Genomic DNA, 121,896 nt, shown 5'->3' with positions numbered 1-121,896 from the left:
TCTGCCATCTCATTTTAATGCTAAATTTTTAAAGAGTAGATCATGATTATTTCACAGAAAGTATGCTTGCAAATCAAAAATGCTGGCATCTCAACCAAAATTGTATATCCAGCTCCTAAATAAACATCTCCACTTGAATAGTCTACTTGAGGATATCCTACAAAAGCAAACTGGATACGATGCCCCCTCCCCAAATGGACCATCATCTCCCTAGCTCTATGGCTAGTACCACCACCTTAGGGTGTTTCAGAATATTAGAGACATTTGGGGAATCTGGTTGAATTTTTGGACAGGATGCATTATCATTTTTCCATTTAAAAATTCACTATGAAAAACAGGAGCTAATTATTAGATTCAAGGAACGGAAAGATGCCTGTATTTTCCCTCCTCCGTCAGAAACTTTTCACAAGAAGGTTAAGTGTAAACAAAACAAAACACATCATATAAATAAGAAGCCAAAAAGTTTAATGTTATTGAATAGATCGAAAGTTCATTCAGGGCTTACACAGATCATAAGAATAGATTATAACAGCTAAGAGATCAATAGCTTCCTGGAAGGAAGGAAGGAAGCAGTTTATATTTTTCAATGTAGAAAAAGAAAACCTAATTGCTACAGATGTCTTGTAAAATTCCCCAAACGAAGTCTAGCCAAGTTTATTGTTTAGTGGACTTTTTCTTTTTCCAAGGGATGAAAAATGAGATTCAATGTGTATACTATTGGTTACAACTAATATAACAGCTTGAAAAAATCATAAGACAGAAGCATAAATATAATATAAAAAGACAAGATTTTAAAATTGTACTGTAAGAATATTAACTATAATAAGTGGAAAAGATACATTAAAACCAGCAGTGTATTACACTAGTTCAAAACAAAACTCGTAAGGCAGACCAAAACTGACGCTAGTTAAGGAAAGTGGTCTGTGTTGAGGAAGCGTGTCCAGACAGACACCACCACAAAGAAATGCCAACAGGAACTACGTGGTCCCCTCGTTACTCAGTTAAGTGTCAAAGGTGGAGTGACAGGGTCAACAGCTTAAGCTTTCTCCAAGGATTTGTAGTATTCCATCAGCACAGTCCAGGCTTTGGGAGCCATAAAGCCTTCCGGAGGTTTCTGGCCTTCTCGGGCAAGTTTGCGCATTCGTGTTCCTGAGATAAATTCAAAGTCTTCATGGCTGAAACAGAAAAAAAAAAAAAAAAAAAAAAAAAAGAAAGAAAGAAAATTACATCCCATTTCTAGAATCTTAGGGATAGTGAAACTTAAAATTTTTTTTTTCATGTTTATTTAATTTTTTTGAGAGTGAGGGAGACAGTGCAAGCAGGGGAAGGGCAGAGAGAGAGAGAGACAGAGAGAATATCCAAAGCAGGCTCCAGTCTCTGAGCTTCTCAGCGCAGAGCCCAACACAGGGCTTGAATCCACAAACCTCAAGAATGCCCTGAGCCAAAAAGTCAGACTCTCAACTGATGAACCACCCAGGCGCCCCAGTGACAGTGAAATTTTAAAAAGCATTTCTTCTTCTGTTCATGGTAGATAAGCTTAATGGAAACAAAAAGATCTGGATAAAACATAGTACTGTACTTGTAAATGAATGCTCAATCTGATTTCAAATCTGTCATTGAACAAAAACCACCATACTATCACAATACCCATTTTTAGAACTAGGAAACAAATTTTAATTGAAATATCTACTGAGATCACTGAAGATTCACATGTAATTGTAAGATATAATACTGCAAGCTCTCATCCATCCTTTATCCAGTTTTCCCCAATGGTAGCATCTTGCCAAACTATAGCATAATATCACAATCAGGTTATCAGTATGAATACAATTTACCAATCTTATTCAGATTTCCCCAGTTTTACTTGTACTCAATTCTCTGTGTATTTAGTTCTGTACAATTAAAAAAAATTTTTTTAATGTTTTTATTTATTTTTGAGAGAGAGACAGAGCATAAGCAGGGGAGGGGCAGAGAGAGGGGGAGACACAGAATCCGAAGCAAGCTCCAGGCTCCAAGCTGTCAGCACAGAGCCTGACACAGAGCTTGAACTCACGGACTGTGAGATCATGACTTGAGCCAAAGTCGGATGCTCAACCAACTGAGCCACCCAGGCACCCCTAGTTCTGTACAATTTTATCACATATGTAGGTTCACGTATCTACCACAGTCAAGATGCATTAACAGTTCCAAAACCTTGAAGATCCCTTGGGGTGTCCTTTTATAGCCATACCCATCTCCCTCCCTCACTTCCTTTTCCTCAGCCCATGAGAACTACTAATTTAGAACTAGAAATTAAAAACAAACAAACAGGGGCACCCGGGTGGTTCAGTCGGTTGAACGTCCGACTTTGGCCCAGGTCATGATCTCACAGTTCGTGAGTTTGAGCCCCGCGTTGGGCTCTGTGCTGACAGCTCGGAGCCTGGAGCCTGCTTCAGATTCTGTGTCTTCCTCTCTCTCTGCCCCATCCCCACTCGTGCTCTGTCTCTCTCTGTCTTAAAAATAAATAAAACATTAAAAAAAAAGAAAAACAAACAAACAAAAAACCCATTAAATCCAATTTAGTTATGCAGGCAGAAAGCTCTTTAGGAAGTCTGACTCTGAAAGGTTAAATGTATACTGGAACATTAAAAGAAAACTAATTTTTTAATAGCAAAAACAGGTAAGTAGCAATAAATGATACTCTTCCACTGATACCACCAAAGTATTGTTAGTTTTTCTCATCTTCTTATATTCAAAAACACACAAAGGCCCTTAAACCATTAAGCACTGAGCATGTATGGCTATGGCACAGAGGGTCCACTAGTAATTTTATCCTCTTCTCCCAAACAAAAAGAACCAACCTAGATAGCAGACCAGGACCCAGCAAGAGCTCTGGATGACTCGGGTCACCAGATCACAGGCTATGTTTGCTCCTAGCTAACAGCTGTATGTTCCCTCCCACTTCGTTATTTGTGGAACATAAATCATAAACTGCCACGTGCTTCTAGAGGGATGCCAAGTATATTTTCTAACTAATAATTACACTTCTAGGAACCTATGTTAAGGGAAAAATCAGATGCACACAACATCTATGCACAACATCTTTATGTTATGCATAAAGATAGCTAAGTGGAAGTTGTTTTAGGATAGTAAAATACTGTAAATGACCTGAAGGTTAAAGTTTCTAAATAAATTATGGTTTAGCCCTGAGTAAAAGAATCAGGACACAAAACTTTCTATGCAATACAACTACAATTCTGTTAAAAATACAGAGGGTGTGGAGAGAAGGCTATTAACAAATATACCCAAGGGGCGCCTGGGTGGCTCGGTAAGCTGTCCAACTGTTGATTTAAGCTCAGGTCATGATCTCAGCTGTGAGCTTGAGTCCTGTGTTTGGCTCTGCTCTGAGTGTGGAGGCTGCTTCCGATTCTCTTTCTCCCTCTTCCTCTGCCCCTTCCCCACTCAAGCTCTTGCTCTCTCTCTCAAAGTGGGGAAGGAGGGAAGGAACGAAGGAACGAAGGAACAAAGGAAGGAGAAATATATGCAAACTGTTTTGTTTTGGAGAGAGAGACAGAGAAAGAGAGCTCCAGCAGAGGAGTGGAGCAGAGGGGAAGGGGGAAGACAGAAGGAGGGAGAGCGAGAGAGGGAGGGAAGGAGGGAGAGAATATCTTAAGTAGGTTCCATGCTCAGTGCAGAGCCCAACGCAGAACTTAATCCCACGACCCTGGGATCACGACCTGAACTGAAATCAAGAGTCGAAAGTTCAACCAACTGAACCACCCAGGCGCCCCTACCTAAATGGTACAGTGGTTATCTCCATACAGTATTACCACAGTGCTATTAATTTTGCTCATGTTTTCTGTAGTTTTCTAAAAATGGTTTTTATCAATTATCAAAATCAAAAAATATCAAATAATTTTTATAACGAGTTAAAAGTTTATTTAAAATAATCTCCAGCCATTTGATTTTAAGTAATTTTTAAAAATTTAACCTTAAATTAACCTGAAACCTCAATACTGCCCCTGATGAAAGCAGATAAATAAGGTCCTGCTATACCATTATGCTTCCTATATTGGTCTCAAAGTAGTTATAATGGCTATTAACTCACACGTATGTACCAGGCATTAACAGTAAAGAGTGTATCTGGATGGTGCTAGCTACACAGAACACATTCAAAACTATTTCTAATTAGGAACTCAATAAATATTTGGTGAAATATAAAAGAATGCAAAAGTGTATGCATAGAAAAATTTTACTGGTTCAATATAGAACGGTGCATATCTGGCCTTAAATGAGTCACTACTCTTCATCTTCTGGCAAAAAAAAAGGGAAATGTAGGATTTCTGATTGCTGTGGTTAATTTAAGCTACTTGTATATTCCCTTTTATCTAGTTGTTCCCACTAGAAATTTCTCCATAACTTTCACAACAATCTGTTCCATAATCATCTGCACATCTACCTTCTCTCTGACCTTGCTCACCTCCACTTCAGACAGGGGAACCCACATACACCTTCCTAACCTGGCTCACTGTCTACCTATGAGCCCTCAGATTGTGGACTCTAGACCAAGAAAGAAATACTGTGATTTCCTCATGATCCAAACTGTGCATTGGTTTCTGGTCTCTCCTTCTGCTTTTCTGATTCTGTCTGTGTGCTCAATGACCCCACTGCTCACTGGGCTTCTAAACCTTGGAACTGGTTTTATCACCACCAGGCTCTGTGCACCTCTTTCATCTGGCCTGGCTCTATGCCTGATCACAATTGTTAGTTCCTAAGATCAACATGACTCTTGGTCCTGAATCTAGTTTTACCTCTTAGGATTTGCTGCTGGCCCCAGTTCTGGCCTTTCCAACTCCAGAGTGAGATACTCAGACTTTAGTAATTGCCCCAACCCCCTTTGAAACATATCTAAGAATTTTACTGTGGAATATTATACATATAGGACATCAATACAAAATAGTATGACTCGGGCATCTGGGTGGCTCAGTCGGTTGAGCGTCTGACTTCGACTCAGGTCATGATCTCGCAGTCTGTGAGTTTGAGCCCCGCATCGTGCTCTGTGCTGACAGCCCAGAGCCTGGAGCCTGCTTCAGATTCTGTATCTCCTTCTCTCTCTACCTCTTGCCCAATCACATTCTATCTCTCTCTCTCTCACTCTCAAAAATAAACATTTAAAAAAAAAAAAAAAAACAACCATTCAAAATAGTGTGACTCATTTCATCAGTCATAGGAAAAGCATCTCTATTAGGCAGAAAGGCACTACTTTAATTCAGGCATGCAACATCTTCCCCTAGTCACCCTGTGTGCTCTACCTATTCCCTCAACTACAAGAAAGACAGGAAGATATACCTATGCATTCAACTCAATATATAAAGAGCTCTCATCTGCTTAGGTAAAACATATTTTAAATGTCTATATAAATTTTCAGAAATGATCAATAAAAATGAAAGGCTAACAGACATTGCTTAAAAGATGGATTCAAACTAGTTTAAATTTAGGGGTCTCTCTCACTTCTATCATCTGTTCAGTGTGTCAGACAAGTCAGATCTACTATAATAAACTGGCCCATGCAGATGGGCTGGTTACCACAGGGAAATAAGCCAACCCCTTTCTCTCATACACATGACAACCTGAGGGGAGAAAAGAAATTGACTGCATGTGAGATGGGCCTAGACAAGAAGCAAGACTGGGAGACAAGATTCCAAAAAATTCAGTAAGGTTGGGGTTAGAAACATAATTTGTAAATTTATCAACACTAAAATGAAGACTGTGTTAGAGAAAACAGGTAAGCTCTCCAAAAAAAGATGACTCAGCAAAAGGAAAAGCATTTGTCAAAGGAGTAGGAAGAAAACCAAGATGATATGGAGGTCACAGGAGAAGAGAAATCCTAACGTGTTAAGGCCACAGAGAGGCTGAGAAAAGGACCATGAGGGGAAAAAAATAACTACTGGATTTACAAATTGGAATTTAAATCTTCTTAACTGAAGAGTTTTAGTAGATGGCGAAGGAAAGAGATGTGGTGGTAAGCTGGCAGAGATACAGAGTGGAAAAAGAGATGAGATTTTTTTTTTAAAGGAAATGGGAGGTTTCAGCAAGTGTATAGGTGGAAGAAAATAAACGGCAAGACTGAGAAAAGGAAGGAAGATGAAAGCCAGGAGAAAAATGAAACATGAAGAAGAAAAGTCTGACATGAAGAACACAGGAAGTGGGGCTTTGACACGGAGGAGCAGCAGGAGTGAAGGAAGGTAGAAACAGGGATGGTTTGGGGTGAGAAAAAGACGAGGCAGTTAATGCAGCACACTCCCAACCTTCTCAATAAAGATGTTGAGACTGCCCTCAAGGAGAACAAGAAGCTGTGTGAGAATGGATTAATAATAGAATCCATCAACACTACGGACTTTCTCTCCAGGCCAGCCAGGTTCCACCTGAGGTCAAAGAGGAAGCCAAGAGGGTGGAGGGGTCCAGAGAGCTGTCCAATTGTATCTAAACATCCTCACTCCAATCTGATGTAAAATCAGTTAGTTTAGCTAGAATCTACCCAACAAAACACTGGTTGAATGTTGCAGGTCCTCAGAAGGTTCACTGATCAGCTCCCTATATAAGCTTCACTAAGGAAAATTATGACCCTGGAGATTTATGGCCACGTAAATCTTAAACTTTGATTTCAACAAAGGAAATCTTGTGTCCCATGCATAAAGTGCTTGCTCGTAATGGCAATGAGAACGAAGTGAGAGCACAGCTTTCTGGATGACTGTCTTGACTATTTGATTAAAAGAAAAACGCCAGACCAATTACAGCCCTTTCTTTCCCCTAGAATGCCAAACTGTCTGGAATCCAGAAGTCTGCTTGCATTCTTTCTGAAATTGCATTTTAAAACCAAGGTCCCTGGGTACCTCTTTTCCTGACTCTATTTCACACTCCATCTGCCCCGCATGCCACAAGCATTTCTTCATCACATGAAATGGGAGTTTCTGTTCCCACATGGTGGTGGTTCCACTCCACCCTGGCTACAGAAAACACATTTATTTTCCTCTGCCTCATACTTGTACTGTCACATAAGGATTTTACTTTTTATAAGAAGTCAGGTGCAAGGACTTCGTACAAGAGTCACATTATCTAGAATCAAATCATATTTTTCACAATTCATCCTTAATTAGACATGATCTTACAGAAATAACTGAGTCAAGTAAAAACTCAGGCATTTGGGGAATAATCTAAATTTAGCTCTCAACTTTACCTGGGAGTAATCAGGAATCTGCCACAACAGAAAGGCTACCAAATAAATGACCCTGAGGGCTTTCACTACAAAGCAATTCTAATAAGCCATCTAATTACACTAGTTAACCAATCTCCCATGGTGCCTGGAAAAACAACAACAACAACACCACCACACAAACACACAACTATGTTTGATTTTATTTCCTTCTCAAAACCACTTGGTCATAGCTTCTTACAGTCCACATCTCTTAAAGAAAGAAAAGGGATGGAATGGCAGGGAGAAGGAAAAACACGCCATCTAGCAAGCTATGCAGGGACCCTGTGGACCAGCATCCTGTCCCACGTGGGATATACTAACTACATGTGGCCAGCATCTTGACTAACTCCGAAGTACAATGACTCTTGGCCACTTGTTGAAGATTTTAAATCTTTACAACCATCTGCTGTCTCTTAGTCCACATATGTGGTCATCAGAGCCACCAGCAGCATGAGTTGTTCAAATGGACAAGAGCTGGGGTCAACAGATGGCCCATCAAGTGTACCTTTTGAGGGTTCGTTATTCAATTAGTATGGGCTTTGTAAAAAAAAAAAAGGTAACTAGATGATAAGGAAGCAGAGGAGCAAAGGGGAATTTCTTCTCTGATAGAACTGAAAATCATAGTGGTAACTTCTAAGTGAATCAAATGAACTATTTGGGGTCTAACTTTTCATCCAACTTGAAAGAAACTCATATATGACACTGTGTAGATCAAAACACTAAGAATTCTTAGGTGTGAGGTCAAAAAGTCATCTCTCCAAAACCAGATAAACAGTTATTTATGGATTTCTTTCTCAGAACCAAAAAAACCACTGGCTGGCAATGTACGTGACAAATTTAACAATGTTTAGTTTCAAACCAAAGACCAACTGAAATACACAAAAAATTCAACTATCTAGAACCTACCTAACCAAAATCCTTAATTCATCATACTTCCCTCCCAACACGCCAATCTTTTAAGTAAAAGCTAGAGGACAGTTCCTATCAAACACTCAGACAGGTAACAAATTTCTAGGGGTGCCTGGGTGGCTCAGTTGGTTAAGCATCTTGACATGGGCTCAGGTCATGATCTCACAGCTATGAGTTCAAGCCCTGTGTCAGGTTCTCCCTCTCAGCACAGAGCTCACTTCAGATCCTCTGTCTCCCTCCCTCTCTGTCCTTCCCCCACTCTCGCACACGCTTTCTCTCAAAAATAAACATTAAAAAAAAACAACAAATTTCAAGGACCGTCCTGAAGTGCACTGCAGTCAATTTTCTTTACCAAAAAGGGTCATGAAGACCAAAATCTACCACAGTGTAGACAAACAGAGGTTTTGAACTGAGTGCCAATGGACAGGTTTCAAAAGGATCCATAAATACCTTAATGGCCAAAATGGGGCTTCTGTGCTGGGAAAGAGCATATCAACTTTCACCTGGTTCTGAAAGAAGCCTCTGATTACTCAAGAGTGGATGGTGGATCTCAATTTTTTGAAAGCTAAACTCAGAAGCTCTCAGGTGCCCATCATCCAAATAAAATGGTCTGGTATGAGGTACATGGCTGAAATCCCATTGTATGAAAACTTCCTCTCAGCAGACTGTAGTGACTTCTTCTGAGCACACGCTGATGTCCCTGAGTGCTGCTCTCTGTATACAGCCTGTTTAGTTGCAGTAGGTTATAGAGACCAAAATAATACATTTTCAAAGGGTTTTCAAAATTAGTAACTCAAGCAGCTTAAGCATCCATGAGTTAACCAGAAAATCAGGTAAACCCAGGACACTGCTAGATGGCAAGGACACTGCTTTGACTACATTAAATAATTTCCTTTATATCTGTCACCAGGATTTCTTCATCTTGTTATTTGCTTTCTACTTTTAAGAAACATGTGAATATCCTCATTTACTTAGAAACCAGGATATCTGTTACTCTCAAAACATCTAGATCAGCTCCAAATACAAAAGTAAAAAGAAGTCTCTGGAGTAAAAAACAAAAACAAACCCATATTTTTGACTTGTGACTAATGACAAAATAATTAAAAAGAAAATAAGTACCCAAACATGCCAATATTGTTACAAACCTCTGATTCTCAAGAGAGGTGATTTTGCAACCTCACTTCCTCCTCTCCAGGGCACACCTTCTAGAATGCCCCGGATGGCACCCCTTCCCAACCAATTATCTGGTCCCAATGTCAATAATGCCAAGGTTGAGAAAGCCTGTCTGCTAAATGGCATGTTGTTAAGAAAGAAATTGATTTGATATTGTTATACTAAGTAAAACCCAGTCGTACCCCAAAAGGGCAGAAAGCCTAAGAAAAATGAGGAGACCTCAAAAGTCAAGGGAAAAAAACAAAGCAGAGAGAAAACAAAAAATCAAGACATCAGACATGATGATTTGTGGCTCTTTCCTCCTGGAACTCTTTGCAGTAAGACCAGTGACAACACGGCACAGCTCCACAGTCTGAGGGGAGATCACGACCAGGTCTCAGTAGAGCAGCATTTGAAAGTACAGATATGGAAAAACTCTGCTCCATGTGTGCGAGGCAACAGGGTAGAAGGGGTGGGACCAGATATGACAAGCAGATGCTACCTGCCCTCAGTGATACCTAAGGACACAAGTTGTGTGAGGAAGCCTCTCAGCCAGTCTTGTTCCACAGCACGGAGGGAACCTTCCCAAGCTTCCTCACTCGGCCCTGTGCTGCACACACACCATCGGGACTTGTGGCACGGTACGGTACCAGAACGAATAATAGAATGTTACAGAGAGCTTACAATAAATACATGCTTACATGAGCTTAACATGGAAAGATGCTCATGAAAAGTAAATAATTAAAAGCAGGGTAAAAAAACCTATTATAAACTCCTATGTTAAATCAACGTACAGAAAAAGAATAAAACTCAAAGCACACACATAAAATAGGTGACTGCCTGAGTGTTATTTTTCTTTTAAATGTTTCCATAATGATTTTATTGGTTGACCACTGGAAGAATGCATCCTATTCATCTGTCACCCCAAATTGCATCAAAATCAGGGTACCCCACTCACCCAGAAAGGAACTTTCTAGGAACAAAGGTTTATGACTAAGGCCTATTTTCCTTCCACCAGGCTGGAGTGTTAAGATCACCTTGGATTGCTCTCTGGGGAGACCCAGATTATTCTCCCCTAAGCTCTGTGGGAACTCTTTCCCAAGAACTGTCTCATTTGCTCTTTCTACTTTTCCCCTATCACATATGTCCGTTTATCTCATAAGAGTAGTCAAAACTGGTCAGGGCTCTGAGGTGGAGGGAAGGAGCAGATCTTTGGCCTTCTTTGGTTCAACGCTTCTTTGGCGTCCTTGGCATTAAAAAAATAAGTCTTCCATATAGTCTATTCCAGCACAATAGAGTTGTGATTGGGACCTTTATATTGGTTACCCTCCCCCCCACCAATGTCTTCTCTCTTTCAGATGTTGTAACTGATTAAAAAAGGCAGGACAGGAGTACTACTGGGTTTTATAATGAAAATACCACAACATCTCCTTAGGATGTCCTATCTATTATTCCTAATATTAACCTCCAGAGAAAAAAGTTACTTTTATTTTACTTCTAGAAAACTTAACTTTCTCACTTCTCTAGAATGTCTGCAAAAGAGGGGTCTATGAAAGAATGAAGACAATGTTACTACCACTATAGGTCGTTTGTATGGCAAAATAGTGAAATTACCTGGGTCTAACCTAAATTACTGGAGCCCTTTAAAAGCAAAGACTTTTCTCAAATAATAGAAGGGAAAATCAGGGAGATTTGGAGTGGGAGAAGGATTCACCATGAAGGAGATTCTGTTGCTGGGATGGAGGTGTCTAGAAGAAAGGATCTAAAATGGCTTCTAGGATCAGAGAGCAATCCTTAGCCAACAGCCAGCAAGAAAATGGGGACCTCAGCCCCCCAACTGCAAGGAACTGAATTCTGCCAACAAGGGTCACCTTGGAAATGGATTCTTTCCAGAACTTTCAAATGAGAGCCCAGCCTGGGCAGAGAATCCAATGCAGTCCACCCAGACTTCTGACCCAAAAAACTGTGAGACAGTAAGGATTGTTTTAAGCCACTAAATGTGTAGTCATGTGTTAGCACTAGAAAACCAACACAATTAGCAACTTGGAAACAATGAAGTATAGCTTTAAAAGTCATTGCACAGAAACCACTAGAAAAGATGAGCTTTCCTGTGGAAAGCACATAAAAGAAGGGAAAGCTATATGAAAAAGTGTCTATAATTAGAATATTTTTTAAATGACACTAACAGTATGTGAATTAATATCAACTTCAACATTAAAGCTATGAAAACACTCTACTGATAATGTGGAAATAACCAGACTGGAACATTTTCGTCCACCTGTCCCTTCATATACCCATTTCCACAAGGCACTCTCATTCATGTGTGCTCTTTTTGTTAAGTTGCCATTTCAATAATCTGAACCATAACTTTGAATTTTTTTACCCAAATACTAAGAAGATCTGCATAAAGGAGAAAACATTACAAATAACTGAGAATTCTAAAAGTTTGTTTGTAATATCTGAAAGAATGGAGTTCAGTCTTGTAGTCCTAAAACTAAATTTCCTTGAGTCACTATTATAGCAAATACGAGCCTACTTGAGCTTCCTAAGTATAAACAGATGATTTTTATCATAATTCCTATCAATATCTTACTTGAAATCTTCATAAAGTTTGTTTTTGTTCTCCCTAAGCCTTGTCTTACACTAGTATTTAATTAAATCAAAAGCTGCAAAATCATTAATTACATAAAAGCTGGCATTGAATAACATCCATTAATCAAACATAAGACAACCTCATATGTGCATAATTAATAACTGTGTTTTCTCACTACATCAAAGACTATCGCCTTTCCACAAAATTTTAATCACTTTCCAACATGTTCCCATCAACTTAATTATATGTGAACACAAATATAAAAAATCAGAAAACTAAGGCAGTTTTAAGGCTTCCCAAGTTACAATTTATTAAGATTTGGTAAACTCAAAAAAATTCCAAGAAAATGAGCCACTCATGCAACTAATATAGAATTCATCACTGGAAAATCTTATGAGAACTGATGTAATTATTTAGCTTTTGAATGATTAAAAGAGAGACTTAAAGCAATACTACACAGATTTAACAAAACGTGAAAGTTATCAAGGGCTTCCCCCAGCACGTCTGTCAACTACATACAGATGGGTTCTAGGTCCTGCGGGTGATTAAAGCACCTGATCATGCATGCAAAGAAACCACAGTAATGAAACATCAGTAAAGGAGAAGTGAAAAAGAAAAGCCCAACTCTATTTAGTTTTGTTTCCTTAACTCACGGACATGGAAACTCACCTAAGTTTTAACCATGTGGCCACGGGCAGAATGATTCTATTTCTCTCTCCTCACTCTGTAAGTGACTGTTACTTTCAGAACAAGATTATGTTCATAACATCTTGTACACAAACTAAACAAACAACTGCATGCTGGATCAGAAGTAAAGGGTTTCCCAGCCCAGCATTCTGTCTCTGACACTGTATGTTTTACAAATATGTAGAAAGCAATGCTACCCTCCATGAGTCACACTGAAGGGTCTGCAGCTGGGGAGCTTACAAAAGGACTGCTGGGGTGTAGGCCTCTCCCCGAAATAAGTAAATTAGAATCTCTAATGGAGGCACTAGATAATTTTAACCACAAAAAGACAGGACTGTATTGGAAACTTTTTACTTTCCTTAACATTTAATTTATATTTTCAGTTTCAATCACCTTTTGTGGCAATATAGTTCAAGGTTTACTCAAATTGTTTTTATTTTTTTAATTCTTTTTTTAAATTTTTTTGCCAGCACAGAGCCTGATGTGGGGCTAGAACCCACAAACCATGAGATCATGACCTGAGCCAAAATCAAGAGTCGAATGCTCAACCGACTGAGCCACCCAGGTGCCCCTTTACTTAAAATTCTCTTGTTAAAGCTTCTGAGGCATCCCTTTGGAAGAGAAGGGCCCATTTGCGACTCTCAGCACACCCCTCTTATAGATGCCCTGTTTGTGAGACAGTGACATTGCTCTGTGTGCACATACATTATGTAAGTGTATGTACACATGCATACATATATAAATAAACATACAAACAACATACACAGGCCTATATATTTTTAGGCCGGAACAAAACAAAACATGCCACGATTTAAAACTATTTCTATGTGTTGGCAAATCCTGATCTTTTATAAAAGTAAAAATGGTCTGGATTATTGCAAATTCTCCTCTTGGTTTGGTTCAGAAGTATACTAGAATCTGGACCACATTTCAGATTTTCAGAAAATAATAGTCTAGAATAGCTCCTGTCTTGAACTCCACACCTAGGCCCCAAAGTGTACTTAGGAGTTCTTTTACACTTGCCTGTATCAGTTATATAAGCCCTTTCTGTTCACTGACTCATAAAATTTTCCTGCATTTTAGCTCCAGTTCATCACTCAGAAAAGCCTATCATCTAAAATTATGCATTTTTTCTCCAGCAGTATTTATGCCTTAAGTGAAAAGCCAATAAATCTCTCAAACTCTACTGTAAATAGCAGTATTTCTTTACCCAATTTACCATTTATCACAAAGAAATTAAATGACACCAAACTTCATGTCACTTATAGAGACAAGAGAATGTTTTGATCTTTAAAAGGTTTCTTTTTCTTTCTTGTCCATCCCCATTATTACAAAATGGGCTACACCAAATGAGGACACAGGGTCAGGATCAGTGTTCTCTGTTCCTGAACACAGAATTAACTATAAAGTATCATGGAAAAAAGGATGAGCACTCTCAGATTAAAGGTTATTAGACCATGGACAATTTTCAATTAGTACCTATCAGTAAAGATAAATGTAAGAAAACATAAATAAAAAAGTACTTCTCCATTCTACTTGCTGTACATGAATTGTAATTTGTACTAAAAAAGCATCAATCAACAAAACAAGTATCTGATAAAAATGTAAAAATAACTAGATGCTACAGATCATGGAAAGAACTACAGATTTTGAACTAAGATGGAATCAACTCATCTACTGCCATCATTTTAGAGATGAAGAAACAAGGCTAGTCACACAGCAAAGAAAGAGCTAGAACCCATAACTTCCTATTCTAGAGCCCTAACGTGTCACTCTAAATTTAGAATGTACTAACAATTGGGGCCCCTGGGTGGCTCCGTCAGTTCAGTGTCCGACTTCGGCTCAGGTCATGATCTCATGGTTTGTGGTTCGAGCCCCATGTCAGGGTCTATGCTGACAGTTCAGAGCCTGCAGCCTGCTTCGAATTCTGTGTCTCCCTCTCTCTCTGTCCCTCCCTCACTTGTGCTCTCTGTCTCTCAAAAATAAATGTTTAAAAATAAATTTAGAATGTACTAACAATTGTTATTATATATAATTTTTCATTAACGGGACACAGATACATGTTCAACACTACCAATAATTTGTACTAAAAGCTTGTTAGTGTTTTGCTCCTCCTAAGATCTTTGAAGAAAGAAGTTACACTCTTCGTGGTCAAGAGCAAAGGCTCTGGAGTCACACTGCTTGGGTTCAACTGCTGGGCTGCCATTTACTGCTCTGGGCCTTATAAAAGTTATTCGAACTTTGTATGCCTCAGCTTACTACTAATTTATAAAATCGGGATAATAGCACCATGGGATTGTTGTAGGGATTAATTTAATGCCTATAAAGCAATTAGGACAGTGTCTATCACATAAGTGATTGCATAGTTATTAAATTCTCTCAATACTAAGATTTTTGGGGCTTACCAGAGTAATCATCTCTACTACATGCTCCATAACATACAGTAGATATGGCAGAAATAGTCATGTCAATACTGCCCTTATGCACTCTACAACAAAAAAACTGAACCACTACATGCCATTTATATATGAACCTGAAGCATGAAACCAGATTCAATTTTTACTTCTACTTCTAACTGCTGGAATACTGAGAAATTAGTTTCCTTGGTTTGGCCTTTCTCTTAAATGTGTACAACAAAGTTTGTACAACAAAGTGAAGTTATTATAAAACTGAGACAATACTTTAAAGCCCTGGGAGCAGCTTAGAGCACAAGGCGTTTCATAGATTTGTGACAATAAAACTTACTGTTCAGAGTCATAGTAGTCCATACGCTTCTTTTTCTTGTTGTAGGCTGCAACTCGAAAGGGAACTATTTCCAAGGTGATGAGCCCAGGGGCCATTGTCAGCACTTTGGCACCATGAGTTGGCTCATAAAGATCCTTCCCTGTTTCGGGATGAGGCATGCCAGCGGGGTCTCGTCCGACAATGTAAAAATTGGCTCCTGCAACCATCCGTGCTCTGCAATGCCACTGGACCTAGAATAAAAGTTTTCATACTTGAAACTATGCTTTTATGCCCATACTTAGAAGTAGTAAATGGGTAATAAATGTGTGCATACAGATGGTCTCAAACTTACAGTCCCTGACTTTATGATGGTTCAAAAGTAATATGCATGCAGTAGAAACCACACCTTTAACTTTGAATTCTGATCTTTCCCCAGGCTGGCGATAGGCAGTAGGATCCTCTCTCAGGATGCTGGGCTCACCAGCCACCAGAAGGCCATGCAATCAACCCACACACTTACCTGTACCCATAGAACCATTCTGTTTTTCACTTTCAGTACAGCATTCAATAAATTATATGAGAGAGTCAACACTTCATTATAAAATAGGCTCTGTGTTAGATGATTTTGCCCAACTGTGCTCATGTAAGTGTTCTGAGCACATTTAAAGTAGGCTGGGCTAACCTAGGATGTTCAGTAGGTTAGGTGTATTAATTGCATTTTTGACTTAATGGTATTTTCAACTTATGGGTTTATCAGGACATAACACCATCATAAGTTGGGGAGGACTCGGACTACTTATACAATCAATATCAGCAGGAAATCTCAACAAATTTAAATACTGTCCTCTTGGGAAGCCAGAAACAAAACTGGCCAGCCCTCCCCGCAAAATCCAAAAGTATGAATGTGTACAGACGTTTATGTACATGTATTTATAAATATTTTTGACTTAAGAAACAAGTAAACGTATATGCATATATATGTACGATTTTAAAAACCACTACCTACCATTTATATATAGTTTAAAACCTAATCTATTGCAAGTCAGGGTAGTGGTTGACCCTTCGAGGGAAGAAACTGGAAGGGGCTTCTGGGATAATGATAATTTTTTTTCCCAGTTTTACTGAGTATAATTGACAAATAAAATGGTATACATTTAAAGCATTCAACATGATTTGATATACATATATACTGCCAAATACTGACCACAACCAAGTTAATGGACACATCTATCACCTCGGAGTGTTTGTGTGATGAAAACAAGATATACTCTCATCAAATTTCATATATACAGTACAGTATTATCAACTATAGTCACTGAGCTGTATATTCCAAATTCAGAGCTTGTAAGGTACACACTCTTCTTTGTTACACTTGAATAGGTTTTTAAAAAGCTGTTGGATTTCAATTATATGAATACTTACATAAACTGGTACTGAGAAACCCTACAGCCAAGTGACTACTACCGAAGATGCTAGGTAAGAATAATAGCAAGGGCTGGTTGTGACCACACAGCCATGCTGCATCCAAAACCAGCTCTGAAGCTCTGATGCATTCACAGTAGTGCTTGTTTAAAAACAAAATTAGTTTAACACCCAGAAACATGGAGCTTTAGAAGCTAAAGTAATTTTAAAAACCATTTTAGCCATGTAAGAGATCATCATTCTCACTAACATTTGAAGAAATGAGCGCCCAAAGGTTAAGTGACTTATCAAGAAAGTGCAGAGGAAACCCAGTCTAGAAATCTGTTCTCAGCTCCTGGGCACTTGAGTGGCTCAGCTGGTTGAGTGTCTGACTCCTGATTTTGGCTCAGGTCACGATCTCACAGTTGTGGACTGATCAAGACCTGCGTCGGGCTCCATGCTGGGCGTGGAGGCTGCTTGGGATTCTTTCTGCCCCCTCCCTCTGCCTGTCTCCCACGTGCACACGCACACACACATGCACACTCTCTCTCATAAACAAACAAACAAACAAATAAGAAAAAGGAAAAGAAAAAAGAAATCTGGCCTTGGCTCCCTTTCAGTGTTAGGCTCCACTACTTAATGATTTACAAAACCATTTCTGCTGTATCTGAAAATAAGATAAAAATGATGACCACCCACACATCATTGTCCTTTGATCTCTCAATACTTTGATACCAAGACATACTTTTATTGAAACAGTTTAGAAAGTGCAATAGCACAAGGACAATCCCAGACCCCGTACCTGAAATGATCACCCTGAGGAGTTCCAGCTTTTTAAGCTTACTGATATTTACCTCTGTGTTTCTAAGGTTTCATTTTTAAGTAATCTCTACACCCAACACTGGGCTCGAACTCCTAACCCCGAGATCAAGAGTTGCATGCTCCAAGCCAGCCAGGAGCCCCTACCTCTGTGTTTCTAAATGGCATGTGTATACTGCTGATCTATTTAATTTTAGATATTATATTACTTCTATGTTATTTCTATTTCCTACTGTGATGATGCTTGACTCACTCCATTGTCCTTATTCCCTACCCCATTTATCCAATAAATATGGTGATATCATCACTGTTGGTGAAATTCATTTGTAAAATGGTAATTACAACTGTATTTATCTCAGAGTTTCTAAGAAAAGTAATATGGGGAAATGTAAAAACTTAGACTAGTACCTGGTATAAAGTACACAGTAAATGTCACCCATTATCATCTTTATTTCATCCCCCTCCTTGTACAACTGTTTGTTTTTCCTATAGTAAAAACTGTCTTGATTTTTTTTCACTCACTTATTTTCCCAACTACCTGTATTTCTATGTACCTTATACTATCCTTCCTGAGCACATAGTTTAATATAACCCTCAGTATATCTTGCAGTGTGGCCATGTGGCAGAGATTTGGTCCAAAAAATAAGAGCCAGGGTACCTGGGTGGCTCAGTCGGTTAAGCGTCTGGCTCTTGATTTCAGCTCAGGTCATGATCTCACAGTTCATGAGTTCAAGACTCGGGCTCTGCGCTGAGAATGCAGAGCTTACTTGGGATTCTCTCTCCCTCTCCCTCAAAAGATATAAACTTAAAAAAAAAACAAAACAAAACAAAACAACCAAGAGACCCAGAGTGATGTGTACCACTTCCAAACAAGGACCATTCAAAAGCTGCCTGTGCACTATTCTAGTTCTCTTTCCCCATATGCTAGCTAAATAAAGAGGACCCCAAGGTCCTGTATCTCTTCTACTATTCAGCATTACTACAGTTTGCAACAAGCTATAATAGTTCTGTACGAACAAGATGACAAAACACAACGATAAAAGACTTGTGTTCCTCATAGACACCACCTCTTCCTCCAACCACCCTGATTCAGTCCTTCATGAAAATACTGCTCACTCCTCTCTGCCCCTTCACTGTAGATGCGACTAGTTCAGACTCAGAATTTTTATCAAAGGGTCAGTCAGAATCAAATCATCAATGAACCATTTTGCAACTTCAGTTAAATGGAAAATCATTTCAGCCTCATGCAAATTAGCTACTGCTTACAGAGTTAAATTAAAAGACCAATCTACATTCTCTGAATTTAGGTGAACTTACTTTGCTCATTAAATGTTTATGTCTAGATACCTGAATCATTCAGGTACCAAATGGTTTATGAACAAGGAATGTATAGCTTAATTTTAATATGTAAGGAAGCTCAGATCATTTAATCCAACCCCCTCTGCCCTTTTAAAAGGAGAGGAAACCAAACCCAGAAAAATCAGTACCTTACTGAATCACAAAGCATATTGGTGGCAGTGGCCAGTTCTAATTTTGTCTTATAAAATAACCAGAAAATTGAATTGCCTCTTCGAGTTCTTCTAGAGATTAAATGAGTAAATTAAATGTAAATACAACAAGCATGGACAGAGTCAACACTATCCTGCAAATAACCTGAATGATTTCAATTTATATTCTAGTGAATGGTTTCCCTATGAGAATACTTTTAGCATTATAACAACCAGGAATGAGCAAATCACATGTAACACTTCCAAGAATGACTGGTGTGAATCAATTTACAACCCACTGAAAAGGTACAATATTTTTCAGTCAAGAGAATCCAAGTCCGCCCACAGCCATCCTATATCCGGTTTAGGAACACAGGCTTCAGAATCAGGCTGTCCTAGATTTAAACCATAGTTTTGCCTCTTAACGATGCAATGTCCTTAGTTGATTTCCTAATAGAAGCCTCAATTTCCATTTATAAAAATGAGAGGGTCGCTGGGGGACTCAGTTAAGCGTCTGACTTGGGCTCAGGTCACCATCTCACTCATGAGTGAAAGCCCCGCGCTGGCCCCTGTGCTGACAGCTCAGAGCCTGGAGCCTGCTTCAGATTCTGTGTCTCCCTCACTCTCTCTGACCCTTTCCCATTCACGCTATCTCAAAAAAAAAAAAAAAAAAAAAAAAAAAAGTATAGGGGCACCTGGGTGGCGCAGTCGGTTAAGCGTCCGACTTCAGCCAGGTCACGATCTCGCGGTCCGGGAGTTCGAGCCCCGCGTCAGGCTCTGGGCTGATGGCTCAGAGCCTGGAGCCTGTTTCCGATTCTGTGTCTCCCTCTCTCTCTGCCCCTCCCCCGTTCATGCTCTGTCTCTCTCTGTCCCAAAAATAAATAAACGTTGAAAAAAAAATTAAAAAAAAAAAAGTATAAAAATGGGAAAGATAATGTTTAACACATAAATTGATGGGAGATTTGAAAGCACTCAAGATAGCACCTGACCCTCAACAAAGGACAATCGCAAACACCGCTGCTGCTATTACTCTGTGAAACAGTCCATGACAATCCCAGTTGCATTTAATTGCTTCCTAACCAGTTTCTAAAGAAAATTCATTTGCTCTCTGACAAAGAGGACATGCTGCCTAGAAGGTAGTCACTAAAACCCAGTGAGAGCTGCCTGGGTCTCTCTCCAGCACACCTAGGTCAAAGTGTATTATTGTGTTCTTATGCCCAGTGGCAAGCATGTTTGGAATACTGAATGCATACCGAAGAAGGAATATAAGATGAGGTCTACAGGTTTCCTACAGAGCCTTCTAAGGATCCATAAATGGCCAACCTAACAGCAAATGACTTATTTTCTGCTTTACTTGCATCCGTGTGCCAAACACAGATTGGCTTTTTTCCTGATTACAAAAGTAATTTAACACCTATGTGGCAAATAGTGCTGGTTGCCTATACAATAAGTGATTTCTCTTTGCCCTTATCTATTTCTTGATGACAAAAACCTCACTCTAGAAGATGAAAACGCCAGGCCCTTCCTTGCCATACAGCGTGGGCATCTGAGCATATAATGCAACCTCTGGGGAAGTCCGCTGGAAGACTTCTGAAAAACTTTTTCCAAATAAAATCTTCAACTCTTACCTGAAAATATCTTTACTTCATCTTTATTTTTGTTTGAATACAGAATCCTATGGATTAACAGGCTTTCTGTTTTTCTCTTAAAGATGTCACTGCATTGTTTCTACTTCGTATCGCTCCTGAGAAGTCAGACCTCCTTGCCCCCATCACTTTGCTTTTAAGGCTCCTCTTTATATCATTAATTTTCAGCAGGTTGACTGCCTGTGCCTAAGTGTGGTTTTCTTTGGATTTATCCTAAGATTTATTAGTCTTCTTGAATTTGTAGGCTGATGTTTTCCATCAATTTTGGAAAACTTTTAATCATTTTTTCAAAAACCTTTTCTGCCACGGGCACCCAGGTGGCTCAGTCGGTTAAGCATCTGGACTCTTGATCTCGGCTAGGTCTTGAACTCAGAGTGAGGTCCAGCCCAGCAGTGGGCATGAAGCCTACTTTAAACACAACAACAACAACAACAACAACAACAACAACAACACAAAAAAACCTCACATCTTTTCTGCCACATTTTTTTCTCTCTCTCCTCTTTTCAGAACTCCAATTACACATTTGTAAGATGGCTGGATACTGCCCACAAGTCACAGAGGCTCTGCTCATTTTTTTCCCCATCTAATTCCCTTTTTCTTTTCTCAGGTAACTTTGAGTGACTTCTAGCTCATTGACCTTTTATTCTGCCACCTCTAGTCTGCATTTAACTCCATACAACAAATGTTTTCATTTCATATCTACTTCAGTCTTTGAATTTCCATCTGATCCTTTTTTTTTATAGTTTTTTTTTTTTTGAGATTTCTTATCCGTTAGACCATATTTGCTTTAAGAAGTTTTAATGCTCTTAACTGCTAATTCTTACATCAGCATCATCTCAAGGTATGTTTCTAGTGACAGTTTTATTCTGAATTACAGATCACCCCTTTCTGCTTCTTCATATTTTAAACAATTTGTTACTGCAAGCTGGACTAGCACATGATTTCTTCTAAGGAGTCTGAATTGTGTGGTTTTCCTTTAAAGTGTCAATAGCTTCATTCCAGCCCACAGGTAATTTACTGGCACTTCTCATTTTTTTGAGGCTTTTTTTTAACGTTCATTTATTTTGAGAGAGTGAAAGAGAGTGCACAAGCTGGGGAGGGACAGACAGAGAGGGAGAGAGAGAATCCTCAGCAGGTCTCACTGTCAGTGCAGAGCCCAATGCAGGACTTGGATCCCATGAATTGTGAGATCATGACTGAAGCTGAAATTAAGAGTCGGATGCTTAACCAACTGAGCCACCCAGGCGCCCCTTCTGAAGTTTGTTTTTAATGTTTTTGGGCATGTCACTCTAGGTTTTTGTGCCAATTATCAATCAGTTGTCTCTCAACTCCAAATTCACCCTTCAGTACTTGTTCTGAGACAACAGATTGAACTCTTAACACTATGCTCACTGTAAAGAAGAAATGCTTAGTTTTATCAGTAGAGGGTATCAGAGACATTGTAGTAGGAAGGGGTTGTCCAAGCGGCCTGTGTATGGAGGATATGGGTGGCACTCGGGCCCATGGGCAAGCCCAAAGTACACAAGCCTTCAACGACCTCAAGCCCTAGCCTGAGCCCAATGAACACCTCATTGCTGCCCTCCTAGTGCAGACACTGGTGCATTCCAAGCCTCTCAGCAGCAGTAGCTTTCTGAGTCCTGCCATTCACCCACCCACCAGCCTGTGCTCACCCATGCCCCAGAAAGTTATTTCCTGCATCCACCTCAACACAGCTATCACACTCTGTGCACTGCTCTGGCAGCAAGAGGGCTCCCTCCCAAAGTCCTGACTCACTCAGCACTGGTCTGTCAGCCTCAGCTAGCCTGTTCATCAGAGGGTTGTTTCCTGCTTTCTGGTTTCTGTGAACCAGTTATGGTCCAGACAGTCCGCTGAATTTCTCCACCACGTGGTGGGATGAAACCATGCTTTCTCTTTACTTAATTATGGGGGCTGGGGGGCAGAGAGAGAGGGATAAAGAATCCCAAGCAGGCTCTGTGCTGTCAGCGTGGATCCCAACGTGGGGCTCAATCCCACGAACCGGGAGATCATGACCTGTGCCAAAACCACAAGTTGGACACTCAACCAACTGAGCCACCCAGGCACCCTTAAACCATGCCTTTTTCAATGAGGTCCGAAGCCCAGCTTTAGGGAGGGGGATTTCTTTTCTAAGTTTATCTCTACTTTTGTAATCTCCCTCAACCCTAGGGTACCCTTCAGAGTTCACTTTACATTTTTATAATTACTCTTCTATTGAAGTCTAGTAATTCTTTAAACTTCCCCTGTTCAAATTCTACCTAATATTGAGGTCCAACAATTATCTCACTTCACTTTCAAATAAGGTTTGAGGAAGTGTCTTATCAAAATTTTACACAGACTATGGACTAGTTAGAATCAATAACTGTAGGTAAAATAGATATTTGCTTAGAATTTCCTCCCAAAGTACATTGTGGGGGCTAAGGTTTATTCAAATCTTTAATTTCTATATTGTAATCCAAGTCAGAATTAATTAAGTTTTGCTGTTCAATAGTGTGAATAGGGAAGTAGTTCATAATTCAAATTATAATTGACTCAAATTACATTTATCTATGCAAATATTAATCCTATAATGCCTGCTCCTTGCCACCCTCATAGATTTATTAAGATATCGTGTGACTAATGAACCAAAAGATTACTGATGGACACAAACCCAAATTATACATCTCCATACACAGTATTTATATTTAGGCAGATGTGGGTGGAATCTAAGTGATCAGCAGGATGCGGTGAGCCCAGTGTCCTCGTACGCCGCCATCTTCTCTCTCTCCCATACACAATATTTATAATGTAAATACCTTAGAATTGCTCTTGTCCCATACTGCTCATCCCAATATGTCCATCTTACCCAGAAAAGTGTCACATATCCATTTATTTTTCTCTTACCCATTTTTAATTGACATCCCTTTTGACAAACATAAAGTCCATTTGTTCTCTGACTCCATTAGAAAAATAGCAGCCATCACCTATCCCCCTACTCTCAAACCTGGCAAAGATTTTGGTAAATTTTATTTTCAGGAGTTTCTGAAACAAAAAATGAACAAACTTTCCAAATTTAAAATTATATTATCGGGGTGCCTGAATGGCTCTGTCAGTTGAGCATCCAGCTTCAGCTCAGATCATCTCATGGCTCGTGGGTTTGAGCCCCACATCGGGCTCTGAGCTGACAGCTCTGCTTTGGATTCTGAGTCTCCCTCTCTCTCTCTCTGTCCCTCCCCTGCTCGCTCGCTCTTGCTCTCTCTCAAAAATAAACATTTAAAAAATAATAAAAAATAATAAAAAAATAAAATTACATTATAAAAATATATAACTAGAACTACCACCTCTTATACCACAACTCCTACCTACACCATCCTCTCCTGCCCCAGTTGAGAAATCCCACTATCCCAGAAGCCTAGCAGATTAAGTATATATGTTCAACTTTTCTTATTAAGAATATTGAGAATAATAAGTAGAACAATATATGGCCAACTTAAGTGACCTATTTCTTTATATATTTATACCGACATTTGTTTTTAGAGAAGTGTAATAAATTTTATCAAAGTCAACATCCCATATAGCAAAACTCAAATACTCAACTGGTTTATAAAAGAACACTAGGCACAGAAATGATTTTCTTACATAAATGTGCAAATTTTCTTTTCCAGACTATCAAAAACGTACTTATTTTAATAGTACACAAAAATTCTTTAGAAAGTCAAATCCATGATCTGCTTTTGTTGGGTAAAAAGACTACCTTCATTCATCTCATGAATTGCATGTTAAAATACCCCTCTCTTCTTTGTACGTTAATCACTCAAATATTAATCTATTTTCTTGAAATTCCCAAATCATAGTGGCTTGCCTCCTGATTTCTCAGCAGTAGGCATAATTTTAAACTCTTCAAGTGACTGGAAAATCTAGAGAGACAAATGAAAAAGGGGGTTCATCCTTCCCATCATTAGATTCTGGTTCTAATGGCTTTCTATCTTAATGGCGCAACTAGTACTCTAAATGCTTCTACCAATATCTATTACTCTGTATGGTATTCAGTCCTGACAAGAGTCACATTTCTGATGTACAATGCAAAAATTACAAATTCTACTTAGATGTTTCATTCTCCAACTTGTAATTATACACAACTTAGAATTACTCTCACACAATCCTCAGAGTTGAAAGGGAGTTTTGACTGTGGAATCCAAATCCTTCCTTCTGCAAATCAAGAAACTGAGATCTGACATTCAAATTACAAGTTTTTCCAAAGGTCCCCTTTTTCACAAGGAATCTCAGCTGAGTCTTCAAACTAATACAACTCAAATGTAAGAGAGGTATTTGTTCAGAACCGTAAGCAACCAAACTAATTTTATTTATAAATAATGCTGTCCTGGTTGAGCCCAGCCTTGCCGAGTGGGAAGATTGGGGAGGGGAAACTCTCCCATGGTGGGTGGGAGTAAATCCACCGTGGCCCAGATTGCCCCTCTTGCTCCTGCCTGTCAAGCCCAGGGTCTTAAAATTTGCTTTTAAAAAGAGACCAAAGAGCTTGATTTGCTTCTGCCTCTCCACTCTCTCAGCAAGTATTATTTTAAGGAACCAAAGGTGGTAAGGCACTGGAAAACATTTCATGAAGTCCTTTACCAGGGTCAGAGAAGATCAAAACAGGTACCAATTACTGAGCTCTTCCTAATATGCTAGTCACTGCACAAAGTGTTTTATAAATATTATCCCATTTTATATATACAGCACATTGATCAGTTACTATTCCTGTTTTATAAATAAGTACACTGGTAACTTAGAGAGTTTTAGTAACATGTCCAAGGCTGCAAAATGAACAACTCAGAAATCAAGTATTATTCCTGGGCATCTCCAGCCCCCAAATCCATGCATACCTATTCTTACTTAGCCCTTATACCGTGTCAGGCCCTACAGTAAGATGGAACGCCAGCAGAAAAAAATTCTAGTTAGCACTGTATTTAGGAAAGGAACAGTGTAGATTACATAATTGCAGGAAACCTCGGAAAACCAGACTAACAGACAATATTAGAACATGATGCTGCTTTAGTAAGAAACCAGAACAGATGCTGAGCAGAGAATCTATAGAAAAATCAGGAGAAAAAAGGGATTATTTTCCACCATGAAAAGCATCCTAAAACACTTATAAAATTTAATGTCTCTGAATTAAATTAGTAACTTCAGTTATCAAGAAACTATATATAAGTTAAAAATATATAAAATATCAGACTATACAGATCCTCAAAATTATTATTATTTTTTTAGGTTTATTTACTTTTGAGGGAGAGAGAGCACACACAAGCGGGGAAGGAGCAGAGGGTGGGGGGTGGGGGACAGCAGATCCAAAGCAGGCTCTGCGGTGACAACAGCAAACTGAATGTGGGACTTGAACTCATGAACCACGAGATCATGACCTGAGCCAAAAGCACATGCCCAACCAACTGAACCACCCAGATGCCCCTCAAAATTACTTTCAAAATAAAAATACATCAACAGAATCTAAATATTTTTGTGCAACAGACCCCACATCTGCTTATCCAAAAACCTGAAATCCAATTTTTCCCAGCTTTATTAAGATATAATTGACATATGACACTGTGTGAGTTTAAGGTATACAACAGGATATATGTACATTTTGTGAAATTACAATTAGGTAACACATCCCTGTGAAAAATCAAAAACCCCAAACGCCGAGCTTTTAAAACTAATTTAGTCATAAAACCCGATCAAAACTGACATGAAATTAGTTACGGGCTCTACTGATCCCACTCGGTGTGAAGAGTCATTCACTACAGAAATATTAATGTGCTTTATATCCCAGGGGAATTAGGTAATACATGACCCCAAAGATTCTGGATAAGAGACTGTAAGCCTGTGTTGCACTACTCTAAAAACATGAATAATATAAATGAGAAGACAAAATTATCAAAGACCCCAGAGAGGATCAAAGTTTATAATTAAAATTTGGGAGTCTATGGCTCCTATAATTAGGCTCAGATCTCAAGAAGTAATGTCCCTTTAGGTTGCTGGAACTCTTAGAAGTGCTTACAGGGAGAACAGATGTATATCCTAACAGACATCCTACTTACACTGCAGATCCTGGTGCGAAGCACCGACTAATTAAATAAACACACTGGCATCCAGGTGGCAATATGCTCCTACTGTCCCCCACGTAGGGCATCTGCTCATTTACACAGAAACAGTTTCTATTAAGGAGTCATTTACTCATGCATGGATACCTTCCACAGCAAAGAGAAATCGCTACCTCCAACTGTATGTTTCCTCCGAAATTCGACTGGTTAACCTCATCCAAATGTCTTAAACCAAGGATGTAGCTATAAGCTGCACACATTCACATTCCATAATACATGGGACTTTCAGCACTCTCATGCATTTATTTATCCTTCACAAAAATGGATTTAGTATTTTGTGAGATAGGACAACCACAATTTCCTACAGTCAATGGATACCTCACAAAAATGAAAATGCTCGCACATAACACCTTTTCAGCATTAGAAAAGTAACTCTCGCTCCACACGCCTCCCCCACCCACCCAATTCCTAAAATGGAATTTAGGAATCAAGCCATTAAATCTTTACAGACTGGAAAATCAGGGACATCCTGTTGATAACCAAACAGGCTTAACAGCTGCTCCTTGCTCTAAAAAGCATTTGTGCTAGGGAAACAAATCTGGTACCAATGCCTTCTAAATGACCTACAGAAAATGATTAAAGGAAGAGTCATTGTTTTTATTTTTTTATTATTATTAGTTGGCAAATAAGCATTACTGGCAGACTTTTTCCTGATGTCACTGGAAAAGCTACAAAAAAATGAGTGTTTTTTTAATTACAGAAAAATTTTTCACTTAAGGCTGTGAATAAGCCAAATAAGTCAAACACTCAAGGGCGGGGCGGGGGTGGGGGGTGCACTTGAGATAAAGAAATAGTTTTCTTAAGTCACCCAATCTAACAGTTTACACCCTGCCAGGTCGTAAACAGTAAAACATTTAAGGGGTTTAAAATACAAAGGTGTTTACTAGAACTTCTAGTTTGTTCTTTAAGAGTTCAGAAGTTAAAAACTGCCCCTTGCTCAGGTACCAGATCAGTGCTTCCTGACAAGAGCCACACCCCTTAGCTTATAACTAATACTCCAGATAGAGATCTACAAGGCAGACCCAACTTTAAGGTGCTTTTATACTCTTCTAGAAAACGTGAGACCTCTGTGCAGGCACCTGACTTCTTTGCCCTCCCACCCACTGGCAAAGCACAGGCCCCTTAGGGACTTCCGGGCAGCAAGGATCTCTGGAGAAGAGAACAGCAGGCCATGGAATCAGGCCACAGTTTCAGCACCACTCTGCAGTCATGCTGGTGAAAGATCTGACTCGCTTTTTGACCTAACTCTAGACAGGCTCCTCTAAGCCCTCAGTGTCCTTCCATGTACAGCTCATGTGACCCAGCTTTAGCAAAACTCTTGCCAAGTCAGGTTAGCCAAAACTCTCCATCCTCGACATGTGATAAAATTCTTCTTCCTCACCTGCACCCCCCAACCAAGTGATACTGGATCAGGTGGCCTACTTTCAGCAAGAATCCTGCGACGTCTGCTTAACTGGAATCATCCCTTGCTCATAACTTCTGATGTTTCCTCTTGGTAATTTTCTATCCACTGACCAGCCCCCTCCCAACCACCTCCCCACCCTTTCCCCACTACCACCCACTCTGCCCTTTGGCTGTCAATCCCCACTTTAGCAGTATTCAGAAGTGAGCACAGTTTTATACGGGACTCTTTTCCCTATCGCAATAGTTCCTGAATAAAATCTGCTTTTACCACTTTACTGTCCCACTCTTGATGTTCTCTGATGGACCACCATTGCTACTTGGCCTCTCTGAGCTTCAGTAACCTCATCTGTAAAATGAGAACAAAACTGTCTCATTGAGTCGTTGTGGGGATGAGGTTATACAATGTAGGCAAAGAATCTATTCAGTGTGACAGACACACACCCAGGCACTCAAAAAGTGGTTATTTTCATTGTCTTTTTATTATTTATTTTCATGTTCTTTATATATTATCTCAAACACCAAAGGACATTCTAAACCAAAGGACATGAAGTCTGTTCCAGAGGAGGTCACCCCTCCAAAGCTGAAATTCTAGGACTTCACACAGATTGACAAGTGCCCTGAGGTATAGGCAGCTCCCATGATGTGGGGACAGAATCCTAGGGGTGTTGAGAACTTGTAGCAAAGCAGTTTGTTATTGTCTTCAGTAAAGACAGTTGATATTATCATGTGCTGTCACCAACCAGGCAATGTATTAAAGGATTTACATTATCCTATCCACTCCTAACAACAACAACAACAAAAAGATAGGCAGATATTACTAATACCATGAGGCAGGTATCATAAGAATACAAAGAGCAAGAATACAGATGGACAAAAATATCTCACAACCCACAATTCTAGGCTGTGATGAACAAAAAATAAGTTTGAAAGCCACTGTGTACAAGTTCCTCTTCCAATGAACACCAGACAGGGCCATCTGACCTCACTGTTTTGGGACTCTTATAGGATGATTTAAGAATTTATTTCCAAACTCTTTTTCAAAACATATGTGGCCACTTATTTCAAAACATGTTTTGGGGTGCCTATGTGGCTCAGTCAGTTAAGCATCCGATTCTTGGTTTCAGCTCAAGTCATAATCTCATGGTTCATGAGCTCGAGTCCTCCACGGAACCTGCTTGGGATTTCCTCTCTTTCTTAAAGTAAATATTTAAAAATATATATTTTAACAATATACCACAAAATTTAAAAAAAAAAATTTGTGGAAGTTATAGTACATGGCCCTGGACCCAGACTATCTATAGATTACTCTGTGATCTAGAAAAGTTTATTAACAGCTCTACCTCAGTTTCCTCATCTGTAAACTGAGAATAATCATACCTACCCTCTTAGTGTTACTAGAAAGAATAAGTTAGCTACTACACATAAAATCCCTGAAATGTTGCCAGGCAAATACAGTAAAAACTCAATGAAAATGAGCTATTATTATATTCCATTTCTCAATCATTATATATAAATACAACTCATTTCCCACTTCTCCATTTCCTCTCCAGTAAAACTGGCTCAATGAAAACATTTTTGAGGTTGGCTAAGAAATAGTAAAGTATTATAAAATGTGAGGCTAAATAGGCTAAAGGAACAAACTGGCTAAAATGGAAGAGAAGAGATAATCATGAATAGTGAGGACATAACTTATTTTCTCACTTGGGAGAGTAGAATGGTACAACCACAAGGGAAAACTGATGGACAGCATGTGCTGAAGCTGAACAAATGCATACCCTATGACCCACCAATGCTAGCCCTAGGAATATACCAACACAAATGTCCATGAAAAGACATGCACTTAAAATCCTCCTACTAGCACTATTTTTTTTTTTATGTTTGGTTATTTTTGAGAGAGAGCCAGGGGAAGGGGCAGAAAGAGAGGAGGACAGAGAATCTCAAGCAGGCTCCACACCATCAGGGCTCGAACTCACAATCTGTGAGATCATGACCTGAGCCAAAATCAAGAGTTGGATGCTTAATCAACTGAGCCACCTCCAGGATTATTCTTTTTTTTTTTTTTTATGAAATTTATTGTCAAATTGGTTTCCATACAACACCCAATTATTTTTCCAGCATTATTCTTAATAGCAAAGCACTGGCGACTGCCCAAATGCCCACCAACAGAATTGGGTGCAGTCACACACAAGTACGGTAGTACTTAGTGACTATACTAAGAATAACCACACACGATGTGAGTTTCAGAAACACAATGTAAAGTGAAAGAAACCAGACACAAAAAAAGTATATACTGCATGACTTCAGTTATAAAAAGGCTGGACTGGATGTTGTGATGCAACACTTGGGTCCCCCCAGGAAAAGAGGACTCTTCCCTAGCTTCTGGGAGAGGGGCCAACACACACCCAGCAGCTGTCAGCCTTCTTCAGAAACTGCCTCTGCAGAAAAGAGCAACAGTGGCCAAGGGCATGCCCCTTCCCTGGGCAGCCAATCACTGGTCAACACAGGGGTGTCAGTGACTATTTCTTCTGCAACATGGAACATCTCTGAGGGCCTTTCCATGACTCCATAGGGTCAAATCAGGCTTCCGCTAAGACTGAATCACAGCTCAACTTTTCCCTCTACCCAACCCCACTCCCTTCCTCTCTCTCCTCTTCCATGAGCATTGATCCCAAGGGCTCTCCCTAATAAATTTCCTGAACTCTAACCTTGCTCTCAGAGTCTGCTTCCAGGGTATCCACACTTTGGCACAAGCAAATTGGACCCACGATGTAAGAAGTGAGGATAGCAATGACCACCTGGGGGAAAACAGAGAGGGAACAGAAGGACAGGAAGGACAGCATCTAGGGTGCAGATTAATAGTCTTTGTTTTTTAAAGTCTGGATGCTGGCCGTATAGCTATTCAAATGGGAGAAATTCATTGAACCATACATCTGTAAAACGTGTGCTGCTTCCTACGTATGCTACACTTAAATATGAGGTTCAAATAAAATAAGACAAACTAGAAAACGACCTGGAACAGACCCTTTAAAGAACATTTAGTCCAACCTCCCTGTGCACCAGTTAAATAATCATTTATTGTGCATTTAAATGCAACCCAGAGAAGTCCAAAGAAGCCTAACCTGAGATTACAAACCAACGAGTGGCAAACCACAACCATGCCTGGACCCCCCAAGAGCAGGCTTGTGGTGTCTTCACCAGACAAAGCCCCGACGGGTAGCCACAGGAGTCAAATCTGAGGCCAAGGAAGGGCCTGCTGCAGCCAGCTCACCAACAAGTCAGCTATGCTTGCCAAGAACTCAACCCTTAGATAAGCCAAAATGCTAGCTTGCACCCCAAATGTACCTTTACATACCTTCACCTTTGAATCTTCCATAAGAAACAGCCCAGGTTCTGAAATCAGAAGATGTAAAAACCTTTCCGATGTAGACAAAACAGCATGCTTCCATCCTCTGTTGTGTTCTCTCAAGAAAGCATAATCTGTTTTTACCACAGCTGACTGTTTTTACTACTTATCCTCTCAGCCTCCCCTTTTTAAAAGCAATTTTTGGTTTATTTAAAATGTCATCTCTCTTCCCCTTTTACGTAAGGACAAAGAAACGAAACACAAAGAGGACAAAATATATCCTGAATTGGGATGGTAAAGCCCTTCCCTTTCCTAGGTAGCCTATTCCTGACGCTGGTCGCTTGGGTCACTCCCATGTTCAAAACCACTCATCCAAACTCCGCAGAATTTCAGACCAAATGACTCCTTTAAAATGATGATGAAGACAGCACCAAAGGAAAGGGTGTGGAACTACTGGAACAAAATTCGTTACTTTTTCTCAAAAACAATTTAATCACTCTTTGAGATATAAGAACTAAAGGTCGCAGTGGTCTCTAGGAAACTTAAAGGGTGATCACTGCTCCATTTTCATGAACGTTTGATACCAACAAAGAGAGAAGAATATGAGGAGTTTTATCTACTGAAGTTCCAATGCATTATTTACATTGGATCTAAGAAGAGAATCAAATACATTTTAATCTTTCAGCTTTTTTGTTATGATTGTTTTATCTTTGTCGGTTTTTCTTGGATAAAGAGTAAGAGTGTACAACCCCACAACTAAGCTCCAATGAAAATTTTTAGGCTTAAGCCTAAACAGCCAAACACGCTTGGATTTCCCAAACGTTTTTGGAGGAAGACATCACAGAATATACACAAATTATTTAGATCTTTTTTAAAAGGGTTTGCCTCCCAAGTAAATATAAATAAATTGATCTCCTTTCAAGGGCTGAAAAACAGTGCAACAATGTGCACTTCATCTTGAAAATTCAACAAGAAGCTAGCTAGGAATTTGCCACATACTGTTTCTTAGGTCATTCATTGATTTTTTCATCCATTCAACAAAATTTTTTTTGAATGCCTATTCTGCCTTGAAGCAAAAACCTGATTAAGTGCTCTTCTATATGTATGCTCATAAAAAGATCTCAAAACATTCTTTTTGCCCACTAAAGAGAACTCCAGAACCCTCCTCCCACCAAATATCAAGGAGTAATTTTGGGGCGCCTGGATAGCTCAGTCAGTTAAGTGTCTGACTCTTGCTTTGGCTCAGGTCATGATCTCACAGTTTAGGAGCTCAAGCCCTGCATCAGGCTCTGCGCTGTCAGTGCAAAGCCTGGTTTGGATTCTGTCTCTCCCTCTCTCTCTGCTCCTCCCTGGCTCATGCTCTCGCTCTCTCTCAAAATAAATAAATAAACTTAAAATAATTTTTTTTTAAAAGTAATTTACTTCCTGACTCTATTCTGTTCCAGTCTTTTATAAACAGATGAAGAATGTTTTCTGAGAATTTTTTAAAAGGTACCATGCTTACCTTACCTTCCCACTAAAATACCTGTGGCCCTTCCAAAATTTAGAAGCTACAAAAATCAGACCAAATCTGTTTCCAGGGAAGAATGACAGTACTTTGTTAAAGGACTAAGATGGGTATTATCAGAGCTAGCCAACAGTTTTAAGGGGTACCTCTGTCACACCTTCCCAAGCTCACTGAGCCATCTGTCTGCAGGGAATGTTCCCTCCTTCACAAAACTGGGACCAAAAGCCAAGTCTCTGTCTTCTTGTTCACAAAAAGTCTGCTTTTCTGGGGCCACCTCTAAAGAACATTCCCAACAGAGCATGAGAGTACTCCAGGCAATGACTGGAGCAGACCAACAGATCAAAGAAATATCCACTCTAGCTGTATTAGTAAATGTGATTTCAACTGTGCTGCAGTTCAAATCTTAAAAGCAGTCTACCTCAGTTGGCCCAGCATACATCATGGGAGATGGGAAGATGGCCACCACTGTTGTTTCTGGATTCAGGACTCCTTCTTCCAGTACTGCAGCATGCTGCTTCATACGCCACATCAAAGGGACATCATCATCCTTGGTCCAACCCCCAAGAGGGTGAAGGAGAAGGACAGGGCGCCGGTAGCCCCTCTCTAGAAGTTGTTTATGGGTATCCTGCATTAACAGAGCATGTCCATTGTGCACTGGGTTGCGTAATTGAAATGCAAAGACAGCATCTGAAAAGAGAATTTCCAGAGTCAAGAATAGTACTTTTCTAACAGATTACCTTCCAAAGGATAAGCAATTCTTCCTAAAGCTTGATGCTTAGGATTAAACAAACATACATGCCCACAATCAGAGACTGGTGAAAAACATATACTGCTTTGACCTTTTACTCCAAGGCAACTTGACCTCTACTTCTGCTATGTTTTTACTTTACAAATTTTACATGTCTGAGGATGTGTAATAGAATGGTCATGGATTTACAACAATTGCTTTCTGCATTCATGGGAAACGAGAATAATCACCAGACTTTCTGGTCCCAACATCCTGGTTCAGCTGCTCACAAGGGATATAATTTCTTGGCCTGTGCCTTAATTATCCACCAGGTCAATCCCTCCATAGTACCTAAGACACTGCATTATTAAAAGGAGACAGGAAGGTAGAAAAATTTATAGTTTAAAAAGTTACTTACTATCCAAATGTGCTCATATACACTGATTACCTTTGCTTGACTAGAACCCTATGTTGTTTTGTGATGCCAGGTCTAGATTTTGTATTACAGTTTTTAGCAACAACACTATCCCTCACAAGAGCCATTGCTATTACCCAAGCAATGAAAACTCCTAGACTAATTCTGCTTACAACCCTGGCTTTACTCCCACATGGAGCTTGCTAACAGGCTATGTTCTTAGAAAGCATGGTTCTTTGGAGTCATAGAGAAATTTCACAGAACAGAGTGGTGAACGAGTTAGAAGAGCTGTGTGTTTTACTGCCCTCACAACATGTGGTAGAGCATCAAGCCATGTTGGTCGAAGCCTGACTCAGAAGAGTATCTTCCCCTCTTCTAACAACTGTAAGCCAAATCATACAATGTCTTCCCCAATCTGTTCTGAATTCTGTCTTCTATCATGATGACAAAAGGCCACAGGAGGAAATTTGTGGCACCTTACTTGACCAGCAGTTTGGGTTTTTTTGAGCGTGGGGGGGGGGGGGGGGGGTGCACACATCCTGTGATATTCCAAGATTTACAGCATTATTGTTATGCTTTGAAGTTGTCAGGTTACCTTTTATACATGAACAAGGCTGGTTTTCACCCATGAAATAGCTGATACAAGGTACAAAGAATAAGAAAGTCTTGATACAAATATATGAGCATTTAAAACTATTCTGCCTTAAGGAGATGGGAAGAGGGTACACACCTAAAAGATTTTCTATCCTGAATTCACTTCAAATTTTGTTTTATATATGGATATAAAAAGATCCCTTTGACAAACATCCCTTTGACCATTAAGTAAAACTCCAGAATTCCTCCTACTCTGGGAGCAAGAAGCAATTTTACCTCCTGACTCTATTGCATATACTCTAGTCCCTCATAAAAGGACAAACAAAGAATGTATATATTTCCCCACTTAGGAGATTACTGCCTGACCTTACCCACTCTGATTCCGGCCTAAGTCTGGTCACTCACCTCTCTCCTCTCTTCCCTTCACTTTATGCTGCCCATTCTTTATAAACAGCCTGATCTCAACAAACACACTTAGTAAGCATCAGTGAATCCTCCTCCTGGGCCAATGGGAGTCACTGCACTGATAGGGAGCGGGGGGAGACTCCAGACTCACACCTCAGGGAGTGGGGAGGACTCTGGGCCAGCACAAGCCTGCAGCACCATGGCCCAGGAGACCACCTGTTTGGGAGACTGCTTACATACAGCAAGGGAGAGCAAATATGTAAATATAGTAAGGATAATGGGAGCCAGGATTCTCAACTGTAGGAGATGGTGGCGCCTGGGTGGCTCAGTTGGTTGAGAGTCTGACTTTGGCTCAGATCATGATCTCACGGTTTGTGGGTTCAAGCCTGCATCAGGCTCACTGCCTGATGGCTTGTCAGCCCAGAGCCTGCTTCGGAACCTCTGTCTCCCTCCCTCTCTCTGCCCCTCCCCGACTATTAAATTAAAAACATTAAAACAAAAAACTGTCAGAGATGGAAGGCATAAATACAGAAAGGAGAAAGACTAGAATGGACTATGTGGTACTGAATTAGGACTGAAAGTATCGGCATGAGTTCATGGTCTTCACCTATAAATGTGTGGGGTTATTTGTGTGTGTGTGCATATACATACACACACCTCTTAGTTCTGTCCACTGAAAGGTCCTGCAAGCAACCACTACCCAAGGACAATGAGCAAAACAAAAGCACAAATTTTCTACTCTAAATACCACTGGCAAAATGGCTGATTCTAGGGCTAGGGCAAGGCAAGTACAACATGAGCTAGAACATCTTATGTGTCATAAAGAAAGGAAGTGCTCAGAAAATGAGTGGGTCAACCAGTATGACCCAATGACTAACCCCAATGGCCAACCCAGGACAAGTTAAACACCAACGTAAATAATAATGCTAATGATAGTAATGAATTGTAACCTACTGAGTAAAACAGGAATATGTGAGTCCATAAAGAATAAAAATCAACAAGGGGCACCGGGTGGCTCAGTCAGTTAAGCATCCAACTTCGACTCAGGTCATGATCTCGCGGTCTGTGAGTTCGAGCCCTGAATCAGGCTCTGTGCTGACAACTGAGAGCCTGGAGCCTGCTTCAGATTCTGTGTCTCCCTCTCTCTCTACCGCTCCCCCGCTCATCCTCCCTCTCTCAAAAATAAATAAACATTAAAAAAAATTTAAGAATAAAATAAATGAATAAAACAATGGGAGAGAATGGAATACTCTACCTTATGGCAGAAGGTCAACAAACAAATGTAAGAAGAATGACAATTAGAAAACTCACCGCTTGGCAGTATCTGGTTTTTGTTTGTTTGTTTTGTTACTTTCTATAATTTATTTATTTTTTATAATTTACATCCAAATTAGTTAGCACGTGGTGCAACAATGATTTCAGGAGTAGATTCCTTAAGCCCCTTACCCATTTAGCCCATCCTCCCCGCCCCCCCCACAGCTCCTCCAGCAACCCTCTGTTTATTCTCTGTATTTAAGAGTCTCTTAATGTTTTATGCCCCTCCATACTTTTATATTATTTTTGCTTCCCTTAAAACTAGTGGGTAAAAGTTTGATAACAGGATATTTATAGTTTCAAAATCTCTCTCCAAAAATACTTCTTAGTAAGTACAAAATTTGTTAACTTTACAGCAGGAAAACCTGGCAAACACAATCTTAAACAAGAGAGAAATGTAAATTTTTTTAAAAAGTTAATCTTAAAAAAAAAAAGTTTAGGACAAATCAAAATTGTGAGCCACCAAATATGATGCACTGAGAACTCACAAATGCTTCCAGTAGGATCTCTGACAAAATTGTATAACCTGAATCTAATTGTGAGGAAACAGCAGATAAATCCAAATGACAGACATTCCACAAAATAAATGATAGGTGCTCTTAAAAAATGTCAAGGTCATAAAAGACACAATTCCAGACTGAAGTAGACTAAAGAGACATGACTGAGTCCTGAACCAGAAAGGAAAGGTGGCAAAGAAAAAACATGATTGCTGTTGTTGGTTTTGCTTTAAAGCACCTTCTTAAGACAATGGCAGCATTTGAACAGAGTATATGGGCTTGACAGTGTTACATCAATATTCTTTGCCAGAGTTTGACAAGCATGCTATGGTTAGGCAGGAGATTGGAATTTTTAGGAAAGGCATGTAGACATACTAAGGTATAATGAGGCATCCCCTCATGTCTAGAACTTTCAGACAGAGTGAGAACAAAGCAAATAAAGTATAATGTTAGTAGCTGTGGATTCTGGCTGAATGTACAGGAATTTCTGATACTATTTTTGTAATTTTTCTATACATCTAAAATTATTTCAAAACAAAAAGTTAAAAAACATAAAAAATTATGACGAGATATATGAAGCAAATACAATGTGTGGACCTTATTTACATTCCGATTCAAACAAACTATTAAAAAAAGTGACTACAAGGAGGGGCACTGGGTGGCTCCATCAGTTAAACACTAGACTCTTTTTGGGGGGGGATTTTATTTATTTTGAGAGAGACAGATACAATGCAAGTAGGGGAGGAGCAGGGAGAGGCAGAAAGAGCGAATCCCAAGCAGGTCCTGACCTGGGGCTCAAACTCACGAAACTGTGAGACCATGACCTGAGCCAAAACCAAGAGTAAGACGCTTAACTGACTCAGCCACCCAGGCGCTCTAAACATCTGACTCTGGATTTTGGCTCAGGTCATGATCTCACAGTTTGTGAGATCAAGCCCCATGTTGGGCACAGTGCATAGCCCCAGAGCCTGCTTGGGATTCTCTCTGCCCCTCCCCCACCTGCACACACACACACTCTTTGTCTCCCAAAATAAATGAACTTTAAAAAAAATTTCAAATTTGGGGTGCCTGAGTGGCTCAGTCGGTTGAGCGTCCAACTTCAGCTCAGGTCATGATCTCACAGCATGAGTTCTAGTCCCACATCGGGCTCTGTGCTGACAGCTCAGAGCCTGAAGCCTGCTTCAGATTCTGTCTCCGTCTCTCTCTGCCCCTCCCCCGCTTGCGCTTGCTCTCTCTAATATAAATAAACATTAAAAAAAAAAAAAAAACCTTTGGGGGCACCTGGGTGGCTCAATCGGTTAAGTGTCTGACTTCAGCTCAGGTCATGATCTCATGGTTTGTGAGTTCGAGTCGTGCGTCAGACTTTGTGCTGTCAGTTCAGAGCCTGGAGCCTGCTTCAGATTCTGTGTCTCCCTGTGTCTCTGCCCCTCCCCTGTTCACACTGTCTCTGTCTCTCAAAAAATGAATAAACGTTAAAAAAATTTTTTTTAATTAAAAAAAAAACCTTTTAATTAAAAATTTAAATAAATAAATAAATAAATAAATAAATAAATAAATAAATAATCCTGGCAAGAAACTAAACCCACTGTTCTACTGGTGGCTCAAGGTCCACACCAACATAAACTCACACTGTCAGATGGTATTTGCAAGATGAGGGTGCGTTAGCACTGTGCTCATTAGCTTCTATCCTCCTTAATCAGGAACAGGCATCTATCTTTGAATAGGGCCCCTGGGTGATATATCTCAGGTACGACCACTACATGCCTAGACTTCAATCAGATCAAATCTGATTTTGTAAAATCACCATTTGGCAGGATTATTTATAGGACAGGATGTGCAAAAGGAAACATATAGAATAAACGGTCTCAAAGACACATATTTCACAGATCCTTGTAATTTATTATCTATGCAGGCTTTCTTTCCAAAAAGAATTAATCTAGCTCCCCACTGAACATTTAACAGATAAAGTTAAGACAGATGACTCAGTAAAAATGCGTTAGCAGCATATGAAGGACTTTACTGCCAACATTTCTTCCAGGTAGAATTATTTCCTTACTATCCACTCCTCAGAAATCTATCTGCCCATTTTTTCTTGCCAATATTACCAGGTCTTTCCTAAACTTCTAGTCAATCTCTTGTAACTATTTATCAATGAATTACACAAATGGCTTTAGCTGTTAGTCGCAGGCTGTATTTTCATCCCTACCATCTGGTTTGTCCACTAGAGAACTTACCTGGATGAACAATATAATAGGAATACCTGATCCATTGGAAGCTGACACCCCAGGATATTGTCCCAACTAACACAACCCCAATGCATCACTATTAAATTTTCCTCCATCAATTTTCCATCAAGGATGGAAAAAAAAATTATGAGCCACTATGGACCTGGGGCCACTAATACTTATAGCAACTGTCATTATTGCCTCACATCCTCATCCTCATTTTCTAAAGGACAATGATTTTCCTACCTGTCACACACAATGAGTGTCAAATATTTGCCTTTCTACTTGTAATTCTTTATGGCTTAGTTTAAGACTGTTTTAACTGTGTTTGAAAATGGGAGATGATCTACCAGATGACTAAAATTTAATATTTATACTTCTGATTTCCATCTCTTTCTAGACCTCTGTCTCCATGTTCCTGGAAAAAGACCAGGAATTCTATAATCTTGACTTCTAGAAAGTACACTGTGAAGCTGCTGACACCACGCATAAAAGCAAACTTTTTCTGTAAAAAGCCAGAGTGAATCGTTTAGGCTTCACAGGCCATGGGGGATTCTGCTGTAACTATGCCAACCCTGCCAAAGTGGTGCAAAAACAGCCACAGACAATGGATTACCAGTGAGTATGGCTGTTTTCCAATAAAACTTTATTTACAAAAACTGGCAGCAGGCCAGATTTGGCCCGCAGACTGCTGTTGACTGACCTCCGCTAGACAAACGCAATGTGGCTGAGAAGTCTACAGAGCACCACAACCAAGCTGACTGGTGTGAGCCAGAGTGTTAAGAGAGGAAAGCAGAGACGTGTCTGGGGAACAGAGAAGCATTCACTTTGCCAAAGGTGGATATAAAACCTGGCACAAGATTATTACGTAGAATTTCGAATGCCAGGTTAGGAAGGATGCAGCGTACTCAACAGGGGCTGTGACTCAATCAGTCATGTTTTATAGAAAATGGGTCTCCACAGGACTGTGCGGGATTGACGTCGGAGAAGGTACAGCAAGAAGAGAGACCACAAAATTAGAAGACTGCTGCTGAGGAGCATGTTCCCACACTTCCATGTAAAATAAAACTTCCACCAACTCTTCCTCACGCTTCATTTACTCCTCCCCCAGGATTCTGACAGGCTCGTCTGACAGACACAACCTACGCGCTGGGGAATGGAGTCACACTGTGGCAACAGTGAAGGCAGGCGAACCCCTTCCCTCAGACCTCTCCCCATCCCGCGCCCCCCCATGCCTGAGGTCACCGAGCGCTCCATGTCGGTGGCTCCTGAATCTGCATCCTCTGACTACAACTCTCCCCTGAGCTCCAGACGGTCTCCCCGGCTGCCTCCTAGCACTCCACAGGCACCGAAGTCTCCACTCCTGCCGACCTCCCTGCAGGCTCTGTTCCCGCCCTCCTACACCACGTGCAGCCAATCAGTGAATCACGCTGTCCCCAGATCTCAGCTCCACTGGCTCCATTACAGCTGCACACATCAGCCTTCACTGCCCCTTCACCAGACGCGCCTACGAACTGGTCCCCCTCCCCCATCCAGACTCCGTGCACCTGCCAGGGCAGCGAGAGGCAGGGAAGAAACCAGTTTGGGGACAGGACAGAAATTCTGTTTTAGATATGCCTTCCTGAGGTAACAATGGTGAAACTGGTCCTACCCCCAGGAGCTTACAATCTAATCAGAGGAGGAGAAGCAAACATTCACTAATCAGAGGAGAAGTGTATGATAAAAGGAATACAGGTCCTTCAACTCCAAAAGGACATGACTATATCTTTGTCTTCAGAAGATACGCCTGGTGACAGTGTGAAAGATCAAGCGATGGAAGAAAAGAATGGGACCGCATTCATTTACTTAACCAATTCTTTCTCGTTGTTACTTAGTGAATACGAAACTCCTGCCAAATCCAATAGGCACTTTCTTGCTTTAAAGGGTCCTGATCTGGGGTGCCTAGGTGGCTCAGTGGGTTCGGCTCAGGTCATGCTCTCACATTCATGAGTTTGAGCCCCGTGTCAGGCTCTGTGCTGACATCTCAGAGCCCGGAGCCTGCTTCAGAGTGTGTGTGTGTGTGGGTGTGTGTGTGTGTGTGTATCTCTCTCTCTCTCTCTCTCTCTGCCCCTCCCTTGCTCATGGTCTGTCTGTCTCTCTCTCAAAAATAAACATTAAATTTTTTTAATAAATAAATAAAGTGTCCCAACCTCTCCACTGCTTCTGACAAAAAACACCGACCCCACGGCCTTCACAGTCTCAGGGCCTGCCAACCATGGCACCAACCTTTTCTACTTCATCTTCCCCTTGACCCTTTTAAGTAAAAACCATGAAACACTAAGGACATTTGGGGGGGATAACTGCCTACAAATGCACTATCCTAACGTAGCTGTTTTTGGTTGTTTTGCACAATCCCCTAGTTTTCTCTCTATACATACGTTTTTTGGTTTTTTTTTTTTTACAAAGTTGTAATCAGATGTGTATGTTTCTTATTCTGTGTGGCCATTTCGGGATGATCACTTGTTTCTGACATCCTGTAGTCTTCTCAGAGCAATAGGTTCATTGCTGTGTCCTATGAAGTGCTTTCTTTGCATATTCATTCGGGAAACTCACCCCTTCGCCTGGATTCAATTACTGTGTGCACACAGATGGCTTCTGTTAGCTGCATCTCTAATTCTGACCATCCAATTCATCAGTTATAGAGACTTATTACTGAAAGCATTTCAATACATAATGTTCACTGCTGTCCCCTCTCCTGTCAATCCTTCCACCTTCACTATTACTCAAGCCAAACACAGGTCTGGCCCCCAAAACCTATTCCTTCTTATTTGATGTCTACATAAAGGGACAACCCAGTAAAGCAAGTTCTCTCCCCTTCCCTCTAGTCCAGGAGCCAACACACTAGGAAACAAGTACAGTCTGATCCCTTTCCTTCCAGCAGGTGGGAGGGGAGGAACACAGGAAAAGGTTCTCCTCAGCACGTGCTGACTTGTGACAGGGAAAGGAAATGGCAACCACTAGCTCCTCCTGGTGGTGGGAAGAGCATGAGCACTGACCCCCGGATTCATGTAGGAGGACGCCGGGTTGCAAATGCCACTGGGCGCAAAGAACCTGGCCCCGACCCTGCTCTGTGGCTTATTAGCCCAGTGCCCACAGACAACTTCAGTTCTGGCAGCAAGGCTGTTCCGAGCAACAGATGAGGTGAGGAGCGTGAAGTGCTCCTGACTCCCAGTCACCCTTCCCCCAGATCTCTCCAAACAGTGTTCGCTGCCCAGCCCACAGTCAGAGCCTTGGTATGCATCCCAACCACTAAACCCAGAATTACAACATCTTCCTGCTTCCCTCCTTTCAACTTCTTCTCTGTAAAACTGTCCTACATGCAGCACTAATTAATAAGTCTCTCCCAGTCCCACTCAAGCTTTATTATCAGCCACTTTACCCCAAAGCTCTAATAATAGGCATTTCTGATTTTCCCTAAGTCAATACAGCAGCTAAACAAGAGTACAGACAGTAGTTCTAGAGTTATTAGGGAAGGTTGTGTGTTTAATGTTTGTTTTTGTGGGAGCTTTTTTGAAGAGAGTTGCAAGTAAGAAAGAGTTTGGTTTTTCTTCCTTCCTCTGGACCATCATAAATTACTGATCTTTCTTTCACTTAAACTGCTTAGAAGGGGGAAAAAGAATCAATAAGACAGGGCACTTGAGTAAACATGAACATATTAGTTAGCATTTTTCACACAGTGATACTCTTATACCCCAAAGTATGGCAGCAATAAATTATTTTCCATTCTCAAGCCTAGAAATGCTTTCAAATTATAGTAAAAAAAAAAAAAAAATTGAATGTATTGCCAATTGGGCTCTGTCCTACTTGTTCTCCATTCTCCTTCCTGCCTAGTCTGTTGTGTGTCTGTGTGTGTATCTGTGTGCCAGGCCATGGGGGCTGTACTCCTGCCTCCGTGGTGTGGGAGACATTAACAGACAACCAGAGAACAGAGAAAGTTTGTGGGGGGCTCCTGCCCCAGCACCATTCTGCCTCAGCACTGTGATTCTGGCCTCCGTCCCCCTACAACCGGGGGGTGAGTAAGGGGATTCTGGCAACAGCCCCTCCTCACAGCTCAGTTCCTTTCACCCAGCTTCAGAAATACAGTCTCCTAGCATCCTCAGGAGGGGTAACACTACACAAAGCTGCTAATCACTGGAGGCCTCAAGATTCCTCCTGGGTTCCCTTAACCCTGACCACCCTTCTTCAAATACTTCGTTAAATTATGTTGACAGCCTCATCTGAGTGTGCCTTGACCTGACTGACAGAGGCTCCCTGCACCCAACTTCAAATCACGGTATCTCCAGTTCGCTGTCATTTATGGTCCAGAAAGTCTAGTGCCTTCACAGGCAAACTATCTGCTTCTGCCTCAGCCTTCTCATGTATTGTTCCCAATTTTGCGTAAAATATCCACCTGCCGTCTCCATCCATTCTAGTTTGTATTTCAACAACTCTACAAAGCTTTCCCAGATTTCTTCAAGACTGTGATACTATACTAGCCTGGAAGCAGTTATGTCAACTTTTTCTTATTGGTAATCCAATAAGAGAACAATATTCTGTGTGTAATAAATACTAACTGGCTCTCACTTAGGTTAAGTGAAATCCATTCTTCCTTTCCAAGACAGTGATCAACCATCAGTGACTCAAAGAACCTGCCCTCTGGGACTGTGTCACCTTGCAATCACTGATGTGGTTATTAAAGACTTCTCAATCCTTCCAAGCTACAGAACAGTCTCAAAGAAGCAGAAGTGATCATAATAATGAGCACAAGACAACACCCCACCATCAGGTAATCAAAATTCTTCTTGTAAGATGCAGGAAGGAGAAAGAGGGAGAGGTAGGAAAACAAACCCCAAATAGAAGAAAAAATAAAGATTGCGTTTTTCTCTCCTTGAACTATGTAGGAGATACAGGCACATCAGCAGAGGACTTGTTAATGGCCTCCTAAAAGAGGGAACAAGAATTACAAAAGAAACTCTTCGTCTGTTGCTTGTCTTAGTCTAAAATGGAAAAGTAAACAAAATAATACTCCACAATCTTTGTCGTCTGATGTAAGGATAATTGGCTCTCAGCTACTTTAAACAAAGTTGCAATCACTCATTATGCAACAAATTCTCTAAATGACCTAAAATGTTTGGCTCAAAAAGAAGAGCATAAAACAGATGTAATATTAAAGACTCCAATTATGAATAATTTCTTGATAAGACCCCTCATCAGTGCCAACAATTAATTTACTAACATGAATTACAGTTATGAATTCAAATTTTGGCAAAAAATTAAAGTAAATATGGTGTGGTCTCAGCACGCTTTCCATTAAACATGTTCTTGTTTACCAGGAAAAAAAGCAAAGACCTATATGTCTTAAACCATCAGATGATTATGGCTGCATATGAAATAAGATCCAATTCGAAGTGTCTTAAATAATTCACGCATTCAGTCTTTGAATAAGAAATCTGGATATAAAGGACTCCAGCACTAGACCAGAAACTCAGTGTAAGGTTCTCATGGATTCTCACAGATACAAAATAGCTACCTGAGCTGCAAACACTGTATCCTTCCATGACAGCATCCCAAGCAGGAAGAAAAAGTATAGGAAAAGAGGACTTTTTGTCCTAAGCCCGTTTCTTCTCAGGAAGAAAATCCTTTCCCAGAAGCCCCTCTCTCTTACATTTCAATGCCAGAACGGACTTACACAAGGACCCTTAAATTGCTGACTGAAGAGAATGAGATGCCATCGCTGACCTACAGCAATCACGACACATTCCCCTACGACTGGCCCAAAGCATGTTAGCAAAAAAGAAGAAAACATATTATCGTACAGGCAGGCACCAAGTCTAGCATCCAGAAAAACATCTGCACACATAGTTTCAGTCATGCTTCAAATTCAGAGATGAGTGAAGTTGAGGAGGGGTGGGGGCAGGGGCCCTAGGTTCAGATACCCTACGTGGGCCAAGCAGAAACTGTGAACAAATGAGGCAGGCTGGGTGGGAACTGCACAGCTCTGAACAGTGTGTGGCCTCCAGTTCTCCACTGATTTTACACTCTTATCTCAAATATCAGTGAAGTACAGTAGAGTTTAAGAATAAACAGACATTCGGGGCACCTGGGTGGCTCAGTCAGTTGAGCATCAGACTTCGGCTCAGGTCATGTCGTCATTCTCACGGTTCGTGAGTTCAAGTCCCGCATAGGGCTCTCTGTGGTCAGTACAGAGCCCACTTCAGATCTTCTGTCTCCCTCTCTCTCTGCCCCCCTCCCGTGCACGCACGCATTATCTATCTCTCTCAAAAACAAACATTTAAGAAAAAAAGAATGAAAAGACATTCTTTCTCTAACCTTTACACAAATAGGTAAGACTAGCTTCAGACTCAGAAATTATGACACATTAACCTGTTACCATGTACCCTTTACAGTGCCGCAAGCAACTTATTTCACTTTTTAAAATAAAACGTTATGTGTTAGGTATCACCTGTCCTCATTTTTACAAGTGAGGGAAGTGAGCCTTAGAGAGGAAAGTAATTTCTCAACAACCACATGACTTCTGGGTGGTGAAGCAGGGAACAGCACGACTACCAGGACCTGGAGTTCACGGAAGCTAAACACGACTCATGAAACGAGTGCTCTTGCCCAGGTTCTGTAGTCACTTGAGAAGGAGGCTCCGGGTTAACAAATATGGCTCAGTGGCCAGCTAGTTCCTTACAAAGCAACCATTTTCCCCGGACTTTTCTCAGCCGTGTCCACTCCATTTCTACACAGAAAATATCTTAAAAGGCAGCAGCAATGCTTAGGGCTTAACCACTTCGGTAGTGGGTGAGAATTCATTGGTAGCATGATTGCAGCAGTCTTCAGATCTTAAAAATGCCTCCCAAACTCTACAGGGAATGCTGGTCCCTGACATGGAAGCTTGAATTTGTGAGTGTGGGTGCCCCAGTGTAAACACATCATTTACCTACCTCTGTGTGAAAGACCTACTATTCACAAACTGTCAGATAAAAAAATCCCTGCCCCAGATAAGATAGGGTCATAAAGAGCAACGGGGCGCCTGGGTGGCTCAGTCGGTTAAGTGTCCGACTTTGGCTCAGGTCATGATCTTGCGGTTCACAGGTTCGAGCCCCAATTCAGGCCCTGTGCTGACAGCTCAGAGCCTGGAGCCTGCTTCGGATTCTGTGTCTCCCCCTCTCTCTGCCCCTCCCCCGTTCATGCTCTGTCTCTGTCTCTCTCAAAAATAAACATTAAAAATAATAATAAAGAGCAGCATCTATGGAGTCTACTCATACTAGTCCATTTCACCCTAATCCAGAAATCTGAAACCATTATTAACCTACTCTTCAACAACTTTTCCTGTTATCTCCTTTACATCTCTCTCTTATACACCATACACTCCAGTCTTATTTATTAATGGATCCTCAGCACTTGGCACCTGGTATGAAGGTGCACAATAAACATTTGTTGAATGAACAGCAAACATGATATTGTTTATGCAGTGATATGTTAGACTTATATCTAACACTGAATTACTCAATTTCTCTTCCATAGCTTTATTGAGCTTTAGCATATGAGTTTTATAAGACACAAATAAAAGGTCAATCTATAATTGGCAAAACCATCTTCCAAATTACACCAATCTAACAGAACTACATAGGTTGGATTAGATCAACTACCTCTCCCAACACATTCCATTCTACATTTACTCATCATTCTCTTTCACACTTCAGTAAGTGTTGGAAAAAATAGAACATTCCCATCAAGCAGAAACTCCAGGCTAAGTACCATGTTAGAGAATCAGATCCACGTCTTACCAGCATTCATATCTTTAAACTTCTGCTTTAGCTCAGTAGGAGTGAAACGATACTGATCAAGACCATCATTCCAGCGAATTCGGTCCAAGACTTGAAGATCTCCTCCAATCAGCCAATCTCCTTGTTCCATAACCATCTAACGGGAAGAAAAAAAAAATTTTTTTTAAAGAAAACAAGATCAAAATAAGGAAGAACATTTCCCTCACATGAGCTACATATAGTTGTAAACTAATCTTAAGGCCAATGGTAAACATGTTTGGCTTATCAACTGAACTGGGATTAGAGACGCATTAAAATTAGAATGTATTTGGGGCACCTGGATGGCTCAGTCAGTTGAGCGTCTGACTCTTGATTTCAGCTCAGGTCATGATCTCATGACTATGAGACTAAGCCCCACATCGGGCTCCATGCTGAGCATGGACCCTTCTTGGGATTCTCTCATTCTTGCGCTCTCTCTCGCGCTCTCTCTCTCTCTCTCTCCCCCTCCCTCTTCCCCGCTCATGCTCACTCGCTCTCTCAAATAAAATTAAAAAACAAAACAAACAAAAATTAGAATATATTTTATAATTTCTCAGAGGTCTTGTGACACAACTAGGATATTTACATAGTAAAGGCAAACAACATCAAAGTAAGTAACTATGACTTGTTATGTAACAAAACATTGTCTTCATTGTTGTTGTACGCTGTTGTAAAGAAACCTTTGTAACCGTGAGTGAGCCCACCCCTCCTCTGTATTCTCCAATCCTAAACTTTTGACTATTTAAAGCAATGCTGATGGAGCTGGACGCAAATTCATACCTTCTGATTTCCACATCACCTCTAATTTCTCACAACTTCACTCATGTTCCTTCCCTGCATCTGAGAGTCGGGATGTGACCTCTGGGACCTGTCCACTTCCACAGCACAGCTGAAACTCACCCTTCCCTTCCCTCCCTGGCTTCAGCTTAGGTACTAATAATATACCCAGACCACTGTAGTCCCTTCCTACAGGGTCTATAAAGTCCCTCGCTATAAAGTCCCTCCCCATCCATCAAACCCTTCATTCGATAAATATTTACCAAGTAACTGGTACATGCCAGGGCCTTTGCTGGGCACCAGGAAATGCAGCAGAAAATGGGAGAAAGATCTAAGAGACCTTACGTTCTAGTGGGACACTGAACAGAAGCCAGACAGGTAGTGGCTAGTGACGAGTGTCACAGAGAAAATAACTGGGGCAATGGAACACAGTGCCCAGGAAGCAGAGTGAATGACATGTAAGAGCAAGGGGTCAGTAAAGGTCTCTCTGAGGAGGGTGGCACTGAACCCGAGATGACTAAAAGGAACCAGCCATGGAGGTAAAGTATTTCAGGCAGAGGAAGAACAAGTAAAAAGTGCTGGAGCAGAAACAAAAGCCTGGAGCATCTGTCCTTGAGAAGCAGCCCAGGGCCAGGAAAGTCAGAGCAGGGATAGGAGCAGAGAGAGAGAGAGAGAGAGAGACCGACCGACCATGAGTTAGAAGGTCAGGGCCGGACCTCGTCGGGACTTGGGTTTTATTCTATTGACAACGAGCAGCCCCTGGAGAGTTTCAGAGGATAGAGTGCTATGCTCAGATTTATATTTTTGAAGGCTCACTCCGGCTGCTCCAAGAACAGAAAGGCAGTGGGCATAAGGAAGCGGCATTCCAGCCAGAGCACAGCGGATGGTGTAGGCTGGAGACCTGGAGAGCTCGGACAGTACCAGTGCAAGTGGTGGTGGGATGGGGATATCCTGCACAAGACCACCAGGCCAAGCTTCTTAAAGTGCCACTTTGTTTGTGACTGTCTCGTGCTCCCAGGCTGCCTGTGACCTCCACTCCTAGCAAGGCAGAGCAGCACAAAAGACCCAAGACAGGCTCTAATCCTGACTCCTAACTGGTGCCTCTGTAGGTCTGGGCAAGCCAAACCCAAAAGAATACTCCTCAAGTTAAAGAAAACTGGTCTACCTCCAAGGATCATTGTAAGGACCAAACAACAGAAAGGCAGTTTGAAAAGCATAAAGCATAAATATATGTAAACCATGTGATGACTGAACATTTTAACATCTCAGGGTAGAATGCTAAGCCTTCTCTCTTCCCAAGGTCCTCTCTCCTACTTAATAACCAGCCATTTCTCAAACACATGGAGTCTTTGCTCCTCCTGATCCCTAAAACTGGAATTGTGTTTCTCACCGTTCGTTATCGAAATCCTGCTGGTTCCTCAAGGTTGCATCCTAACAAGTTGTGCAGATTACTCTAAATAGAAGCGGCACATGCATCAGTAATTACTCTCTGCTATAGATTATGGAAGATGGCTCTGAAGCCCCAAAGTCCTTAATTCATTTTTTTTTTATTTTTAATGTTTACTTTTATTTTTGACGGGGGGGGGGGAGGGAGAGAGAGGGAGAGAGAGAACGAATGTGAGTGGGGGAAGGGCAAAAGAGAGGGAGACACAGAATCTGAAGCAGGCTCCAGGCTCTGAGCTGTCAGCACAGAGCCTAATTCAGAGCTTGAACTCACGAACCAAGAGATCACGACCTGAAGTTGGACACTTAACCGACTGAGCCACCCAGGCCCCCCGCAAAGTCTTTAATTCAAATCAGACCCTCATTCCACTTATTAGCTCTATAATTTTGGTCAAGACATCTATCCCCTGTAGGTCTCAATTTCTCCCTGTGTAGGATAGAAATGCCACCCATCCTATAGGTTTGCTATGCGGTTTGAAGAATTTACATAAGCATGTTTTGTAAACCATTAATAACTGCAGAATTATGGAGTACCTGAGTGGCTCAGTCGGTTGAGCATCTGACTTCGGCTCAGGTCATGATCTCACAGCTCCTAGTTTGAGCCCCGTGTCAGGCTCTGTGCTGACAGCTCAGAGCCTGGAGCCTGCTTCGGATTCTGTGTCTCCCTCTCTCTCTGCCCCCCCTCACTTAGAGCCTGGAGTCTCTCTCTCTCTCTCTCTGCCCCCACCCCAACCCTGCTCATTCACTGTCTCTCTCTCTCTCTCTCTCCCTCAAATAAACATTAAAAAAAAATTTTTTTTAATAACGGCAGAATTTTAACTTTGAAGAAACATCTGACACCATCACTAGTTCAAATTCCTTATTTTCTAAAACAATATATCTCCCTATTTTAAAAAGCGTATCACTTCTTATCCTTCATGGGATGAGATTTAGGACATTGTCAGGATCTAAACAGACGTCATAAAAAATTTTCTAGATAAAGCTACTAAAATTTCACTTAATTTCTTTTAAAGCTCATAGTGCACTTTAAAACAACTGACAGGAATTTTACTTCAATAACATTTCACACATAATACATAAAATACACGAGGCCCTCTGGAAAGACTAAGTGGATTTCACTATTTTCATATCGGAAACAACGTTCGACTGGAAGTCCAGACTAGATAAAATCACCCTGCCACGGGCTCCCATAGCACCCTGTCTTCAGAGCCGACCTGTAAGCACATGATGTCTGCTCCACCACCAGCCAGGAAGCTCCAAGCCTATAAAGAACGTGCCTGCCGTGTACATCAGCCATATATCCCCAGAACTAGCACCAAGCTCAGTGCCTAATGCAAAAAAGATTTACTGAACAATTATTTATCTGCACCAAAATGACAAGATCATGGTTCATCACACTAATCTAAGATCCAGTGTCCTTTCTGCAAAATAATTTTTTTTTTGAGAGAGAGAGCACCCGCATGCACAAACAGGGGAGGAGCAGAGGGAGAAGGTGAGAGAATCTGAGGCAGTCTCCACGCCCAGCGTGGATTCGATCTCACAACTGTGAGATCGTGACCTGAGCCGAGAAATCAAGAATCAGACGCTTAATTGACTAAGCCATCCAGGCACCCCCCCATTCTGCAAAATATGAACAATTCCAACAGAAGAGTCAACATACGGGTGATGCCCGCACTGCAGCACAAACACTATTGGCAAATCAAGATACAAGGCAGCAAGGTTTGCTCAGGACCTTGATGTAGGGATGGTTCTTGCACGTTGTTCCCCACTGTCTGGCACAGCGCTCCTCCTTCCTGTGCTCAAAAAACTCTGGGTTGCGAAGAATAGCCACACGGCAGCCCTCATACATCAGAGCAAATGCGGTGCAGCCGTCCAGCCTCTCTTTGTCTTCATGAGTAGCCGGCAGAACTATAGGTACTGACAAGTTAATGACACCCCCTGCAGGACACAAGAGAACATGAAGCACACAGCTTGGATTACTCAACAGGCCATATATCCACCTTCCACTTCAGGGGATGCTCTTCAAATAATACAAGATTTATGGGTCAGTGACAGTACCTGGCACAGAAAATCAGGAGAGAGAACAACCACCCCACCGCAAACAGGTTTAAAAAAAAAAAAAACAAAAACAGCAAAACATTAAGAGCGTCAACACCATGTAGCAATGTACTTCCCACACTTCCCACAACAATTCATGAAACTGTCTTTGGGAAGAAAAAAAGTGGTATAAAATCACAGACATAGAAGAAACAGTTTAACAAGGAAGAATCAACTGGTTAAGCCTGGTGTCATCAAAATATACTGAGCACCTCCAATATATGAATAAGACAAAAAATGTTTTCAGGGCCTTTCTAGGAAAATGTAAATCCGTTCTGATAACTATACTTTGAGTGGCAAGTATACTTGAGTTTGCTGGGGATACTTGGGTTTCCTTGAGAGAGGAAGACAAAAACACCCAAAAGGTTTTTTGATTTCTTCATTTTTAATCAGAACTAAACCAATACCCGTGATTACTGGCCAAGAAACAAAGGAAGCAAGTGTGTCTATTTCAATCCAAATATGTTGTCTGTGAGACAATAAGCACATCCTCAGTTTCCAACCTTTCAAGTTCTAAAAGTTTTTTTTTTTTTTTCCTACTCGTCATGCCCAGGTTAGAGAAATAAAATGCACTCTCAAATTCATATGTGGATCTTATTTACAGACCAGATAAAAGCATACTTTCTTGGAAATCATGGCTTGCCTTCCTTGGACAAAAGAGGTCAACAAAAATCAGTGATAACTGCTTGGCTGCTTTAAAGTTACCACCACTAGGTACAGTTTAAAGGGGAAAATTAATAGGTAGATTTGCAGCAAACACAAGGCTAAATCATTCCGAAGGAGGCAGTCCACAAAGATTCTGCCATTGGTTCCAAAGAAGAAAAATCAAAAAGCACTATTTAACACTTACATTTTTGTGATACAAGTTTCTTGAGAAGAATGACTAGGAGTTACAATTTCCAGTATCAATTTCATTCCTTAGTTAAAAGTCATAACACAGAAAAACGTGCTGGCTATTTTATAGGCTTAGGGACATTTAAAAATATTTTATTTAATGTAACAAATTAATCTTACCAACAGTATACAAAGTTCTGGGTAGCTGAATTGTCAGTAAAATATATTAAACATCAATGCCTTTGACAATTTTTTTTTTTTAGTGCTTTAAAAGAGGAAGAAGAACCATCACTTTAACCATCTATTTCAGGACTTCTTTGTTTTGTTTTTAAGATTTTATTTTAAGGAAACTCTACACCCAACTTGGGGCTCAAACTCACAACCCTGAGATTAAGAGTTACATGCTCCACCAACTGAGAGGCAGCCAGGTGCCCCTATTTCAGGACTCCTTAACTTGGCCTTGCTGATTCCTTATTAGAACACTCAAGCAAGCAGGGGCACCTGGGTGGCTCCATCAGTTCGGCTTCCGACTTCAGCCCAGGTCATGATCTAACGGTTCATGGGTTCAAGCCCCACGTCCGGCTCTGTTCTGACAGCTCAGAGCCCGGAGCCTGCTTTGAATTGTGTCTCCCTCTCTCTCTCTGCCCCTTCCCTACTCACACTCTGTCTCCCTCTGTCTCTCAAAAATAAATAAACATTGAAAAAAAATTCAAAAAAAAAACCACGCAAGCATGGATTTGAGGACAGCAAAATTCAGGATATATGTGCACTTTTTCAGAGAAAGGCCTTCCATGATGATCAGGTGGATACAGCAGAGGGAGATTCTATTTGTTTCTTAAATCCATTTTCAGCCCTTATGCCCAGGGAAACCTGCATATATAAACCTGCATATCTCCCTCTGCAATAAATCACAATCCAGAAAACAAAACAAAACAAAAAGATCTCACAGTTCACTTCAAACATTCAGTACCGATATAACTTGGTCTTAAAATACTATCTTCCGGGGCGCTTGGGTGGCTCAGTTGGTTAAGCATCCGACTTCACCTCAGGTCATGATCTCATGGTTCGTGGGTTCGAGCCCCGGGTTGGGCTCTGTGTTGACAGCTCAGAGCCTGGAGCCTGCTTTGGATTCTGTGTCTCCCTCTCTCTCTGCCCCTCCCCCACTTGCACTCACTCTCAAAAATAAATAAAACACTTAAAATGCTACCTCCATTAAAGACATCACCACTACTTTTTAGAGGCAGTGATGAATTGCTGCCCCTGTGTAATTTCTCTTCCATACTCAATGTACAGTTGAATGCAGAAGCTCTTACCATCCAGAAGACAATCAAAATGAAGGCACTGCAAGTACTCCCTCTCTCTCATAAAGCCATTCAGGGGGGTTGCCCAACCTTCTGCCAGAACCTGTACCCACTGCATATCCACCTAGTAAATGAGACAGTAAAGGAAAATGCTCTACTTCATATACTTATGAACAAAAGCAGTAATAACCTTTAAGAGTTTAATTTGGAAAGCAATGGAAAGAAACACCTCAAGAATGATTATAGATTATACAAATCTAATAAAGATTAAGGGCACTAGGAAAATGTGCATCTCTCCTAATAAATGTGCATAACCTTAGTCTTCAAAGCATTTCTAATAAGGATGGCATCTCCTAAACTAGTGGCTCTCAAACTTTAATATGCTAGAAGAAACCCTGGGAAGGCCTTTATTAAAATAGAGATTGTTCCACCTCCACAGATTCTACTTCAATCGCTTTGCTGTGGGGCCCAAGAATTTGTATTTTTAATAGGTTCCCAAAAATGCTAAATGATAGTCTGCAAGTTATACTGTGACAACTAATGCCTTAAACTAAAACAAACTTTACATAAAAATATTTACCAGAACAAGTGCCTGACCAATGACAGGGCACCCTTTATTTTATAAAGATTATGTTACGTCTTGACTTTTAAGATTTCTAACCCATCCTACCAGAACGTTAAGGAATTGATGGACTACATACCATTAACAGAAGCTGGATATGCTCATTTTTTAACTGTGCGTGTGTGCAGCAGTGGCTCTCAAATGAGAAAAGATAAAGCACCTGGCCAACTGGGTGCAGTAAAATGTAGCTTACCATTTATTCCCAAAGTATGTGGGCCAATGTATTCCCCTCCTGTAAGTCACAGGATAAATTATACACATAGACCAAATTGTTTCACTTACTTTCAAGTTTTCCTCTTACCAATTATTTCTAAACGTTGGACAGTGGCCGCTATTTGTCTCTACTGGAATTCAATTCTAGATGGTATGTGTTATGGACTGAATGTCTGTGTCCCCCCTCAAATTCATATGTTGAAGCCCCAATCCCCAATGTGACTGTATTTGGAGATGTGGCCTGTGAGGAGGTGACAAGGTTAAATGAGGTCATAAGGGTGGGGCCCTAATCCAACAGGTCTGGTACCCTCACAGAAGAGGGACGTCAGAGCTTACAGCTATCAGTAAGCCAGGAAGAGTCTCACCAAGAACCAAAATCAGCCAGCACCTTGATCTTACACTTTTCAATCTCCAGATCCACAAGAGGGGCAATTTTTGCTGTTTAATCCATCTAGTCTACGGTATTTGCTCTGGCCCCCCAAGTTAATACACTATCCGACTTAAGATGGATTTTTTAGTTAATTACTTTTCATAACTGCCGTGCAAAGAACAAGCCACTACATTAAAAGAGCTACTGTGTTTCTGTGTTGTAGAGTTCTGCTGACCTGGATTCACAATCATTCATCCTCATTCTGTGTGTACATATGTATGTTCACTCCATGCAAAGTATGTCAATGACAACATCTGTTCCTTTGCGACGGCCACCTTCCTACGTGGCTCTGTTCTCCGGCTCTCCCTCTCTGCTCCCTCAGAATGTCCTGGCTTCTGGTCAGAGACCCAATCCCATAAAGCGCATCAAATAATCTACTTCTAATCAGGGATTTGAATAATTACTTAAAGAGGCCTTCTCTAAGCCCAGAAATTTGTTGGTGCTTAAAGATTTGGTGCTTCCCTGGGTGTTCTGGATTTTTAGTAACTCAATGAAATGCTGGGAAATTCAACTTCTGGTCCAGCTTCTTATTCATCTCTCAATTTTAAAAGTACATCTAAAGGATATAATTTAAAATTCTCTAATATCTGAAAATGATAAATTATAGTTTCCAATGTTGTTGTTGTATCTAGTTTACCTCAGTAGGTTTTTTTTGGCGGGGAGAACACTTAATGAGAGCTAAGACATGCACATAATGACTCTTACCAAAGTAAGAGATTCAAGGTTTTGACAGAGGATTATGAAACATGTTGGGAGGGAAAAATTGTTCATTTTAATTACTATATAGTACTTTGAAGCTTTAAGAACTCATTCCTTCTGATAAACCTAAAACTTTTACATGATCTTTGACCTTGGCTATTTCAAAATAGATAAATCTTATGACATTAAATACATTAAATACATTTCCAAATCCTGGAAATTGTGACATAAACTACAACTAACCCCCAGCCACCAGTACCCATGCCCTCAAACATAGCTAAAAAACAAAGTATACAGATAATGAGTATATATTAAGGCTAAATCACTAGGTACGAAGACGAACAAAGCACTTACTTTATTAATTTTCAATGCTGGCAATGTTTCTGCATCTGTTTTTGCCAGATGGAGTTTGTTTTCTGGCACATACAGTTCTTTTACTTCGTAAGAGGCATCCACAGGTACGATATCCTATACAACAACAAAAGTACAATTAGATGTTTGCCTCAACAATTTAAAGTTCTCCAAAGGGTGTCTTGATGAAGAACATTAACATTTCAAAGTGAGACTTTATAAAAAAAGCATAAAAGAGGGCTCTGACTGTGGTGCCCCCTCCCCAATTTTCCTCATGTCAGCTCTCTCAACAGAGAATATCCCACATACAAGAAGTCACTGAGTATCATGTCCCATTGCCTAGTGAAAAGAATGAATTCCGAGAATGTGCCACATATGTAAAACCCAGCAACTGCAAAGAAGAGGTGACCTCAACTAAGACGTAACAACAGAAAGAACTTGGAAGTAAATACAGTCACTCTGAATGCAATCATTATTATCTTTAACATGTCACCAAACCATTTTATTCCAGCTTTTGTATGCATCTTTATCACTAGCGATCACCTTCTCAGTCCTGCCACATGAAACCCAAGAGTATGTCAGCTTTACTCCCACTCTGGCAGTTTGGGGAACAGCACTTTTTGGTCCCATATGAAATGCAGTCTGGAAATTTTATCTGAACTCCAAGTATGCATTTACACAACATTGGGGCAATGCTTGTCTCTCAGAATATACAAGAATGTATTTGTGATTACCACAACATAGCTCTTGAGCTGATCTTTACAAGGCTTGTTCGCAACACTTATCATACCCCAAAGAATAATTACTAAATGTGTTTAATTACTTCAACTTTCTTTTAAGCCAAATCTATTAGGTAAGCTTTATAAGCATACAAAATTGTCAATGATTAAGGACTTTTCATACATGTATTTTGTCCAAGCAATACTTCGTTATTCAAAATAGAGTACTACTCAAGAGAATGAGAAGATAAGCCACAGACTGAGAAAAAATATTTGCAAAAAGCATATCTGAAAAAGGACTGTTATCTAAGATACAGAAAGAACACTTAACATTCAACAATAAGAGGGGCGCCTGGGTGGCTCAGTCGGTTGAGCGTCCAACTTCGGCTCAGGTCATGACCTCACAGTTCGTTGAGTTTGAGCCCCGTATTGGGGCTCTGTGGTGACAGCTCAGAGCCTGGCTTCAGATTCTGTGTCTCCCTCTCTCTCTCTGCTCCTCCCCTGCTCATGCTCTGTCTCTCTCTCAAAAGTAAATAAACATTTAAAAAAAATTTTTTTTAATTCAACAATAGAAAAACAAACAGCCCAATATTTAAAAAATGGGCCAAAGATCTGAACAGAAACCTTACCAGAGAAGATCTACAAATGACCAAGAAACAAATGAAATGATACCTTACATCACATCAGCAGGGAAAGGCAAATTAAAACAAACAAGAAACCACCACACAGCTATGAGAATGGCCAATATCCAAAATACTGACAAAAACCAAATGCAGGTGAGGATGTGGAGTAACAGGAATTCTCATGCACTGCTGGTAGCAATGCGAATGGTACAGACATTTTGGAAGACAGGTTGGCAGTTTCTTACGAAACTAAACACACTCGGGGCGCCTGGGTGGCTCCATCAGTTGAGTGTCCGACTTTGGCTCAGGTCATGACCTTGTGGTTTGTCAGTTGGAGCCCTGCATCAGGCTCTGTGCTGACAGCTCAGAGCCTGGAGCCTGCTTTGGATTCTGTGTGTCTCTCTCTCTGCCCCTCCGCCCCCTCTCAAAAATAAACAAACATTAAAAAAAAAAAAAAAAACCTAAACACACTCAATTGTGCTCCTTGGTATTTATCCAAATGAGTTGAAAACCTATGTCCACACAAAAACCTGCACAGATGTTTCCATCAGCTTTACTCCTAATTGCAGGACTTGGAAATAATCATAATGTCCCTCAAAAGACAAATGGATAAACTGGGACATCCAGACAATGAGTGCAGTAGAGGAAACTATCAAGCTACGAAACTATCAAGCTACGAAAAAGACACTACAGAACTTTATACTACATATTACTAAGTAAAAGGAGCCAATCTGAAAAGGCTCCATACTGTAAGATACCAACTCTATGACATTCTGGAAAAGTCAAAACTATGGAGACACTAAAAACATCAGTGTTGCCAGGAATTATGGGCCAAGGGGTGGGGGGAAGCAGATGAAGAACCAGAGAAGAGGGCATTTTTAGGGCAATGAAATGATACTACGACAGTAGATAGTGTCATTATACATTTGTCAAAACCCACAGAATTTACAACCCTAGTGTAAACTATGAATTTTGGATGACGATGTTACACTAGGTATATCAATTGTAACAAATGTACTACTCTGGTGAAGGGTATTGAAAGGATAGGCTTATGGGGGAAGAGGGCAGGGGGTATATGGGAACTCACTGTACTTTCCACTCAGTTTTGCTATCAACCTAAAACTGCTCTTAAAAATAGTCAATGGGGGTGGGGAGGGGTTGGCACCTGGGTAGCTCATTTGGTTGAGCATCTAACTCTTGATTTCAGCTCAGGTCATGATCCCAGGGTTGTGGGATCAAGCCCCTTGTCAGGCTCCAAGTGGAGCACAAAGCCTGCTTCAGATTCTCTCTCTCCCTCAGCCCCTCTCCCACAAATGCTCTCTAAAACAAAACTTAAAATAATAAAAATTAGTCCATTAAAAAATGCAGAACAACAAAAGTAATTCAAAGTATCAATGGTGAGGGCCCCTGGGTGGCTCAGTCAATTAAGTATCCAACTTCGGCTCAGGTCATGTAAGTTGGAGCCCTGTGTCGAGCTCTGTGCTGACAGCTTGGACCCTGGAGCCTGCTTCAGATTCTGTGTCTCTCTCCCTCTCTGCCCCTCCCTTGCTCAGGCTCTTTCTCTCTCTCAATAATAAAATAAATATTAAAATAGTTACTTTAATTAAAAAAATAAATAAATAATAAAATAAATACCAATAGAAGAACCAGATTTTTGAAGACATACTCTATTTTCCTGAGGAGTAAGTGTGGGAAGAAACTTCCAACTTATATTTGGACTTATATTCATATCTTCAGTAGAGGAAAAAAGCAATCAGATATGTATATCAAAGCTAGCTGATCTCATAGAAGACCTAGTGCTACTATTCAAGTAGCCCCTATGGATTTTGAAAATCTAGAAAGATTTATTCTCAGGGCGCCTGGGTGGCTCAGTCGGTTAAGCGTCTGTCTTTGGCTCAGGTCACGATCTCACAGTTCCAGTTCATGGGTTCGAGCCCTGTGTCAGGCTCTGTGCTGACAGCTCAGAGCCTGGAGCCTGCTTCAGATTGTGTCTCCCTCTCTCTCTCTCTGCCCCTCCCCACCCCCTCAAAACTAAATAAAAACATTAGAAAGATTTACTCTCCCACATTTCTCCTCAAAGATGAAACAAAAGAGACAGTTTGGCATCAGCTAAATCGTATGCCAAAATCAGTCTCCTCCTACTGGTAAATTCAAGTCCTCTGATCTCTCTCATGATAAAACCAAGGATAAAGAGAGTAAACATGAAGGAAAAGAGAAAATAAGTAATAAAATTTCAACACAGGAAAGAAATAAAAAAAAAAAAAACACCACTTGCTACGATACCAAGTTTAGCTAATTGCTCTGGTGTGCAGACATGAAAGGTATTTTTGTCTCTTGAGCATCCCACTGCTCAGAGGAGGAGGCAAGTGGAAAAGTGAGTGTGTAAAACATAAACCATGCACACAGCCCAGGGCACTTCATATACCTTCCAGGCCTTCTGCAATGAAGCAGCCAGCAGGCATCCACAGCTGCAGGCTATTCATTGTGTTTACATGGCTAATACTACGTGAGGACATTAAAGACAACAGTGAAGGAAGAATGACAGCTTCCACCACCTGCCTCTATTTTCTCTTCTCTTTGTAGGTTTCAATACTATACAACCTGTATTAATGAGGCAGATAGTGGGGCGCCTGCATGGCTCAGTTAAGTGGCCGACTTCGGCTCAGGTCATGATCTCGCGGTCCGTGAGTTCGAGCCCCGCATCGGGCTCTGTGCTGACAGCTCAGAGCCTGGAGCCTGTTTCAGATTCTGTGTATCCCTCTCTCTGACCCTCCCCCATTCATGCTCTGTCTCTCTCTGTCTCAAAAATAAATAAACATTAAAAAAAAAAAAAAAAGAGGCAGATAGTTTGTTTGTTTTTTTATTTTGAGAGAGAGAGAACAGGTGAGAAGGGAAGGGGCAGAAAGAAAGGGAGGAAGAAAATCCCAAGCAGGCTCTGTCAGCACAGAGCCCAATGTGGGGCTCAAACTCATGAACTGTGAGATCATAACCTGAGCCCAAATCAAGAGTTGGACATTCAACCGACTCAGCCACCCAGGTGCCCCAAGGCAAATTATTTCTAATGATGCCAAGCAAAAGAAGGCATGTCTTAAAGTTTGCCATTGGGGTCTAAGAGGTAAGTATACATTCACAATTTATATATAATACTTGATTTCACTGTGTACCTGAAGAGGAAATCACATATAGCGAAGTCTCTTGTTTTTTTGGTATGTCAATTATATCTCAATAAAACCGAATGAAAGATGACTCTTCTTATAATCTAGCAAAAGAAATAACTTATGGTCGTTCATTCTGTGCATTCTAATTCCAGGAATTACTGTTAGTATATTTATTTTAAATTATAAAAGAGCAGTAAAGAGAATTTGGAATTGAGAAAACAAATCACCCCACATACAGTTATCATTGTCATTTTCGTATATTCCCTTCCCCATTACAGGGCACTGGTAGTTTCAGAAGTCTGTACAAAACCTATTATTTCATCAACTAGAAAATAAAAATTCAGGATCAACTTTTCCTGCACAAACAACATGACATGCATTAGGAGAACTGCACACACCCTACCATGTTCAATTAGCTTCTTAGAAATGCAAAAGCTCTCAGAGGTCTTGAGACACACCCATTTTTCCAACTGCAAGATAAAGACCAGAAATCCTCCACACTAGGAACAAATGCTAAAATGACATTACACAAAAAGTCAGACATTCATTAACAGGAAGACCATGATAAAAGTTCACAAAACAGACTTAAAACCAGAAACATTAGAGACACAGTATCTTCAAAACCAAAGATGTTAGCATCTGTGAACCTGTCTCCTCCTCAACTGTTTAAAATAGATATATATGCATATATGGTACAGGCCTGTTGTGAAATTCAGTAATTTTAAATCTCTGAAGTGCAGTGGCGCCCGGGTGGCTCAGGCGGTTAAGCATCCGACTTCAGTCAATGATCTCTCAGTCTGTGAGTTTGAGCCCCGCCCGTATCAGGCTCTGTGCTGACAGCCCAGAGCCTGGAGCCTGCTTCGGATTCTGTGTCTACGTCTCTCTCTCTGCCCCTCCCCAGCTCATGCTCTCTTTCTCCCAAAAATAAACAAACATTAAAAAAATGTTTTTAATAAAAATAAAAATAAAATACCTGAAGTACAGGGACTAACATTAATGCCCATTACCATTCCAGCATTGTCCTAAGGGCATATGAATGAATCCACTTAATCTTCATGCAATCCTACCTATGAAGGTAGAAACATTCTCCTTTAACAGATTTGGAAATTGAGGCTCAGAAGAGGTTAATAACTGGCCCCCAGTCCCTGCCATACTATCTGCCAATGCACTTAACACACAAAAAATATTCAATAAATATAATGTGCTTGCTACGTTCCAGGAGCTGCTCTAAGCACTCTGCATACACTAACTCATATAGACTCCTCGGTACAATTCTAAGACAGGTATGGTAATTCTCATTGAACAGACAAGGGAACTGAAGCCACAGAAATTAGGTATTTTATGTAGTTAATTGATAAATATTACAACTGGGATTCCAACTAAGGTCCAAATATCATCCCCCCTCCCCCCAAAAAACCCAACAACAACAAACCTTTACTGTCTTTCTCATGAAAACTAAGTTATGAGACATTTTGTCACACAAATTGTTCTTAGTTTATCTTCTTAGTTCATAATTTCCTAGGAATTCTAGTCTGCATGTGATCTTCATGAGTTGATAAAGTTCTAGACAAAAACTAAAAATACTCAACATTTCAATTAGTCCTCATCCATGAAGGTTAACTGAGGGATTTTCAACCAACTTTTTTCAAAACCCAGAATCCACAGTCGGGCAACAACTGACATAGGGAACCCAGGGAAGAGAAGAATTTCACGGACACAAACACCTCTACATAAAGTTTTCTTTGCCATTTCTGAAAGTTACATTATTGTAAGAGTGGGAGATCTTTTTTATGTTGTAGGCGTTGACTATTCTGCTCTGCCACCGCATTTACCGCTGAAAACTGTCAACAATTCTGGAGGGCCAGAGGACAGCATCCAACAGACCAACCTTTTTTACCCCTGTTGGATGCAACAGAGCGTGCTGAGCTGGTTCCCAAGGCCGGCATCACTAGATTCGGCTCACAAATAGTGACAAACAGCAGCGGCACGCACTGTCCACCGTGATGCTCCAGGCATGTGGCTGGGTGCATGCACCTTGCTTCCACCCTGGAAACACCCCTCTCCAGAACCACACTGGACATTGAGGAACATGAACCCACTCCCTCTGAAGAGACGCTCAAAGTAAGAACTGAGAACAAATATTTCTATGTATCATGTCTTCCTTCCAACCACACCCTAGGTTAAGAGAACAAATATACAAATAATTTGTGAGAAAATCTAAGTGTCTCCAAGGAACTTGTTTGAACATCAAAGAGTAGTATCAATACTATGAGCTCAAATTATTTTTTTAATGTTTTGTGTACTCATGCAGCCATGAGCACATTTGGGATGAATACATTTTTAGTAACTTGCTACATTATATGCATGGACATGGAGGCTATAATAATCACTTTCCTTTCAAGAAAGGGGAATTTTTTTTCATTTTGAATCAAAATCATTTTTTTCACTACAAGCATTACCCATAACTGTTCCCTTTTCAAAATTCACGTCCAGCAATATTTTTAAATGAATTTAGCCTCCCAACTTAAGTACAAAATTCTTCCAATGCTTAACTAAAGTCAAAAAAAATTCAAGAGGTTGCTACCGTTTTTCCCTTCCAAAATAAAAAAAAATACATCAAGTGAATATTTTTTGAATCAGCACAAACATAACAGCACGAATCAAAAGAAACATGGAACATTTGCTCAAAGAATGCAAGTTCTATATAGATTCTATGTGTAGAGAGAAGAGAACACTCTACGAGGAATACAAAAAGAATTTTTTAAATGTAGACACAGCCAGTTTCTAGCACATTCTACTGACAAATCTTTTCAGTTTCCAAAACCACTGCCAAACATCTAAAAGGAGCAAAACCACCTCAAAGTGAGACAAGATATCTGGACAACATAACGTGAAGTCCCAGCCACATGAGCTATCCATTCTATTTGGGATTCATTAGGATTTCCAGAAACACAGTCAGCTGTTAGGAAACAATGTGTTCTTCTTCGCCTCGTACACAGAAAACTTTTTATTTCAGGGAATTTCCTCTAAAACAAAAATAGACCACAAGCCAGGCCACGAGCAAGAGTTTATATACCTAAACCCCTTGCGTCCAGTCTTAAGAGCACCACAGTCACCCAGCTTTTAAGGATAAAGGGAATACAGGGGAAGCTCTTCAGTAGGGGGTCATTAATTCACATGCTACCAGAAATCACCTAGATCTAGAAATATTGAAATATTATGAATGTTTAAATATTAACTTAATTCTAAACTGTTACATGGGTATTCAAAAGTGGTTTTTTGTTTGTTTTTTTTTTGCTTGACTAAACACAATCTAAGAGCTAACACACTGTATCTGTAACCTTTGTTCAAAAGAACAATTGTTTGCTTTTATCTGGAAACTGGCAGACAGAACATTCACTACCTGAAAATAGTAGTAATCTTGCCTTCTCTTTTTAATCTTCCTAAAGAACTGTGAACACGTTAATAAACATTGTGATTCCACATTCTAAGTTTTGCCTTTAAGTATTTTCTGCACTTTTTTCTTCAGCCAAATCTGCTCAACAGATTTGAACACTACAGCTCATTCATATTTTATGTAACTATTAAATTTCTATTATCTAAACTACATGCATCCAAAGCATGAACACCAAACGACATTCTGGCAACACTTTAAAACTGAGCTGTGAAGTCAGGTTTTTATGTGCAGTATAAAATCCATTTAGAGCACTAAACCACCATTTCATAAAAAGACAAACCTTTAAATAATTTATAGCACTAGTAAATCTAGAGTTCCTAGCAGATTTAAAAACAGTATTTAAAATATCACTTTAGATTAAAACCAGCAGCAAGAATCCTACTTCCTTATGTCATAACACACCAAGTTAAATGCAATCCCAGCAGGCCATCTAGTGACCATTCAAGGGTTTGGGGAAGAAACTTAAATCCAAAATCCTCAGCATTTTTCAGTGCCTTCTACTTTCTTGAATAAAATGTGAAGATACACCAACAGAAGCACATTAAGAAAATAAAGATGCTCTGACCAAACACTTGAGAAATGAAGTATTTATATAAACGAACACATTTCCTTATTCCAATTATAGTACAAAGACCAGACAGAAAGAGAAATAAGACAATCCAGGGACGACTGAGAATATACAACATTATGCTGATCAAAATACCCATCATCCTAAAATACCCCTTGTACAGAACATTAAAAACAAATTTTTCTTGGACAGCGAAACCAGTGCCATATCTCAAAGAACGTTAAAGAAACAATACCTGGTAGAATTCATTTTGGGAGAGTCTCTCCAAAGCAATACCAAGCATCAGATAGAAAAATTCCTTTGCTAGCTATCATGGAGACAGCACTTCTCAAACAGCTGGATCGTCTAGAAAGCCGCAACCATGCTATCCCTCTCTGCTCCAATAAAAAGTCTGCCATGGGGGCTCCTGGGTGGCTCAGTCAGTTGAGCATCCGACTTTGGCTCAGGTCATGGTCATGATCTCACAGTCCGTGAGTTCAAGCCCCGTGTCGAGCTCTGTGCTGACAGCTCAGAGCCTGAAACCTGCTTTAGATTCCGTGTCTCTCTCTCTCTCTCTCTCTCTCTCTCTCTGCACCTCCCCACTCATGCTCTGTCTCCCCCTCTCTCTCAAAAAATAAACATTAAAAAAAAAAGTCTGCCATATATTACAATGGGAACTATATATTTGGTCTTTGTCCCTGGTTCCTGGCACAGAGTCCTTAAAATTCATGGAATCTCCTAACTGGAAAGTGTGTTTGATATGATAATGTGATGATTCCAGGCTAAGGGGGTCCTCAAAAAAGACCACACCATACTTAGATTAGAGTGTTGGAACTTTCAATTCTGTCCCCAGAACTCTGGGCTGGGGAAGAGGCTGGAAACTGAGTTCAGTCACCAGTGGCCAAAGACTTAATCACGGCTATGTGATGGAACCTCCATAAAAGCCCTAATGGTTAGATTCAGAGAGGTTCTGAGTTTGTGACAACATGCCCACAAAGGGCATGGAAGCACCACAGCTCTCCCTGCCCCATACCCTGCCCTATACATCTCTTCCATTTGACTCTTCCTGAGTTGTATCCTTTATAATAAACTGGTAATGGTAAGTAAAGTGCTTTCCTAAGTTCTGTGAGCTGAATTATTCAACCAGGGGCTAGGGGGTCTGGGTAACCCCTGAATGTACAGTCAGTCAGGCAGAAATGTAGGTGTCTGTTTGCAGCTGGCATCTGAAGTGAAGGCAGTCTTGTGAGACAGAGCCCTTCACCTGCAGTGTCCAAACTAACTCTGGACAGTTAGTGTGAGAACAGAATCGAATTGCTAGACACCCAGTTGGTGTCAGAGAATTCGACAATTAGTTGGTAAGAGAATAAGACAAACCAACCTCAAAAATCTAACAAACTGAGGAACCCGAAAAAGAAAAAAAATGTACTTAGCTTTATTATTTTAGAAATAAGATTTTCTTCTATGGCTTAATAACCCAAGCCACTCATTTACTATTTAGATTTAGGTGTCAGTACATAAGTAAACTGTAATTCATCTGGCACGATGTGCCCCAGCTTTGCAAGTTAAATTAGGTAACTGACAATCACTTGTTATTTCACACTACATAGAATACACATTTCACACTAATCAGAGACAGGCACAGGCAATTTACTTCTTTACAAGGTCAACATTCCTTCCAATTCAGACAGTGCTGCCTCTGATCTGCTCTGAAGTACTCTGAAAGTAGGCTAAAAAATATGAGCTCCTTCTAAGACCCAATACTCTCAAGTTCTCATTCCCAACTATGCTTAGGAAAAAAAAAATGGTCAAGGAATGTGAAAAAGACCCACAGAAAAGACTGATACTTCAGACACAAACGAGAAATGGAAAAGAATCTAGATAAAAGGCAAGGCAGTTGGGAGAAGAATGGGCTCTTGGATCGCAGAATCCAACACACAGTGTTCAAATCTGACTCTACCCCCCGCCCCCCCACTCCCCCCCCCCCCCCCCCGTCCTGGGACAAACAGCTTCACTTCTCTGACTTGTTTCTGCATCAGTAAAATGAAGATAATTATAACTTACTTCTCAGAGTTTTGATATAACATTACATGTATTTTTTTTTTAATTTTATTTATTTTGAGAGAGGAAGAGACAGCATGAGTGGGAGGAGGAACAGAGAGAAGGGGAGAGACAGAATCCCAAGTAGGCTCCATGCTGCCAGCTCAAAGCCAATGCAGGGGCTCGAACTCAAGAACTGTGAGATCATGACCTTAGCCAAAACCAAGAGTCAGATGCTTAAGTGACTGAGCCACCCAGGCGCCCCCAACATCAAATGTATTAATGCTACCAGAACAACTACTGAAGACCGTGCCTGTGTGGGAGTTCTCTTGGACTTCTATCTTTGCCTGCCACTTTCCCTTCTAGCGCACACAATTCCATTCATACGCATAATGCTGGTTACTGCACAACCTCTAACTTCATATCCTCACTCCTTGCTCTCAGCACTGCACTCGACATCGTCATCCCCTTCACTTCCCAGTCTAGATTTGTGCAACCAGCTCTACCCTGACCTCCCATGAGCCACCTCTGGAAAACCCCACAAATGCCTCTGTGATGACAATGAGGTTGTGCTGCATGTGCCACCCTGGACCACCAGGGAGGATCTGCTTCGGAAGGTGCAGACCACACGGAGTTCCCGTGCCATCAGGGTGCAGCAGGCAAATGGACTCCTTGCATCACCAACCATCAACTCCAAGCTGAACGTCAGGTGCTTACTGGTTTACCCACGTGCCCTAATGTTCGTCTGAGGTTCAACTTTGTGGGAAAAAAAAAAAAAAAAAAAACAATCAAAGGAGAATAAATGTCAGAACAGAGTAGTCATGTACGGGTGTGTATTTCTTCCCTCAACTACATTCATAAATTCTACATCATGCTAATAAAAGAAAAAAATGAATTTATACGTTCTAGTCTACAACTATAAATAATGGTAATTAAAACCAAAAATTAAGATCCATGAGGCAGAATTTTTACCGTTTAATACAATGCCACATCCCCAGTGCTTTACAACAGTACCTAATACGTAAGACACTAAGTATATGTTAAATTAACTAACAGGATCGGGGTGCCTGGGTGGCTCCATAGGTTAAGCATCCGACTCTTGATTTCAGGTCAGGTCATGATCTTGTGGTTTGTGAGTTCAAGCCCCATATGGAAGGACAGTGCAGAGCCTGCTTGGGATACTTTCTCTCCCTCTCTCTGTCCCTCCCCCATGTGTGCTCTCTGTCTTTCAAAAAGAAACAAACATTAAAAAAACTTTAAATTAACAGGTTCAACCAAGTAAAACACAGAAATACATACTTTTAATGAGAAGTGAAGTCCTATCTTTTCCCCAAATGAGGGTGATACCAAAAGAAAAGCAATTGCATTAAGAAGCCATTTGCATTTCTTCTGTCACCACTGAGCTTTAGGATAAAAATAAAAATTTTTTCATGGGGCACCTGGGTGGCTCAGTCAGTTGGGCATCTGACTTTTGATTTCAGCTCAGGTCATGATCCCAGGGTCATGGGATCAAGCCCTGCATCGAGCCCTGCACTGAGCATGGAGCCTACTTGGGATTCTCTTTCTCTCTCTTTCTCTTTCTCTCTCTCTCTTTCTCTCTCTCTCTCTCTCTCTCCCCTCTCTCCCCTCCCCATCCTTGGCCCCTCCCTTCTTGCATACTTGCATACTCCCTACTTGCATACTCCCTTCTCTCTCTAAAAAATAACAAATAAATAATTTTTCAAGAGAAAATTTCCCCATCTTAAACTAATATAACCAGAACACTTTTCTGGTTATAGATTTAATTACACTGCACTTTAGATATGATGAGAACACTGTTGAAAGTAAAAGCCAGAGGCAAATGGAAATGCATCCTAGGAATTCATACACCCAGAATCCTAGGTATAAAATACAATATGTCCATAAGCGAATTACTTAGTATCTCTAAAACACCTCAGGGGTTTACTGTATTGAATAAAACCAGAGTACTTACACAAAATACTCAGCACAAAGACCACTTGGGAAACTGTCACATCACAGTCAAGTGAGAAGTGGCTGAAAGCTAAACTAGGAGAAAGGTCACTTCCACCCAGATTCTAACAATCAAAACAAATATTTTAAAAGATACAAAGCAGGGTGCCTGGGTGGCTCAGTAGGTCAAGCTTCTGACTTCAGCTCAGGTCATGATCTCATGGTTCGTGAGTTATAGCCCCAAATAGGGCTCTCTGCTGTCAGCACAAAGCCCGCTTCAGATCCTCTGTCCCCTCTCTCTCTGCCCCTCCCCTGCATGAAAGCGTGTGTGCACTAATATAAACATTTAAATATATTAATAAAGAAAAGACACAAAGTCCCACACATATGACCCTTAGATACTCAGTAAATGTTAGTTTTTTTATCTAGACAGAATGAAACTGTCCAATCATCGACTGTCTAGCAGGTACAACATACACTAACTACCATCTATAAAGAAGAACAATTAGTATAATTATTGATTAGGGGCAAACACATTGGAAGCAAGGCTTTAATTAAAGCCACAGACACTAAAGCAAGCAACAGCACCAAGAAAAAAAATAGTAATAATACTGTGGCAGAATAAATACATAAGGACAATAATAAGAAAATACGTAGCTTGGACCCAAACTGTGGAGAACCTTGAACACAGATCACCTTAATTCTATAAACCATGGGAAAATCAGTAAATTCTTTAGAGTAAAAAAAAACAAAACAAAACAAAACCTAGACTACACTTTAGAAAGATGACTCTGTGAACGATACAGGATGGAAGAGAAGGCATATCAGGGGCGCCTGGGTGGCTCAGTTGGTTGGGTGTCTGACTTCAGCTCAGGTCATGATCTCACAGTTCATGAGTTTAAGACCCGCATCAGGCTCCCTACTGTCTGTTCAGAGCCTGCTTCGGATCCTCTGTCACCCTGTCTCTGCCCCTACCCCACTCACACAAGCTCACTCTCTCTCTCTCAAAAATAAACATTAGAAAAAAAATTTTTTTAATCTTTAAAAGGCATTTCAAACCGGAGATGGGGTGACCAGTTAAGGAAATACCAGGTAGTACAAGCTGAAAATCATACAGGGGCAGTTTACCCTCAATTTTTAACCACCGGGGACGGGGGAACTGCAAAAGTCCTGGGCATGACAGGCACTACCTGAAGTCTGTGTTTTCATTTCACAGAATCATGGTTAAAACCCAATTTAACACTAAACACAGGGTGAGATTCTGGATCAAATCCTAGTACAGGACAGGACCTTAGTGGAAAAACCTGTGAAATACAAGTAAATTTGTCATGTAGTTTACAGTATCTTACCAGGGTCAATTTCTTAGTTTTGAGAAATGTTCTATAGTCATGTAAGGTATTAAAATAATAGGAAGCTGGGTGAAGGATATAAGGAACTCTCTGTACTCTTTTACATTTACAGAAAAGTTGTAAAATTTTCTCAAAATAGTTTTAAAAAACAACAAAATCACCCGCTCACTACAAAAGAAGAAAAAAAAAAAGCCTCTATGTAGGTGAAGGGTACAACCCAAAGGATGCTATTCTATGTAGGGCCTCAAAGAAGTGGTTAGGAATGAAAGTAAAGACAGAAGGGAGATGACACAGCATCCATCACACGCTAAGTTTAATAGCCCCATATAAGTATCTGAACTACCTGGTTTTAACTGGAGTCCCTAAAATGGCTTCAGAGATTCATGAGCCCCCTACATTATATATGAGTATCAATGTGTATTTCCCTGAGGTTCTATAAAACAATTCAGAATCACTGACTAGAGGGACACCTCAGTGGCTCTGTCTGTTAAGCATCTGACGCTTGATTTCAGCTCAGGTCATGATCTCACAGTTCACGGGATCAAGCTCTGCTCTGTGCTGAGCATAGAGCCTGTTTAAGATTCTCTCTCTCCCTCTGCCCCTCTCCCCCACTCGTTGGCTCTCTCTAAAATAAAAAAATTAAAAAAGAGCCAAATTATGATATAATTTCTGTAATGATTATCAAAGTTTAATAATTCTAAGTGTCAATATACTGGATACAACAGAGGAATGACTAAACTTGAAAATAAGAGAGTAAAAATTATTAAAGCTGACAAATTAACATAAAAAGAATGAAAGCACAGAGCACATAAACGCTGTGGGACAGTATTACATTGCCTAACATATGTCTAACTGGAATCCCAGGAAAAAGAGAAAGAATAGGGCAAAAGAAATATTTGAAGAGATAGTGGCCAAAAAGAGTTTTCAGAAAGTAATAAAAGAACAAGTCAAAGAACTCTAAACTGAAAGAAAAAAAACCTAAAACTGCTGAAAGACCCAGACACACCATACTCAAACTGCTAAAAACGAAGGAGTAAGAGAAAATCTTGAATCCAGGCAGAAATAAAAGGAAACATTACAAGGAGAGGAGCCAAGAAATGAACTTCTCATCAGAAGCAATGCAGAGGACCACAGAACATAGAACATAATCTTTAAAGTACTAAAAGGGACAAAACCCGTCAACTCAGAATACTATGCCCAGTGAAAATATCTTTTATTTTTTTAATGTTTATTTTTGAGAGAGAGAGCGTGAGGAGAGAGAGAGGCAGAGAGGGGAGGAGACAGAGGATCCGAAGCAGGCTCTGTGCTGACAGCAGTGAGCCCGATGAAGGGCTCAAATTCACAAACCACGAGACCATGACCTGAGCCGAAGTTGGGTGCTCAACCAACTGAGCCATCCAGGCACCCAAAAAAATCTTTTAAAAACGAACAGGTGAGAAAGATCTGGAATAAAGCCTTTCCAAACTCATTCTTCTGTGCCTCCCAGGATGCTCTGTGCACACTGAAACCATGTTTCTAACACACCTCTAGCAGCTGCACCCTCTTATCCCCCCTTCCATCACCGACAGTGTAAATCCCTCAAGGACAGAGACATGGCTGATTAATCTTTGTATTGCCAGTGCTCAGGACTGTGACAAAATAAGTAGTGAGCTTCTGACAGACGTCTGACTGCTGATGATGAAAGAATGGATAATGAGGAGGGAAGCCAGAGGCACAGCAGCAGGACCAGCAGCAGAGCTCAGAAGCCGATTAACAGGAAACCCAGAGAGCAGAAAGACGAAACACAGAAAACCTCCCAGGATGGGGTCTCGTGAGCCTGCAGACTATACGCCAATACATACGGAGAAAAACATCGGAGCAGTGCCATTACACATTCACATTATTTCTACTCATTTGGCGAAAACGTTTAGGGAAATACATTCGGGAGTTCCAGGTAAATTATCTGGCAGATATTTTATAATGTGAAAACAATTCTAAGGCCAAACATCCATAATATATCCAGACACAGGTAATGTTTTTAAGTTGATGTCTAATACATCCAGTAAGAAATACTAGATGACAGAGGATTATGGTAATAAGATCTGAAACATCAAGAGGGGGTTCAGATGCCCCAGGCCACAGTTAAAACAGAATGGGGCACAATGATGCATGGTTGTCTGTTTACCACTAAACAGGAGTTCCTGCACAGCACTAGGCAGCAAAGGTGGGGACACCGTGACTAGGAGAAAGAGTAACAACTGACGCCCACCCAAAGGCCAGGTCCTCCCTAACTGAGTTAAGTGCATGACCCTCCACTGGGCCCATGGAAGTGTGAAGAAAGGAGCAGGGAAAGAAAGAAAAAGAATTTCTAGGGGGCACCTGGTTGGCTCAGTCAGTTGAGCATCTGACTCTTAGTTTCAACTCAGGTCATGATCTTACCATTTCATGGGTTCAAGCCCACCATCGGGCTCTGCTCTGGCAGCGCAGAACCTGTTTGGGATCCCCTCTCTCTCTCTGTCTTTCCCTCCCCCGCTCACTCTGTCTCTGTCTCTCTCAAATAAATTAAAATAAAAAAAGAATTACAAAAAAAAGAATTAAAAAAAAAAGAATTTCTAATTATGGAGACTGCACTAAACTCTGAGAGAATCATGTATCTAATAAATGGCTTGAGTCCTCGGGAAAATAGCCAGCCTCTTTATGCTTCTACATGCTCCGGAACCGAGAAAGATCTTTATGTCCTGGAACCTTTCCCTTCCTAAAACTCAACCATAAGGACATCATCATGTTGCACAGGCTAAGATCTGGGCACTCGCTAAATGTCTAGGAAAAGTTACCTGCGTTATGTACAATAACGTCGGGGCGCCTGAGTGGCTCAGTCAGTTGTGCATCCAACTTCAGCTCAGGTCATGATCTCATGGTTTGTGGGTTCGAGCCCCACATCAGGCTCTGTGCTGATAGCTCAGAGCCTAGAGCCTGCTTCGGATTCTGTGCCTCCCTCTCTCTGCCCCTCCCCACTCACACTTGTCTCTGTCTCTCAAAAACGAATAAACATTAAAAAAAAAAAATACAATAATACCAAGTTGTAGAGCTAAATAATCAAGGCTGAATATTCTCTATTAGGTATTTGTGTGGTAAAACTACTGGTAAAATAAAAGATTTTTTGGCTCCCAAGCCTCCTATGGTTCACGTTGACCAACGTATTTCATACTGTATACACTGGGGCCCCCACAACACCTAACACAGGGACGTACATTCTCAGAAAACTGTCAGCACCATATACTACATATTAGCATCACCTGTTTTTTTTTGTTTCGTTTTGTTTTTGGTGGGGGAAGATCACGAGATGAATATTATTTATTCTGATGATTCTCTCTTTGACCTTCCCTTACCCGTTCCTGTAGAAGTTCCACAACCTGCTGGACACAGTCGTTCACATCACAGGAGTCTGTTTTCAGCACCAATTCTGGAGCCTCTGGTTTTTCATACTCAGAATCGATTCCAGTGAAACCTACAAAAGGTACCAGAGCATTGAAGGGGGTAGAAATTAAAACAGGCTTGTTTCTTTGGTGCAAGTCTCTGCTATGGTGAAGTTCATATTTACACTAACCCTTCTGAGTTACAAGGTTATAGTAGTGAAACTTCTTCTTTGGGAGAAGACTTCTGATTAAACTTTTGTTTCTCCTTTAAACATGTACAGGTCATTCTCACTCACAGTTCAACAAAGTTGCCACGGACACTAAGTGAGTGACTACTGAAACCACTGGCCCCTAGGGGAAACATGGGGTCAGCTTCCTGCAAGGCTCAGTTATCACCAGATTCTTTTTGACACTTTACAGTATGAAAGCTAAAACAGGAAGGCTGGGTGTCACTTTGTTCAACTTCAGCTAGGAACGTGTACTCCGGTGGGAGGACTAAAATTTTTGCCACTTTGTGTGTGTCCACAAGTGACTGCCTAAGCACCATGAGTACTCATGTGGGGGGTTAAAAATTTTAGCGGGTAGAAAAACTTGCAAATATGGAATCCTCAAATAATGAGGATTGACTATAACTTCTTCTGTCACCTTTTTTCTTTTAACTAAATGCCCAAACTGCCTATGAATAAATAGGAATAAATACCAAGTGGTCCAGGGCACCTCAATGTCTCCATAGGAAGACAGAATACAGTACTTAAACCCTAGTCATAAACCAAACTAGATGAGGTTTTTTTTTTCCTCTCAATGCAAACACTGACACCAAGTTAATCTGTTCATTATATTCACAAGGATTATCTACAGTCAAACTGAAGCTCTGAAGGCTGCTTCTGCTACCAGGATTAAGTGTTCAAGACAAAGTAACCACTATTAGCTTAAGCAAAACGTAACTAAGGGAGCTAATCCTGTCACATCACAAAATACATTCTACAATCAAACATAATCAGTTTATGTGTCAACCACTCTATTTAGATTTCCCCTTTAAATATGTTACCATGTAATTGCCAAAGAGAAAGAATACAGGATGATTCCCAAGAATGGGCTAGCTGAGCTGAAGATATGTTGTTCCTATCTTACACCCTTGACATGACCCCCTACAGAAGTCATTTAAGGCTTGTCTGCCTTGAAGTGCTTAGGTCAACCTTGGGGTTGAAATGGTAAACATTACTTTAAAATCATTGGGGCGCCTGGGTGGCGCAGTCGGTTAAGCGTCCGACTTCAGCCAGGTCACGATCTCGCGGTCTGTGAGTTCGAGCCCCGCGTCGGGCTCTGGGTTGATGGCTCAGAGCCTGGAACCTGTTTCCGATTCTGTGTCTCCCTCTCTCTCTGCCCCTCCCCCGTTCATGCTCTGTCTCTCTCTCTCACACAAAAATAAACATTAAAAAAAAAAAAAGTTAAAATCATTACTATTGACAGCCTCTTCTCTGCTGCCATGCCAACCACCCCACTGCGGCATATTCAATAAACCTCTATCTCCTTAAAAAAAAATAACTAAAATAAAATATAATAAAGTAAAATAAAACAAAATAAAATAAAATAAATTACTATTAAGAGGTGCAGTCACCAAAAGAGTTCTAAAATGTAATAGACAAGTCTACAGCCCACTTGTTTTCTTCTATTTCATGTTTCTAAGTATCACATGAAGACCTGAATCCAAGAAGAGATTTCTGCATTACCAATATTCCTAACAGTATTTAGTGGTGAGTCACAATAGAATAGCTAGGGAAAAATAATTCTGGTTAAAACACTAGTTCTTAAGCTCTAATTCTCAAATGCAGCTAAACAATGCAATCGCCAGGTCCCACCTGCATTAGATTCTGATTTGGCCTTGGCACAGGATTTTTAAAAGTTCACTCAAATAATGCTATTGTGCAGCAAAGCCTGAAAACCACTGTGTTAGAAGATTTGGCTTATTTTAAAAGCCCAGGAATTCTCTTTCTAGCTAATTTATCCCATAAATGATTATAATAAATGTATGCTTAAGCAAAACATTTATATTTAAGTAAATAACAACTACTTGAGCAGTAATCATGAAAATAATCATTAGAATGGCTGACACAGGGATAGTTATAGTGTCACAAAAAGCCCTCTAAAAGCCCGAGGTCTGCTGAATGTATACAATCTCTTCTGTCCTTGAACATTTACCATCACAGCTCTGAAACAGCATTTACCATTCTGACAATGAGTAAACGGTTTTTAATTTTTTTTTTTTTAATTTTTTTTTTTCAACATTTATTTATTTTTGGGACAGAGAGAGACAGAGCATGAACGGGGGAGGGGCAGAGAGAGGGAGACACAGAATCTGAAACAGGCTCCAGGCTCTGAGCTGTCAGCACAGAGCCCGACGCGGGGCTCGAACTCACGAACTGTGAGATCGTGACCTGGGCCGAAGTCGTACGCTTAAACGACTGAGCCACCCAGGCGCCCCAGTACACGGTTTTAAATACTAACAACTCCAGGGGTGCCCGGGTGGCTTGGTTGGTTGATCATCCACCTCTTGATTTCAGCTCAGGTCATGATCTCAGAGTCACAGGATGGAGCCCCATGTCAGGCTCCACGCTGAACATGGAGGCTGAGATTCTCTCTCTCTCTCTCTCCCCCTCTCCCCCACTCATGCGTGGGGCTCTAAATAAATACATACATACATGTGTACATACATACAACTCTACAATCGGGGACTCTAACACATATATTTTAATCTAAGGAACATTTTATTAATGTCTACCGAGAGGAATAGACAGAAAACAGTCAAGAAAGTAAATAACACAGAGAAAACTAAGCTACTACAAACACACTCCCAAATATAGAATGCAAATTACAAATAACTCAAGGTATTTTGCATGTGGTCTTACTCATCTTTGCATCTCAGCAGCAAACACACAGCTTGCAAACAGGTAGCATTGATCAATGTGTGTTGAACATCCAATTTCCACTCCATCTTCTAATCTATCCAATAAGCATTTACTATGTGTGTAACTCTAATGATACAAAAATATTCAAGATGTTATCCCTGTTCAAAAGTAGCTTACTCCAGCCAGAGACAAATCTACCTCCCTCACCAATCCATCCTTGCAAAAACAAAGCCAACTAAAATTAAAATAAGATTTAGATTTCAAGATCCCAGACACATCACTTTGCTTCTCTTTGCCAAATCTGTATTTTGAGAAACTGAAGTGAAAAGTGGCCATCGACAGAGACAGGTGGACACAGATGATGAAGAGCTGAACTGGTTTCCCTCCTAATGTTGTCAGTTATTCAGGTCAAGCAACCTGTTCTCTTTGACTCAAGAAAGCACAGGCTTCATGGGTGAAACTGAGTTTCCCTGGTGGCACAACTGAATGCCAGCCTTGCCTAAGGAACCAGGTTTCACCACAGCAGGTGGAACTTGCCCCACACTTGCCCCAACTGGTTAAGCATCCCCAGGTCCAAATGTAGAAGAGCCCAGAATAACAGCATAGTCCTTCCTGTTCCACCTTTTGCTATGCAGAACCAGAAGCTGAGTGACAAAATCTTGAATTCACAGAGCTCCTGTGATAGTCCCAAGCTATTATACTCCCTATTGGGAAGGCAGCAGTTACCTGCATGAATCACTGATCTCTACACAGTGCTGAGTAATCAATCCCGGCATGTCCTCTGTTGTTAACAATAATAGAACAGAACTAATGTTAAACGATACCTAGAAGATTAATATAACTGGTATCAAAGGTCACATCAGACAGGTTCTAAATGTCTCCTATGCCCAAATGTTCATCGTAGCTGTAACTTTAGGAGCAAAGCATAAAAATTTTTAAAATCAAGGTATCTTCATTTTGATGGAATCAGAGATATATGAATTCAACCTAATCAAACAAATGTACACCGAATGAATAAGGGACCATTCCACACCATGATATAAATAAGAACAAGGCACTGGTTTTGCTTTCAAAAGGTTTACAATTCCCATGATCTATGGAATTTCCTTCATTTTCACCGGAACAAAAAGCAGAAGTGGCAGCAGCTAGCAATTGCTATGCAGTCTAATGCACCTAATTATACCAAGTAGGTTTCCAACAGCCCCAGAAGTCCCAACCTTCTAAAACACTGTCTTGGGAGTAGGATTCCAACCTGACCAACCATTCCCACTGAGTATTACACACGGTGCCAGGTACTGCTGGTAGGCTTCAGAGACACAAGAGCGTAGTATTAAGACCCACTTTTTCTTCCCAAGGAGCTCCAAGTTGTTTGAATATTCCCAATCTCTTAGCAAAGACGATCAGTCTCAGATATGGCAAGATAAAGTATGCAAAGGGGCGCCTGGCTGGCTCAGTCAGTAGAACATGCAGCCCTTGATCTCGGGGTTGCATGTGAACCCCACACTGGGTGTAGAGATTATTTAAAAATAAAGTCTTAAAAAAAAATGCAAGCAAAGGGAAACTTACCTTTAATTTCTCCAGCCCGTGCTTTTTTGTAGAGTCCTTTAACATCCCTCTGTTCACAAACATGCAGAGGAGCATCAACAAATACTTCAAAAAACGGTAAACTTGCACCCTCATGAATTTGCCTTGCATTGTTGCGATCCTTAGAAAAAAGATGTAGAGAAACATAATAAAAGGTGCTCATACGAATCAAAGGTACTATAAATGATCAAGGATGAGTAAAAGTGCTTTATCAGCTGAGGCAGTGGAAAATTAAATGTTAGACAAAACTTAATTTATATTTTAAAATATAAACAAAAAAAATTTAACCCAAGAAACTATTTCTTCATAACGATTTTAAAATCTGATATTCTAAAAATCCAAGATATTGGGGAGTTCCAGGAGGGAAAAATGCCCTGTAAAAACTTTCACCTAAATTTTACAAGGAACCACAGTCAAAGCCCAGCCTGAATGCAGGTGCCATCAGGCCTCTCATAACATGTTCAATCTTAGCCTGAGCCTGAGTCCATTCAGAGTCCTCAAGGTGGTTTATCTCCTTGCCAAATACAAGGTCCTGCGACCACTTCTCATCTCTAGCACTCCCAAAACTTTACTTTTCTGTCCTGCCCCGAACCCCCCAACTCTCTGGTAATCACCTTCACTGCTCCGCCCTGTCCTCCGGAACGGTTTCCTAAGTCAACCTCTTCTTTCTGTCTAAGCTAAAACTGTTTCCCCCTTAAGATCCACTCATCTTTCCATACTCAAGGCCAACTCCACATTCATATTCTGGACACAAGCAGTGCCAACATTTCCAAAGCCAGCCCTGCAACTCCCGCCACTCTATCCCCACACAGCTCAGTTTACCATTCACATTTCTTATGGCCCCTACTTCCACTGTCATTACTCTCTTCCGCATTTCAAAATGAAGATCCGCAGGCACGAATGCTCTCAATCTCCTCTCAGCCATATAAATATATCCACATGCCTAGCAACCTTTGTCTCCCTCACTCCTGCTACTCCTTCCTCCCTTTGAATTCCAGAGCCACCCCTCTAATGGACCTTCCTCAATCCACTTCCCCCCTCCATCTGAAATCCTCCTCTTCCTTCTCTGCCAGCTTTTTTCCCTGGCAACAAGTCACTTATCCATTAAAAACAAGTGAACTGCGGGGGCATCTGGGTGGCACAGTCGGTTGAGCGTCCAACTTCGGCTCAAGTCATGATCTCACAGTTGGGTGTTCAAGCCCCACATCCAGCTTGCTGCTGTTAGCAGGGAGCCTGCTTCAGAACCTCTCTCCTCCTTCTCTCTCTCTGCCCCTTCCCTGCTTGGGCTCTCTTGTGCATGTGCGCACACACTCTCTCTCTCTCATATAAACGTTTTTAAAAAAAGTGAACTAGGGCACCTGGGTGGCTCAGTAGGTTGAGTGTTTGACTCTTGATTTCAGCTCAGGTCATGAGCTCACAGTTTGTGGGTTCAAGCCCCGCATCCAGCTCTGCACTGACATCCAGAAACCTGCTTAAGAGTCTCTCTCTGCCCCTCCCCCACTCTTGAACACGCTTATACTCTTTCAAAATACATCAACATTAAAAAAAAAGTGAGCAAATCACACAAAAATCCCTTAATCATAAGTACTCTTCAGCCTTTGAATTACAGGACTTTCTGCTGCTGTTCACACTACTAACTCTATATATTCCAGTGACGCTATTTCCTAATCATTCCTATGCAGGTCCCATGGCTCCTTCTACTTCCCCATCCCTTCGACACTGGTGTTGCCCACAGCTCATTAGGAGCCCACTGCTCACATTAAGTCAGTCCTTGAGCACTTTCTTCAGCAGCCTTCACAGTGTCGACTACAACATATACACTAATGCTTCAGCCTGAGCCCTACCCTCTCTCCTGGAAGTAAACACACCTTTCCAACCTCCTCCTAAATATACCCACCTGGAGATCTCACGGGCACCTCAAACTTAGTATGTCCATAATGGCATCCACCCTCTTTTCTCCCCAGCTGGCATCCCTGCCTATACTGCCCAAATCAAGGATGACAGTACTATTCACCCAGAATCCCAAGAGTTGTTCTGGTTCCTTCCCGTCGTTCCACACCCCACCCCCTCTGCCTTCTGCCACGAAGTCCTTCAGATTTTGCCTCTATTAAACCAACCCAGTCTGCACGTCTTCCCTACTCCCTACTCCCCAGTTCAACCTCATTCCTGGCCAACTGCAACAACATGCTTTTAATCAGTCTGCTAGCTTTTAGCTTTGATCTGCTCAAAGCCATACCCTAACACTGTCCCTAGCATAGCAGAGGATGCAAATTCAACCATGTCGCTAACTTTTCAGAGATTCCCTACCACCATCAGGGTAAAACCCAGGCTTCTCAGGGAGAGGCTTCAGGTGTTCTATACCTGGCCCCACGCTTCTCAGTCTTACACTTGATATTCTATTAATAATTAACACCTGGCTGTTACCAGGTGTTTGGACCTTAGGCCGTAGCCACCCTCCCTGCTCAAAACCCTCCACCCCTCTCTTCTGGCTAAAGCACGTGCTCCTCATAGCACAGTTCTGTGCTGACATCCTCCAGGAAGCCCAACCTGCATGCCCAGGCTGACGGAGGACACTTGCTTCCTCTGGCTTCTCAGAATACCTGCTATATACCTATCATAGATCTTATTCTGATATACCTTTCATTAGCTATAATAACCACAGCATGTGGTAGAATGATTAAGGTGTGACCTTAACTGATCCCAACTGTCCTTTTATATGAATGTATTTCCAAGTTTCTGTCCACGGCTCTCTTCTCATTCTATACAACTCTTCTATATACTCTATATATACTCAACTTCGACTGGGTTTTAATTAACAAAGTTAGTGATTCCTAAATCTATCTCAATTCTACACAGCTTTTCTGAGAACCAATTTTCCAATGACTTGCTTACTCTACTAGGATTTCAAACCTAACCCACCTAAAATGAAATAGTCATCTCCTCCCTTCCCCTCCTGTATTTCCTAACTCAAACATACCATCTTCTATTCAGAAAGAACCATCATTCGTGCTCACCCCAAATTCAACAATCAAGCAGGCACCGAGTCCTACCAATGCTACAGGCTTAAGAGCCCTCAAATAGGCCCCATCTTTTCCATTCCCATTGTTGCTGTTTGAATTCACTCTGAAAGCCTCCTCACCAGTCTCCTATCTCCAGACCACTCTCATTCCAAGCTTCAAAGGTGACCTTACTAAAATGCAAACCCTGAGACAGCGTTCCTTAGAACAATCTCAAACTGTCAAGTTTTGCCCTATGGGGCAAAGGCCTGAGCAGTCAAGGTTCATCATCGAACCTCTGCGAATAGCTCTAGCTTCATCTCCCCTCACATTCACCCTGCACGGCAGTCGTAACAAAGTACCTACAGTTCCCCCAAAAGACCAGACTCCCTCACATTTCCATGCTGCTGCAAACACTGTACTATGTCTCTGTTAAAATAGCTTTCTCCCTCTGGTCTCAATAGTATGCTCTGATTCATCCTCCATCACTCATTTCAGGCATCATCTCCTCTGCGATTCTTCCACAGCACCTCTCATATACATTTACCTAATCACCTGCTTCAACATATTGTAACTGTTCACATCTCTATGATCCCACCAGACTGGCAAGGAACTATCAGGTTTATTTTCAGAACCAAGATGCCCAAGTTCAATGGTGACATAGAATAATACACATATCCTGTATCATATGGTTTGATGCAAATATCACAGATTTTGACATGACCTAAGCACAGTCCAAACCTCACTCTCTGTGCTTTTAGAAGTGAGAGCAACAAATTTCGCTCTGTACTATGGAAACAAGGGGGCCAAAAAGCAGATCAGTACATACTTTTAGAAATCCAGCTGACAGCTCTCCAAATCACGTTACTTTCTCCTCTTCTAAGAGTTGCAAAGATTTCCAGAATGTGCAAGAATATCAGTTGTTACATTACGATGAAACTGTTTATATCAAGGATTCAAGAACTCAAACAACTATCATTGTCTTACACACTTCATGATCCAGTATACTTTAAACGGATGTATTGATGCTGATCCCAATGTTTCAGGCAAATGAAAAGTACTTAGTCCTCACAGGACCCTTTAGGACTCCTGCCATGGTTCAGTTAAGTGAATCTTTACAATTAACATTCCATCTGATACTTACCTGTAACTCTTACAGTTCATGTTTTATTTTGGCTTTAAAAAAAAAAGTCTATGTAACCATCCAAATTCATGATACAACACTAGAATTGTGCTATTATTTATATTTACTCAATACTTAGTACACACCAGGCACCATGCTGAAAGCTTTGAACGCATGATTTACCTAATCCTCAGAACAACACTGGGAGGTAGGCATTATCTGAGCTTAGGAAGGTCAACTCAACTGGCCAAGGTCATAACAGGCAGAGGTGAGATTCCAACCCATTGTTTCTGGCTCCAAAGTCCCTGCTTTTAACCACATAGTAATTCACCTGCTCTTTCACATCTGTACTATGCTGTCATTTAACAAACACTAAATATCTACTGTATTCCAGAAGCTGGGCTTGGCATCAAGATTATAAAGATAAATAAGATGTAGTTTCAGCCTTCAAGGAACCAGTGGGGGTTAGAGGCAATAAAGCGTGGTGAGTAAGTATATGGATTCCAATGACAGTGTCTGGGTACCTTGCTCTACCATGTACAGTGACCCTGGGTAATTTATACCTTTTTCCTCATCTCTGCCTTCTTCATTGGGTGATAAGAACTACGTGAGTTCATTCATGGTATACAGCTGGCGTTTAATAAATGTTAGCTGCTATTATTTTCATTACTACCACCACCACCACCACCACCACCACCACTACGACTGCTGCCACTATTACCATCACCAACCAATGAACTAGCATTTGTAATAAAACAAAGGGTTAGGGCACAATAACAAGGGCACCAAAGACAGGTACCCACAAAGGCTGAGGGAGAAAGGGAAGGCACTCAGGAGGAGATGCCTAACCTGAGCCTGAAAGCACGAACAGCAGTCAACTGATGGCGAGAAGAGAAGGATCGATCGAAGGAGAAGAGTGCCTTCCAGGTGGGGAAACAAAAATCTCACGTGAGAAATGACATGATTTTTAAGAGAACTACAAAACAGTGAATTAGTGCTAAAATAAGAGGAGGAATGTGATGAAAGAGGAGAGTGCTTCTGTCTGTGAGCAAAGAAGCCATGGTCAGGCACATGTTAAGAAACTTAAGACTTTCCCTGGGTGTCTGACACACATTGAGTATTCATTATACATTTATTGAGTTGAAAAGTCAAGCTTGAAATAATGTGGCCACTGGCTTGAGGTCAACAAGTTTGGTTATACTTTGGGAGGCAGGGGCATTCATAACAGGTTTTATTAAAATGGAATTTACTCAGAAAGTCCCAGCACAAAAGTGTTGTAGGTTAATTATTTTAATTTGAATTTAGCTTCGAAGCATACATGAGTGTTTCAATTACTTGTTTTGCCTGAGGCCATCTCACTCGATGATGTCAGAACAGCAATGGTACAAAAGCCACATACCTGAGTATAAGGGGATATAAAACTTGTGATGCACACTAAGCCAGCATCTGCAAAGAGCTTAGCAACTTCTGCAATGCGTCGAACATTCTCTTCTCTGTCTTCAGGACTAAAGCCAAGATTTTTATTGAGGCCTTGACGGATGTTGTCACCATCCAAAGTGTAGCATGGGATACCGTGGCAAACCAAGTACTCCTCCAGAGCCATGCTCACTGTGGTCTTTCCTGCTCCAGACAAGCCTAAAATTGAATAGTCCAAGCACATTTCATATGCAATGTTAGGAGACCACTTAGTAACAAAGAATTTAAATCACTGGCTTCATAACACTCATTACACGTAGCAATCCCTCAGTAACATTTATCCCACATTTCTCTACAAGATTTAGATCTTAGCTAGAAAAACATCTATAGTTTAAAGTAAGCATTTATGTTTTTTAAATAAATAGACATTTACGTAAAGTAGTACATTTGCAGTTCAAATAGTTCTAAATTGTACACTTCAGGTTTACCCAACTTCTTTGTTTTTTGGGTTTTTTAACTTTTTTTAATGTTTTATTTATTCTTGAGAGACAGGGACAAAGCGTGAGCAGGGGAAGGTCAGAGAGAGAGGGAGACTCAGAATCCGAAGCAGGCTCCAAGCTCCGAACTGTCAGCACAGAGCCTGACATGGGGCTCGAACTCATGAACTACAAGACCATGACCTGAGCTGAAATCAGACACTTAACCAACTAAGCCACCCAGGTGCCCCTGGTTTATCCAACTCCTAAAAAATGTTTCAGGGCAGCTACAACCACCAACTTAAACTCCGCGATTATTTCTTTGCCCATTCTTCTCTTTTCTTTCCCAAATAACTTCTTTCAGATATGGTGCAAAGTACAATTTATCCTGCTCATATTTTGTCCACTGCTCTTTAGGCAAGATATGCAGCCTTATGGTCAGGTCCACTGCTCTCTGAATGCAAAACAAGCTGTCATTATACAGGTTCTCAGGAAGCTTTATGACCTCTTTCACATCATCATGTTCATAAATGGTAACACCTCGCATTAACCCCAGTTTATTGAACCCTGCAGCATTGTAACAACCATTTTCAAATACCCTCCGGCCACTGGCCTGACGCGCAACAGCAGGCCTGCTGGCTATTTTACCCAAGACTGCAGCGCTGTATACTCAAGTATTTGTTTTTAATAATTCCTGTCTGTGCCCAAAGGCATCCTAGAAATCACTCCGTTTCAGATATGCACTTTGTCCTCCTGTTAACACTACTCCAGAGCTGCATGCCAACTTAAAAACTGAGTTACATGCCCAAATTATTTCTGGTGAGGGAAGAAAAAGGACAAATGAAGCTATCTCTATATCCTAGGATCAATACCTCTCAGAGACAACCATAGATAAAAGTATCTGGGAGTCCAATTTAAATTAACCTTGAAAGAATATCCTCATTTCAACTCACCTTCCTGTACCAATGATGTTTATTCACTAAACAAGAAGAAGGAAAAGGAAAGCATACATTCATGCAGAAACACATGCCATCTTGCTGAGTATGTAATTACAGAATTCGTAACTAAGGTGGTTACGAGGCAAGAGATAATCATGTATGGATTCCCCTGAAAGACATTATGAAGGTACAATTGATATGTTAAGAGAATCAATGGTGTTGAGGCACCTGGGTGGCTCAGACGGTTAAGTGTCTGACTTCAGCTCAGGTCATGATTTCACGGTTCATGAGTCGGGCTCTGTGCTGACAGCTCAGAGCCTGGACCCTGCCTGGGATTCTTTCTTTGCCCTTCTCTCACATGTGCGCCCATGCATGTGGTCTCTCTCTCTCTCAAAATAAATAAATACACTAAAAAAAAAAAAAAAAAAAAAAAGGAGGATTAATAGCATTAGTTGCTTTATACATTAAAAACCTGTATTAGTTTTATATTAAAAAATTGTATTAAATAAAATAAAGAATATTAAATATTAAAATTAAATATTAAAAATTAAATATTATTAAATAAATTAAATTAAATTAAAATTGTATTAATGAGCATAGCAGATATTTTCCAAAGATGCCCACAACAGAATTTCCGACCCTGCAAACTATTTGACAATGTGACATCGCCACTGTCACGTCAATAGGCAGAGTCTAATTCTCTACTCTTGAATCTGGGCTGGCCTTAGGACTCACCTGTTGCCAAAAGGATGTAGTGAAAACGACAATGTGTGACTTCTGAGGCTGGGTCAGAAAATGCTACCTGGACACTCCGTTTGAGAGAAGCCCACTATTAATACCCTGAGGCCACCGTGCTCAAGAGATCACTAGCAAGTGTTTCAGCCAGCTAAGCTCCCGGCTGACAAGCGGCATCAAGTGAGTTCGTGATCACGGACGCCAGCCAGATGAGCCTTCAGAGAACTGCAACCAAGCCAGACATCAGGGCAAACCGCCCAGCTGAGCCCTCCGGAAGTCCTTACCCACAAAATGGGAAGTGAATTAAAATGGCTGTTTTACACCACTAGATCTTGGCTAATCTCTTACACAGAGACAATAACTAGAAAAAAGAAATGGAGACGGGGAGGAACAGGAAAAACAGTTTTCTGTTTTTTATTGTTTTTAAGCACCAGTTGGACACTAAGCATCAGAAAGAAAAAAAATAACGCTGAAACCGGAAATCTTAGACTTTTTACACAAAACAACCTAAATCATAATAAAAGTACCTATTTATACACACATATATATATTATATATATGTATAATATATATATACACACACACACACATACATACATATACATAGTTTGAAACAAAGAATAGACTACTGAAAATTTTAGTTACTGACACAGGAAGTTTCGTTGAGATTACAGTGAACACAGACAAAAAGACAAAAAGCTAAAGCAGTTAGAGAAAATTAGCAGATAATCACAAGACAGATAATCCAAAACTTAGATAAGGAAAATGTGTATACCCGAAGAAAAGAAACCAAATGTATGAGATTGAATAATCCCCCACCTCCAATTCATACACATCTGGAACCTCAGAATGGGACCTTAGTGGTAAATAGGGTTTTTGTGGATGTAATTAAATTAAAACGAGGTCATACAGTACCAGGATGGGCACTAAATCCAGCGACTGGTGTCACTGTGACAGGGCCATGTGAAGACGAAAGCAGGAGACAGAGCACTGCATCTACAAACCAAAGAAGGCCAAGGACTGCCAGCAACCTCCGGCAGCTGGGAGAGAGGCCTGCAGCAGACTCTCCCTCAGGGTCTCCAGAAGGAACCAACCCTACCAAAACATTCATCTCAGACTCCCAGCCTCCAGAATGGTGAGAGAATAAATTTCTGCTGTTGGAAACCTCCCTGTTGTTTTGATGTGATTTGTTAGAACTAGGATGGGGAGAATTAGGGCTAAGACCCCTCCTAGGTTATTGGAGATGGATCCGAGAATTGCGTATGCGAACAGGAAACATCACTCAGGCTTAATGTGTGGTGGAGTACTTAGGAGGTTGGCAGAGGTATAGTTGTCTGGGTCTCCTAGTACACTAGCCCTGGTAAACTAGTACGCCAACCAACGTGGAAATATAAAAGAAAGTTTATCTGGAGTACAATCTGAGAAAAAGCAAACTATGCTCCAGGAAAATGACAACCCACTCAGTACCCCAACAGATCCTGATTAAACTACTGAATTGTGAGAAAAAGAAAGAAATCTTTACTTCCGGGGCACCTGGGTGGCTCAGTCGGTTTTAGCAGCCAACTTTGGCTCAGGTCATGATCTTGGGGTTCTTGAGTTCGAGCCCCACGCTGGGGCTGTCGCTGCTGTCAGCACAGTGCCGCTTCAAATCCCGTCCCCCTCTCTATCTGCCCCTCCCCCGCTGTGCACTTTCTCAAAAAGAAAAAAAAAACAGAAAAAGAAATCTTTACTTCCATTTCCAAAAATATTGTCAAAAAAAAAAAAAAACAGCAAAGGCTATAGAAGATTTGACAACATAATTAACAAGCTTGATCTAATGAGCATATCTAAAAACATTGCACGTATCGGGGGAATAGGTGTTCTTTTCAAAAAAATTTTTTTAAGTTTACTTATTTTTGAGACACAGGGAGAGACAGGGCATAAGCAGAGGAGGAGCAGAGAGAGAGGGAGGCACAGAATCTGAAGCAGGCTCCAGGCTCTGAGCTGTCAGCACAGAGCCTGACATCGGGCTCAAACTCAGACTGTGAGATCACGACCTGAGCCGAAGTTGGACACTTAACCAACTTAGCCACACAGGCACCCTGATGTTCTCTTCAAATATAAATTTATGAAAACTGATTACATACTAGACCATAAAGCAAGCACCAAAAAATCTGAAAAACAGTATTTATAAGCATCATTAGTGGTAAGATAAATGGAATATACCACACTCAAGAAAAGGATTACCCAATATCCTAAAGATCAATTTTCCCCAAATTGACTTTTTTTTTTTTTTAATTTTTTTTTTCAACATTTATTTATTTTTGGGACAGAGAGAGACAGAGCATGAACGGGGGAGGGGCAGAGAGAGAGGGAGACACAGAATCGGAAACAGGCTCCAGGCTCTGAGCCATCAGCCCAGAGCCCGACGCGGGGCTCAAACTCACGGACCATGAGATCGTGACCTGGCTGACGTCGGACGCTTAACCGACTGCGCCACCCAGGCGCCCCCCAAATTGACTTTTAGATACAATGGAATCCCAAACTAAATCCCTATCAAATTTTAGAGTTAAACCAATCACAATAAAGCAAAGAGCCCCCCTGCCCCACCACCAAAAAAACAGTCAAGATAGTCCTGATGAAGAATAAGGTAAGAGGACTTATTCCACTGGATTTCAAGACTTATAAATATATAGTAAGATAGTGTGGCAATCACAGAGGAACAGACCAGAAGAATAGATCAGAGAGCCCAGAAACAAATTCACACCTAAGTGGAAACCTGACATAACACAGTTGGTACTGAGGGGAAAAAAAAAAAAAAAAGGATGCCCCTTCATCAATGTATGCTGTTGAGACAACTGATTATCCGCATGGAAAAAAAAAGAAAATAGACCACTCCCTCATATACACACAAAAATCAATTACAGATGGATAAAGGGCCTAAATGAGAAAGGCAAAACTGCTAAAAGAAAATATAGGAAAAGAAACAATTTTTCAGGCTTCCAGATGAAAAAGGAAACCGCCTAAAAAGAAAAAAAAAAAAAAAATCAAAGTAGTCTCACACTTCTTCACATCATTTAATACCAGATTAAAATGGAGTAATGCTTTAAGAATTCCAAAACATAGTATGAACCAAATATATATTTTATCTGGCCAAATCATCGTAAAAGACAGGCAGACATTCTCAAACATAAAAAGCCAGGAAATTCAGGGCTGCCTGGGTGGCTCAGTCAGTTAAGCATCTGACTTCGGCTCAGGTCGTGATCTCATGGTTCCAGAGTTTGAGCCCAATGTCCGGCTCTGCACTGACAGCTCGGAGCCTGCTTCAGATTGTCTCTCTCCCTCTCTCTGCCCCTCCCCCACTCACACATGTGCGCACACTCTCCCCTCCTCTCTCAAAAATAAACATTAAAAAAAGAAATCTCAGGGAATTCAAAATCCAATGGAGGACTATCTTATAGAAACAACAACAGAACACAAACACTTAAAACTAGACCCAAAGAGAGAGCTCATGAGTGGACACACCATAATAAAAGGACTGATGATGAACTGGTGGATATAGAATCAACTTACTTACAGAGCTCAAACAAAAAACAATCATGAAAATTTAAGATTTGAGAACAGAATGTGTTATGAAAGTAGACAATGGAAAAGTAACAATTTAACAACAACCTAAACTTAAGAATGAGGAGATGAGAAGAATGTGAGGACAGGGTCTTCTTTCCTACAGAAACAATCAGACTTGTCTACAATTGAAGCATATAATTAAAAACACACACACAGGGGGCGCCTGGGTGGCTCAGTAGGTTGAGCATCCCACTTCGGCTCAGGTCATGATCTCGCAGTTCGTGGGTTCGAGCCCCACATCGGGCTCTGTGCTCAGAGCCTGGAGCCTGGTTCAGATTCTGTGTCTCCCTCTCTCTCTGCCCCTCCCCTGCTCCTGCACTCACACTCTCTCTCTCTCTCTCTCTCTCAAAAATAAATAAACATGAAAAAAAATTTTTTAAAAACGCATACACACAGAAAATAGGAATGCTGCTTTTCACCCATCAGCAAAAATTTTAAGGATTGGTAATATCCATGTTGATGAAAAGACACTTGGAAATGGACTCTCCCACACTGTTGGTAGGGGAGTAAATAGGTATAAAATTTTGGTGGTTAATTTTAAATACAATTAAATATTTTTAAATTAAATTTAATTTACAATTAAATACAAAATTTTAAATACAATTACTAGAAGTGAAAGAATCTGTCATTCTTATATGTTTATTTTTGAGATAGCACAAGTAGGGGAGGGGCAGAGAGAAAGGGACAGAGGATCTGAAGGAGGCTCAGTGCTGACAGCAGTGAGCCCAATGTGGGGCTTGAACTCACGAACCACAAGATCATGACCCGAGCTTAAGTCAGGTGCTCAACCGACTGAGCCACCCAGGTGCCCCAAGAATCCATCATTCGTAAAGCCACCTCCAAAATCTAGATCAACTGACCCTCTCACCAGCCCGCGCTGGCTGACCCGCAGAGAGACTCTGGGAGAACCAACGAAAAAAACAATCAGACGCCAAAGCAAAAATTCTTTTTTGTGAAAGTCTTTATCACTGTTTCTCTTCATATCGTTTACATCATTAGCTTCTTGAAGGCAGAATCCAGGTCTTGGTGCATACAAAAATTTATAGAATACAACATAGCTATTAACTAGAAAGTAGTTTTAAGATGCATTCTGGTTTCCCCCTTTACTTCAATAGCAATTCTGTAAAGAACAAAAGGAATTACCAAAAGGAAATAGGTTATAATTAAGCAACGCTGCCAGGTACATGCAGTGATGTTCCAGACACACAAATAGCTCAAAATTTAAATAAATACCCTTCATCCTTGTTCAAGACTGTCTATAAACACTGCTTTTGAAATTAACTGGTTTATTTCTCTTGATCTTACCTGTCAGCCAAACTGTGCAGCCACGAAAACCACCTCTGGTCCCCACGACCTGACCTCTCTTGTTCCTGCTGACATGGTGAGCTTGATAGGTGACATTAGTTGCTCTCTGCATCCCCTGGAAAAAATTAAAAAAAAAAAAAAAAAAAGAATTCTGATTTACCTCAGTCCTTTAAAAAGTAAATACATATTCCTTGCCGTCACTATTCTATGTAACATGCCAAAAGCAAGGAAAAAGATTAAAACTAACAGTTTTCTTTACAGTACCTAAGCATGGTGTTCAGTGATTGCCAATTAATTTAATTAATAATTTAATCAACTCAGCTAGTTTAATATTTGATTTAATTAATTTAACCCTCTGAGCCACCCAGGAACGCAAAAAACTCTTACTCCTGTGTTTTTACAAATGAAGATGTTAAACCTGAGAAAAGCTAAACAGCTTGCCCAAGTGCCAGTTAACAAGGGAGCAGTGGACTCCATAACCCAGTCTTCCACTCACTTAGGCCCTACTAGTATACCATGTGAACTAAACAGGGTCCCTACCCTCACTGAGCTGGCATCACACTGGGGGAGACAAAGCAGTAAAACTTGGTCGTATCAGAGCATGACAAGTGCGACTGTAAAAAATAAAACATGGTAAGCTGAAAAGAGACATCAGGGATGAGTACCTCTCTAGCCAGGACGATCAAGAAAGGCCTCTAAGAGGGTAGCACAGAAGCAGACTCCTAAACAAAGTGTGGAAGGAATGTCTGCAGGCATCATGAAATGCACAGTAGTAAGAGCTTTTGCGTTCCTGGGTGGCTCAGAGGGTTAAATTAATTAAATCAAATATTAAACTAGCTGGATTAATTAAATTATTAATTAAATTAATTGGCAAAATATGAAATTCATTGCTTATTTCCACACACACACAAAAAAAAGGAATGCAATCATTTTCCCAAATATTCTTCAACAAAAATGGCATAAATGTATACAGGTCTCAAAGTATCCAAATGGATATTTCTCCAAGCAAAAAATACAAATGACAAAAAAAAGCAGATTAAAAGATGTTCGACATCATTAGCCACCAGAAAAATGCACAGCAAATCAAAACCACAAAGAGATACGTATATCATCCACCAGGAGGGCTATAATCAAAAAGACAGTATCAAGTGCTAGTGAGAATACAGAGAAATTAGAATCCTCATACATTTGTGGTGAAAATGTAAAATACTACAGCCACTTTGGCAAACAGCAGTTCTGAAAATGTTAAATATAGTTACCACGTGACCAAATAATTAAACTCCCAGATACTCACAAGAAAACATGTCCACACAAAACATACATACCTAAGTTCCTAGCAGCTTTATTGATAAAAGCCACAAAGTGGAAACCCAATTGTCCACCAGTTGATAATTAGATAAAATATTTTAAAATTTACACGATATACCCACTCAACGGATGATCGGGCAACAAAAAGGAATGAAGTACTCAAACACGTTACAACTTGGATGAACCTCAAAAACATTAGGCTAAGAAGCCAGTCACAAATACCCATGTATGGTATAATTCCATTTATTGAACTGTCCAACACGAGAAAAGCTAGAGAGACAGAAAGCAGATTAGTGACTGCCTCAGGCTGGGAGACTGGAGGGCAGGGAGAGTGACTGGTAACGTGTAGAAGGATCTTTTGGGATTATTAAAATGCTCTAAAATTGATTGTGATCATGGCTGCAAAATGAAAAATATTAAAAGCCATTTATGCATTTTAAACAGATAAATTGAATGGTATGCATATTATATCAATAATGTTGTTTTCTATACAAAACAAAATGAATTAGAGTCTCTATTTTCTCTCCCTATGGAGCAAAACCATAATTAAGGTTCTTTTTAATAGCATGCCTTTACAAAATAGGTACGTGACAGCATCCTTTTTTGATAGGGTGTTTGTATTTGATACTGCTTATAAGCTCTTACTTTTTGAGGCAGTTTTATTCATCATTCATTCAAAACTATTTACTGAATACATACTACATGCTTGACATTCCTCTAGGAATGAAACAGTTTACAGTACCAATAAAAAATCTCTGTCCTCTTGGGACTTTTATCTGGTCCTCACTCCTAGTGCGGTGGTTCTCAAAGTGTGGCCCCAGAAGAGCAGAATCAGCGTATCCTGGGAACTGTCAGAAATGCAAATTATTAGATCCTGCCTCCAGGCCAACTGAATCAGAAACCCTGGGGCAGGGCCCAACAATCTGTATTTTAAAGCCTTCCAGGTGATGATGATACAAGTTAGTGCCTGAAAGCCACTGGACTAGGGATGCCTAGGTGGCTCCTGTCCATAGAGTATCAGACTCTTGATCTGGGCTCAGGTCATGATTCCAGGGTCATTGGATGGAGCCCTGCAATGCTGAGCCTAGAGCCTCCTTAAGATTCTCTCTCTCTGCCCTCTCCCAGCCCCCCTGCCACTCCCCAACTCAAGATTCTTTTCCCCTTCCCCTGCATATTCTCTTTAAAAAAAAAAAAAAAAAAAAAGTCACTGGTCACTGGAAGAGACAACAGGGGGAAGAAAGACCAAAATGATTAAGTAAATTATATAAGTTATACAGGAATAAATATCAGAAAGGAGAAAAGTAAATAAAGCAAAATTGTGAAGAAATATCAGAGAAGTGATGTCCAGACAGAGTGGCTTCACCAAAAAGAGGACACTTAAGACCTGTGATGAGCTGGGGCGGTGGGGGGGAGGTGAAGCACCTCCAGACAGAAGGAAGAGTGAGAACGCAGAAAAGTGAAAGTGTGGACGAGGGAAATCTAGAGTGGTTGGCAGCCAGTCTGAACAACTCCTGTGAAGCCAACACTCATAAATTCAAAGCAATACCAGTCACTAGGACAGTGTTTTCCGCAGCCACATCAGGGGGACACAGGTTGAGGCATGTAACAGTCAGAGTAGATCCAACCAGGGTTGTGGTTTGGCCCAGAGGTCTTCAAAATGGGGAACAAACACCCTTGGAGGCATAGAAGCATGACCTTTGTAAAGGAATGCATTTCTATCCAGATCTTCAACTTCCAGATGTACTCTCTTCTAAAAACGGTCTGCCCGAGGCGCCAGGTCTCTCTTCCCACTTCCCTGCCGACAGTGCAGGTACTCCTAGTGCACCAGACAAAGGCATCTCTGCCCTTCTGGGTCCTACCATCACTCATTGTGGAAAATCCTCTGAGGCCAAAGGGACAATCTGCCAATTCTTTTTAATAAGTACACCACAAGAGTCACACCCCTCACCCACTAATCGTCTCATTAACAGATGGATTTCCAATAAAATTATATTATACATGTTCAATAATCACTTATGAAAAATTATAATATGGGTCACCCGACTTATTTCTCTTCAATAAACTAATGAAGCAAACATAACTTTCCAGCTCCACATTTCCAAGATCTTAAACAAAAACAAGGTTCCCCACACAGATATCCTCATCTCTTGAGGAGGGACACCTCTACCCAGAGGTCACTAGTTTCAGCCCCCAGCCAGGCTGCCTGGGGAGAAGGGGGTAGGGTGGGGGGGGTGCTACACAAGTCAGCTGCAAAACCTGTTTGACTCAGGTCATTTTGCTTTGGGATTTGTTCCAAGTTATTTCGGTTTGGGGCAAGAAGAAACATGTATCTAATGAATTTTAATTCATTCTGGCCATGTAAAATACCTCCTGCTTTCTTTTTAAATTGAGTAGAATGTATAAAATTACCTGAGAAGCTATAAACCAACCACTGAGGATGTGGCTGGGAGAAAATATAGGATAAGCAGAGATTGTCTGTTTTAATCACTAGAAAAGAATGTTACCTCAGGGTTTCTTGCCTCCCACATTTAAAAAAATTCTGGCAGCAGGGACGGCAGTCTAAGGACGCTTATTGTTTATGGATGTTTGATCTTTCTCATATTACAAAACAATCTTAAAAAGAAAAAAAAGCTCTGCCACAATCTCCTACCTCCCAGTTTCTCAGAGTAAATTAAAAAACACTTTTCTTAAACTACCGGAATAGCAAGGAGGTGGAATTATGCCTGAACTTTACTAAGAACCTAAAGGCCACTCCCACATGCAATCTCCTAGTTCCCCTTCCCTTCTTTTCCACCCTCCCACTGGCCAAATCCTTCCCCCAATTACACCCACAAGAAATGACATTAGTGACTCACTAAGGGCCAAGAGTGAGTCGTTTCCTTCTGATTCTACATTCCTGCTCAGTCTTCAAGGGCCTAGCTTCTATCCACAGGACAGAGAAATCAGGTTTATGGTTTCCTTCCTAATCATCTGGGTGGTTTGTAGAAATATTTATGTGGCCTGGTGTGTGCACCCAGGCAGTCCCTGTAACATTTACCGCCTATATGGTTTGCCTGTTCTTGAGGGACCGTTTTATACTTTCAGGTGTCTTTCTATGTACATATGTTTTGACTTCCTTGGGTGGGTAGGTCAAGCGCAGGGAGCTGCAGTTCTTGGTATTTTCCCCAACGTTCCAACTCTTCTCTTGTGCCTAGTCAGTGCTCAGTAAAAGTTAGATATAAGGCACTTATTTTAAGGTATGATTTGTTTTCCCTGCCTAACGTGCCAATGAAGACCAACATTCAGCAATCTTAAGTCTAGCAGAACCGGGATGATTCATTTCAACAGAATTTATTCACTTTCAACACATAGGGCTAAACAACTCTCAGTCCTGTTACCAGGCTAACTTCACATGGCCTCTGACAATTGTGGTGCACACTTTCTACACATTTGACACACTTCTGTCATGATGCACACAAGTGGCCCAGGGTGCCTTTTTGGACTGTCCTTAATTTCCACATGGGCAGTTTTATTATTTTGTCCACTTCCCTATGGGACAAATGAACTTCTCCTATGATGCCATTTAGAGAATTTTATGCCTTATGAGTTTATCATGACTTTATGAGCAACTCTGCCTTTTTAAGTGGAATGTGTAAAAGCAATGAGCATATACCAAATAACAAGTATAATTCTGGACTCGACATCTATCATCCATCCCACCACCCACCTTAAGCTGACTGCTAAACAGTGTATTCCTGAAAGGGTGTTACGGAAACTGGTCTGGATCACCCGGCAGAAGAACCAAGCGGCACTCGGAGATCTTGGAAGGCAGGTTTATTTTAGACCAGTGGGCTCAGAGATCACCCTCCAGAGGTCTGAGCCCAGAGCATCAACAGAGGGGACAATTTATAGTCTGTTACTTCTGCATTCCTCATTAGTAGTAATTTGGTGCCAGTGGCAGCAAGCAGGGTGGGAAGAAGAACCCGGAAGGGGAGTCTTCAGGCCGGAGGGACTGGAGTTCCCCTATCAGTCCTGTCGGCCATCTTATAACAGATTTTTCCCTGTCAAGGGAATCTCTGAAACGGTAACAGTCATGTTTCTTTCATGTCTCAAGACATACTATGGAGAGATGGTAGCGTAACATGTGAATAAAGTGAAGACATGGCAGAGTACATACAAAAAAGAAGAAACCTTGGGGCGCCGTGTGGCTTGGTGGGTTAAGCATCCGACTTACGCTCAGGTCATGATCTCACGGTTCGTGGGTTTGAGCCCCATATCGGGCTCTGTGCTGGCAGCTCAGAGCCTAGAGCCTACTTCAGATTCTGTGTCTCCCTCTCTCTCTGCCCCTCCTTCACTCATGCTCATGCTCTGTCTCTCCCTGTCTCTCAAAAATAAATGAACATTGAAAAATAATTTAAAAAAAAAAAAGAAGAAACCTTTAGTTCACAGTCACTGATAACTTAGTTTAGTTACTCACAAGTGGAATTAATCTTCTGAACATTAACAAGCCAAAGGCAAACAGCAAAAGTGAAGCTCATACATTGCTGGAGGCTGAGAAAACTTGAAAATACTATACTTAACACCGTGAGATTCCAAAACATGCTGCACAGCAACACTGGAATGATGTTGCTCATCAGGAAGCGAATCTCAGGCTCTCCCCCAGACCTCATGAATCAAAACTAAGTCCCTAGGAGGCTTATCTGATTGCCATCAACTACCATGTATGCACTCTGTATATACATCATAGATACCCAACTAGTCTGTTTCAGCAACCTTTTTGTACTGAATCAAAATTTCAAAATGTCGGTACCTTTAATGGAAGGGCCCTAGGATGACCTCCAGGTAGAAAGCCCAGCTCTAAGATTCCTAGAAGTGAGAAATGAATCTAAGTCTATTTTAGTCATTGATCCCTTCTAGATACTGGGGATAAGATAACATTTCAGGTAAGGAGACAAACTATAAATAAAGAAATCATTACGCCATGAAAGACCCCTGCATCTCCCACCATAGTGACAGTGGGGCACTCCCCATACATACGAAGGGAGTTCAGAAGCTGGACAGACAAAAATACACTAACGTTTACCTCAGATGTTGATATTAACTACTAAAACGATGCAAGAGTACACAAAAACCATGGACACAAATGTTCACAACAGCATCACCCATAAAAGCCAAAGAACAGAAACTCAAATGTCCATCACCTGATGAATGGATAAACCAAATGTGATATATATCCATAAAATGGAACATGATTCGACCACCTAAAAGAATGAAGTACTGATAACATGCTACAACATGGATGAACCTTGGAAACATTACACGAAGTTAAAGAAGCCAGATGCAGTAAGCCATATGTTGTAGGATTCCATTTATAGGAAAATTTGGAATAGGAAAATCCAGAGACAGAAAACATTATGGACTGTCAGGAGCCAGAGAGAAAGGAAGAGGTAGGAAGGGGAATGACTGCTCATGGGTACACGATTTCTTTTTGAAGTGAAAAAATGTTCTAAAATTAGACACTGGTGATGGTTGTACAACTCTGAATATACTAAAAAAAAACTTAAACATAGTTGTACAACTCTGAATATACTAAAAAAAACTTAAACATACAAGAGATAAAGACACAGAGAAAGGATGCAAACATCAAGGAAACTAGAAAGAAGACACAGAACAACGGCTACATTCATTTAAATTGAAACTGGACTTCTATACATAATGTCTAACATTCCCACTATTTTTATTGGTTAAAACTCACTCAGTAAGGAATTATATCCTTAGAAAAGGACATTTCACAGAAATAATTACCACTTAGGTAAATACCAAAAAAGAAAAAAAGTTATTCTCTTCATTTACATTACTTAGTAACTTGCTTTCAAAACAATTCAGAGTTGGGAATTTTAAGCGTCCGACTTCAGCTCAGGTCATGATCTCACGGTGAGTTCGAGCCCCATGCGGGGGCTCTGTGCTGACAGCTCAGAGCCTGGAACCTGCTTCGGAATCTGTGTCTCCCTCTCTCTCTGCCCTTCCCCCACTGGTGTGCGTGCACACGTGTGTGCTCTCTCAAAAATAAACATACAAAAAAAAAGAGCAAAAGATGGTAACTTCCAAGCTGGTGAATAAGAAAATGTTATTATCAACTGGATCTTACTCTAAATTCCTAATTTTGCATATCAGAGCTATGCAATTTCCTTCCCCTTTTTCTTACCCAAAACAAAGCGGAGAAACAGGGTCTCTCAGCTTCAGGAATAACGACTCCTTGAACCAGAGAATTCTTTGTTGTGGGAGCCATTCTGTGCACTGTCAGATGTTTAGTAGCATCTCTGGCCTCTATCCAACAGATGCCAGAAGCACCCCCAGCACAGGCACACGCTAACAATCAAAAATGTCTCCAGACACTGCCAAACACCCCCTTGGGAGTGGCAAAATCTTATCTGGTTGAGAGCCACTAGAGTAGAGAACTACTTCTCAAAATTCAATGTAACAGAGCTCAGGCTGGGAAAGTTTATTTCACAATTCACATGTAGAGACACAAGTATGCTGAGGGGGAAGCTAATACTGCCAGGTATCATGCCAGAAGCCAGGGCTACAGAATCACCCAGAACTAGGATTCCAAAGTAGCCACTAGCTCTCAAAATTTCTTGCCCTGGAAAGAGAGTAAAAATGAATACATGAATACATAAATACACAGAGAGTAGAAGAAATGCTGGCAGCCACCCCAAAGTTACTATCTAGACATGCCCTGTCAATACAACTTTCTGAGATGATGAAAATCTTCTATACTGTACTGTCCGATACACTGGCCACTAGGCAGTGGAGTGCCTGAAATGTGGCTAGTGCAGCTAAGGAAAAGAATCTCTTACTTTACTAATTTTAACTAAATTTAAGTTGCCACAGGTGGCTAGCAGCTATCAGATTCGACAACACAGATCCAGACCTTGCTATCGTTCTTGTTATTGTTAGTCAACATTCGTAAGAGTACATTCTTGGTGGAAATCCAGCTTTCCTTCTCCTTTAGGCAATTTTTCCAGCAGCAGATCAATACCTGCCCCTGACCATGGCCAGGCCAATGCTCTGAAGAATGAAAATATTGGCCTCTGCCTCGGCCCTTCATAAGCTGGGTGTTCTGCATGCGTGTTTCTGTTCTGTTCCACCTCAGTCTCCTCCAAAATCCAGAATGAGGTACTGGCCTTCTGTGAAAGGCATCTAACAGTGTATGGGACAAACTGCTCAAAAAAGGTAGAACTGGTAAAAGGGAGAATTATCTCGTTCATTTATTTGTTTGCTTTTTAATTAACTCTTTCCCAGGTAGAATACAATACCTTCTCTGTCTTTTTACTACTGCATCCCTAGCACCTAGAACAAAGGCACACACAGAGTAGGTGTTAAATATTTGATGAATAAATAATAACAAGGGGGCACCTGGGTGGCTCAGTCAGTTAAGCATCTGACTCTTGATTTCGGCTCAGGTCATGATCTCACGGTTGCGAGATCAAGCCCCACATGGGACTCCATACTGGGCGTGGAACCTGCTTAAGATTTTCTCTCTCTCTCTCTGTCCCTCCTCCCCCCCCCCAAAAAAAAATAAAAATAATAAAAAATAAGAAGAACAACACCTTAAATATTGTTCATGTGCCAGGTATCACTATAGTATTTCAAATATACTGACTTACTTAAACCTCACTATAGCAGCACCTGGGCGGCCCAGTTGGTTAGGCATCCAACTCTTGATCTTGGCTCAGGTTGCAATCTCACGGTTTGTTACATGGAGCTACCCCCACTCCCACCCCTACGGGGCTCTGTGCTGACAGCACAGACCCTGCTTAGGGTTCCCCCTCTGCCTCTCCCTCACTCGTGTGCATGTGCACACTCTCTCAAAATAAATAAACTTAAAAAAATTTTTTTTTATAATGTTTATTGTTATTTTTGAAAGAGAGACAGAGAGCAAGCAGGGGAGGGGCAGAGAGAGAGGGAAACACAGAATCGGAAGCAGGCTCCAGGCTCTGAGCTGTCAGCACAGAGCTTGACGCAGGACTCAAACCCACAGACCACGAGATCATGACCTGAGCTGAAGTCAGCAGCTTAGCCAACTGAGACATCCAGGCACCCCTTCAAAATAAATAAACTTAAAAAAATAAACCGCACTATAACCCTAGGAGATATGCACTATCTCCTAGTGGAGATATAGGTCCACCATAAGCTGTATCTTATTATTCACATTATTACCTTTGAGGATGAGGCACAAACGTATTACGGTAACATGCCCAAGATCACACAGGTGGTGACAAAACTATAATCTGAATCCTACCACATATGAAGCATATTCTCTAAAGCTGTGCAGAGATATTAATGTTATCTAAGTATTTTAATGTCTGAAGCACCCAAGCTTACTATGTACCATATTCCTTATCCCCATCTTGTTATATGAGAAGCTCAGTGTAGACACAAAACATCTGTAATGAAATATCACTACATAATACGTGATAGTGGCAGCATGCAACATAATACAGGGGTGCATACCCAATTCAGCAATGTGTAAGAGTGTGCGCACACAGGAGGGAGGGCCACTGCATGATAAACAAGCCCACAGCTCTGCGAAGATTCTAGGAAGTGACAAAGGTTAACATGCAGCCCAGGCACAAGGAAAGGCTTGTGTAAAACCATGAGGATGAAAGGTACAGAAGAAAAGTTGGGGCTGGAGATATGGAGCTATGGAAATTTGGGGAGTAGCAGGAGATAGGGGTATGGAAAGGCAAACCAGAATGAGACTACAGGTTGCTTCTGAATGTCAGACCACTCCGTGGGCTAGAGGCTCCAACTCCCCAGTAAGGCAGGTCCAAGCAAGGAATTCAACCCAACATGATTCTACCAAATGGGTGAGTAACCCCTGGACCTGAACTGAGTGCCCCACATCTCCCTCAGCCCAACTCACACACTCCTGAGGGCAGATAAAAGCTAGTCCCACATTGGGGCGTCTGGGTGGCTCAATCGGTTAAGTGTCCTCTTGGTTTCGGCTCAGGTCATGATCTCACAGTTACACGAATTCGAGCCCCATGTCAGACTCTGCACTGAGCGTGGAGCCTGTGTGGGATTCTCTCTCCCTCCCTCTGCCCCTCCCCCACTCACACTGTCTGTGTCTCTCTCAAAATAAACAAACCTAAAAAAGAAAAAAAAAGAAAAAAGCTGGTTTCAGTATAGAAAGGTTCAGTCAGATGGAGAATGAAATGCATTACATCTGATCCTTTGTCAGACTGAGGTATGAGGAAGCTAACAAAGCAAGTTTATTCCTGATTTCTCTTTAACCATTCTTGTAGATGTATGGAGACATCTCCCTCTAATACTAAATAATGCTCCCCAATGCCAGAACATTATATTTTCCTAGGTCTTTCCTAGCTATCATGAAGCCCCTTCTCTTACCTGTTCCTTCACAGGAGATACTACCCAAAGCTTAGGACTTAGTCTCTCATTTTTCTCTTCATTCTCTAACTCAAATTTAATCATCAAATCTTTATTTCCAATCTTAACCCACCTCAGTCCCTATCATGTTGTCCACGTGTCCCTACTGAGTATTCGAAATGAGGCTAGTCTGAATTGAGATGTGTAAGTGTAAAATACACCCTTAAGTAATATATCTTAGTAATTTTATGTTATGATAGTATCGAAGTTACATTTAGGTTGAAATGACTGTTTTAAATATGTTGGGTTAAATAAAAGACATTAATCAAATTTATTTCAACCTGTTTCTTTTTTCTTCAATGGACCCTCTAGAAAATTTTCAACTACATTATGTGGCTCTCACTATATTCCTATGGAGAGCATATCTACTAAAAGCTGTCTTGCGTGTGCAGCATGCTTAAAATTGGATCCACCACTAAGAAACTCTATGACATCGCTGTGCCTCAGTTTCTTCATCTATAATATGGAAATACTACTTGTAATAAATAGGATAACTGTAAAAATAAGAACTATACACATTTACTATATGCCAGGCACTGTAACTGTATGCCAGGCACTGTATATGCCAGGCATACTGTATATGCTCCTTTAAATCTTCACAACATCCCAGTGAGACCAACACTTCCATTTTACAGGTGAGCACAGGGAAATCAAGTGACTAGCCAAAGGTTATGTGGTTAGTAAAGAGCAGAGCCCAGATTTGAGCCCAGGCAGCTTTAAATGACTATCTCTCATGATATCCACTTCAGAAATTTGCAAAAATTCAGTAAGTTAACTTGAGTAAGACATTTAAAACTGTATTGGGCACACAGTAAATTCTCCTTCAGTGTTTAACTTTTATCAGCATTACTCCAGCCTCCAGCCTACTTCCCAAATTCCCAGCACGGCACAACTTTTCTCCCCATTTCTCAAGATTAAAACCTCAGGATCCAACTTTTAACACGCCTCCCTCTTTTATTCCCTAATTCTAGTTAGTCAGCTCCTTCTTACTCTTCCTTGTGTGTTTTTAATGCACCTATTCTGCTATTCCCACAGGCGCTTTAACCCGGCCCTTTGCACCCTCGCATCGGATAAATCAATACCAAGAACAACTTAAACAGTGTTCATGTACCAGCACGCTCTAAATCTATTAGTTCATTTAGACCTCACTATAACCCTATCTGTTTTCTAAGACTTCCACATCTAGGCTCTAACAGTATCTAATTTCCTCAGTAGCCCAACCTTCCTGGAAATCCACTTTCATCATGTGATGGAAACTTTAAAGGAGTATGGGTTCTTCACACTTGTGTGTATCAGCTGACTTCAATATGTGAAAGGAAAATATGACGGATGTTCTCTATTGGGGCAAAAAAAGACTTATAAGGCCCAGAAAATTAAAAATTCTAGCCTCACCAAAAATCTCCCAAGGAATCAAGTCTTAACTGAGCTAACATTAACAACTGCATAACCTAGCCCCACCCTACCCATTCAAACTTCTCTCCACTCCTCGGTAAAAATTCTCCAGAGTGGTTAAACAAGGTTTCCTTGTTTCTATAAAAAATAGTATTATTATTAATTCTTATTTCCAGCCTTTATTCATACAGTTCCTCTCTGCCTCACAAATCTGGGCACATTTCTCTTCCATAAACTTTCCCCAAACATTTAGGATAAACTAATCTCCCTTCTAAACCGCGATAAAACATGTCTTGCACTAGTCACTGTGGTCTGAAATACTCATCACCTGGCAAATGTCACTTCCAGCCCCAACCAGGCCATGAGCACCTGGCCGGAAAGCATGGAGTCCCTCATTTTTCATCTTCTCCATCAGTGGCAAAGGTCTCTACAAAGAATGAACACCTATTTGGCAAACAGTTAAAAAATAAATTATGGACGGTGTAAATGAAATCATCTGTAAATACCCTAATTTAGCCAACCTTATTTCACGAACTGAAAAACACCATGAGGTACAAGAGCCACACCAAGTTACATGGTAGTGGTTGCACTGCGCTTTCAAATTCATTATCTTCTTTGCTCCTCGAAACAACCTAGAGAAGTGCACACTATTACACCCTTGTTAAGACAGCTAAGGGTTAAAGAAATAGAATGTTTTTCCTCAAGTTCACTCAGCTACTAAATGGCAAAGCTGGAACCAGAGACCAGGCCAGTAGTCCAGTGCTCTTTCCAATGTTCTAATTCACCTTTTATTCCTTTCCCTCCTTATCACATAAGATTAAATAATTAAAAGAAGAAAGGAATCAGGTGAGAATCTTAAGTAACAACAGATATGATAAACTCACATCAAATGAATATTTGCCTGAAATGGCTTTTTTTTTTTTTAACTCATCAAGGTTAATGATGATTTACGAGGTTGCATTTAAAATTAAACCTCATGATCGGATTGTACTGTGAAATAAAAACCCATCTAAACTTAAAACCAGCGCCTTTCCTGACTCCAAAGTTGGACACCACCTCCCCCTCCCCCACCTCAATCTGCTCTATACTTACAGTATCTTAAGGCTGTTTCTCATCAAAGAAATAAGGAAGGAAACAACCTCCTGAGGACACAGCACTTAACCATCAAATCCAACTGGCAGTCCTTGCTAAACGTTATAAACCATTAGTCTACCCATACCTTACTGTCTCCAGGAATCGAGTCCTTAAAGCTCCATGTTATTTGTCAAACATTCCGATTTAATACTGAGCCACAAAGAACCTCAGTTCAGAGCAGTCTCAACTCATGAATGGCCACATTGTTGGGTACTCTCCCTTCACACTGAAACTCGCAAATGGAAAGACGTGGCGATGGATCCAAACCTGGGATAAATGCACTGGCAGAGCCAAGGAAAACCACGAACGCAATGAAAATGCGCCCGCCTTCGCCTCCTCTGCAGACCTTCTGGCCACTCCAAGAGATGCGGGGAAGCATCCCCCTGTCGGGGGTGCACGCTTCCGTAGCCGTCAGCTCATTCCCGAAAGATTTTCCGCGAGGTCTCATCTGAGTCGAGGAGCACGGTAAGGGAGCATTCTTCCCACGAAGGGTGGGTCGGACCGCACACAGAGCCCAGCTCGAGACCCCCCGCCGCGCCAGCCCGTCTGGCACCCCCCACCGCCCCAGCTGGAAGGCGCCGCGGGCCTCGGGTACCATCCCCCGAGCTCCAGGGAGGATGCAGAGGAGGCGGGAGGGAAGGAGCGGCTCCGGAACGAGCTGCAACCAGAGCCTCCCAGAGCCTCCTTCGCTTCTCTGCCCCGACTCACCCAGTTCTGTGCATTATTGCTCAGCTTGACTTTCTTGCACAGGCTCCCAGGTACCTCCATAGCTGCAGAGCGCGCGCGGGTGCCGGGATCTTAAACGCCAGGAGAGTAGCCGGAGGAGAGGCCGACGGGGGCGGGGCGGGACGGGACGAAAAGGCGGGGCCTCCTTGCGCCTGAGTCGGCGCGCGCTTACGTACGCACGGGCTCGTGCTCGTACCTCCTACTGCGTGGCGCGTTGGTTGCGCCTCCGAAATGGATCTGGAGCAGAGGTATGTGGGGAGGGGCGAAGCGGCGGGCCAGAACCTTAGGCAGGAGCTGGGGGTGGGGCTTTGGCGCTTGCAACGGTGCGAGCGCGCACGACGCTCCTCCCTCTTGATTCTGAGGAAGGGGCGGGGCCTGGGAAGGTAGTCGTGGAAGTTTCCTGGCCTCTCCCGGGCTTGACGCCTTGTGCTGCGCAGGCGCTGAGGTTGGAGCCAAGTCCCAGGCGCGGGCCACCCACGGAAGGGCAAGGGAGGTTCTTGGCTCCCTGCGGCTGATGCTGGCTGGAAAGAGACATTGATGGAGTCTCCTGCCCCTCTGACTTTTCCTCCATAAACGCGGCCACCAGTCTTCTGTCTGCCCATTCTGTATCCTTGTCACCCTGGCCACATTTAAAAAGGGATTTTCCAGCCTCGCAAAGGGAAGAAATGATTTACTGAACAGCTTATTTTCCACACGTTCCGCTTGGTGGCTTTAAAATTCTGCTCAACGCGTAACTTCAAGAAACAGTCAATGCCCCTTCCTTGGTCATCAATAATTAATATCTCGACTGGGATTAGCGGTCATCTGCAAGGTGCTTCCTTCCCCACTTGGAGACCTCGCTTCATATCAGGAGATTTCTGTCCAGTAATTCTCAACCGCTAGGCCAAAAGTGCCTCTATATTATTAGTTTTTCCGAAAAGTCTTAGAGGACTGAATTCCAGGCTTAGGGAGGGCTGCTGGTTACCAAAGGGTAGACTGCCCACCTGTGCAGGACATTCTCAAATTCACCTAATTATTGTAGGACCAGTGCATAGGAAAATGGGGGCGGGGGGGAGGACTTCCTCCACGAGTTACTCCCCCCCCCTCCATTCTAAGGGCTTTTCCAAAGCTTGCCGCAGGCACAGAAATAGTACTCTGCACCTGCCCCCTCCCACACGCCACCCACCACATCATCTTCAATCACTAAGACCGGAGGGTACTGCTTCTCAATAACTAGCAAATCAGTCTATTTCCCCCACTGTTACTGTCGTTTGTTAGGCCTTCCCCTATCCAAGATGAATCACAACTAATCCCCTTAACTGAGCACCCTCCACCTGTGCAGCTGCTGCTCACACGCATGTTACTCCATTTTTGAATTGCTGTCAGAGTGGTACTTATAAAATTTTAAATCCAACCTTGTTTACTTGACCATATAAAATGTCAATTCATTGGTTCCCTGTAGCTTTTTCTAAGGGGTGTTTAATTTGAAGTCTGTATATAGAATTGAATTTCGATATAATTCTCAAAGAGCGGGGCAGGGACAGAGACAGAAAACTTTAAAGCAGCCTCTGGGCTCACAGCGCATGCGGTACTCCAAATCCCTAAACCATGAGCTCATGACCTGAGACTGAGCCACTGCGGTGCCCCAGCCATTTCTTCAAGGAGTCCCAGGAAATGGCATTTAAAGGGAAATAGTATAAAGATATCACAGTCTGGGCTTTTAGTTGTACTCATTGCTTCTCAGTCCATATTTGTGAGCTTTTCCCAATGAAAGACATTTTTAGGGTTAAAATACATCATGACTTTATATTAATACTCTCAGTTCAAATTCATGATTCCAGACATCAGTCATGCAAATGAGCCTGCAACATCTTGTCAAACCAGAAACAAGGAAATCATCAAAAAACACTAGGATTGAACAAACAACAACAACAAAAAAACCCACTAGAATTATGTCAAAAGGACTCAGAAGCCAACTTTAAGAAGTTTTCTCCTGTCAAAGATGGTACAATTAGATTAGAGCACTAAAGGGATAATAACTATAAGGTATTGAAATAAACCAAATATGTTTAAATGTCCGTGTTCATAATGATTATAATTAAAGACAACTCATTGCTACCCTTGGAGGATGCTAGTGAGCCAACTCATTATTTTGAAACTGATAAATAAAAGGAAAGAATTTACCCTGCCTTCCCTGCACTAACTGTAAGTAAGGTAATGAAAAAAGTTGATGAGAGGAAGTTCTCTTTGTAGAAATACAGCTAATAGATGAGGGAAAGATGGAATTATAATACCACCATTTTGTACCTTCTAATGAAATAATGTATAAAGACAATGCTGCTCATGGCTGCTAACATCATGACAATAAAGGACATCAGAACTTTTTTGCCTCCTGATGACACTTTGCCTCCTGTGGTATTAATGCCCCTTACATTCAACCCTGATTCTAATCAAGCCTTCAGATCTGATTACCAGTTTACAGTTAATGCAGAGGAAAGATATAAAATCACCATAAATGCAAGCAGCCAAATCCAAACTGTGGAAATCTCTACATAAGGACCTGATTCTTCAATATTTAAATTAAAAGGAGAAGGGAAAAAAAATGAAGAACTGAAGATTAAAAGAAAACTTAAGAGAGGTATTAAGCAATTGAACCATATGAAACTTATTTCACGACTGACTCACATAGAGAAGAATTTTTAATGTACACAGCAATAGAGGAAATTTGAAGAGTACCTGGATTCTTGATAGTAAAGAGTTACAGTTTTTGGTGATAATAACATTGTTATATTTTTAAAGGAGTAATTTTAGAGTTACATATTGAAGGATTTATCAGTGAAATGGCAATGCCACAAGTATTCAGAATTAAAATGAGGCTCTTGGAAATTAAAAACAAGATAACAGAAATGGAAGAAAAGGTGAAGATAGCTTCCAGAATGCAGAGCAAAATCCCCAAAAAATAGAAATAGAATTTTTAAAAGAATAGTCCAGGAAATCCAACGTCCACATATTAGAAATTCCAGAAAGAGAAAAATCATAGGAGGAAATAACTAAGTAAATCATTAAACAAAATTTTCTAGAAGTGAAGGACTGGAGTCTTTCCCTGAATGTCCAGCTCAAAAGATAGAAATTGAATGTACAACGCATAGTACTGTTGCCTGGAAATCCTACAAACTTCGAAGGAGAAGGACAGTTCAAAAACAAAGAATCAGGAGTGAAAATGAATTGAAGGTACTAAGAAAAACACTGAGAGCTGGAAGATAAAGAGAACAATACCTTCAGAGTTCCAAAAGAAAGGCACTTCCCACCTAGAATTTGGAATTATCATACACCTTTCTCAAGGAAATATTGGAGGATGTGCTCCACCTAATGGAAAGAGGACATTCAGAAAATAGATGTTTCCACACAGGAAACAGTCAAAAGGAATTCCCAGATTCATGGTGAAGGAAGATCTGAGAATGACTGCCATGTACCAGGTCTAGAGGATAATTAGTCAGAAGGCTCTCCAAGAAGTCAGAAGGCCCTTGGAGAGCCTAGTGTAGGAAGATAAAATTAATATAGCATCTGCTGGGAATGACCATACTGAAAATGATTCAGACAACTGACAAGGAGTTTGTGGTTGTATTAGTAATAACTGCTTAGAAAAGTAAGTCATCAAAAAGGACAAATTTATCACAGCCTTTCTGTACAAACTGTATTTCAGAGTAATCAAATAGCTGATGAGGAAAGGTTCATACTGATAGAGTTCTAGTTAATAAATGCAGAAGGAATGTTGGCATTTAAAAATCACCATTTTAAGCACCTGATGAGGCAATTAACATAGGCAATAATCATTAGTGTCTGCTAAAAGTATTAGGTGGAAGACAGTGTGATGGTTTATTTTGTGTGTCAACCCGAATGGGTTCACAGGGTGCCCAGATATTTGGTTAAACATTATTCTGGGTGACTCTGTGAGGGTACTGCTGGATGAGATTAACATTTGAATCAGTAGACTAAGTAGATTGCTGTCCATAATGTGGGTGGGCCTCATCTAATCAGTTGAAGGCCTGATTAGACTAAAAAGATGACTCTTCTGCAAGTACGAGGGAACTCCTGCTTTACTTCCTTGATTAAGACATTGGTCTTTTCCTGCCTTCAGATTCGAACTGAAACATTGGCTCTTGGGTCTCAAGCCTGCCATCCTTCAGACTGGAACTTATGCCATCAGCTCTTCTGATTCTCAGGCTTTGGGATTTGGAGTGGAACTATACCATCAGCTCTCCTGTATCTCCAGCTTGCTAACTGCAGATCTTGAGACTTCTCATCCTCCATGACCACGTGAGTCAATTCCTTATAGTAAATCTCTATCTATCTATACTATTGGTTCTGTTTGTCTGGAAAACCCTGACTAATACAGGCAGGAAAGGGAATTTTATAATGGAGGGATCAGGCTGGTACCATCTGCACCCACTTATCAATTTTAGCATCTTCTAAAACTGGGACACCAGACATCATGTACCTTAAAATGTGATATAACAGGAAATACTCAGCACTAATTATCTTAGTTTGTGTTCTTTAAGAAGCAGGACATGGAAAGAAGGATTTGAGTACACATTATTTATTTGGGAGGTGAGTCCAAGAAACACCATTGGTAGAGTGGGAACATGATACATGAAGGAAGTCAATAAAGCAGCCATTGTGAGTAACTCAGTTTAATCCCACTGAGTAACTCTAAGAAACAGTGTTGAGCACATGCTTCAAAATATATTACCCGAGAGGAGAGAGCTGGGGAGTCATTATTCAAAGATGCCGCCGAGGGAGAAGAGTGTTCATCCCTTGGAATTTTGGATTGCAATGCCCATAGGTAGAGAGGGCACTGGTCCCAAAGAAAGCCTTCATGCAAAGAAATGGAGGTATATTCACATGTGGAAGTCAAGATGATATTTTCTACAATAACAAGGGCTGAGGGAATACACATGCAGCACCAGAAGTATTTGCTATAACCATTTAATGAAGTATTCCTTAAAAAAAAAAAAAGCATGGGTGCATTTCTCTACTTTTTCTTTTTCACATAAGAAGATACTTATTTTTAAGAAGAGAAAAAAATAAAGAACTCTACAAAGAAAGCCACACACACACACACACACACACACACACACACACACACACACGAAGAAAGAGAAAAAAAGAAACTATCTCCAGAGTACTACTATCATGGTGGAAAGGAAGAATGGTAATAGTTTTACTACTTGGCTAAGCTTTAAATCACACATACTTGGTCATAATAGTATAAACTATGAATAAAACCTTAACAAAATTGCAGTATCACCACATGGAGTGGTTAAGGGGGTGAAAGAAGTGTGTGTGTGTGTGTGTGTGTCTGTGTGTCTGTGTGTCTGTGTGTGCGTGTGCGCGCATGTGTGCCAGAAGAAAGAGGGATAGATAAATCTGCATTTTCTATGGTGTGAAACCAATAGATACTGCTTAAAACATAAAGACCAAGAATAACAATACACCTATTATTTCAAGATATGGAGATACGTACCAAGAGATTTACCTGAAAGATTTAAGAGTGGTTGCCTCTAGGGCAGGAAAATTGGGGGAAGAGAGGAAGATGACCAGGGGTTTGCTCTTTGTCTTAAAATTCCTTATAGCATTATTTGGCTCTAAACTATTTGGATATATAATTTTGACATAGACATACAAAAAAATTTTTAAGACTGAATTAGAGGTCAAATGAAGTGAGGATGTGGGAACAGCCCTTAAGATGTTTGGCCTAGGGGCACCTGGGTGGCTCAGTCAGTTAAGCCTCTGACTCTTGACTTCAGCTCAGGTCAAGATCTCATGGTTGGTAAGTTTGAGCCCTGCATCAGGCTCTGCACTGACAGCATGGAGCCTGCTTAGGATTCTCTCTCCATCCCACCCCCCTCTGTCTCTGCCTCTTCTCTGTCTCTTTCTCTCTCTCAAAATAAATAAATTAAAAAAAAATGTTTGGCTTAAAAAGAAGAGAAATGAGACATAGCTGAAAGACAATACAGAATCAAGGTAGGATATTTAAAAAAAAAAAAAAAAAAAAAGGCTAACCCAGAGCAAATTGTATGCTGATGAGAATGACCCAACACAAAACAAAGGTGACTGATAGATGGAAGCCCTTGGGGGTTGGAATCCAGGGCACAAGTGAAGATGGGCCTTTGACAGGGAGTAGGTAATTCCTGCAAAATACAGTAAAAGGAGAAGATAGGCACAGATGCCAACCCATTGTATAGGAGGTGGAAGATGAGGGACTTTCCACTGAGGGACTTTATTCTCTCAGGTAAATATGAGGCAAAGCCATTAGCAAGAGAGGACCCATACTCTGAGGACTACTGCTCTAAATAATGAATGTGCATTCCTAGATATCTGAGATACTGTCCCTCGTAACCTTGAATATTCCAAAAGTCACTCAAAACTGAGAAGAGCAAGGCAAATATTTTAATCTAAACCAAAGAGCTATAAAATTTGGGAAACCCAGAGCAAAGTGTATTTTAACCCTTTCAGGTACTCCCAGTAAAAGGGTAATAGTTACATAAGCTTGGTAATACCATCACTTACCTCACTAGTATTGGAGCATCAGTCTCAGAAGGTCATCTGGGATAAACAGAATTTAAAAGTTGCTGCACAAGTGGGGCACCTGGGTGGCTCAGTTGGTTAAACATCCAACTCTTGATTTTGGCTCAGGTCATGATCTCACGGTTTCTAGTTCAAGCCCCATGTCAGGCTCTGTGCTGACAGCTCAGAGCCTGGGGCCTGCTTCAGATTCTACGTCTCCCTCTCTCTCTCTGTCCCTCCCTGCCTTGTGCTCACTCTCTCTCTCAAAACGTAGGTAAATAAATATTTAAAAAATGTTTTTTAAGTTGCTGCACAAGCCAAAGGCAATGTGCAGTAGGATCTTATTCACCCTCCACGCTTCCTATTGTTAGTTAAATCCCCACCAGTTTCTCAGCAATTTGGAAGCAGGCCAGGATATTTTATTTCTGTCTGGAAGGAATCACTGCAGATTCTGGAAAATTCTCTTCCTCCTACTTACTACAAGTCTCTGGGGCTTGCCAAGAGATCAGTTTGTAGACAAGTTACCTCTCTAGTCGAGGCAGTTCCATTTCTTCACATTTTGGGTTATGTGGGGAAGATACATGAAGGTATGTAAGGCATATCTTCTCCACCAGGGGGATTTGATTGAATAAAGAACAAGATAAGAGGGGCGCCTGGGTGGCTCAGTTGATTAAGGATCTGACTTTGGCTCAGGTCATGATCTTGTGGTTCATGAGTTTGAGCCCTGCATAGGGCTCTGTGCTGACATCTCAGAGCCTGAAACGTGCTTCGGATTCTGTGTCTCCTTGTCTCTCTGCCCCTCCCCTACTTGCACTCTGTCTCTCTCTCTCTCTCAAATATAAACATTAAAAAAAAATTTAAAAAGAACAAGGTAAGAGAAATAGGGCTGAAAAAATCCCTGAAACTTCACTGATCAATTTCATCTAAAGCATTTCCTTGTGGTTATTGTCATTTGTTTCCTTAGGAAAAAAGCCCCCAAATAATAAAGTTCATAAGACCAGCTATTAAAAATTGTTGTATTTTAGAATTATGGTTTGTTCATAATTCAGAGGAGATCTTTTTCACAGGGAGTGGAAATAAGTTGCTAAACTTCTAGGCTTTCTAATTAGACAGGTAAATCATGTAACTTCTGGGGTGGAGACAGGGGTGGGGAGTCAACTGGATAAATTCATCTTAAGGAATTCTTCCGGTTCTAAAATTATTCTGGGTTCTTGGGGCACCTGGGCGGCTCAGTTGGTTAAGCATCTGACTCTTGATTACAGCTCAGGTCATGATCTGACATTCATGAAATTGAGCCCCTGGTCAGGCTCCTTGCTGAGCATGGAGCCTACTTAGGATTCTCTCCCTCTGCCCTTCCCCACCTTGTGCACACTTGCTCTCTCTGTCTCACTGAAAAAAATAAAAATAAAATTATTCTATGTTCTTAATTTAGGTGTCATTTGAACCTGAGAACAATTTAATAAAAATCACAAGTTATCTTCAAGCACTTCACTATATGTGAAACTTTGTGTTAATAATTTCTGTGAAAGTAGCTGAGTAATAAGTAATGGGAAGCAGCACCAAACGCAGCATATATTCTTTTCCCTAGATTCTTACAGCATAATCATGATGAAACTCATCCATGTTGTTGCGTGTATCAATAGTTTATTCCATTGTATTGATGAGGAGTATTCCATTGTACGGTGTTATGATTTCATTAAATTAACATTTGTTAAGCAGAGCACAGGGTGCTGGATGGTGAGTTGTGGCTCAACAACAGAATACAAAAGACAATGAAGTAAAGAAGTTTATTACTCATAGGTCCTTGAGGAAATACATGGCTCACTTGGAAGGGCCATGCTAGGCAGGGTGCAGGCAGAGAAAGAGGCAAGACTGGGTGGGGCAAGTGCCTCTATTAGGATCCCCAGGTGGAATGCTCTGGGGTTCCCAGGCTAACCCCAAACTGATCCATTCAAATCAAAGAGAGCAGGGTTTGGGTAAGCTCTGTTGGAGTGGGGTGGGGGGGTCATCTAAGTGACACATAGGGGAAAGTCCTGAGAGGTTGGGGAGACTATTGATCACAAGGGCAGTTAGGGAAGTCATATCAGGAACTTACTTTTGCTTGTGACTCTGCAGGCTATTGTCTAGGGTATATGCTTGCATGAAGGACTAGTGTCAGTTTAAGGTCCCTGCAGGTCCCTTGGGAAAACAAAATAGTGCCAAGGCAGAATATCATGGAGTAGCTTAGCTGAACTCACAACATGTATATACCATGATTTGTTTATTCATCTGTTGAAGGTAATTTCAGTTTGAGGCTATTGCAAATAAAATTGCCATGAACATTCATAGACAAGTCTTTGTGTGGACATTTGCTTTCTTTCCCCCTGGGTAAATTCCTAGGAGTATCAGTATCAGGAGGATGGCTGGCATATGTTTAATTTTTTTTTTGAAAAACAGCCAAAACCAGTTCTAAAGTGGTTGTACAATTTTATATTCCTGCCAGCAGTGCATGAGAATTTTAGTGGCTCCACATTCTTGCCAACAGGATGGTCTTTTTAAATTTAGTCATTGTAGGGGTGCCTGGGTGGCTCAGTCGGTGAAGCGTCTGACTTCGGCTCAGGTCATGATCTCATGGTTCGTGAGTTTGAGCCCTGCATCAGGCTCTGTGCTGACAGCTCAGAGCCTGGAGCCTGCTTCAGATTCTGTGTCTCCCTCTCTCTGTGCCCCTCCCCCACTCATGCTCTGTCTCTCTATGTCTCAGAAATAAATAAAAATTAAAAAAATAAAAGGAACTGCACATAATCACTGTACTAGTTGGTAAAGTCATTCCCCATCAGGGGACAGGTTAACAATTCTGATGCTGCTGTACATGTGCAAGGGAGTTAAACAAGTGGATGGCACAAAGTAGGAGCCAAGTTTCTCACCGTTGGAGTGAGATTCAGATAAACAAGAGGTGGGGGTTGGATGGGAGGAGGTAATGGATTTGGTAATGGATTCGAATGAAGACGTTGTAATAACTCAGGTTTAGTTTAATACAGATGTAGATGATTACATATAGAAATATTTATAGATATGGGCATATACATAAGTGATGTACATATGTTACTTTGCTCTGGAAGCTGAGAGGGCTCAGAAGAAACAATATCCCAGTAGCAGTGAGTATACCTAATGCCCAGATCTTGGTTTCTAATACCATTTCCAGTAAAAGGAACCAGAGTTTCTTGGAGAAATGGCTGATTCTAGGACAAGCAAAGAAACATGTAAGATGAGCCTGGAACATCTCAGAGTGTCAGAGTGTTTTTTGTTTGTTTTTGTTTTTTGAAGTCTATTTATTTATTTTGATAGGAGGGGGGAGAGAGCGAGCAAGCAGGGGAGGGGCAGAGAGAGAGGGAGGGAGAGAGAGAATCCCACGTAGGCTCCGCACTGTCAGGGCAGAGCCTGACACCGGGGTTTAACTGACTGAGTCACCCAGGAGCCCCCAGAGTGTTTTTGAAAGTACAAAAACAAAAACAAAAAAACAGCAGAATACCATATTCATGCAGGTCTGTCAAAGGAGCACAGGAGCCAAATGAAAGATCTCCCAACAGCCAAAGCTGGAAAAATTTGAGGAACAAAATAAATAAAGTAATATAGGATTATCAAAGGATAAAATAAACATCTCTGAGTCCAAACTGACAAATAAATGATTGAATATATGAATGAGTGGGGAAAGGAGACAAATCTCCCATGCAGAAGAATTCCAAATAATTTATGTAGATACTCAAATATCAAGGAGAGGGAGCATAAATTTCTACTCCTTAAATATGGGCTGTACCCCCCTTCTTCTACATTATGGAAATAGAAAGCAAATGGGTAACTTCACAGTGAAGAAAACTGACAAATACTACCTCAGCCAGGTAAGCAAGATCAACATCAGCAGTGATAAATCATGTTGACGGGGTGCAGTCTTGGTATGAAGTGATGCAAATGACACTTTACCCCTGTGATCTTCCTCTGGAAACCCAAAATCCCAGTCGAATCATGAGGAAAAACATCAGGCAAATTCCATTAGACAGACAACCTACAACATACCTCACCAGTACTTCTCAAAATTGCCCAAGTCATCAAAAACAAGGCAAGTCTGAGAAACTGTAACAGCCACAAGGAACCTAAGAAGACATGAAACAACTAAACGTAATGTGGTGTCCTGGAGAGGGGCCCAGAACAGAAAAAGAAATCAGGGAAAAACCTAAAAACTAAGGAAATCCAAATAAACCAGTTAATAATAATGCATCAGTATTGATTCATTAAGTGTAACAATGTCTCATACAAAGATAAATGCTAACAATGGGGAAAGCTGAGTGTGGGGATATATGGGAACTCTGTACCACCTGTTTCATTTACCTGTAAATATAAAGCTATTTTTTAAAAATAAAGACTATTGTGCTTGCTTCAGCAGCACATATACTAAAAAATAGACTATTTATCAAAAAAAAAAAAAAAAAGAATCTTGACACCCCAAAGCAAACATGTTTCTCTCTTTTGATAAATCCCCAAATGCTGGGCATCCACTGAGCTTGTCTGGACAACAGCAGGCAAGTTCTGTTTATTCCTGGCATCTCAACTTACTTCTGCCTCATGAGAATTGCAGCCATGCCCACTGAGTAACTTGCTGTTTGGATCTCCTGTCAGTATCCTACATCATCTCACTAATGTTCTAGACGTGCATTTCTGTGGACATAAACTGAGTTTTCTGGGTGCTGTTCCCCACTCCTCTCCTAATACCATAGGGAGGGGTTGCATTTTGACTGCAACATAGCCTTAGACTAGTGGCCAGCAAACCTTTCTCCTCATTTTCCACTGTTCCCTAGAAGAACCCTGCTTTAGAAATTAGTGAAATCTGCACAATTCCAGCTTCCCTGGTGTCCATGTGCTCTTTCCTTCCACCTGCACCTTCCTCCTATAATTAATTTTCTCATTTTCCTTTCTGGTAGTCAATGGGGAAAAATAACATGTCCAGACTAGAATTTTCATCATCTATTTCTGAGATTCTTTAAAGAAAAATCCTCACCTGTAGCCAGCTTCTTCTGCAGCTATTGATCAAAGAGTTTCCTACAACATTTGAAAACACTGAGCAGGTCCTTTGCCAGCTGACTCTGTCCTACCTGTCGTTGGCCCCACTGGTGGGAGCTCCTGCTGTGTTTGCATGCTTGCAAAAGGCCGTGTCATACTGGCGCTTCTCCCCTGACTGTGCAATTGAACACACTGTTTTCTTATTCTGAATAAGAGAATATAGGTCTCACTCCCTGACATCATGTACTAATTAGGCTCTTTCAGGTAGTAGGAAATGGAGACATGGGTGACTACCTTAGTTAACAGGGTTTTATCCTAAAGATGGGGGAAGAAAGGGAAAGAAGAGGAGCTTTCAGCAGCCACACAAATAGGATAAGAAAAAAATATAGCACCCTAGTGCTCTGGAGCATGGAAACTTATTTATTCTCTACTCCTGCTTCTACTACTTCTACCTCTACCAACTAACTGGTTTTCTCACAAACTATCCAAGTGACAGGGATCTAATTGGATCTCCTTATCACAATCCAATTTAGGCTACTCCTACTGGTAAAAGCTCCCATGCCAGGATATCTTTTAAGTTGCTGGCCAGCCTGCAGACAGGTGCCTCTAGGTCAGGTGTCTATCTGGAGTCTAATCACCTGCAACCAGGAGGTGGGGTTCTGTAGTCTAAGATACAACAATTAATTCATTAGAAAGCAGCTAGATGGGGGTTGTAGGTCTGGAAGAAACTCAGAATCATGTACTCTTCTCTTACATAATAGACCTATTTTCCCAAAGTTCCTTCTGTTGGAAACATTAATTCTTTGTAACCATCAACATGTGTTTTGTGGAAAAGGGTCCTATGATAAATCTGGTTCAACAAATATTTATAAGTGATTACTAAATGCCAGGCACAGTTCAATGCACTTAAATGTGTGGGAAATGTGGGTTAAACTAAGTTTTTATACGGCAAAATCCGAACTGGTTTTAGCATGCCATATAAGCTCAAGAGAAGGGCTATTGTTTGCACTGTCTTTCAAATTTTTTAAACCAGGTTCTCTTTTCTGAAAAGCATTTCTTAAGCCTCAGATTACATGAAAGATACACCCTGAGAAATACTCAATTTTACAATTGAATTTCCAGAAAATGATTTTGTCAAGGGACACATGTGCTGTAGTATCTAGTCTCCACAAAGTACCTCCTCTCCCCTGAGGAACACCTCTCCTGGTATTCACCTCCTTGTGTGCTCTTCTCCCACCCTGAATCTAGGCTGACGCTATGACTCACTTTAGCTAATAGAATGTAGCAGAAGTGACTGTGTCAATTCCAGGCTTGAGCCTGACAATTTAAGAAATCTGGCTGCCTTGTCCAAAGTCCTGCAGTATGAAGAGGCCACATGGAGAAAGAGAGGCTCTGATACTACATGGAAAAGACCAAAGAATCTGACCAACAGGGAGAACCAAAGCCCCAAATATCCGACCGCAATGGAAATATATGAGGCAAACCTCATCATTTAATCCATCCTAGCTAAAATGGCAGACATGTGAGTGAAGAAATCAACCTGGACATTCTAGTCCTAGTAGTGAAAGCCATAGCCAAATCCCAATCCACAGAATTGTGAGGCATAATAAATGGTGGTTGTTTTAAGCCACTGTTTGAAGTAGTTTGTTAGATAGGTAAACAAAAATATATAAATAATTTGAGGGCCTCTAGGGTGGTTCAGTCGGTTTTGCATCCAACTTTGGATCAGGTCACAATCTCACGGTTCATGACTTCGAGCCTCACATCAGGCTCTATGCTGACAGCTCAGAGCTGGAGCCTACTTTGGATTCTGTGTCTCCCTCTCTCTCTCTGCCCCTCCCCCATTTGTGCACATGTGTGCTCTCTCTCTTTCTCAAAAGTAAATTTTTAAATGTATATATAAATCATTTGAAAAATTATTGCATAAAGTTAACATATTGTGACTAAATTATATTTATAAATACAGGTATCTTTCAGAAGTGACCCTTTTTAAAGAAAATACAGGTATTTATTTATAAATACTTAAAGAATTTTACTGTTTACTATAATCACTTGCCTTCTTTTAATTTTGGAAATAACCATTTTCTCAGTAAAAATTAAAAATCAAATAAAAGAAGTTTTGAAATATTTAATCACAGAAATGCCAATTTAACTGTGCATATACTTCTTGCAGTAAACAAAATTAGAATACTTTCATACAATAAGGAACTAAGAAAAAATTGAATTGAACTTGAGGCATCCATTTGTTTATAATTGGCAAATTTAATTTAAAAGCACATCTGCTCCATTTAGCCTGCAAATATCGATAGCAATTAGGGAATTATGAATTCCTAATATTAAAACAAGATCCTAATGTCAGTCAGGGAATATTATCCTTTATTTACAAGCTTGGGGACACTAATTATTTACAAAAGATAAAATGTTCAACACAATTCTCTTTCTCTCCTCCTCCTTTTCTCTTTCCTTCTTCTCTGCCACCCCCCTCATCCCCAATTCTTTTCTCCCTGGATGTCCAGAATACTGAGTTGGCCACACTGGTTTGAGTGTTTGTGAGGTAAGATTCCAAGAAACCCATGCCTTCATTTCAAACAAGCCAATCAGAAGCCCAGACCTTGTGTTATTATGTTGTAATAGCAGGAAATCACCCCCACCTTAGTATCCGTCCCTTTCTAGGTTGAGCAGGCTAGCAACATAAGATGCATAGGATCCTAAAATCAGAGCTCTTCACTTCTTACATAGCAGTTGTATTCTCGGTTGACTTTACTGGACACAACTTCCAGATAGTCACGTGAAAATTATTCCATACAGATATTTTAGTAAATGAAATTCGTAAAAGCAGAGTTGTAGAATAAGAATCTAAATATTTAGGAGTAAGTTTTTGTTTTGGAATTATGAGAACACATTTCAAGATGATATGAAAAGACACACTATGTCAGTATGTCCAATGACAGTATGTCCAATAAAACACAGAGTTAATGTTGTTAAAGGAAAAACTGGAATAAAAGAAGGCACTGTGGAGTATCAGGGACAACTCTCTTCCCACTAATGTGTCCTAGTGCTTGCTATGTTTGTGTCCTCCCAAAATTCACATGTTGAATCCTAATCTCCAAAGGTGATGGTGTTAGGAGGTGGGGCCCTTAGGGATTGAGGTTATGATGGGGGAGCCCTCATGAATGGGATTAGTGTCTTATAAAAAAGACCCCACAGAGATCGCTAGCCCCTTCCACCATGTGAGTGCACAACAAACAGGCACTAGCTATGAACCAGGCAAATGGCCCTCACTGAAAGGCAGCTATGCTGTAGCCTTGACCTTAAGACCTACAGCCTCCAGAACTGTGAGAGATAAATGTCTGTTGTTTATACCCCCAGTCTGTGATATTTTGTAATAACAACCCAAAGAGACTAAGACAGTGCTTATTTCTATTGTTTCTCTAGGGCCCCTATTTATGTCTCAGTTTGTAATTTATGCAGAAACGCAACTGGAGAACCAGAGTCCATAAATATTCAGGCATAGTACCTTTAATGAAACATTTCCTCCAAAAATATAAACTGGTGACAGTGGTCTCTTTCCTTCAATATAACAGTTGCTCTTAAGATTAGTATAGCAGGATCTGATTTCTGATTGGAAGACAAATGACAGTTGAAACCAGGCATTGCAAGCTAAAAGATGAAACAAAGTAGAGCAGAGTACTATTGTTACTTGATAGAACTCACAAATTCTTACAGAAGACCCAGAGATAAAAGTGTAATACTCCTCTGTCAAATATGTATATACGCTCCAGCATTTACCTTGGAATAATCAGATGTAGGGAAGGACTAAAAGGCCAAACCTAAAGAGAATGAAGCCACACATGTTAAAAAGAAACAAAATAAATGCAGTTAACATTATGCTGACATCCAAACACTGGGTTGCAAGAAAGAGAAAAATAATTCTCTATTACATTCAAGAGTTAATCTGGACAAAGCAAAGATACAACAAAATATGTGCAAGTATGTTTTATCTCTCATCAAATCCTACAAAGGTCATTTTCTCTAAAGAGAGGAACCCAAGATGAATAAAATCTTTGATATATTTACTCTATTTTCCCTTACTCTGTGTGTGTGTGTGTGTGTGTGTGTGTGTGTGTGTGTGTGTCTGGGGAGGGGGGGAATGGGGTGGGTATACACAGTTTGTATAAAAACAAGGCCAAGTTTTTTTCATTTGGATATTGAGTAGGAGGTACTACAAATGTTTGTTAAAGCAGAATTTTCAGGGAAAAATCTATGCTTACCAATTAACTTTTTTTTTTTTTAATTTTAATGTTTATTTTTGAGAGAGAGACAGAACACAAATGGGGGAGGGCAGAGAGAGAGTCACAGAATCTGAAGCAGGCTCCAGGCCCTAAGCTGTCAGTACAGAGCCCGAAGCGGGACTTGAACTGACAAACTGCGAGATCCTGACCTGAGCCAAAGTTGGATGCTTAACTGACTGAGACACCCAGGCGCCCCACCAATTAACTTTTCTTAAATGTTTATTTATTTACTTTGAGAGAGAGAACGTGACAGAGAGGGAGAGAAAGCATGAGTGGGGAAGGGGCAGAGAGAGAGAGAGAATCTTAAGCAGAGCTTGACTGGGGGCTCGATCCCATGAACCATGGGATCACGACCTGAGTCATGAGTCAAATAGATGCTCAACCGACTGAGCCACCCAGGTGCCCCAGCAATTAACTATTTTATTTAACTAACAAAATTAGTCAAGTCTTTTGTTTGAAAGCTACTGAAATCATTTAAATGGATTTAAGCTGAAAATGACTATTGGCACAGCTGGTTCTAGGTGTTCAAGGGATACTTGGACCGTTCCTATCTATTCCTTGGCTCTACTTTCCTCTGTGTCATCTTTACACTCAGGAAAGTTTTTATCAAGAAACATCAGTTTGGTCAGCAGCAACTCCAAGGCTTATGTCCTAGCCTAGCAACCACAGAAGAGAAGAACCAAAGAAAAGTCCTGGGAAGTGACCTGGGACTGAGTCTCATTAGTCTGTCCCAGACACTGTGCCTACCTATTCCAAACTGATCACAGGGCTGGGGAGGAGGGACGGTATATGGTATGTTCTGTGGCCTAACTGAACCATAAGTCTTCTGGAACTTGGGCAGGAGTAGCAGAGTAGGGATGTTATCCCCACAAAACCACAGAGAAAGACAGGGGGAAGGAATGACTCACTGAGGAAAGCTGTGGATTCTTGTACGAATATAAGGTGGGATAAATGAACATTTGGCAACCAATCTTCATATTCACCTACCTATTTTTTTTCTTTCTTACAAAAGAGCACACGGTAAGTGGGGTGAGGGGGCCAGCTATTTGCACTTAATAGTTCAATTCTAGACGAGGGAGAGTCTTATCCAGTGAAAATAAAAACAGATTCAAGAAAAGGTTAAGGACTATGGAAATAACTAGGTCTCAGAGAAATGTGCCACCTGAGCAGCTAGTCAAAGAATCATACTACTGAGGTTTGAAGTTGATTCCCTTTGTGTGCCTTTTCCGGTATACCACCACCTCTCAAGAACCCTTTCTCTGGGCATTTTCCTGCCTTTTGATCCACTTGCACAAGGCGGAAGTCAGAATACTCTCCCACACTCAACTCACAGCTGGGTTGCAGGCATGGAGTCTAGGCTTCTCCAATCACACACACCCCAGTGAGACGTCAAACCAGAAACGAGCTACATGACTAGACAAGGACTGCAAGAAATCCTTTTTTGTTTGTTTGTTTTTGCCAAGGTGACAGCTTAAATGTTAACTTTCATTGAAAGAGAACTTTAACTGCCTTCATTTTGACCTCTGTACTTTTTAAGTGATTAAGTTCTTTCCAGCTTAACTTTTAACTCAGTCAAAGGACCTGTTGGGCAAAGTGTCTCTGATGGGAACCCAAACCACCCCTCGAGCAATAACTGACCCCAAGGCAATGATCTACCTGACCTTTACTGCCACCTGCATATACCCACCAAACTTTTCCTTACATAAATTTAGAAGTATTTGAAGATAGTCTTTGAGACATTATTAATCCCCTGTCTTCCCCACATTGGCCCCACCGAAGTAAATTCCTTTCTTGTTTCACTATTACTCATCTCTCTGCCTTTGGATTTTGTCAGCAGCAAGGAGCCTAACCTGGTCTGTTTCGGATCCCTGGAGCCAGGCACTC

General features: G+C 40.9%; 1 protein-coding gene and 1 pseudogene across 2 annotated transcripts; both read right to left on the bottom strand.

Annotated features, from left to right (window-relative positions):
- Positions 1-444: 444 nt before the first annotated feature.
- PAPSS1 (3'-phosphoadenosine 5'-phosphosulfate synthase 1) lies at positions 445-104,367 on the bottom strand. 2 transcript variants are annotated; one of them, XM_003985102.6, is made up of 12 exons: positions 104,126-104,367; positions 90,152-90,266; positions 83,075-83,310; positions 77,539-77,677; positions 73,040-73,158; positions 55,835-55,948; positions 53,529-53,640; positions 51,017-51,222; positions 47,047-47,182; positions 33,477-33,745; positions 15,321-15,550; positions 445-1,175 (listed from the first exon to the last, which is right to left on the bottom strand). In XM_003985102.6, exons 1-12 carry the CDS (start codon positions 104,183-104,185, stop codon positions 1,037-1,039), a joined length of 1,875 nt encoding a protein of 624 aa, XP_003985151.1. In that variant the 5' UTR covers positions 104,186-104,367; the 3' UTR covers positions 445-1,036. The 2 variants fall into 2 exon arrangements, with proteins under 2 accessions (XP_003985151.1, XP_023108645.1); XM_023252877.2 differs by lacking the exon at positions 104,126-104,367 and adding an exon at positions 103,503-103,523.
- On the bottom strand, positions 83,882-84,820 carry LOC101089101 (annotated as a pseudogene).
- Positions 104,368-121,896: the final 17,529 nt, after the last annotated feature.

This window comes from Felis catus, chromosome B1, assembly GCF_018350175.1.
Source record: "Felis catus isolate Fca126 chromosome B1, F.catus_Fca126_mat1.0, whole genome shotgun sequence".
NCBI lineage: Eukaryota > Metazoa > Chordata > Mammalia > Carnivora > Felidae > Felis > Felis catus.
This window is presented reverse-complemented; position numbering and strand designations above follow the sequence as displayed.

What these genes read in the sequence shown, in the direction of transcription:
- PAPSS1 (XM_003985102.6), bottom strand. Translation starts at nt 104,185, where the DNA reads ATGGAGGTACCTGGGAGCCTGTGCAAGAAAGTCAAGCTGAGCAATAAT. An exon ending in AGAACCATCCCTACATCAAG is followed by an intron (nt 47,183 to 51,016) that starts GTCCTGAGCAAA and finishes TCTTCCCGTTAG; the next exon opens with ATGGTTATGGAACAAGGAGA. An exon ending in TGTATGCTGGGCCAACTGAG is followed by an intron (nt 15,551 to 33,476) that starts GTAGACTGCTTT and finishes CTTTTATTCTAG; the next exon opens with GTCCAGTGGCATTGCAGAGC.